This window comes from Colossoma macropomum, unplaced genomic scaffold (genome assembly GCF_904425465.1).
Source record: "Colossoma macropomum unplaced genomic scaffold, Colossoma_macropomum, whole genome shotgun sequence".
NCBI lineage: Eukaryota > Metazoa > Chordata > Actinopteri > Characiformes > Serrasalmidae > Colossoma > Colossoma macropomum.
The window spans coordinates 18,410,404-18,554,582 of NW_023494795.1; the positions used below are offsets into that span (position 1 = coordinate 18,410,404).

At 39.2% G+C, this 144,179-nt stretch overlaps 3 protein-coding genes across 6 annotated transcripts; 1 reads left to right on the forward strand and 2 right to left on the reverse strand.

The window, feature by feature from the left end:
- Positions 1 to 10,080: 10,080 nt before the first annotated feature.
- On the reverse strand, positions 10,081 to 17,791 carry xrcc3 (X-ray repair complementing defective repair in Chinese hamster cells 3). The gene is made up of 7 exons (XM_036581718.1): positions 17,578 to 17,791; positions 17,330 to 17,467; positions 15,822 to 16,034; positions 15,136 to 15,290; positions 14,034 to 14,246; positions 10,729 to 10,775; positions 10,081 to 10,587 (listed from the first exon to the last, which is right to left on the reverse strand). Exons 1-7 carry the CDS (start codon positions 17,630 to 17,632, stop codon positions 10,341 to 10,343), a joined length of 1,068 nt encoding a protein of 355 aa, XP_036437611.1. The 5' UTR covers positions 17,633 to 17,791; the 3' UTR covers positions 10,081 to 10,340.
- Positions 17,792 to 17,919: 128 nt separating this feature from the next.
- brf1b (BRF1 RNA polymerase III transcription initiation factor subunit b) lies at positions 17,920 to 96,714 on the forward strand. Its single transcript, XM_036581712.1, has 19 exons — positions 17,920 to 18,405; positions 19,779 to 19,990; positions 26,129 to 26,209; positions 32,031 to 32,204; positions 37,334 to 37,365; positions 39,664 to 39,736; positions 48,400 to 48,549; positions 50,274 to 50,367; positions 51,478 to 51,604; positions 51,807 to 51,846; positions 53,008 to 53,100; positions 53,886 to 54,179; positions 73,209 to 73,270; positions 73,486 to 73,567; positions 75,350 to 75,402; positions 77,044 to 77,309; positions 88,104 to 88,155; positions 92,663 to 92,837; positions 94,440 to 96,714. Exons 2-19 carry the CDS (start codon positions 19,807 to 19,809, stop codon positions 94,475 to 94,477), a joined length of 2,070 nt encoding a protein of 689 aa, XP_036437605.1. The 5' UTR covers positions 17,920 to 18,405; positions 19,779 to 19,806; the 3' UTR covers positions 94,478 to 96,714.
- btbd6b (BTB (POZ) domain containing 6b) lies at positions 41,543 to 45,374 on the reverse strand. 4 transcript variants are annotated; one of them, XM_036581715.1, is made up of 5 exons: positions 45,265 to 45,374; positions 43,582 to 43,876; positions 43,402 to 43,492; positions 43,192 to 43,310; positions 41,543 to 43,047 (listed from the first exon to the last, which is right to left on the reverse strand). In XM_036581715.1, exons 2-5 carry the CDS (start codon positions 43,785 to 43,787, stop codon positions 42,015 to 42,017), a joined length of 1,449 nt encoding a protein of 482 aa, XP_036437608.1. In that variant the 5' UTR covers positions 43,788 to 43,876; positions 45,265 to 45,374; the 3' UTR covers positions 41,543 to 42,014. The 4 variants fall into 4 exon arrangements, with proteins under 4 accessions (XP_036437608.1, XP_036437610.1, XP_036437609.1 ...); XM_036581717.1 differs by lacking the exon at positions 45,265 to 45,374 and adding an exon at positions 44,149 to 44,589; XM_036581716.1 differs by lacking the exon at positions 45,265 to 45,374 and adding an exon at positions 44,000 to 44,589.
- Positions 96,715 to 144,179: the final 47,465 nt, after the last annotated feature.

Here is a 144,179-nt window from a genome sequence, read left to right on the forward strand (position 1 = left end):
TGATGTCGTAGCTGCACTAATCCTGAGTTTGAAGTTTGAGTCTCATAAAAGTTCAGTCTGACTGTGCTTCAGGGGATTGTGTAGAATGGTAGCACACAGAAAGGCAAAGTAAGAATAGAACAGAAGTCCTTTGGAGTTCCTCAAATGAGAAGCTGTAAATAGGTTTTACGATAAAAGCTGCTTATTTTCCAAGTTGGTTCATTGTTATGTGTTGTTTGTTTTTAACAGTGGAGTGCTTGACAGCCTTTTTGGAGCTGTAGTAGTGTTGAATTGCCTTATGACTACATGAACTATATACATCTTGTGTGCAGTGCTTGGAGACAGAATCAATCTAAATAACATTCATCCATCAGTGGTGACCATCAGAACTACATGCATCAGATTTGTCATAGATGTTCAGGCAGTTTATCAAGATTGCATGGATGTTAACTTTTACCAGTAGCTACTGTGTTACTATATATTGACTTCAGAGATTCACTTATGGAAATCACGTTTTTCCCTGATCTTTCTGGCTGATTGATGGAAAGGTCAGAAATAGACAGTCCAGGGCTTGGCTGTTTATGATGTCCGCTACTGTCCAAAAGTCAGAGACTGTCCTTTGTTTATTTAATATCGAGTCAAAACAGATATTTAAGTTATTCACTTTTCAGGAAGAGGAAAAAAGCATTTATTTAACAGAAAAGCACATTAAGCCTCATTTTTCAGTATGTAGTGTGTCCAGCCTTTGCCATTAAGACAGCATTCATTCTTTTCATGAGACTAGCTTTCAGTTTTTCAAAAAATCTACAGGGATATTTTTCCACACCTCCAAAGTTCAGTCTTAGAAATTTGTCGAATTTTCTGCTCTTCACTATTAAAGTATTTGCAAACACATTCAGTAATGTTAACATCTGGACTCTGGGGTGGTCAGTCCATTGTTCAGAGAACACCAGCAGGTTCTCTGTCTATTTTCTTTTCTCAGTAACGACTTCTTGACAGCTACACATCCTTTCAGACTAATAGTGATGAGTTGTCTTCTCACAGTGGAAGGCTGGACAGAAACACCTGTGGATTTTTCAGATCTGAAGCAGGAGTGGAGCTTGATTTTCTCCTCTCTCTCAAAAATGAAAGCTTTAAGTGCTGTCTTTGTGATCATAACTGTTTCATTTTCTGTCTTTTAATATTTTTTAGCTCTAAACTTGTGTTTTAATTCATTTCATTCATTCATTCTGATTTCCCCCTACCAATGGAAGTGGATTATTTTATACCTCCTCAGAAATATCTCCTGAAAAATAAATATCTTCTACTTAATGGCTGTTTTGACTGATTCATCCCCCACTACATACCAGCATTCACACATACACACACTCATACTCTCCTCTACCCCCCAGTCTCGGCCCGACCATTGTGTTTTTGTCCAGCCTGGCTTCTTGTCGTCATGGAGACACCTCCTCACCCACAAAGCATCCAGCTCATTAAGAATTCTTCCCAAAACATTGGAAGCAGTGTCCCGACATGCCAGACAGCCCAAGTGTACACTGCAGACTGTGAACTTGAAAAATGCTTTGGCTCAGTACTAAATTAGAGAAAATTGATTCTGGTCCAGCCATGGAACTTTTTATGCATCACAGAGACAGTTATGCTTGCAATATTTATTTGTCAATCCCAATTGTAATATTATTAAATATCACATCCACTTGTTCTACCACCCCCCCTGAAAAAAAAACAAAACAAAACAAAACTGAGGGTAGATTTGCTGGTGTGCTGAGTGCAAAGCTTTGAACATTGTTAGAGCCTCAGCCCTTTTAGGAGAAGAAAGGAAACACAGAGGGTCTCTAAAGTAGCAAAAAGAGCCAATCCAGTGCTGAGAGTCAGACTGTTCTGCTGCAGAGTGCTCTACTTTTGTGCTGGAGCTGAATAAGACCTCTGTTTCTTTCAGACCATTTCATCCACCACTGTACTGCACAGTACTACAGCAGTTACAGTCAGAGCATTGAGGCTGGTCTAAGGTCAGCTTTGTGCTTTCTTTTCAAACACGTTCACATACTACTACTACCAGTAATAACAATAATAATAATAATAATAATAATAATGGTTATTATTATTATTATTATTAGTAGTAGTAGTAGTAGTAGTAGTAGTATTAGTATTAGTATTTCAGTGTCTGGTAAAAAAAAAGCAGAGAACATATTTAACAGACTCAACAACTAAATATAGTAGCCTGTAATGTTTTCAGTATTTAGTGTGTCCATTTTTTGCCTTTATTACAGCTTCCATTGTTTCTGGGAGACTTGCTTTTGGTTTTTTAAAGAAATCTGCATGGATATTTCCACACCTCAAAAGTTCAGTCTTAGAAGTTGGTTGCATGTTGGCCTGAGCATGGCCAGTATTATTCTGAGAACATTTTGTCTGTTTCTTTTTCTCAGTAACAGCTTCTTGGCAGCTACACATCCTTTCAGACTCATAATGTTGAGTTGTCTTCTCACAGTGGAAGGCTGGACAGAAACACCTATCGATTTTTACAGATCTGAAACAAGAGTGGAGCTTGATTTTCTCTTACAGATGAAAGTATTAAGTGCTGATGATGTCAGTTTTGGTGGTCTACCAGGTCTCGCATGGTTGTTATGAGTCCCATTTTCACTACATACTTTAAAACATGCAACTTTATGTTTTGGAGTTTTTGAAAATGTTTTTTTTTTTTTATTTATTTTCTTTTGGATTAAATTAATGAAATAAATGAAGGGTGGTCTTTGGCCTTTTGTGCAGTACTAAATGCAATCCATAAAAATAAAATTACAAATAATTAACATCTCTAAAATCCCATAGAGATTTGTACAGAGATAAGCAAAACATTATAAGGCTAAAATATTATTATCGATATGAAAAAGCAAAGTTAATGAAATAAAACTACAGTAACAATAAAACTAGGCATATTCTAGGGGCTCCCAAGTCTAGTGGTCTGGACGGGCCATAGTGCTTTATAAGCTTTAGTTTTGGTAGACGAATCCTAGATCGGTATAAATGGGGACGACCTGATCACACAGCCCTATCTCATTCACTCTTCTATGAGAGATTAGGAGAGCACAAGGAGGGGTGGGGGGTGTTTGAGGGCTGGGCATCAGACAGACAGGGCAGGCTGTTCATAACAGATGAGGCGTGTCAGTCTGGAGAGTCGTCTGGAGTGGAGGCGAGGAAGTAAACAATAACAAGATGCCGGACATTTTGCAATCTAGTTCACGCTTCTTGACAATTCATTCACATCTCATTAGCTTTTTTGACAAGGAGCTGTAGGAGTCACATGTACAGACAACAGCTCAGGGTTTATTTCTTATGCCTGTAGATCTTCAAATGTTTCCTTTCTCTCACAGGAGCTCTGGCTCTGTCACCCTATGCAAAGCTCTGATGACAAACAGTGAAAGACAGCCTGTGTTATAGAAGAAAGTCAGAAAGAGAAAATAGGCATGCATAGGAGGAAAATAGCCAGCAATCTCCTCAACCTCTCTGCTGTGTTCTTAGTGCTCCCCCTGTGGTGAAACTCTGCCACTGTATCCTCCAGCATCACCTCAGATGACGTCATTCACGCTGTCCTTCAGTCCCCCTGTTTGTTTACATTTTTAACCAGGCAGGCCTCCATATCCATTAGAAAAAAAGGATTTCAGAGGCTAATAGGTAAGTAGGACCCCTGTCTCCAGCTGCCATGTTTTCAGGGCCGCACATTTGCACCCGTTTTAGATGCTATTGATATTCAGATCTTGTTTCCATCTAAAAGAAGCACTTGAATGAGACATTATTTCAATTATTAATCAATAAAGGGTATACGTTTATAACATTAGAAAGGAGACAAAGCTAATTTAACTATGGAAAATTAAATAATATACAGTAATGTGTACAGCAGCTCAGGTTTTACGGAGGTAAACATGAAAAAGGTGAGCCACCAGTGAAGCTGAAGGCCAACTGGAGCAAAACTAATTCCCTTTGTCACAGTAAATAATTGCTGCTGTGAGTATCTTGCCTCCAAAGCCACAGTTCTTATCTCTTCTTGATTTCCGTATTTGTTTGATTGAGTTAGTCAGTGTTCACGACTTGACTTACACTATTAATAGCAGCTAGCAGTTAAGATACTGAAAATTTAGGTGGGATAGGACATAAAAAAGCAAAAAATAAATAGGATATTTAATTATTCTACATACATTATATGGCCAAAAGTATGTGGACACCCCTTGTAATTATCGAGTTCAGATGTTTCAGTTTCACTCATTGCTAACAGGTGTATAAAATCAAGCAAATGCCATGCAATCTTCATTAAACAAACAAAAGCAGTAGAATGGGCTGAAGAGCCAGAAGAGCTCAGTGGCAATGTCATATAAGCGTGACATCATTATAGCTTGCCACCTTTGCCACGTCCGTTTGTGAAACTTCTGCCCTGCTAGATTGTGAAATGGAAGCATCTAGGAGCAGCAACACAAAGAACTATGTGCTGGGTGCTTCATGGTATGGGTTTCCATGGCCAAGCAGCTGCACAAGATCACTATGCGCAGTGCCAAGTGTCAGCTGGAGTGGTGTAAAGCACATCACCACTGGACCCAGTGGAAACATGTTCTCTGGAGTGATGAACCATGCTTCACTCTCTGACAGTCTGGTGGATGCATCGGGGGTTTGGCAGGTGCCAGGAAAACACTACCTACTGACAAGTTTAGTGTTTGGTGTAGGAGGGATAAAGATCTAGGGCTGTTTTTCAGGGTTTCCTGTTTCAGTATGACTGTGCTTCTGTGCACAAAGCAAGGTCCATAAAGACATGGTTTATTGACTTTAGTGTGGAGGACCTCCAGTGACCCTCACAGAGCCCTGACCTCAACCTTATTGATCACTTTTGGGATAAATTGGAATGTCGATTGTGAGCCAGACCATCTCAACTACGCAGATGCTCTTTTGACAGAATCGGAACAAATTCTTACAGACACACTCCAAAATCTTGTGAAAAGCCTTCTCAGAACAGTTGTTATAGCCACAAAGGGTGACCAACTCTATATTAATGCCTATGTTTTTGGAATAGAATGTCCAACAAGCTCATATAGGTGTGATGGTCAGGTGTCCACATACTTCTGCATAAAATAAATAAAATAAAATGAAATAAAATACACCAGCACATTGTACTCGGTGGCTATTTATATACCAAACTATGGATCAAGATACAACATTAAATTAATATGCAAGCATACCAAACTATGGATCAAGATACAACATTAAATTAATATGCAAGCATATTAATTTAATGTTGTATCTTGATCCATAGTTTGGTATATAAATAGCCACCTCTTCTCCTCTTGATAACAGCTTAGGCCCCTGAATTGAGCCTGAAATTTGGCTAGACACTACAGCAGGAATCACTTTTGCCTTTGCCAAAGCCTTCATTGACCTACATGGCTATGCAGCAATGCATTTGAAAATGCACAGATGTAAATGAGTGCAAGAAGATCAGTAGATAAATGCAGTGCAGATGGTGCCAGGTCATCATTGGTAAGCAATGGATATGATCTCTCATCCATATGCATGTTTTTAAGTATAACATCAAAACGGAAGATAATCAAAGAGATGCTTTGATTATTTGCAAACAATCTGCCGTTTTAAAGGCTGTAAAAGTGCCAGCAACATCCTCATGCAAATGTGCTCTCAGCTATTCTGATTCATGGCTGTAGTTACGTAACGCAGTGTCTTCACATCTCCCAGAGTGTGCGTGCTTGTTTGTGTAATTGCCATTTGGATGTAATATATTCGAGTTTTTGACCTCTCTCTGTGTCTCTAAATATATCCTGGTGAGTAACATCTGCATGGATGTATGCTCAGCTGTGCACACATATATAATCCATTGTGTGTTCTACATACCCACATATTTAGATGTTTCAGAGTCTAGGATCTTGCCTTATGTTCCTTATTTTGTCCTCTCATCTCTCTTCCCTTCAGCACACCCAGTAAGGCTGAGTGAGGCTGAGACAAGAGGACGAGGGGTGCATACCAACACTCAGCCTACCACCTCCTCCTTGCCCCACTCAGAAAGGGTTAGCACTGCTATAAGAGTGGAGCTGCACAGGCTAATGTTCAAGCTTGCAAGACATTCTGAAGACAAGGCGAAGATAGAGATGTGGGTGGTGTTTATATTTGGCATACCTTACTGTGCACAGCCTGTAGACTGTGGGTATTACGTAATAAGCTTTTAAATGGCGCAGCAGTAAACAGCTGAGAGCAGTGTTCGTGTGTGTGTGTGTGTGTGTATCTGTGTGTGTGTATATGGGGGGCGAGTTAGGTTTGCAGTATGATGGAGATGAGTTGCGTCGCTTGGCAAGGGTGGGGGTGGGTCAAGTAATCTGGGACAGCGGACCCATGTGATTGTCGCCATGGTGATGGCAAGGGGCTAGAAGGAGAAAGAAGCAGCTTTGTGTGTGGTAATGTGTGTGTGTGTGTGTGTGTGTGTGTGTGTGTGTGTGTGTGTTTGTGCATCTGTTTAGCTTGCTCTGATAAGTGGACCCTCAGCAGCTCACTGAGTGAATGCATAGTTAAGTGGGTGTATTGATGCCAAATTGCATAGCTGCAGTATACACAGGCATTCAGAGCTAAATCTAATTATTTCATGGGATATATATATATATATATTTATATACACACTGATATATGCTGCTGGAGTTTTTAAACATTCACTGTCCACTCTATTAGACACTCCTACCTTTCAGTCCACCTTGTAGATGTAAAGTCAGAGACGACAGTTTGTGTTGGTCATCCTCTAGTCCTTCATCAGTGGTCACAGGACGTTGCCCACAGGACGCTGTTGGCCGGATATTTTTGGTTGTTAGACTATTCTCAGTCCAGCAGTGACACTGAGGTGTTTAAAAACTCCAGCAGCACTGCTGTGTCTGATCCACTCAGAACAGCACAACACACACTAACATACAACCACCACGTCAGTGTTACTGCAGTGCTGAGAATGATCCACCACCCAAATAGTACCAGCTCTGTGAGGGTCCATGGGGGGTCCTGACCACTGAAGAACAGGGTTTAAGGGGGCTAACAAAGTATGCAGAGAAACAGATGGACTACAGTCTGTAATTCTAGAACTAGAAAGTGCACCTATATAGTAAGTGGAACTGATAAAATGGACAATGAGTGTAGAAACAAAGAGGTGGTCATAATGTTATGCCTGATCAATGTATATATATATATATATATATATATATATATATATATATATATATATATATATATATATATAAAAAAAACTGTTACTACTGTTTGTCTTTAGACTATGTATCACTATTCATCACACATGACTAAATTTTGCCTTTATCACAACAGCTCTTATACCTCTCTTCCATAACAACAAACATACTCCCACACACACTCACGAACCAAAAACAAGTACCCATCTGATTCTGTTGATGACTCAGGGTTATTCCACATTGCTGTGACCTGTTCAGGATGCAAAGTCAAGCCAATATTCCCAAAAGCCCTTGTGTGCTTTAATAATCAATCACGCAGCTGCTGCCACCGCCTAACCTGCTGTACAGTCATGGCAACACATGACTGTGCTGCCCCCACCCCCGCACCCTCTGTAAGTCACAGAGCCAGAGGCCTAATTGGAACATTTGACTAAAGGCAACTAAAAAAATGTTTGCCCCATCATAAATATATGCTGCATATTCTTGTATACCTTGGTTGATATATGTGTTAATGAAACCTATTTATTTATTGTGAAAAAATACTATTTGTCTCTTGGTCACGTACCTAAAAATGAGTCTTGATACTTCCCTGTTGATGTGCTACTTTGTCTAGCAGCATAAACCGGTTTCAATAACCCAGCTGGGGCACATGATATAATATTAGCAGTAGAATTAGTTTTAGTATTAATATTATGTAAAAATATTAACGTGTTTTATGTAACTATTCTTTAAAACTACACAATGTGTCTAAATGTTTGTAGACATCTGCTCATCCAAATTAAGGGTATTAACAGCCACAGTAACAGCCTAGTCTAGTTTTCTGAGAAGGCTTTGCACTAGATGTTGAAACATTGCTGTGAAGATTTGATTGCATTTAGTGTCAAGAGCATTAGTGAGGTCAGGTACTGATGTTGGATGATCAGTTCTGGATTACAAACTCCACTCCGGCTCATTCTAAAGGGACTGGATGGAGCGCCATCACTCCAGAGAACAGTTCCATGGCTCTACAGCCCAATGCTCCTCTAGATGATGTTTGGCAATAGAGATGGTGAACTAAGGCTCATGTGTGGCTGCTCCAGAGCATCCCAGTCTAGTGGTCAATGTTTTTTTTATGGAAATTATGCAAACTGTATGGGAGCAACTGAATTGCTGTGCTAGCAATGGGAGCTGAATTCACTTGTTAGAAGGGCTGTCTGGATACTTTTGGAAATACAGTGTAATTTATAAATACAACATTAACATTTTCTGCATGTAATGTGTTCTTAGAAACTGAACAGTGGGACAAAAATGTAATCTACTGGCAGAAAGGCTCAGGTACCCAGGTCACACCACCCCAGTGCAAGACAAATTGTTAGATGATCAAAGTTACAGCCATGGCTTTTATTGTCACCTCCCTCCACGTAGACACACACAGACACCCATGACAGAATCCCTGCAGTGATATAAACTCATACAGAAACTGACAGTTTTTTCCCTTCCTCACACCCGCTCCAACACCTCTGATGTAGCACTTCTGGCTGATCTGTCTGCTGTGCGTGTCCCAGGGGCACACTGTCCCCAAAATCAGTGACAGCGGCTGGTGTGAAATGGATCAAACTGTGATATCGCTGCCGGAACTGTCCGTCCATTTTAGCAGTCCCCCAGAACAAGTCAATTAGAAATAAGCTGGTTAGGGAGCACCACAGATCGTCAATGACAGCGTGCTCTCCGTTGGACAGACACATAGAACTGAGTAAAAGACTTTCATTTACACTCAGTGCCCTCTGCTGGCCAGTATGGAAGCTTTAGACAGAATTTCCCATTAACCTGAAATGACATATTTTAGGTCACACTGCTGAACGCGCCACACCCACAGCCCTGGTGGATTAAGAAGACACCATTAACAAGTCTTTCAATCAGTGCAGCAGCATCCTCAGCCTATTTATCTCCTTATTTGATTTTTTAAATGCTCTTTACTCCAGCTGTTCTGTAAGCTTGTCTGAGCACAAATCCGTTCAAATTAATCATCAAAAGTAAGTTTTCTCACTTAATTTATCAAATTAAATCTAATCTTGGTCACATAGGGCTACCACAACTAACTACTTTAACAAAACAACCGAACATACAAATTTTACTGTGAATAAAGGTATAAGGACTACCTATAATAATAATAAAAATAAGAAGAAGAAGAAGAAGAAGAAGAAGAAGAATTGGAAGAAGAAGAACAGGTTTCGTTCATTGAAAGTATGCCTATAACTATTCTAAACAGTCATCACTTGACAACTTGACCAATCAGAACATGTTCTGTAACATTTTCCTTACTCTACTAAATGTAGCTAACGTAGCACATAAATCGCTTAATAAAGAAAAGGTTTGGAGGCTATTACACCATCTCAAATAGACTTGTTTATGTGTTAATATTATTATCTGGTATATTATTATCCAAAAAAAAATCAACAAAAAGTACATATTAAAACACTGTAGTAGCAGTCATCCATTGCATCAATATGATAGTTATTTCTAGTAGTTATGGTTTATTACACAGTATGTTTACATTGTCTAGGGTGCAATGTTGAGCTATAAGCACACTCTTGTCAGAAACCACAGCAGGTCCACTTGACATTACTGAACAACTTGATGTGCCTTGAGGTAACAGTGTGATGCTATAGGCATGCAGTTTTATACAGTGTTAACTGGTTCAATATAAGTTCCATTACTTCTTAGTTACATAAGCCTTGTAGCTTTGGTGCAAAACTACAGCAGCAGAATTTGGACCCCAAACATAATTTGCCCGATCAACTACATTAGGAGGTAAGTGGAAAACTGTATAAATTTGATTTTTCATCTATTACTTTAATCCTAGCATGGTTGAGAAAATTACATTTAGGACAAACCTTAAAAAAATTATTATACAATTATTATAAGATTATACTCCTGATGAGATAACATCACAAAGTTTGATAAAATTATCATTTATTCAATGTATCAAAGACAAACATTCATAAAGAACTAATATAGTCTTTTGTTTGTATAATGCTTGTAGCCAAGTGACCTTGCCAGAGGTCACTTCAACAAAAAAAGATTACTTTTATTTATACAGTGTATGGAGTTCTTTATCTCCAAAAATCTCTGGTGTGCTGTTCCTCTAGGACATTTCCCTCTGTAGAAGTATCATTATGAAGGGGTTTGAGGCTGTGCATTGATGTCTTCATGAGAAATCCCTCTAACCCCTTCTTCCCAAACTCCACACAGGCAGCTGGCTCGCGGAAGGTGGGGCGCAAATACCACCTCTAATTTGCGGGGAGCACAAGTCTGGCCCCCTGATCTTAAACAGCCCTCCTGTCTCCTCAGCATTAGACGCACCATCACCTGGTTGGCCCAAGCAATGCCGAGTGCAGGTAGCACCTTACTGTCTACGAGCCTGACAGGAAACAGACAAACAATCATCTATTACAACACGGTGAGAAATACAAGCTTTTAGCTTCTCTTTACCACTTATAATTAAGAGACGTGGAACAACATATTAGAGTCTATAGATACAACAAACACAAGAAATTCTCACCCATAATCACAGCGTCCTGGGTTCGGGCCATCCACAACATCTGACACCTAGTTAGTAAGGATAAAGATACTTTAATTACTTTAAGTCTGAGTACCTTGACATGCAGTCCTGTTGAATTATTTAATACTATGTGATATTCCTGGTAGTTTCAATCCCAGTAACTGTTTCCTAGAACAGGCAAAGTGATCTTTCACTAATATGACCATTCATGTGCAGTACAATTCTTCTACAGCACTCCTGGTTGTTTGCTTTGTTAGATGTATGGTTACTCTGATTGGTTTTAATATCAGTCAACAGTTGTTGCTGTACTGCAAAGGCAGCAGTATCCTATATACAGTGGTGTGAAAAAGTGTTTGCCCCTTCCTGATTTCTTATTCTTTTGCATGTTTGTCACACTTAAATGTTTCAGATCACCAAACAAATTTAAATATTAGACAAAGATGACTCAAGTAAAATGCAGTTTATAAATGAAGGTCTTTATTATTAAGGGAAAAAGAAATCCAAACCTACAGGGCCCTGTGTGAAAAAGTGATTGCCCCCCCCCCCGGTAAAACATACATTAACTGTAGTTTATCACATCTTTGAAAAGCTGAGTTCAATTTCCCTAACCACACCCAGGCCTGATCACTGCCACACCTCAATCAAGAAATCACTTAAATAGGACCTGCCTGACAAAGTGAAGCAGACCAAAAGATCCTCAAAAGCTAGACATCATGCAGCGATCCAAAGAAATTCAGGAACAAATGAGAAACAAAGTAATTGAGAACTATCAGTCTGGAAAAGGTTATAAAGCCATTTCTAAAGTTTTGGGACTCCAGTGAACCACAGTGAGAGCCATTATCCACAAATGGCGAAAACATGGAACAGTGGTGATCCTTCCCAGGAGTGGCCAGCCGACTAAAATTACCCCAAGAGCGCAGCGACGACTCAACCAAGAGGTCACAAAAGACCCCACAACAACATCCAAAGAACTGCAGGCCTCACTTGCCTCAGTTAAGGTCAGTGTTCATGATTCCACCATAAGAAAGAGACTGGGCAAAAATGGCCTGCATAGCAGAGTTCCAAGACGAAAACCACTGCTGAGCAAAAAGAACATAAAGGCTCGTCTCAGTTTTGCCAGAAAACATCTTGATGATCCCCAAGACTTTTGGGAGAATACTCTGGACTGACGAGACAAAAGTTGAACTTTTTGGAAGGTGTATGTCCCATTACATCTGGCGTAGAAGTAACACAGCACTTCAGAAAAGGAACATCATACCAAAAGTAAAATATGGTGGTGGTAGTGTGATGGTCTGGAGCTGTTTTGCTGCTTCAGGACCTGGAAGACTTGCTGTGGTAAATGGAACCATGAATTCTGATGTCTACCAAAAAATCCTGAAGGAGAATGTCCGACCATCTGTTCGTGACCTCAAGCTGAAGCGCACTTGGGTTCTGCAGCAGGACAATGATCCAAAACACATCAGCAAGACACCTCTGAATGGCTTAAGAAAAACAAAATTAAGACTTTGGAGTGGCCTAGTCAAAGTCCTGACCAGAATCCGATTGAGATGCTGTGGCATGACCTTAAAAAGGCGGTTCATGCTCAGAAACCCTCCAATGTGGCTGAATTACAATAATTCTGCAAAGATGAGAGGGCCTAAATTCCTCCACAGCGCTGTAAAAGACTCATCGCCAGTTATCGCAAACGCTTGATTGCTGCTAAGAGTGGCCCAATTAGTTATTAGGTTTAGGGGGCAATCACTTTTTCACACAGGGCCCTGTAGGTTTGGATTTCTTTATCCCTTAATAATAAAGATCTTCACTTATAAACTGCATTTTGTGTTTACTTGTATCTTTGTCTAATATTTAAATTTGTTTGGTGATCTGAAACATTTACGTGTGACAAACATGCAAAAAAATAAGAAATCAGGAAGGGGGCAACCACTTTTTCACACCACTGTATGTACTTACTTACATAGGGTATGTTTAGTATATTATATATTAGCATTTCAGATCTTTTACTTTATATGTACAAAATTTGTGACTACAAACATGTCCAATGGCGAGCTCTTGCTGGTGTGGATTCATGTCAGTTTTAAAGAGGGATTATGGCCAAAATGAAAAATGTAACCACTGCAACATATTTTGTAAACATACTTACTTGTATCTTACAGCAGTGCTGCAATAGTCTCATAAGCAGGGTGTCAAACATACAGCCAGAAGAATTTAGAATCCATGTTCTAAATTACAATCATCCAGTGGAATGTAATTTCATTTCGTAATTTTGTTTGCAAAATAAAGATCGAGACGACGTTCAACCAGTCATTACTTAGCCACCATCTTTAAGCTCTACTTCTTTCGACATGTGAATGAAAAACTCTGGCAAAACTTCTCAGATCAAACTTAGAAGATTGGTCATAATGGTAAGTTAGTCACAACTATTAGGCTGAGAGGCATGAAGTAGTGCTACTGAGGAATGTGTAGTTCAGACATGCATCACTATCCTGATCATCTGGATGGCGGTGCTGTTTCTATTTCATCACTGAAGCTGAAACAGTGTTGGATTTAACTATGTGGAAGAGCACACTCACAGCTCAATGTCAAAATTATTAACAAGCAGCTCTAAGGTATCTAGATTATGGTATTGGCTAACATCTATTTTAATATAACATAACTAACAATAAACACCCCCGCAGAAAAAATGTTAAGATCAATTAGCTAGCCAAGGTAACTTTTCTTAACTTCACTGCTGACATTGCTGACAGCTTACTGAATTAGTTGGACTGTTCAGTGCTCAAATTTGTGATTAAAACATTCTGTTTGAACATAAATATTACCGCACTTGTATGTCTACAATCCTTGGCACTCTTTGAACTTGAAAAAATGTGTAAAAGATGGTATAATGGTATAGAGAGCAACCTTAGTCTAAATAATCTGTTTTGTGGGTGATATTTGTTAAATCAGTTTGTTCATTCAGAATGTATCTTTCATTAAAATGACAGTAGAATAAATAATTGTTGATGTGTTCTTGGCCCACTAAAGTGTTTTATTTTGGTCCACCCTATGTGAATTCTGATAAACCGATGAGTCTGACTGATATAGTGCTGCGCTACAGAATACTACATAGCATAACAAATCACATATTTAACTCTAGTTTAAGGCTCTTTAAATGATGCACACAAAAAGTGTTAACAGCACCCCCTTGTGTCAAAGATTTAGCCTGCTGAGAGCGAGTATTTCAGTGAATGAGTGACTGACTGACTGAGCGAACAACTGTTTGAGGTGCTTCATGTCTAACAAAGGAAAACCAGAACAGTGTGAGGAACCTGGTTGATGCAGAACACAGGTGCACCGTGTGTATGACTGATACGATGCAGGGCGGCAGAGAAGGCAAGCAGGTGGCGGGCTCTCTCTATGGCTTCATCAGCTTGGAACTCAGTACGGAACAGAGCAGCCACAGAGTCCACCACAACCAGACGCGCCAAACCTCGCTCCAATAGCATGGGCACACGCTGCGATACACACGTCTGAAGAGCCTCCTGTGGAAACATATACAGCCTTGTGTTAAGAACGGGCAATGCTTTGTATTTTCTTTATCACAGAGCTGAGCTCTTCACTGTGTGGCACACAGGCCATTAGCGCCCCCCAGAGGGCAAGAAATATACACAAAGGTCTCTGATTGCAAAAAAGTAATAGTTATGGCACATTCTAATAATAAAAATGACATTATTCTGAAACAAGTCATAATACAACTTCACCAAAACGTGGAGCCATTTCAACTGTAGCCTAAAAATGAAGGAGTGTGTAGCAGTAATGCGTCAACTTTTCACAGTGACAGTGAAGAACAGAAAGCTCAGAAAATGGAGAGGGAGGAATGTTACGTTTTGTAGGCAGCAAAAATAATATGTAACAAGTTCAAACAAACAAATGGATCAGTTTCTTTTAATAATAAGTAAATGTGTCTGGAAGACTATATGTGCTATGCCCAACCAATCCTTGGTCTTAAATGCAAGCCCCTTACACCTGTTGGCCCTCAACCCAGAGCTCTTTTGGTCAGGATGGCTCTCTTCTGAAATGTATTGAAGGACACTGTCATAGATGGTTGCATTCTGGAGTATCAGGAAAATGCTTAACACACTAGACGTCCAAAAGGCATCTGTAGACATCTGCTCATCCAATATTTCTCCTGAAATCAAGAGTATTCATAGGGAGTTTTTCCTCCCTTTGCTACAGTAACAGCCTCTACTCTTTGGTGAAAGCTACAAGAGCATTAGCATTCCATTCTATTGGCAATGCCTTTCTATGGGGAATATGCAAACAGTGCAACTGAACACTTGTGCCAGCAATGGGTGCCCCTCGAAGGAGCTGAATTCACTCATTGGACGAGGTGTCTAGGTACTTTTGGACATGTAGTGCATCTCCTCTTACCAGGTCTGAAGTGTGCTCGATGTAGATGTTGTCACTGAAGCGGAGGCTGCGGATCAGAGCCTGTGGTAAATTAGGGCGGAGCCGGGACTGCTGAGTAATCAGCTGACGCAACCGTTTGATAGGAAAAGAATCTTCAGTGCAGATGTATACAGCTCCTGCATTTAAAAAAACATAATATTTGCCAAATTATCCATAGAAATTAGACTTACAGTATGATTTATAGACAGTATTTCTATCTATATATCCATCAATCAATCAATCAATCAATATAACTCTTTCTTCACAAACCTATTTGATCTGTACCTGCTTTACTTCATGCTGTACAGCGCTGTGCAAACCTTACCCTCATGAACTGACCCTCCCAATGATGCTGCTGCTACTGCTGCTGCTGCTGCTGCTGCATAAACTAAGACTAATCTAATTAACCATTGCTCCACCTGTTTTCCCCGTTTTGTACGATAATACTTTATACTAACACTGTTTGCTATCCGGTGTCGACCAGAGGAGGATGGGTTTCCGTTCTGAGTCTTGGTTCCTCTCAAACTTTCTTCCTCTCTTAGGGAGTTTTTCTTTGCCATTGTCGCCACTGGCTTGCTCATGGGGGCTTGGACCCGGATTTTTTGTGAAGCTGCTTTGTGACAACACCTGTTGTAAAAAGCGCTATATAAATAAACTTGCTTGCTTACCTGATCCGAGCCCCCCATGATCCTGCGGATACTGGACAGACAGGCAAAGCTGCAGCCCAAACTGAGTCTTTCCAGCAGCACTCTCGCCAGCCAACTCTGTGATTCCATGCAGTGGGAGGCCTCCCCGCAAAAGGTCATCCAAAACAGGGCAGGCCAATGAAAGTCTGTGTCCAGGCTCCAAGGAAGGACATTCTCCACGAGCCAACTGTAAAGCTGTAGCAGAACATTTCACAGGTGCCTGTCCAGTTTGTTACTAATGTAAATAACAGAAACCCTGCAAATCGTGCTGCATGTAACAGCCAGCCATAATGATCATTCATTTCAGTCATTTACGTTAAGTTCACCATTGTAAAACTTAACACTAGGACTGGGTTTACCAGGCATGGATTAACTGCAGTCTAGTCTAGGACTAATTCGCAGTGGTAATGGTAAATCACCATTAAAAAATACTAGGTATCAATACAGTGACCATATCGGCAAAAATGTAGACATCAATCAATGGGTAACTGGAGGACAAAACAGGAATGTATCTGATCCACTCCTGTGACAAATGCAAAAAGTGGTAGCATTCCACACCAGTGTAAATGGATTTCTCATACAGTGCCAAAAAGTAGTCTTGGGACCCTCTCTGAAAACAATTTATGTTTTGTTACTTTATTACAAGCTAAAGATATCATTTATTCATTTTTATCCATCAGAAAAGTTATGACAACCAGCAATAACAAGCAGGTTTACTAACAGAAACTCAAAATTATCCTGGTAGTGATTTCAAAAGTAAAAGTACTCAAACATTAGTGGGACAGAAATTATTATTATTATTATTATTATTATTATTAGGTGCTGTTAAGTCGAATCCAACTCCTGGTGACCATATGAATAGTGTTTCTCCAGAATATCTTGTCATCTGTTTGAGTCTTTAGGCTTCTGAATGGCTGGTTTGGGATTCAGATGTTAGTGATCTCTTTCCTTAGTATTTAGGAAGTCAGTATTTAGGATTTTATTTATTTCTTTTATTTTTGCTTTTGCATAGTCAGCATGTAGCAGATTTTGAACATTTCCAGTCTCTTTCCATGACTTCAGTATATTTTTTACAAAAAAAACTTTTTAAGTTTCTATTGTTCAGTTGGACCCAATGTATCAACCGATCAGTTATAAAATATCTGAAATTGCATAGCTTTAAATATGGCAAAATACAATAACCATAGTCCATTATCGAATTAAATCTTTCTAAAGCAAATTATGTGTGGTTTTGGGATGGGCAACAAAAAAATTGATGTATGGAAGGCAAGTAATGAGAGTTTTGTGCAGACTCTAAATCAGGGGTGCCCAATTCTGGCCCTGGAGATCTAGCTACCATCCTGGAAAGATCAGATATGATACACCTGGCTCTAATATTCACATGCTCCTGAAGGCCTTCATTATCTTGCTCAGGTGTGTTAGATTAAGGTCGGAGCTGTCCAGACCAGGACTAGGCACCCCTGCTCTCCATAGTGGCTATAGTGAATTACCTGTAACGGGAGGTGAACTGCGATATGCAGCAGCAACAGCAGCCTGCACACGCTTCACCTCACTCTGGGAAAGATGAGCGATTCTCTGCAGTTCAGGACCCGAAAGACTGAGAATCTCTTTCGCTGATTTCAAACAGGCTGAGAAAAGTGACAAAAAACGGCGAACAAAAATTACACGAATTCACAAATGAATAAAGCTAATGCATGTAGTTAGAGCTATGATGTAGCGGGACATTTGAATGTTTTACCCTTTTTCAGAGCATTAATAATCCTTGGATTCAGTTCAAGTTGTTCCCAGTCCATTGCATATCTTTCAGTCTATTTAAACCCTTCTGCTTTGTCGGTACAAAGCCATATGACCTGTAAAATTATATTTTTCATACATTTTAGCTCAAGAGGTTCCAGTGTAGTCTGTTTCCAGGTTATGGAAATATTTTCAACTCCCTGACACAATAAAAGTCCCAGTAACGACAGAGTTTATTCATGCATCCAGTTGAATAAAGTTCTTGGACTATTCAAACGAATATTACTGAGAGACACTGGGAAAAAAATAATCGTTTTATTTAAATTTATTATGCACGAGAAAAAGACCTAACCAAGAAACTTTTTTGGCAAGGGCGCGTTTTAAAACTGAGAGCAGCACTAGCAATGGTACGCGCCACTATAGGAGAATGTGACCGCGGTAATTCATTAAATCGACCACTTAAGGAAACAGATGTAGAAAATAAATAATAATGTAAAATTTATTGTGTTTTTTTAAGGAAGGAATACCGGCATATCATGGTAGGATACCGCAAAGTAATTGAAAAAAGCATTGTATTGTCACATACACCCCTCTCGGTGCAAATGTTTGGACCCATTTCGTCAACATTATCTTTGAAGCAGTTGAGCGTCACAGCACTGCCGACTGTCAGTGCTGAATGGAAATATCAGCGATACTGACTTATTTCAGTCATAATTTGCACAAGATGCAGTGAATTTTCGGTAGCATTGATATTGTGCTTTTGAATAAGAGTCTCTCGGAGACAGCTTTTGTAATTTGAACAGAACAGAGTCTTTGCTTACTTCCGTGGCCGGTGAGTGGCTAACTGGCTAGCAAAATATTGCACTGTTTTCCCGTTAAACATGTTAGTAGCTAGTAGCCCATGCTGTTGTAAACATGCTTGACTGAGGAACAACAAAATGTATACTGGTGCGGTAAAAGTGAATCATGAACAGGAGCTGGACAAAGATTCACAACCCCAGCTAGCTTCAACATAGCTAACGTTAACTTATACCACTAACACTAACGTAACTTATTTAACTGGGTGTTACTAAAGTAACGTTAAATGCAGCAACCATCACACATGAACCATACGTGAGACGCAATAGGCAAGAATAATTCGTAGTATACAAAGCCGATAGTAGGATGCAATTAGCAGTCTGCAGCTCTTGAGACTTTGCCGTAGGAGAGCGGTGTGTTTCCGACGTGAAGTGTGGTTGAGCGGGAGGGTGCAGTGTATGTTAAATGGATGTGGGCGACCGGGGTTCAAGGCTTGGTAGTGACAGTCGAAATAGTTGTGGCTGTGCTCGTGGTTATGGGAGACGAGTCAATTTGTTTTTCAGTTACAAAGCGTTGCAACTGTGTAGTAATGAATGAAATGTTGTGAATGTTTAATTATTAACACTATGGAGCATATTTTCCATATCACGGAAATCATCATTGTCCTTGCAAAAGTCAATGTAGTATTTTTCTAGCGCTAAAGGAAAATACTGCCATTTTTTTAGAAATGTTCTGCACAGTGAAACGTTTAAGATTTAAACGAAGTAATTCAGAGTGGTTTGGTGTGAAATGCTCCGTTCTGGAGTCAATCACAGTGGTGGTGATAGGAACCAGACGTAACCATAGTAACGTTACTGAGAATGACTATATTTGCACTCTAGAGATTTTGCGATTTTCACCAGTTTCAGAATGTATAGATACTGCCCGGTCCATGCATTAATATGTTACTGTCTTAAAGAGGAATTCCACCTATTTTTTTCAAATGTCTGTGTCATAAAATCGTTAAGATGTAAACAGTCATTTAGAGTGGTTTGATGTGAAATGCTCCTGTCTAGGGAAACTTACCAACATATTTTTTTCTCAACGTCTGGCCTCTGAAAGCTAACGTTACTTCACGTTCTTACTTTACTTTTCAAGCCTTTCCGCTATTTTACCGTTATCAACATTCAGTGTAAGAGCTTTTACACGTAATTTCAGAAACTTCGGTGGAACTCCCCTTTAAAGGAACCGTAGCAGAAACAGCCTGTTTGAGGATAAAGAGGGGTTCGAAAATGGTCTGAAAAAATTAGTTACCAGGGAAAAACAAAAAATGCAAAAAGTAGGATACGGGTCCTTTAAATCTTAGATAAAATGGTACATTTTAGGCGTGTTGACAAATATTAAACTGTAATTTGTGTTCATTCTCAGGTGTGCCTGCATCATCACTCCCGTCAGGATGAGTTCTCGGCAGTGTAAGAACTGTGGTGGAGCAGACATCGACACTGACCAGGCCAGAGGTAGCGCTGTATGTACGGCCTGTGGGTCTGTGTTGGAGGACAACATTATAGTGTCCGAGGTCCAGTTTGTGGAAAACAGCGGAGGAGGCGCCTCGGCCATCGGCCAGTTTGTTTCTGCAGATGGTAAGAAATGTTTAATAAAATTAATGCTACAGAAAAAAGCATAGCCTATCTAGGCCTTTTTTTTATTTACGTCAAGGTAGTGACTCAAAACAATATCTGTGTAAATGGCATGTCAGTACTGGTTTGCTAAATTGAAAATACAAATGATGTTATTGAATTATAAATGTTGATTTTGAGCAGTGTCTATTGCATTTACAGTACCATGCAAAAGTCTTGGTTTTGGCAACCAAGAAAATTGTTTAAAACTGTTTATCTCAGTCGTAGGTGTGTATTTTCGAGGAAAACACTATATAACATTATAATGAATACAAAAATACAGCAAGAAAGAAACAAGTTATTGATATCATAGTTAGAAGGATACAGTTAGAGGAACATACATTTGGTTCCTGACTTTTCTGTGTTCTAATATTAGTGTTTTTTTAACAAATAAATATGTACTGCTGAGATAAACAGCTTTATATATAATTTTTTCAGGTGCATTTTAGACAGTACTGTATGAGTGGTGATGTTAGATTTCCATTTGAACTTTGTGTTCTATATACATTCATAAAAGGTCACGTTGACCAGAGCTTCAAGTGAGCTTAAAGTCTGTATAGTAATACAAAACGGGCAACCAACAGGAGTTTAATATGCTTAAGCATTGTGTCTTTATAGAGGCTTTCAATCAATCAGGCAATCCAAATAAATGAAGAAACAAATGAGCTGCATGTAGAGTCTGCATTATTAAGCAAATCCTGCTGAAGTGATGAATTAAAATCTGTAGATTTTTTCACATTTCTTTTTGACTTTCAGAATTTGGAAATTGCAAAGCATAATTTCATATGGAAAGCATAATTGTAATCTGATTTACTTTATTCACTGTTGTTGTAAATCCTGGAGCCCCACCTTTCGTGGTTATGTGATCTCTGGATGTGGCTTTATGCCAAAAAGCTTGACATAAAACCACATTCAGAGATTTCAGAATCAAGAAAGGTGGAGCTCTACTCCTGAATTTACTGAAAAATATTACTTCCCAAAACTTAATGACATGCAAGAATGCATGAATGAAAGAACCACTAATAAATTTTGTTAAGAACCTGAGTTAAAACAATAATTGAATTAGTTCCACAAAGGAGAAGGTGCTTAATTATTTGGGACTGTTTCGGCTTCTATTTCTAAACCTAAACAACAAGTTATATCGTCACTTTGTATCACAAGGTAGAACATTAGCAGGCTTTTTCACCACCTAACAGCCCTATACTTTCATGAGTGTGAAGAAGCTACAAGAGTACATGTGATAGATAGAAAGGAAAGCTGTAGATATATATAAATGGAATAATAGTAATAACAGTAATAACATTTATTTTTATTATTATTATTATTATTATTATTACAAAGAACCTTTAGAATTTATTCGGAGACATGGTATCACAGACTCCAGCAGGACGGTGATCCAAAGCACACCACAAAATAGTTAACTGACCACAGAATTAAGGTTTTGCCATGGTCACCCCAGTCCCCTGACCTAAACCCCTTAGGACACCTGTGGGATGAGTTGAAGAGGAAAGTCCACAGTATAGACCTTGAAATCTGAAGGTTCTGGAGAGGTTCTGAATGGAGAAATGGTCTCAGATCCTTTGCCATTTGTTCTCCAGTCTCATTAAGTATTATAGGAGAAGACTTGCTGTTATCTTTGCAAAGGGAAGATGCACAAAGTATTAAATGAAGGGGTGCCAATAATTGTGAAACACACAGATGTAAGAAAAATGTTTATTTTCTGATAATATTTAGTTTTTTTTTCATTCATTATAACTCAAAAACAGTCAGATTTTTGTTAATATTTGATATGAGCTAAAGATCAAAAGCATAAGCAATAACGAATGTTTTTTACAGCATGTTTTGCTCTTGTTTACCGGGATGCCAATATATATAATGCATTAATTCTATTTCCTAATGTATTACTGTGAGCCATCATGCATCTCCTCCTCCACTATCGTCCTAAAAATGTTAACCCTAGCAATCGTCCTAATAGAACTGCAGACTTTAACATGACACTGTTAAACAGGTTTACTGGCAGTAGGAAGGAAAAAAGGGCTTTAGTTTTGTGCCATTGTTAGTTATTTACTGTATTATTATTTGTGTCAGCCATCATTAGTTCTACAATGACACCTGAATCTGATATAATTTCATTGTGCAACAGAGTGAAGCAAATTTGATTGGTTGCTTATACCATGTGTGTCTTGAATAATAAATCCTGTCTTGACGTTGATGTGTAATTATTGGATTTGCGGGGAGAATTGGAGCCGAGTGATTTCTCCAGAATAGTGGGACTGATTCCATTTCAGTGGTGCAACCACCTGCAAATCATTTCCTCCAATCAGGCAGTCACAGATCAGTGTACACCACATACAATTCAACCCACTTATTATGATCAGTATGTATTTTCCTCTGTCTTTCCTATTTTGAAAGAGACTGTTACAGTATCCTTCTCTGAGATGCAGCATCATTAAAACCTTTGAATTCCCTGTTTATTCTTGTTATGATGCTCCAGGTTTCCATTGTTAGCATTAATTGGGGTCTTGGCGCTGTTTCTTGGCTTGGTTTTCTTGTTGTACACTGTAATTGTTTATTGATCAGCTGCACAAGTATCCTCTAGACACACTCAGCTGTCTGTATACACATGTTCTCTCGTATAGGTCATTGGCTTTGAAAATGAAAAGCTAATGTACTGGATTACGGCTGATAGTAAACCATTAATAGGGTGAAGAAGATACAGAATATAACTCTTTATTGGTTTTGTTCTTGCTCATTGCCTCCTTTGCTCTCTACACTTGCACTTGAGGCCATTTACTTGATGCGTGACATAGTGAAGTGGAAAGCCATCACCCTCTGCAGAAATATAGCGGATTTGAAGTACTTTCTCGTAGAAATGCACAACACAGACAGAATACTGGTATGATAGGGTTTGCTATATTGAAAAAATTCACTATCATGATATTTTCCAAATATATCATGGGTATCAGATGATATTTAGGTTACTCATAATAAACAACAACAACAACAACATTTATTTGTATAGCGCTTTTTATAACTAGTGCTGTCTCAAAGCAGCTTTACAGAAAAGCAGTTTATGGAAGGATCAAAAGAACAAAAAAGAAAATAAAAGAAAATAAAAAAGGGGTGAACAGTTCTTTCTGAATACTGCTTTTCTTAAAATGATATCAGAGAAACCCTACACAGTACTGTGAACATTAACGAGGAAATCTATTTCCAACACAAACACATACTTTTTTATGGATTTCTTAAAACGGTTCTTTCGCAGCAGTCTAAAGCACCCACATAATGACATGCATCGGGGTCAAATGTCAAAGATCACTAGTGAAAGTGTCTCTATTTTGCTTTCTTTCTTAATGCAATACACAGTTTTTTTATTACAAATTATATTATCACATGATAAATTGAGTGAAAAGTAGAATCTTTTAAATATTTGAAATAATTATTAGGAAATTCTTAGTACTTATTATGTCTCCCTTTCACTTTAATGTCAGTTTGCTCTCGAGCCATGGGCTGCACAAGTTTGTGCAAAATGGTCAATTTCAAAATGTGATTAAATTTGAATGATGACTGAGAAATAGTGCAGAATCTTGACTTGGCCTGTCATGACTTTTAGTTATTTTACTTTTTTACTATTCTAAAACCTAAAAAATCCCAGAATTTTATTGTGGTCTCTTTAAAAACTAAAGCACTTAGCAGTAAGCACATTATCCAGCATCATGGATTTAATACTCATTATTTATCAAATATACTGCTAAAATATTTCTAAAATTCAAAAGCAAAGTCATGCTATATTATGGTGAATCAGTTATGTGGTTATAGATTGACCAGCATTGTTTTGACAAAAATTATTTACTTTTGTTGAATTACATTAATTCACTGATGTATCAAGATTCTCACTGCACACAATTAATAGTTAGAAGGCAAATTTGCATATCACCATTTTCTGTGAAATCACTGTTACTGGAAAGGCCAGTATCGTGATAATGATTAACATGAAGCATTGTGCTGCCCCACTTTCCAGTGTGTTTTATTGCTGTTGTTTAAATGAGATTTCTAGTAAGCAGATTATTAAGTAGAAAGGCAGTTTGTTTAGGCATTAGTAATCAGCCATGTGTTGCACTGACATTATTCCTATAGGTGGCTGGTTTTCTGGTGAGTAAAGCTCACTTCATGCTTTACTGATACGATCACCATGTGTGACTTCAGTGTGCAATTTTCACTTGAGAGATAATCACTTAAATTTCACAGAGTGAATTAGACTTAACATTTAAATGAATATCACATTTTCACAGCTGACACATTATATTGGAATAATGTTGCTCAGAAAGAGCAGTCAGTGTTGAAAATTTACACAAACTACTTTCCTCTAGCCAGGCTTTGGCACTGCAGCCCTAGAGCAAAATTGGTCTTATTGGCAAGAAGATCCACTTAAGCTAGAGGGAAGTGTTGTCTATTATATGAGGGTGCAAGGCATATCACAGCTCCACTTCATTGTAACCACATGTAATATCCAAAAATAGGAAAATATCTTTAGCCTGCCTAATAAGCTGTACTTTTGAGTAATGCAGCAAGATGTATTTCCTAAACAATCTGGGACACACTGTGGAATTATCAACACAAAACCCAGATACTGACATAGAAATACATCAGTTTTCAGTCTTGTACAACCGCAAGCATAAAAACAGTTCAACAGCAACATATCCTCGGGATATTGTGTGAATTATGAATGAGTATTTAAAAATATTTACCAAAACATTTTGGATCATCTTGTTGTTTGCCTGTTACCTTGACACCTTGACAGCTAGTTGAACTAGCTTCAGTTATCTATGTTCCTCTGCCTGAGAGAAAAAACTTCCCTGCTTGCAGCATTCAAACAAGTGCAAAGCAGTCAAATCTCAGTCCCGGGAGAGGTACAAAATGATACATGTTCTGTTCTTTAACACCTCTTACGATAAATCACAAAGATAATAGCACAGCTGTTGAAACCTGTGGGATGGACTTCATAAAAAAGGCCAAAATCATTTTTAAAAACTCTTGAAATAGAATCTATTGAACCTATTATATGGTTAATTCTCTCAGCATGTTAAATGTATTCAGAACAGATAGATCAAAGTCCTCCATACATACAATTAGATGGTTGAGGTGTCCCTAGACAAAATGTCTTATAAGGTGCAGCCTAGCATGGCTGGTTTAATCTGGTGTTGGATGTCATTGTATTTGAGGGTTGAGACTGAAATGCCTGCAGGTTTGCTCAGTATCCAAAAGGGGGCAGTGTTGTATTTTCTGATTAAATCCGCTCCTCGCACTGGAATCCACCAGATGGAGTGACAGTGTAAATGTACAATACCAGTCTGAAGTCTGAGCACATGACTGAATGTACTGTATGCTTTTTTCAAGCATTTTGACCTAGCGACATATGCTTAAATGCTTAAAATTTGAAGCTGATGCCTTTGTATACATTTATTTTAAAGGCAAGGATTTTTTGGATCTCCCACTGAATAAGTATTTCTTTGCATGCCAAGCATGTATTCTTTAGTCCATGTGGAAAAATCAACCCAGGTGGCTCCTTGGAAAGCTGCTTGAGAGAATGCCAAGAGGGTGTAAAGCAGCATCAAAGAAATGGGAGAGGGGGTGTTCTTAGAAGCCTGTAAAGCATAGAGACAATTTTGATTTGTTTACTTAGATTTTCTTTTTTGGTCACTCCACATGTTATTTCACACCTTTGATTATTCTTCATTCTTTTAGTTTCTTCATTGTTTTTAAAAATAAAGAAACCCCTGCTGTAGGTAGGTGTGTCCAGACATTTGACTGCTACCATATGTGTTTGGTCAATCTATACTTTTGTGTGGTTAAATATCTGGGTCAGGTCATAGCGAACTAAAATTGTATGTATAATCAAAAAAATTAAGTCTGAACAACTTCACCTTTTCCGTGGAATTACATGCTTTCAAATGTTTTTGGGGTTTTTTTGAGCCTACTACAACATGATGAACAGCACCTGTTCAAATAAGCTCCTACTGCAGGTGGGCCTAACTCTGCCTTGTGGTTTGGCATGTCTTTTATAAGCTAGTTGATGTGGTTTTGTGGAATATTTTTATACAGGTCCTGCAAAGGCCCCAGTCCTGGGCAGCGGCTTCCATACAAGCCTCGGAAAGGAGTCACGGGCTCAGACGCTTCAGAATGGTGAGTAATCAATCCCTTTCTTGCTCCCCTTCTGAGACAAAGAGGACTGAAGGTTATTAGTACCTCTGATGAGGTTTTAAAGGATGAAGGTCACATACATCACCTGACAGCTTGTAATTTAATTAGTTGTTTGCAGATGTTTGTATTCTGCACACACTAGTATTAAAAGGCCTGTCCTGGTGCAGTGATGAACGATGTCTAGCAAGCATTTGTGCCTGCCCTGTTACTGACAGCAGTTCAATGGTTCAGTTACTCAAGCTCATATGCCAACAGTGTCATGGTCATTATGCCATTATGTTTGACCTTTTTGTACTATGCAGAGTTTGAGATAAAATTGGCTGGGACTTTATGATGTTATATAAAAATTGTTATCATGATTGATATAACACATAATGGAGGTTAAAAACAAATCCTAGATAATGAATGATTAAGCATATATATTCGGAACGAACTAAGATAGTACTGTTTGTGCTGCATTGTTGCAGTGTACCACTTTACACAGAGCTCAGAGATATCACATGAAATTGTATAACATGACTCACTAACAGACACTTCACTTAACTTTTTAAAGCAGAACGTTTTGCAGAAAAGTGACCAACTTCACATAGTGAAAAATATATCAGATATGGGTATTATACCAACAGCCAATTTAAAATCAGTCAGTTTTCAGGAATTCTTTGCTATTTATTTACCCATAACTTTTGTTGTTTTTTTCCTTTCGTTTGTTCAATTCCCTCTATTTTTCCATACTGCTGTTGCAAACTGCTATTACTGTTCCATACACTGATTTAACTCCACTTATACTGCTTAACCCTTGTGTGGTGTTCATGTTTTTGTTATTCAGTGGTTTGGTGGACCCACCACATTATTGTTTTTTAAATCAATACAGTCATAACAATGTATGTAAAAATACTAGATGTTTAAAATATCACAAGTGGCCAGCGTAGGGGTCTCCTTTAGCAGCTGTAGCCAGTCAGCAGCCTGTCCATGTTGTCCACCCTCACACACAGACACACACACACTAACAGCAGGCCATGTAGGAGGAGAACAGAATGAAGGGACACAGCACCTCCACACTTTCATTCCCCGTGGGCACCCCTGCACACCACACGTGCAATATAAATGTGTAGGGGGTGAACAGTGTGAATCACTGAAAATGTGTTATTTTATATGTTCTTCACAGAAAATGAGCAAAGGCCAAGGAATCTGTGGTTGAAATAATAATAAATTGCATTTTTTCTTTTGAAAATGGGTCCCACAGACCTGAACACCACACAACAAGGGTTGATTGTATTTAGTTAGTTATTCAACTATATTTACACATTTATTTTCAGCTGAAAATATATGTATACTAGGGGTTTCAAGATACATATGTTAATGTTAATATTCTTTATACAGGGGTTGTGAGATGATACGCTCTGTGTACTGAAAACGGTTAGAATTCATGCTATAAAATGCATGATACCAGGAATGGTTTATGTAGTTCTATTTATTGTTCTAAAATTTTTAACCATAAACATAAAAATACTGCTGCACAGAACTGGAAAAAAACGTTTTGCTTAGGCTACCTTGCACAAAGCTGAAGCGCCTTATTTACCAGCTTTTTACCCAAATTTTCTATTCCACCTTAAAAGGTGCAGCAGTAACACTCTGGAGCCTGAGGAGGATTCACTTTAGAAGCTAACTTAAGCATTATCCCTTCAACAAGCACTGTTGTTTTTTTTGGGACCAAAAAGTTCAGAATTAACCAAAAAATAGATAAATAGATAAATAAATGTTATGTTAGCGTTCTTTTCTAAATCTGTATAGAAAATGTATCATATTGTAAAGCTAAAAAAGCAATATGTACCTCTAATGTATACATGTATGAAACTTGTATAAAAAAAAACAAGGTCTCACATTGTTTTTTATGTTAATGACCTTAGTTATTATATGCTTACTAATGTGGTTTACATTAACTCTCTCATTCTTTTGCACCTCAGTGTTTAGCGCACACATGAAAATTATGCCAAAAAGGCCTCTACCAAACTCTAGTTAACAGAAGGGATAATAGGCAACTCATACATCTAAACCACATGCTATTCCACAGTTTTTGAGAGTTGTTGAGTTTCTTTCAGAATACTGAAATACAATACGATACTATGCCATCAATATGCTAGTTAACAGTGAACTTTTGCATGGTTGTGGTAGTATGTTATGAGCATGTAACACAATACAGTGACTTCAGACTTTTCATTTGATCGCTAACATAGCCAACTACGGAGCATGCTGCTAAAAACATGGTCTGATTAGGTCTCCACAAACCAGCACACGGAAAAAATGTTAACCATTAAAATCTCTAACTCTCACCTATCATATATTGAGCAAAATATTCAGCTAGCTCAGAAACTCTCCCTAATACTGTGTTTCACTCAAAAATATCAGACGTGTCACAATACGGAGGGAAATGTGTAATGATATCCTATTCACTTTAAATTTAACAATATAATTTAGCATAGTCTGTGTAAAGCTTAGCACTGATTTATTATTCTAATAGTCTTTTTTTCTGCGATTACAAGAAAAGGTAATATGTTTTACAGTTGCCAAAGAGCTTCTATTTTAAATTGCCACATTTATATAAACTATAGTGTTTTCTGAAAAGTATTTAAATGCAGTATTAGGACCATTTGAATTTAAATGAAAGTTGGTGGGATTGGACCACATGTTTGAGCTTTTTTAAATAAATGTCCTTTCATTCCATTCTGTGAAATTACAGAACTGCACAAACTTATGAGCTGCAGTTTATAATGACATTTATTGTGATAGTGGTCCAAATAAGAACCTGACAAATGAGTGTACTTAAAGGGCACAGACAAAGTTTATACCTGACTTTAGAGTTTTAAGTTGCAAAAGTGTGGGGGGCTAATATATGGGCCTAATCTTAGCCCGGTAGACTATACTTCCATTATTTCTTGAACATATAAATAATCTTTTAATAATCACACATAGAACTTTCTTAAGTTTTAGAAGTTGAAATGTTACCGTATGTATCTAATTAATTGTAAGGATAAGGGAAACTTTTCAGAAGTTTTTTCAAAGGTCCATTTCTCTGAGAGGCTTAGTCCATTATGAAAGAGTAGAGATGCTTGTCGCCCAGTGTGCTAGCTGCTCCCAGGGCTCAGTCAGAAAGCCAGTGTTCCTTTGCTGCAGTTACGTAATCCTGCCGCCACGCAGACGCACGTGCCCAGGTTGCGGCGGAGCTGCCCGCTAATCCTGGCAGCGCGTGCAGTATGAAAACCATGCAGAGCTCCGGCAGGCCGGAGGAGTGCAAAAGAGAGCGCAAGAGGGCAGGGCCGGCACACACTGGCTCCAGAATAGAGGGATTACACTCTTAAAAGCTTTCAGAGTTATTTTTGGCGTCTGGCATGCTGACGCGCTGCTCTGCTCTGCAGCCCTTCAACACCAAGCCGGGGGAGCTGAGAGATGGACTCCACCTTTTCATTTGTTTCTGTCTCTTCCGCACATCTGCTTTAATGTTCGTGTCTGATAACGGACTCCTTCCACCAAGGCTAGATGGTTTAATGCACGTCCATGCCTGTGCCCTGCAGTGTTGACACCGGTTTTATTTAAAGTTGAAGGTTCTTGAGATAAAAACATGCAAAATGGTGCTGCTCAATATTATCATGATAGTGCATTGCAGTGTTCATATTGCAGACGGTTGCCATATGCAAATGAGCTCTGTAGGGTATTATTTTTTTATTTTGTGCTATGACCATTCTGACCTTCAGATATTCTGTTGAATTTCTGTTGGTGTTTAGATAAATAGGCATTCATGTGATTCACCAAAAGTACATAATTTTGGTACAGATAATCCAGATAGCACAAAAACTAATTTCATATTGTAACTGTAATGTTAATGTTACCACAGCAATAGCTAATATGACTGCAAGTGGCAACGTCGTTCTAGAATTAGCATTTCTCTGTGGCCTGTTGAGATTGCTGGGTTGCTAAAATATGGCTTTAATAATTTTAAAAAAAGAATTGGATAACGATGGTTACTATGAAAAAAAGAATTAGAAAGTTCATTCTTTACCAGGAGTAACTTGTTTAGAAAACACAGTATGCAGGGCTGACTGATCAAAACAAGAGGAAGATGCAGGTGGGTCAGCGGGATCTAATGCTAAAACTCTTCAGATTGGCTGTCTATATTGTGAACAACAAGGACTCCCTACACATCATCCTCTGGTTCGTGGACATGGGGGAATCATAGCAAAAAGCAACACCTGATGGGTTTTTGATAATGAAGCATGCTTGTTTATTGTAAATACATTGTATGAAATAAGCAATTTTTTTTATAATTGTGGCCACAAGATTCATTGGCTTGGTGGCCTGAGTGTCTACCATTGTATCTGTCTACTATCGCCTGTGTGTTTTAATATACAGCTGCAGGCAAATGTTTGAATTTCTTCAGTTAGAGATGGGCAATATGGCGGAAATATTATATCATGACACTTTAAGATATGTTTATGATATGATGAGTTTATGAATAAAATGCATCACAATGTTGTTTTTTAAAAAATTGGTAAGTTGAAACAGACAGAAGAGAACTTGTGGTGCCACGTATAAAAAATACTAAAATAATAATAAGTCTACAACTGCAATGAATATTTTTCAGTGTTTCACAAACTGCACTAAATCACATGCAGTGAGCCAGTGTTCTTTAAGTACTGACAATATTCATGATATGCTCAGAAAAACTTGTGACATAATTTATTACAAAAGTGACAAAATATTGTCATATTAACCACCCCTACCTCCAGTCAAATTTATATTTTGTTGATTTTCTAAGTGAAATTAATACATCCTTTACAGAGAGCACACTTCAATATGGTATTCATCTGCTAACTTTAGTGCACAAGCTCTATTTATTTGCTGAGTTTAACATATTAGTATCAAATAAAAATGTACTATAACATTTGCACAGACCACTTTATATATTTTATTTTGTCCACGGTATGTTCAATTCAGCAAATAAACAGCAATTTTGCATTAAAATGTGCAGAATCGTTCTTTGTGGAGGATATATTAACTTATTTTCACTTAAAAAATCAACAAAATATGTACATTTGACACCTAAATTGCAATATATAGCACTACAGTACAATCTCATTATTTTGTATGAATTGTGCAGCACTGTTAAGTATTAAAGGAATACAGTTGTAGTTTGACAGAACATTGATCTACTTTGATTCTTACTAGTGTTAGAGTGATCATTAGCTCCACTTAGGAATAGTTAATCTGGGTAAATTCTGACTCTTTTATTCTTTTACAAATTTACACTACTTACACAGTATTTATCACAAAAACCTAAAATTGCAATGTGGTTTTTTCCCAATATCATTCAGCCCTAGTGCTAAGTAATACAGTACAGTCGCAAGATAACGCACCATAGTTTTAAGTCCTAATTTCAATAAGCTAAACACATGCAGACATACTGTGGGATTTGGCCTAGACTGATTTATTCAATGTGTCAAATGAATTACGACTTGGCCTACATCACCAGTGTGTGATTGAGGAAACACACTCTCAGACTGTGTGTGTGAGCGTGAAAGAATGAGACAAGGTTGCAGATGGTCTCACTCTGGGGAGTAAAACAGCTGTCTCTCTGCCCAGGGAAGCTCCTCCAAGTCCCATTAAAAAAGCCTGTCTAGTTGTGCATCGTTCTCATGACATCACTGCTACTGGAAAACCAAACACCTGCATGTGAAGTCATGCTTCGGTGTGTATGTGTGTGCGCACATGTTTGCCTACGCTCAAGTACGTGCGTGTGTCCTGTCTCTAGGGAAACGGCAAATACACAGTCTGGGGAGCCAGCTGCAACTAAACCAGCACTGCCTGGACACGGCCTTCAACTTCTTCAAGATGGTGGTGAGCAAGCACCTGACAAGAGGACGCAAGATGACCCATGTCATAGCCGCTTGCCTCTATCTGGTCTGCCGGACGGAAGGCACACCCCGTATCCTTCCTCAAATCATCCTCACACAGTTCAGGTGTGGAACTCAAAGCAGTCTACATACGCTCTTTGGTGTGGTGCCATAAAAGAACCAAAAGTAGAACCTTTCAGTGGGTGGTTCTTTAAAAGAATAGTCCAGCATTTTTCAACCTGCAATAATTCAGATGTGTTTTCCTGTACTTAGTAAAAGAAGGGAAAACTCAAACTCAAGTGTAATAGAAGTGAATAGGCTATATTTGCCGTCAACATGTTTTATACTCTTTAAAGGGCTCATCTAACGGAAAACTGAATTTTCCTCACTTTTCCAAAATAGAAGAGTTTTACATAGTGTATAAACAATGTTAAAATTTCAAACTTACTGTACTGTTCACTCTCTGGTCCATACAGCCCATATGCAGAAACTTAGCTGACCATTTTTAATTTTTTTGTGATGTCACAAAAAACAACACATTTACATAAATCCACCTATTCAGCCTACAGCAATTTAGCTCCACCCATTCATGCTGAAGCTATAAGATATGTTTCAGCCCAGACTGCTTTTTGAATGTGGCACAATACAGTGCAAAACAGAGTTCATTTAGATATATCAGTCTTAAAGGCTCAGTAACAAAACAGCCTGTTCAATAGTAAGGGATAAAGAGAGGTGGAAATGGTCATAAAAAATAGAATTTTTACTGTTTTTGGTACATAAACCCACTCAAACTTTATAAGTGGACATGAGCCCTTTAACTAAGTACATCACACACATCACACATAACATCACAATAATGAAAAGCGCAGTTTAGTTTACATATATAAGCTATATGGACTGGAGAGTGAACTGTAAGTTTTTCAATTTTAAGATTGTTTATATACTTTATGAAAATCTTTCATTTAAAAAATCCTGTTTTCCATGATATGCCCTGCTAAAAGCAGAAAACCTGTTAACTCTGCCTGTTAGTGTGTTTTGAGTTTATTAGTTTCGTGTTCTTATGCTTAGCACAGGCAGAAGCATCTAAATTATTGTACATGATAAGTGATTGTACAGTATATAAGCAACAGATAGAGATTACATTACAAAACAATGCGGCATACATTTAAAGAACCAAACACTGAAAAGTTCTTTGGGAACCAAAGGTGGTTCTCCTATAGCATAGCTCCAAAGAACTCCAAAGAACTAAACCTCTGCCCTCACAACAATTAGTTTTTAACACAGTTCTTTAGGAAACAATTCAATTGCATCATGAACTGTTAAATTTGACTATGATTTGATTCACTTTGTGTAGAATTGATTATAATTGATTCTGATATTCTAAAATCAAATGACAGCCTTCAGACTGATACATTGCTGTGCATCGATACTTTTTTCACCCCTGCTGAAGTGGCATTTTTCATAAGCATGAATGTATTTACAGTTACCATGTTTTAAGCAAGTCCTTTATTTGCAGCACTTTGCTCCTAATGCTTCATTATCACTAACAGCATCAGGAAACGGATATGTCGCACGTTTACAGGATCATCTTTAATGAGCTGAGAAGCTGTTCTGTCAGCAGTGTGTCCCGTGGTGAGGCAGGCAGAAAGCAGCCGTGCTGGGAGATGCCGTGAGAGCTGGGGGGTGTTTACTACACCTCCAGGATTATGATCGTTCTGTGTTCCTCTACTGAGTAAACCATGGAATAAAGCCCATCTGCTCACTTTTAGAGTCACACCTCTCTTTCCCCTCAGAAACTATCACAATTATGTTAGTCCTTCCTGTCATACACAGCAGGGATGTTGAAAGTAGCAAGAATTTGTGAATGGCGAAACCATAAACAGTTATTGCATATAAGCAATTACGAATTTAATAGCTTTCCAAAAAGTGTATGCTAATAACAGTCTGCTATGAACAGTCTAAAAACATTGTGGTCTTGCTTATTTCATTGCTAAACAAAATGTCAAGATGAGCTCTTTCTAATGGTTTGCTGTCACACTGAGTTGTAAGATTACCAAAACGTACCTCTTGCACTTTGATGGCATTTGCACTGCAAAAAAATTACATGTCGACAAGTAAAACATCTTAAATAAATCTTAAACATCTTAAATATTTTTTTTTTTCTGAGATTGTTGTTAGAATATGATTATTCAACTTGTTTGTAGATGTTTTATTTGGTTTAAAGTCCTTTTATCTAATGAAATTGTCTTGCCAGAAACAAGCAAAAAGATCTTGCAAAATAATAAAACAATGTCACTAGAAAAAATAGCTTAAAATGTCTAGAAATCGAGAATTTGAACAACCTTATAATATTATTACAACAATCAAAATGAAAAATATTAGATATATTTTGACTAGATTTGAGACAATTGCACTTGCCAAGATATCATGTTTCCAGTGCGGGGCCTCCATCAGTACTGATTGTACACCAATGAGCCAAAACATTATGGCCACTGGCCTATTATGCTGTTGGTCCTCCACATGCTGCCAACACAGCTTCAACCTGCTAAGACATGGACTCTACAAGACCTCTGTGTCCCGTGGTATCTGGCACCAAGACATTAGCAGCAAATCCTTTAATTTGCAAGACGGAGCTACCCCAGGTCTCACTTGTTGTTGTTCCAGCACATCCCACAGCTACTCGATCGGATTGAGATCTGAAAAATTTCAGTCCAGGACAACGCCATGAACTCTTTGAAATGTTCCTCAAACCATTCCTGAACAAAGTGTGCAGTGTGATAGGGTACATTATCCTATTGAAAGAGGCCACTGCCATCAAGGAGTATTGTTGTCATGAAGGGGTGTACCTGGTATACGATGATGTTTAGGTTGTTGACACATGTCAAATTGATGTCCACATGAATGCCCAGGGTTTCACAGAAGAACATTGCCCAGAGCGTCACACTCCCTCCACCGGCTTGTCTTCTGGCCGCAGTGCATTGTAGTGCCATCACGTCCCCAGGTAAACAGCGGCCATGTACCTGGATATCTATGTGATGTAAAAGAAAACATGGGCACTCTGACCTGCAGATACGCAGCCCCTTACGCAGCAGGGTGCAATGCACTGTGTTGTCACACCCAGTCCCTGACATGCGCCATTGTTACGAAATAAATAACGTTATTCGCTACATCTGTCATAATGTTTTGGCTCATCAATGTTTTTGAAAATATATGATTTCTAAATTTCCTTTTAGCTTTTGTGTGTGTAATCAAAACTAAAGCATTAGCATTCTTTATACCAGTCATGGAAGGCTACAGTGCTGCACAATGTTTTGTTGTTCATGCTGATCTTTACTTCACTGGTTTGCTATTAAACCCTTCAGGAGTAGATGTTATGGTATGGAGAAAACACTCAACCCATGCAATGATGTGGCCCACCATGCGTGTAATTGAAGAAAGCTTCACATACTAACTTTACTCTTAAACTTGTGCTTGCTATGCTGAATGATCTAAAATAGAATCTTTGATGGGCATTTCCAAGTGTGAACAAATAGGTTCTGTGTTAAAGCATTCATTAGCCTTTATGATCTGCAGTATGAAGTAGAGAGTCAGGTCTAACTGACGGCAGCTTGTCAGGGAGAAATTCATTTGTTTCCATGTTTACCATGTTTCATTGTTCGTTGCATATCTGTATTTCATGTTCTTTTGTGAAAAACCTCTCACTGCTCTGTGCTCAAGCCTTTCTGTCCTACTAGAGCACAATGTTACATCACACAGCATAAACATGCACCTAATACCCTCTATCCCTGTCCCGCCCTGTTCCTAAGACTGTTCTTGTGCGGAAGCAGTGAGCGTTCTGTGCTTGATTTGCTTCCACCGGGGTGTGGTAGTCCGTCCCGGAGGAGTGGGAACGGCTCATTTGGTAGTCAGGGTAAACTCCAGCTAAGCCTTACAGCACAATCAATAATAATAACAACAATAATAATAATAATACTGGTGATGTTGTTTAATTAATACTAAATAAGATGCAAACAAAATCATTCAGAATGGTTTGACGTGAAAGGTTACATTACAGAGAAACTTGCTGACTCTGATTTCTTTATACTGGTCACAATAGGAAGGGATAGGATAGGGGTTTTGATTTTATTGACTATACAAAATATATACAAATATGTGTAATCTGAACTTTTATCTATGATGTTAATTATGGTAAAATAATGGTATAATCCAAACTATTTAGTTTTACTTGTGTACAGTTTTTGCTTTTTCCTTGCAAAACCTTATCTTTATTGTAGAGATAACTATTGTATAACTGTTGTAAAACAATGTCTTGGGCATCAGGCAGTGTGTTCAAAACCATTTTGTGTAATAACTTTGTGTGAGGTGCATTCTGTGCTATCAGAGGCATTAAACACTTCAAACATTTGGTTCCTTTCACCACCAGTGTCAACAATTCTGACTGTGTTTCTTTGGAATTAATTGTTTCAAATCATTCTGCTCTGAATTTCTTTGTTTACGTCTTAGCCTGTTAACTATGCAGAAATTTTGATAAAAAATGATGGAATTTCCATTTAAATAATAAAAAATAAAATCAAATTCTACTGTGCATAGTTAGATCAACCAAATTTAAAATGCACTATGCTAGATTGTCAGCAATAGCATTCCAGATCTACCTCTCTGCATTTGCCTAGTTTGTATGCAGATTTTCCCTACATGGCTGTGAGCGACACTTACCCAAAACTGATGTGTTATCCTTATCGAGATCGGTGCCGTAATTAAGGCCCTTAGACTGATCGCCTTCACTATCTCTTGATAAGACAGGATTAGCCTTTCCCTTTCAGTGGTACTAATCTCTCACTACTGTACTTAAAAGGAATTAGTCACCATGGAGACACTCCATGCCACAGGTGTGAGTGAGCCTGTGCTTGTCAGGTGAGTAGTGGTGGCAGACGGACAGGGTGAATCCCTTCCTCGTTGGAAGGCTCAGACATCGCCTCGGGCCTGCGGGCGCGCAAAGGTGGTTTGAAAAGATTAATCTGAATTCCTGACTAATCCAAAGTGACAATTACTGCATCAGAGATATTGGATTTGCATTAATGACATTAATGGGTGCAGATATTCACTGAATATATAATGTTTCTGAAGCAGTGACATTCTTTCATCTCTTTTGTTTGTTGATTATTAGCATTGCATGTCTTCTCTTGGTTGGAATAGCTGTCATTCTTCCTTAATTCACCTGCAGACATGCTCCTGGACCTGAGTGATCTCTTACAGGTTGGCTTTCAGATGTTTTATTAGGTCTTAAATGGGCCATAACCTACATTTTTCTTGTGTTTTATTTATTTCCCCGAGGGCTACGTAAGACATTTATATGATTTTATGTGCCAAAAACAGTCGCAATTCATTTTTACTTGATTTTTTTTTAATCTTGTAGAATTAATGAAATGGTCTAGGTGTATAATTCTTGTTTAACAACTTGGATAGTGCAGTGGGTAATAGGACAGTCCTCCACATGCTAGAGTGGGCTTTGATTCCCTGCATGGGCAAGTGTACCATGTTATACCTTATAGAGCCCTTTGCAAAGGCTCATAATGCTATGTTTATCCACCTCTTAACATGGTTACATTGTAGATTGCTCTAGGTAAGAGTGTCTGCCAGATGTAAAATAAATTAAAAAATAAATGTACTGATGTTCATTGATTAGTTCTGGATCATAAATGCCACTCCGACTCATCGCAGGGGTATTGGAAGGAGTGCCGTCGTTCCAGCAAGCACAGTTTAAATGCCTGGGGGCTTTATACCCTTATAGCTGACGCTAGAAGTGTGATTGAACACCAGTGTCAGCGATGAGTGAAGCTTAAATTAGCAGAATTCACTAATTACAACTGTTGTCTGGATACTTTTAGACATACAGTGTGTATAACCTATCTGTAATGGCACAAAAATATCTTGTAGCAGGCCTAAAATTAGTTTGTTGCATTTGCTCCACTAATTATGTCCTTTATTGTCTAGTTTTGATAAAATATGGCATATCATTGCTAGTTATATAGTATGTAAACAATCATTGTTGGTTTCAAAACTTACCATTCGCTTCCTAGACCACAGTCCATATATGGAAAAGAAGTTTGCAAAAACAGCCTGTATTCAATTAATTGCTTTTGTAATGTCACAATGCATTTACATACATCTGCCTCTTCATTCTACAGCATTCAAGCTCCATCAATTCATGTTAAAGTTATAAGGAGTGTTTCAGCCTAGACTGCTTTTTGAATGAGCTACAATACAGGGAAACCATTCTGAACAGAGGTCATTTACTTATTGCAGTCTTAAAGGCACAGTAACTAAAAAAGAATAAATGAACAAGCCAAGTTACATCAGTACCTGACCTCATCAGTGCTTTTGAGGCAGAATGCAATCAAATCCTCACAGCAATGTTTCAACATCTAGAAGCCTTCCCAGATGAGTAGAGGCTGTTATTGCAGCAAAGGGGGACAAACTCCCTATTAATACCCTTGATTTCAGAAGAAATGATGAGTTGGATGAGCAAGTGTCTACAAACATTTGGACATTTAACAAAGTCAAAAATAATCATATCCTCAAAACAGGATGTATGATGTAAAGTGATTTCTTGTATGAAAATGAGTAATACTAAAATGTAGCCCCCTGAAAAGTTGCATGTTTTATTTAGTTGCATGTCTGTCTCATATTTTCAGATTTTATCATTTTCAGATGTTTGCATTTCTTATGAGACGGGGCCCTGCTGAGCATTAGGCTTTGGTCTCAGCTGGACCTCGCTATGTAAATGAAAGCTTTCAACTCTACAGAAACAGAAATACAAGACTACACACAGCGCTAGACATTCTGTACATGTGGTTTGAGGAAGTGAATGATACATGTTGACATTGCCTGGGAACATACTGCTATTGTTGTACCAAATGGTTGTTTGCCAGATCAGCTCTGTACACACCATACACCGCATAGCCCTTAATGCTAGTGGTTCCAGGGGGAGGCATTTCAGGACTACACAGCTGGCGTTACACTTATTTTTACTCTTTCAGCTGTCCTGAGAGCATAGACCCTTGAACCCTTTCTGGTGTTGAAGGGAAGTTAAGAGGGTGGGTTTGAGCCAGGGTAAAATATGCTATGAATCCTAAGCAAGTGCAGCCACACCCAGCTCTGACAGCACCCCACCCTGTTGGGCATGCCAGGCTAACTAGAGACCTGCTGCTGAGGTTGTGACCTCTGTACATTACTGGGTTGCCCAAAGTGCCCTGCACATACTGTACACTTCTTTCTTAACTGGAGAAAAAGTGTAAAAATTAGACTGCAAGTTTTGATTTTAGACTGGCCTTACTGTGCCATAAGCAGTAAACAATGCAATTTGAATTAGTGTTATACTTAAAGTAAAGTGAAATGTATTATAGATCTTAAGAAAGTGAGCTTCTATGTAAAGTCAGTCTCATATACTTAGATGGTGAATCAAAGATGGTAAAGAAATACTTATAGATTCTCTTGAACAGATATTGAAGGCAGCAGTGAAGTTCAGTCTCACGTTTTCTGGCTGTTTTTCAGGTGAATGTTTATATCCTGGGCAAAACTTTCCTGCTGTTGGCCAGAGAGCTCTGCATCAACGCTCCTGCTGTTGGTAAAGTTACATTTTACTCGTTCACATGTATACAGCATTCCCGATGGATGATTTTGTTTAATCACACAGAGGCCAGTTTCTTTGTTGTACTATAAATTCCATACTATGCTAAGGTTAGTTAAAGGGCCCATATCCATTTTTTTTCCTTTGTTTCCTGAGGTGCATATGTGTAGCTTTATGTACCAAAAACAATCATGATTCATTTTTACTTGGCCATTTTCCTACCTCTCTTTACTTCATAGGATTAAAAAGGCTGTTACTGAGCCTTTAAGGCTGATATATGTAAATTATGTCTGTTCTGATTGGCTGCCCTGTATTTTGCATCATCCAAAAAGCAGTCTGAAACACTCCTTATTTTCAGCATAAATGAGTGGAGCCACACTGCTTTAGGCTGAATAGGCAGATGTATGTAAATATGTTTTCATGACATCACAAAAACAGTTCATTCATAATGGTCTGTATTTATCATCACTGTCCAAAGTAGTAACATTACAAAAGAAGGCAAAAACATAATGCACATCAATTAGTGTAATAAAGTCTATATATCTATACAGTTCTTTTGAAACATTTTTTATTTTGGTCCATTCATCATGAAATGTTTACACAGTATAAAGGAGAGTTGCTGTGTTCTGTATTTGTGATGTAGAAAAAAAAAGCAGACTTTTTTGGACACAACGATACATGGACTGCAACGAGTGGAGTGTCAACTGTATATTTTGAAACTTTAGCAGTGGTTCATCCTACATTGAACTTTCCAAAATGTAAGATTTTCCATGATATGAGCCCTTTAAATAACATCGTATGTAGGTCAGCTGATAAAAGTCTTGACTCACTATGGAAAATGTACCACCATACAGTATACTGACAGTGTGTTGTCTGGAATACATTTTCTCCATTCAAACTACTTTTACGTTCTATACCTCTTGGAGTATTCACATTCTCAGTCCACATCATCTGTATAATTCCTATAACTCACCACATTTTAGGTAATGGCTGAAAATGAACTGTCCATCTGTTTCAAAGAAATTACACAAATGAGTTGCAGTCTGGTTTCAAGTACATAGGGGGCACTGCACCATATCTAAAATCCATTCAACTCCATCACCCGGTCTTTCTGAGCCAGCCTCTCTTGTTTGTCTTTGCCACAATGGAGATAATTCATGTCTTTTGTTCCATAGATGCACTATGTTAAAGTAGGGAGAGCTAAATTTTATCCAAGTATGCATCTGGGAGGATCTCAATATTAATGCACTTATTGTAATCCCACCAAACAGACTGATTAGCAGCTTTCCATGTGTTCTAATTTCATATTCAGCTCCTTGTCTGCTGAAAATCTGCCATTTTACCAACTTGCATCTGCTCTGCGTTTACTAAACCCTCAATTAGAATGCAAACAGCATTGCAGCAGATTCTTTGGGCTGAATTCAAACAATCTCCCTATTCAGTTTCCCCCGCAGCCTGGCAGGGAAAGTGGTTACTTTATGTGGGCTATGAAGATATTTCACCCATACATGACAGTCATTGTCTCATTAATACAGATCATGTTTGCTGTGGCTGATGCAGTAGTTTTTTTTTTTTTTTGGTATTCATCTCACATATTTCATGCACAATAGAGTCAGAGACCAGATGTTTGTCTTAACCCTAACAAGACAGCTAAGGTCATTTTTTGTACAACTGTGCTAATGTGTGTCTGAACACTTTCGGTTAGGATGGTTTTTAGTACTGGAGAGACTAGTGTTTTAACATTCCAGTTATTAGGCTAGTGAACCAGATAATCACTTTTGAAGCAAAACAGAGGGCGACAACTTTGCAGTTTGAGTCACAAAAACTTTTATGATCTGCAGTTTAGTAAGCTGCACACTAATACAAGACATTTCATTTGTCAGTCAGCATCAAGCTGTAAACAAATTAGCCTCAGGTTATGTACAAAACACAACACGCTAGTGGTGAGCCACCAGGAGTGCAATACATCTATATCTTTGTTTATATATATATATATATATATATATATATTTATATAGATCTGCATGCCGCAGCATCAATAATTAAATCAAATATACTTCTTTTTTTAATAAATAAAGCAGAGGAGCATTCCTTCACTCATACTTTGTCTGAGAAGAGTCTGTTTTAGCAAGAACAGGCTTTGCCATTCAATTGTCCTCCACTGCTACATTGAAAACAAGGCAAGAGCCTCTTAGGACCCTGTACTTTCCATGTGTTCATTGCATCCAAATTCAGTTGGGCGGAATGCACTTCAGTAAGGCCATCCTCACACCTTTCATGCATAGAAGACCAGCTCTGGGATCTGACCTCCCTGCACACCAGTGCCATTTGTACTGTCTGAAGAGCACTGGAACTGAAAGGTCACCTTCCCACACTGCACTTCTGTCATTCCCTCTTGCCCAAAGTAGCTGAGCTCATTCCCATCCAACACAGCACTGACTGTGTAGAAGGCGTCCTGCTCCACCTGAACCGGGTGCTCGAACCACACAGAGAAGGTGCTGCTCGAACCATCCGAAATGAATTTAGTCAGGTTCTGGGCCAGGATCACTCCTTGGCGCTTCAGTTCGATCTTGACGCTGTACTCTGCCTTTCCACCACTGGAGCCATACAGGCCCAGTCCCGCGATGAAGATCCGCTTGTCCACAGCAAACTGGATGCTGTCGCAGCGTCCGCGGTAGCGCCACTGGTTGCTGCGGTAAGCAGAGGACTGGAAGCGGTGGCAGCGTTGTGGCGTCAGCCCCTTCCTCTTTGTCAATGGGAAGTCCAGTTTGGGCTTGTTGGCTGCTGTGTACCAGAGAAAAATGTCATGAGTCTCTTCCAGTGTCAGCACATCCGACTGCGCTGCTCCATCTGCAAACTCCTGCAGCGTCATGGTCGGGATACGCACGAGGTAGAGGGCCTTGCCCAGCACTGCCCTCTTGTTGCGAGCCGTTGGTCCCAGTCCTTGCCTTTTGCATTCGGCCACGGCCCAGTCCAGGACAGCCTGAAAAACTATGGCCTCCCGAGTGTTTAGAGTCTCTCGCTTCAGGATGATCTCCAAGGTCTGCAGGTCAATTTCACAGAAGCCTTCAGAGCGGAGAGCCAGCTCAGCCTGAGCATCAATAACCTCCCAGCAGCGCTGGGTGAGCTCAGGCTCTTCAAACAGCCGGCTCTGGGACAGCAGCACACAGGCGTTCTTGGCCTCCAGACTGGTCTCCAAGAAGGTGACGCAAGCCTTGGCCAGGGCAGGCACTATATATTTCTTGGCGGCGTACAGAGTGGCCAGCACTGTGTCCGCCTCCAGTTCAATCTCATCACTGTACAGGTATCTGGAGGGAGAATGTGAGATGAGCTCATGAGAAAATCACATTGCCTTTTCTTGAATAGATGTGATCACAACCACAAAAAAAAATTTAATTCATCATGTGAATAAAACAGCAAATTGTATAGAAGAATATAATAGGAGAGCTTACTTCAATAGGATTAAAAAAGCAGCAGGCTCCACGTCAGGAATATGAATCTCCGATTCGCCTTCAGCTAGATCCCCATAAAACATGGCACCGAACACCGAACTCCCCACTGCCAATACATACTGAAAGAACCAATGGAAAACACATTGGATGAAACAACTTCGACAGTAACTAACCTCAGGTCACACAAACCGTATACCACACTGCGTTTACCTTATGTGCTGGAACTTTCTGTGACTCGCCAGGGGGACCCACAATGAAATGAACGTCAGCCATGAGTTCGTTATTGAACATCAAAGCATTCCTGGAAAAGAGATAACAGCATTAAAGTATGTCCATAATTACAGTCTAGACTCTGACACTTGAAAGGAAAACCGTTAAATGTGCCTTTACCTTTCTCGCAGCGTTGGATGAGTAGCCTGCCAGGTGGCAGTCTCGACGTTGTTATTGTTGATATTCTGCTGAGTGGTGTTGGATGTTGGGGTGGTCACTGTTTGGGTCACCTGAACGATGCTCTTTTTGCTGGCAGCAGTTACTGCTGGTCCGTTGCTGTTTGGCAGATTGGTGTTTATGCTTGCAGGATACAGTTCTGCAGCCATCTTCTTCTTCAAGGACAAAGTCACGATCTCATAGCATGCTGGCAGCTTGCCGGGCTCTTTCCCACTCTTTCTAGTCCTCTTTAGGGTCTCTGGAAGCAGAAGGAAAAACGTCAGAAACTTCATGATCCGGCCATACAGGCAATCTGGAGATGTTGGCATCAGCAAATAAATCCTCCAGTCTGTTAGTCTGATTGAAAGACAGGTGTACTGACTGGCGCCCTGCGGTTTAATTCTAAACGACACGTCCCGTGTTTCACATGGGCTGCAGTCTACGCGCTCCCATAACGCTGCTCTCTATAGATGCAACAAAACGGGGCAACACACACGCATCCGTCCAGCAGAATTATTCCAAAGCCAATACTTTTTCCTCTTTCTCATCGCATCCTCGATCGCGGAGAAAACACCTCCTGTCGAGCTCCAGATCAACAGCAAACGCAACGCTGCAGCCTCTCTAGGCGTCTTTCATACGACCAGAAGAAAAACAACTAAAAGTCAACAGGGAGCATCTGCTGATACTGCTGATTAAAAACGTTACACTGTGGTTGCCATCATGAACGAGCTCCGCTCATCGCTTCTGAACGGCTCCTCTCTATCACTCCTTCTGTATTGTAAAGGCTCGTTTTGTGTGGCCAAAGCAAACGCCCAAGCCCTGCGCCGGCCAATCAGATTTACGGACGCGCTTACGTTATACGACGCGGGGCTCCTCCCACGACCCGAGTGCCCCGCCCACTCTCGCCATAATATTCCCGTACAGCTAAAGCAGCAGATTTAACCCTTGCGGCGGTGTTGACAATATACGTTCACGTCAGCATTTACACCGACATGATCGTGAAAAAAGAAACCAGAAAGACTACACTATGTTCATTACAGCAGGAAAGACGCATAAACAGATACAAAAAAATCGCGAAACAGCTCAATTCTGTTCAGAAACAGTAGTGTTTGTGTGTGGTGGTAGTTTTTGTGCAAGGCTACCAGGACCATTTTGCGAAGTTACTTTCAAACTGACTGGCCGTTGGCAGAGCTCGATCACAAATACAAGGCAGTAACAATATGTGCGGAACCGGACACTTTACATACAGATCAAGAAGCAGTTTAACAACGTGTATGATCGTTTAGTTTGCCAACGTTGCCAGTGATATCTCCACATTTATAAACTGGTTTACCGGGATAAACATCTGAAACGAAGTGCACTAGCGACTGTTCCGCACCAAAACAGCTCAAGATCTGGTGTGCTGGCATACATGGTGAATTTCAATCGTTAAAATGCCCACCAACACAGAGAAGGTCTTTTTTAGAGGCAGACCGGCGCGGTGTAAAAAGAGATAAAGTAGCAACAGTACGGATGAGCCGTCTACACAGAGGAGTTCTCCTCCAAACGGACGGTGGTCGAGCTTTTAGCTGCCGAGGTTCGCGCGAGATTCAGCACAAAAACGGTCGGAGTGAAAGTAACGGCTATATGCAGTTGGGATTTCATTACCTTATTGAAGAGAGGGAGGCCCAGGTGGCAGAGAAATACATTCAGGTTTGGTCTGTGGACGCTCGGTCGCAGCCAGGAGCCATGTTAAATCCGGAGCCTGCTCTGGGAGAGGGGGGTTGGGCTTACGTCCTGCTTCTAGTTAGCTTTCCCGGCTTTCCAACAGAGGGCCCCGGCGTTACAAAATGGATCATTTGGAGGGGTTTATCAGCGGATGGCCTGGGTTAAGAGGCTTAAACAACATACAAACCTAGACAACAGTTATTTTGCCAGCCAAAAGTCTCATCAAGTGCAGCATTCTCAGGAAATACTTCACTGGTCCAGTTATAAGCATTTCCTCCGAAAACCCTATACCAAAGTATAGTAGAACAGTAATTTAATGTTTATGTAATTATATCAGAAGACACTTATTTCTGAACGCAGCTCGGTCACTGTTTCGTCTGAATACTGGATTAACATATGAAAGTAAATCAGATTTATCAAGACATATGTGCTTCCAATCAGTGTTTGAGCTAAAAGCACATCATAAAAACATTTCAGCATAATTTTATTCCATCACAGGGTCACATGGGCTCAGAAGACTCCTAGCATAATGTTCACGTTCTCTCACACTCTAGCTTTAAAGAACTAAATAGCTTATTCACAGTGATTGTGCAGTTACATGTATGCAAGGTTGGCAAACAAGAAATTATAGAACAGAATACTACTTTGTTGTCCACTGTGGACATTTGCCTTTGACCTATATGATAGCTGTAAAAAAAATAAGACTGGGGGAGTAAAAAGAAAAAAATCTTCCTCAGCTAGGAATGAGTGGATAAATGGGATGGAAATGTTGGGAACCCCTGATCTAAGAGGTTTCTTATGTATATTCCATCTATACACAGTGGGAGAGTTCCAGTGTTATAATATCAGTCTTGCTAATGTTGTTTCAGATCAGTTATGCTCTTGCTGGAGGAGATACACTACCATTAGAATGTTTATAATCATTTTAATAGTTTTGTTTTCCTGTATATAAGAATAACTTGTGCATTAATGAACCCTTTAAGGCTGACACAAAATGGATGTTTTCTGAAATTTTATCTATTCTTCTCTGTTAATAACACAATTTCCTCATGGTGTTGTTGATATGTATGTAATACATAACAAAGCTGAAAATTCATAGATTTTTATTCAATTTATGTCATGAATGTAGTTATGTTATAACTGAAGTTTGGCGGAGGAACATGCCTGAAACCCCTCCTTCTTCCAATCTAACGGCCTATAAAATTCCATCCTCATCTTCCATTCCCGTGACGAAGCGTTCGCAATCCCCACCGCAACCCCATCTCCTCCCTGTTCCTCAGTCCTACATCAGTCCTACTAGAGCTATGAGGGGGGGTCTGGCCTTCTAGCTACAGACAGAAGCCCCCTAGAACTCCAGAACCAAGTTCTCAGCGTTCTCCCCCTCCTTCAATCAGTCTTTCATTATATTACCAACATGTTGAAGGCATGGTCTGAACTCAAACTACCATTTTGAACATGTAATTACATTCATCAGAATATAAGTCACACATCAGGTATATTTTGTCAGTACTCAGATTAAACAAAGTCAGGATTAAGTGATAATCCAAACTGTGCTGTGAATGAGTTCATATGCTTGCTCTGAGAAAAATGCGGTGCAACCAACAAAAAAAAGCCACATGCATCTTTTGTATAGTGATAGAAAACAAGGTAGCACACAGAAAGCAATGATTCTATGTGCATGTGTGATATTCTCTGTGGTGTAACTCCTCTGTTGGCAAATTTAAATGAGCTGCTATCTTTTTTGGATTCAGTACTGGGCTTGTCAGTTTGGTTGATTATAAACTCCACAACAAGAGGTATTTTTAGGTGTGCTATTCCGTCTTTGAAGTATTCGGGAACAAATAGAATAAATATTATTAAATGGGAAATACTGTAATTAGACTGAAATTATATTTTTTGTCAACTCATCTGCCTCAAGATCATTTCTGAAATACATGGCATTCTGGGTATTAAATTTATTATAACTTTACTCACGATGCTATACAAATTTCTATTCTTCATTTGAAATCTGAGAAGTTGTAGAATATAACGTAGCATAATATTAGGAACTTTTTGTTCAGCGAAAATTGAAGGGCAGGCTTTTTGAACATATATACTAAGCTTATGTAGAAGCTCAGTAATGTGTAGCATAATGCATCAGGGATTCCTTTTCAATTTTTGTTAACACTAAATCCCCACCACGACTCATGTTTTTTTCTTTCTGTGGTAGTGTTGTGGCTTTCTGATCGGCTGAAACTTCCCATGGCTCTGATTGTTAGAGACCCTCCTGCCTCCCGTGTTCATTCATCACCTTTTTTTAATCAGCCTTCGACAGCTGCATACTCCCGCAAATCACACAAACCCAATAGCCTGGGTGAAATAGAGGCTTCCAGATCAATTTCTATTTTAGTGTAGTACAGAACGTCTCAGAGAGTTGTCACATGTAGAAATTTAATTTTCCTGGAATTGCTGCTTCCTGTTTCCCAGATGACACAGAAAGATCAGCTTCTTCACTGTTGCTTCGGTGTATTAATATTATAATTTAGTATAAAATTGCCTATAAGTGAGCAACAGAAGAGGTCTTGGGGGATTTTACTGTCCCTCAAGCACAGGTGGAGTCCATACAGCATTGCCTCAGATAGGATTGTGGCAGACTGGTTCTGTGAGCTGAACTCATTTCCCTGTTATTAGGACATCCGTGATGTGTACTTTAGTGGGGCAGCAGAATGAGTTTACCCAAGGACTTTGAAGTAGGTGGAAGTGAGGGATTTTTGCTCCCTCTGAGTGACTGTAAGCCAAGCCACTTTGAGAGCTCCCTATAGAAAAGCAATGGTCCAGATTCACCCTAATGTCAAGGAGAGCGTTGAAGAAGTTGTATGTATTCAAACTCTGCAATGGGATGCAAATGAAGTGGCCCTTCTTTGGTTAGCATGGTTATTCAGCACACCAGCTTTAGAATATACTCTGGCTGACTGAAGTTATTTGTCCATTTACTTTGCACCCTCTTGCTACAGGCCAGCAAGATTGGATGGAAAGACACTTTTTGGGAGACTAAATCTGGAACGTCTATTCTGATGATGTGTTCCTTGTCCATAGATCCATGTCTGTATATTCCACGCTTTGCCCACATGTTGGAGTTTGGAGAAAAGACCCATGAGGTGTCCATGACTGCTCTAAGGCTGCTGCAGAGGATGAAGAGGGATTGGATGCACACAGGACGCCGGCCGTCCGGACTGTGTGGTGCAGGTACCCAAATTTACTAATAGGCCAATGTGAAATAATATGTCACCAATGCATAATTGTAATAACTACAAAAAAAAAAGAAAAAATGTATTTTCCCTGTCAAAGTATTGTACAATTTAGTGGTTAGTACCTGTTTTTGGAAAAAAAGGTTAAATGCATGTTTCTAACCAATTGCCTATTGTGCCCTCATGTATACAGTCCAAAAATGTTCTTCAAGTTTGATGATAAACCTGTCCAAATAGGAAATGTTGTTCATTTGGAATGAAATAAAATTAAACAAGAGTATTGGTTGAACACTTACTTAACAGTTAACACTTAACAGTTAATCATTTACATCCCTACTAATAACTGATAATATCTGAGCAATGAATGCTATGAATACCTGGACTGTTACTTACTTTGAGAAATGGTGTCCAAAATGCCTCATATAAATTAAATTTTGCAATAACTGACTTGTTTTAGCTAGTTATTAGCCCTCTTTAGCATCATAGTCCTCCATTTTGGGTTCTTAAATAGCCTAACATTTAAAGAGACATTATTGGTACTTTACCAGTGGGATATCTGCTGATGCCGTTTTCTGGGAAATCCTAAAATCAACCACATTTATCAGCTAAATGATGTGCTGGACAGCCTTGCTTTTCAGCTCTGATCACAACCTTTACCATTTTCACTCTCAGTCACTCGGAAGTTCAGCATTTCATTATATTGTTTTGAATGTATGATCATTGCACTGAGCGTACCAGAGGAAAGACTGGCTGAATGTTCCTTTGTGTGCCTGAGAGATGGTACAGTATGTCATGACGTGTTATTGAAGTTCACTGCTGAGTGCTTTTACCAAACTGTGAACGAACCCTTACCAGGCTGAAAGTTTGATATGGGAACTGGAACAGAGTTGCAGCATTACATAACAAGCCTGAACTTGGAGCGCTGCACATTCAGTTCTGCTGCTTAGACCTCTTCGCCTTTCGCCTGAAACCCAGCGTTTAAGCCCCCGTACTCTGCCGTCAGCAAGATGCCCTCGCTTCAGAATAGCATGCAAAGTTCCTGCAGCTCTGCTTTCTCTCTCTCTCTCTCTCTCACAATGTCTCACGTTCCCTCCTACATCCGCTACTGCAATATCTGAATAATTAATAATTAATCATTAATCATTCACAGTATTCAGGAGAAGGCGGTAAGTTTAGATGGGGCTTCTGAGCATTGACGTTTATCATCCTGAGAGAAAGTTTAGAGTAAACGCAGAAATGAAAGCACTTTTCCATCCTCAAAAAGTGATAAAGTTTCCATTGTAATAGCACAGAAGGTAGTTGTTGAACTTCACAAAAAAACCTGGCCTAGTTCCATAATGTGGGCAACGTGTATCTAAGCCTTTATTGATTCAGCTCCGGTTTGTGAGTTGTTGTAGTGCTGCATAAATATAGTGGAGGCCGTTGTGTGGACTGAGCTGTAACACTGGCAGTGGAATTGAGAAAGCATGTGGAGGCTTGTCTTTGTGTCATGTACTGTAGAACTGTACAGCACTTGGTAAACAGTATTACAGCCCAACTGTATGTGCTATGTTTACCAATCCTGTATGCTGTGCTCCAGAAGCTTTATTGAGATGCCGTGTAAAGGTGCAGCAGCACTCAGAAAATGTTTTCTCATTACCATTAGTAAATAGAAAACCTATTGAGGTTGTGCCTGAGTGTATTTATAAAACGTAGCAAATGGATCACATCTCAATCTTGCAGCTCTGTTGGTGGCGGCCCGCATGCATGAGTTCCGCCGCACGGTGAAGGAAGTAATACGTGTGGTGAAGGTGTGTGAGGCCACTCTGAGGAAAAGGTAAGTGACTGTACATTTTGGGTGAGTGTATAGTTTGACTTCTCTTATATTGCCTATTATGTATAAGACTAGCTGAAATCAGATTTGGATCTGAGGAGTGCTGGTGTTTGTACTTGCTGCACTTTTCTTTTTTAGATAGTTTTCAAGATTCACTAATGTGTTTACCTTTCTTATCGCTTTGAGGTTTTCTCCAGCCTTGCTAGGATTGTATGAATGATGAAGAATCATGAATCATATTATACACCAAGTATACTGACATACAGTGCTATGCAATAAAATGGCCAAGTACAAGTTTCATTTTTCAAGAGATATAAAGAAGTATAAAGTATAAAGAAAGGGAAAGTCAAAGGAAAATTTATAAAACAGGAAAAAATGATTCAAAGATATAGAGGAAATGGGGCTCATAACCACCATGTAAGACCTGGTAGATCACAAAAAAACAGTTACCATCAGATAAACAGCATTTAAAGCTTTTATCTTTGAGATAAAAAACAAGCTCTACTCGTTCTTTAGGTCATAGGTTTTTCTGTCCATCCTTCCACTGTGAGAACTGTGTTACTGAGAAAAGGAACAGGAGACTTCTGCAAATAAAGAATAAATAAAGAAGTTGCTCAGAACCCAGAATCCAGACATCACTGAATGTGTTTGGGATTACTTGGATTGTGAGAAGCAGAAAATGCAATACATTTCTAAGACTGAACTTGAGGTATGAAATAATAGTGGACCCACAAAATACTGACTATAAATAATGAATAATATTGACTAAATGCAAAAATTATATTTAGTCTATGAGGCATCTGTGTAATTGTATGTTAAATATATGTTTTCTACGTTTGCCTGCACTGGAAAATGAATACTATGAAAATGAAAAAATAGTGAATTAGTTTGAAAAAAGTTTGAAATTAAGTACTTAATAGTTGTTTTAACTGGACATTAAAGGGTGGTTTCTGGCACAGTCTTGAGCACAATACAATTGTGGCTCTTGAATTATCTGTTGGGTGAGAAAGGAATGATGGAACAAGATTAATTAAACATACCTATACAAAGATACAATAATAACTAAAGACAGTCAGATTGGTCATCGTACATATCTACATGATTTCTCCTTAGGCTGACAGAATTTGAGGACACACCCACCAGTCATCTCACTATTGATGAGTTCATGCGAGTGGACCTGGAGGCAGAGTGTGATCCCCCTTCTTTTGTTGCTGGTCAGAAGAAGTTAAAGATGCAGCAGGTTGGTGCACTAACAGAATCATAACATGACCCACAAAGGTAAAGGTGCATACAGCATCATTCCCTTGTCAAGTTTAATGTTAGAAAGACAACTGGCTGTCTTTACATTGTCATGTTACATTGTCTCTTGTATGTTTGTAGGTTTTTGTCTTATTCAGTTCTTCAGCTGTCCTTTTAATATAAAATTCTCTCATTCATTTCAGCTGGAAAAAGAGCTGACCAAGAAGCTTGATGAATATCAAGGTTAGTTTGCCCGACTGAAATAAGATATTGATTTACGTCTTGATGTTTGAGTGCCCACTGAAGTTTTACTTTTTCTGTTAGGCCTGTAAAGGCTTTCATCAGTGTCTGTCACTTGAATTTTTGTGGTCGAACAAGCATATTGGTAATTGAATCAATTTTTGTTTGATCACACTGCGTTCATATGATGAAATTGCGTGGCATCAGTTAGATGTGTCACTTTTGAAATCTCCATGGATGAATCACAGTATGACATGCCACATGCATGCAGAACAGTGCCTTAAGGGGGGAGTTCCACTGAAAAAGAACATAACACATTTCATACAAAATGTTCCTGACATCAGTGCTATCAGTGAAGCTTTTGTCACATTTACTGCTGAACCTTAGTTCTCTTGCATTGTGTGGAGACATTGGTTGGTTGTGAAAAAAACTAAAAGATTGATTTACTACCTTCCCTAAAGGTGTTTTTCTATCGACTGCAGTTACTGCCCAATATCTGATATGATTGTGTTATGAAACCTGATCCTCTAGCCAAACATAGCAAGTACGAACACAGATGTTTTTGAGTTTATTTACCAGTGTTATAGAGATTTTTGATATGAGTAAGTCACTGATAGCTTCCATATCGTTTTAATAACCAGGAACTAAACAACACACCATTACACAGTACTGTGCCAAAGTCAGAGACCACTCGTCGTTCATTTTTCAGTGTCAAGAAAAAGCAGAATTATTAAATTACTATAGCTTGCATGTTTTTCAGGAGACTAACTTTCAGTTTTTCAAAGTAATCTGCAAGGATATTTTTCCACATCTCCAAGGTTCAGTCTTAGATGTTGGTTGCATTTGCCGTACAATGGCATGAATTCACTATGAGTGAGTTTTGCATACTTATGTTTTTTTTTTTAATCAAGGCATTTCAGAGAGTGAATTTTGCCAAGAAAATACCAGAATGCTTGTACTATCTTATTGGTTCATTAAATGCTTTTTAATGTTCAGGATACACATTTATTTGCCTTATGTTGCTGATGAACATTTAAAACTATAGATAATGTAAAATGAGAGCTTTGTTGGCATCATGATGTCCATTCTGTGATGGAGAAAAGGTGCAGACTGTTAGAGGCAGTGCCCTGAGTGAGTAGCAATGTGTTGTTTGCGTCTTCGTAGGCGAGATCAGCTCATATCGGGATGAGATCGAGACAGAGCTGGAGAACAGCAGGCCCAAACTGAAAGGGATTTACGCTGCCTACACTAGAGAAGGTACTGTACACTACATGAAAGCCTGTGTGCGGGTGTGTTTGTTCGATCTCTGTGTGTGTCTTTGTTTTTTTCTGTATGACAGAAAAAACATTATTTTATTGTGTGGGAATGTACAAGGTACAGTCTGTTTTTAGTGTATTTCATACTGTGTAGTTTGATGATTTTGGTACAGTTAGACAGCCATATTAGAAGAAACTTTGAGTACACTTAAAGAAATGTATTCGCACTGGCCACTTAATAAGACACACATACTGTACCTTGTTTGTTTATCTTGCAGGTATATTGTTAGAGATTATAGCTATTTTTTCCATGAATATATGGTGTTCCTCTTGCCCTTCATCAGTGGTAAGTGTCTGACCACAGGACCACTGTTGGCTGGATATTTGTTGGATGGCTGACTGTTCTCAACTTTAATAACTCCAACAACACCTCATAAACTGGTACCTGTCCCATGTCAGTGTCACTGCTATGCTGAGAATAGTCCATCACCCAAACTAATATCTGGTCACTGTTGGTCCAACTGTGGTCCCTTTCTATTGATAAATGGGGTAAAGAGGGGCTGATACAGTGTGCAACAACAGATTAGCTACAGTCAGTAATTGGAATCTATCCACATGATAGGTGCACCTAATTGTTAAAAGGCAGGCACAACATCATTAGGTACAACTCCAGTAGGTGCAACTGTATAGGCACAACAATATATAATTGTATTACTAAATAATCAGCCCTTTCAATGAACCACTTGTTTAAAGACCACTTTTAACAGGCTTCTCTGTTCCTGCTAGACACACATGATGACAGCCTGTCTTTGGCCTCGGAGTTTGCTGGAGATGAAGATCTGGAGGATGAGGACATGGAGGCTGCAGCCCAGCACCTCAACCAGGACTTCATCCAGCAGATGCTTCCCGAGCTGGAGCAGGGGCCTCACAGTGGGACAGAGGCACAAGAGCAGGGTAAAGAACCAGCCGAGCCCTCAACACACGTGCCCCTTACTGTCCTACTGGGACCCCTGCCCAGTGCTGCCAGCCTAGGCCTCACAGATTCCATCCGCCATTGCATAACAGAGGACAGAGAAGGAGGTAAGTGGAAGTGGACTACAGCTGGTCAAGACATGCCTTACCTTAGCAGTAACTATGCCAACAGTGAAACTGAGAAAAACGTCTTAAAGTTCTGTTTTTCCAGCCAAAATGAGTTGTAGCTAAATGAATAACTGATATTGACTGATATCTGTGCACCGTTTCACTTACATGTTAACATTTGGCTATGCAACAGTAGAACTTTGAAAAATATTTTTCTCGGTTTCATTGACATACAGCTCTTTGGAAGTTTATTGGTATGTTTTGATATCATCTGGCTGTTCTAATGGCACTGATTTGATTACAAAAAAAAAACAGAGAAACTACAGCTCCACCAGCTGTCAGGAAATAGTCTGTTATTTTGCTACAGTTGTGTGAGCTGTACACAAAACAGAAAGCCCTGGAACCATCACAGATCCTATGCTTGAATTAATTCATTGGAAAAAAGTGTCTCCATTTAGTATTATAAACTGTAGCCTGCATATTGTACTTTCCTGAAATAGAAATAGTAATCCATGGTTTTACACATATTGTCGCTGTCAGGACAAAACCACATATCTCAGTTTTTGTCGTTTTTCATTTAGCTGCCTTTTACATTGTGTCAAATTTTATGATGTATGGACCAACAGAAACAATCCAAAATTACTTAAAAATTCCTTTAACTTCCATGAAAATTAAGAATTTTTTCCATCTCTTGAAAAGATTACCTTTTAGGAGATACGGCCGCATATTAATTGCAGCATTAGATTTAAAACATTTTTTTATCTGAATCTGTTGTTTGCACAATGTCATTTAATCAAATCTGTGCACATGCTTTCATAGCTACAGGAAACGAGCCATGGCTGTAATACCTCATTCTTCTTTCTATTTTGTGTCCTGTGTGTGCTTAACCATCAAACTGTAGTACTCTCAAGAGACCTGCTCCATGTTATGTGATGCTTTAACTTTCATTAATTTTGGCCATAATTTCAGACAATTTAAGTGGTCTATGTTTTATTAAACAAACTGTATTCATTTTACAGCCCCTCACAGTGTGGGAAAGTCAAAACCAAAGGGGGGAAGGAATTAGCTGAATTAGCCTAATCAATAACTCCTCTCCTGGGCTGAGTGCTGCAGACTTATAGCCAATATTGTCCAGACTTCTGGAGAAAGATGAAGAAATATATTGTTTTGTCTGCAGCATACACTAGTTCTGTATTACAGGAGTATGTTTCAGTAATATGACCAGTTATAATCAACAGTATAAGAGTCTGTGTTGTTGTGGAAAGTGTGCCATCCAGCCTATGGACAAAACAATTAAAAGAGAGTTAAATTAGCAAATTTGAGCTAATTGAGTCCATAGCCCATAAACCTTCATAACAGCCACAAAAACACTCTGGTATACAGTACTGTAAAAAAGTTTTTATTTATTTAATTTCCAGTCACAATGGCTATTGTGCACTAGCTATAGATATAAGGTAATCTATTTGTAATCTATTTAAGGAAGGGGAAAGTCAAAGGAAAATAAATAAAAAAAGAAGAGTTTCCTAAACTGGAGGTAAAAATGGTTAAAAGATGTAGAGAAAATAGGACTGTCAGCATTGGATAAACAGTACATGGAATTACTTAGATTGTGAGAAGCGTAAAATCCAACCAAATTTTCAGACTGATTTTTGGAGGTGGAAAAAATATCCCTGCAGATTTCTTTGAAAAACTGAAAGCCAGTCTCCCAAAAAGAATGTAAGCTGTAATGAAAGCAAAGGGTAAACTGTAGAAAATGTTGATAGTGTATTGGTAGTTATTGAGTCTTCTGTGTAATTGTCTGTTTTATATGTTTCCTGCTTTTTTCCTGATACTGAAAAATGAGTAACCTTTTGAGCTGGACATTTAGACTGAAAATAAAATAAATGAATGTTGATCTCTGACTTTTGTACAGTATTGTACATCAAACATTATGATTAAGTTTCAGTATCATTGACGGGATGCTTTAATCTGGTTAATTTCAGTAAATGCTGTAGTGTTGTCTGAAAAACACAATCACTCCAAGCCTTGCTTGATCCCTGTTTGATAATGCTCAGCTTTGACTTGTATTTTATCATGGTCTAAGCAGAGGCAATATTTATTAGAATATTGCATGTCTTTCCTGCAAGTATTGCCTTCACACATTTTGTCTTATGAAACTTCTTTAAATCACAATGATTTTTGGAGTGATTTTACAGAGAAATCAGGGGAGTGAGTGAATTCATGGTGCTAGAAGTTTAAGGTTTATCTCACCATATTGGTCGTACATTTTGCAGCCGGTGTTGTCAAGTCGAGTCAAGTCAGCTTTTTTGTCAGTACTACAATATGTACAGGACATACAGAGTATTGAAATTGCGTTACTCTCAGACACTGATCATAAACAAAATAAACACTAATTGTAGAAAAATAGAGCAATAAAAAGAAAAAAAATAATATAAAAAATATAAACATTGTAGCTGGCTTGTGGATAACCCGGGTGATCAGATGAGGAAGTCAATAAATAAACAAGTAGTATTTCATTATTATCATATGTGTTGACAGTACACTAATAGCCACAACACATTAGCTTGTATTGACAAGCAAAACATCAATGGCATTGATCAAGGCTTAGTTAGGACTGTAATTAAAGGCATGATCCCTTCACAGAACATTCAGCTTGAGTTAATGTGCCTTTGAGAGATAACAGAGCCCAGCCAAAGGGTTTGAAGCCTTGATATATTCAGCATGCACTAATGCTATCTTTACTAACACCAAAAAAACCTGCCTTCAGTCTGAGTGTCCGGTGCCAGTCCACTTAAGCTAGCAGCACTGTTCTGGTCTCAGCACCTGTTGGCTGGCTGAACTCAGACTATTACCTTTTGCACTTTGACCCTGGCCTCTGCCCTGCCATTGGCCTGGGTTTGGTTAGTGACTCTTTGGTCCCTGTGGCTGCCTGTAGCGACTTATCAGAATACCACATACTCTGCTTTTCAAAAGTTTGGGTACATCTGGCTTTTCAAATGTTTTTAATTTTGAGAAAAATGCCACATGTAGATATTTGTGACAGCATTTATGAGATTGCTAGCTTGGGAATTATAACAAAACCCACACACTTTATTCCCTTGTGATGTAAGTGCTCGTTATTGTTTAAACCACCTTTGGGACAAAAACACTTTCAGTATGTGCTTTAAAGAATATTTTGGAGACGAAAGCTGTCAACTATGATAAATTAAGTGTTGCAAAATATAACAGAAATATGAAGGAAAAATGTAGCTCAATGTAGCTTTGTTTTTTCCCCGAGGTCCACTTTTGTGTGTGTTTGTGTACCAAAAATCAGTTAATAATAATAATCAATTTCAACGTATCAGCTTTCTGTTTTCAGTTGCATTTAAATCTCATTATCCATTAGAATAAAACAGTGCTTTTGTGACTGTGCCTGTAATGGTGTGTGTCTGCTACAAGCACCGAGATTATCTCCCTCTGGTTTCTATACCAGTGCTTCAGCACTAGAGGTGTGAATGAACCTGTCAGTCATGAAATTGATTCCAAATAAATTCTCTTCTTATTAAAGCAGGCTGCTGTCGTAAACTTGGTTCTATAAACAGGCCTCTTGAATGGAATATTTCAGTGAAGTTTTATTTTTGTTAATGGCATGCTTTCCTGCTCAAATAGGCCTGCACTCAGCTATCAATATGAAGCTTAAACACTCTTAATAATCTACACCACTCATCTGAAAAAGAAGAGTCTTGTGGCAGCTGCAAGAAGCATGAGGAGCTCCATAGTTTTTAGCTTTCATCCGGATGGAATTAATTAGACACACCTAGGGTTAGCTTACTGGCAGTGGAAGGTTGCTTTTGCCCGATTGGTCAACGCTACACAGCTGATGCCAGTAATTTATAAAGTTGAAACCAGCTCAACTCTTTTCACCATGACATTAGTCCAGTTCTTGCTGCTTGATGGTCCGCATGTTTTTTGCTTCTCCCTGACGAAAAAAAATAGAGTGAAATTTCAGATTACAAACTGGCATGCGGTGGACACTAAGATACTTACAAGAAGACAGATCTATGTCAGTTATCCCTGTTCTGATTGACTGTCTTGTTTTCAAAAAAGCTTTCCAGTCTGAAACACTCCTTATAACTTCACCATGAATGGTCAAGACAAAATAGTAGTTGGTTGATTGGGTGGCTATATGTAAGTGTGCTAGTTTTTGTGACATCACAAAAACAGTTAATTAAAAACGGGCAGTTTTTCCAGCTTAATTTCTATATATGGAACATATAGACCGGGGTCGGCAACCTGAATGTTCAGAAGAGCCATTTTGTCCTTTCAACAAAAATCAATCCCCCTTGGGAGCCACAACATTTTATGTCCATTTGTTTAAGTAATGTTTTACCATCTTGGCTGTAAATATGTCTCAGTATGTGCTAATGTCCTAGTGTCGGCTAAAAATATAAATGAAAACACAGACTAACTTTGCTCTGCTTTAAGCTTTAGCTCATCTATAGCTGCTTTTCTCACACCTCTGGCATGAAACTTTTTCTCAGAAGTAGAATGGTTTCTTGTAAAATGTATCTCAATGATCGACTTTTTACAAGGCTGAAGTCAGCTTCTCATTCGCCAGTTTCTTGTTTGAATTTTCCTGTTCCACCTTAAATGTAACTGTTGCGCCATTTAAAGTGGAACAAGAGAATTCAAATGAAAAGCTGTCTTCAGCTTCACGACTTTTTAGTGTTTGAGTGTTTCTTGATGCAGACAAAACGTATCAGGAAACCAGCTGGAGTGCTTATAAATGCGAATAATGCAAAAAAATCCATTCGTCTCAAATCTTTCTCTTTGCCTTTTTGTTAGCTACTAGCTAGGCAAGACTGTTTTCTGCGTTGCTATGGTGACCAGCAGTCTGCATACCAGTCTTCAGGGTTAAAGGGTAAATTAGCAGAAATATATTTTTTCTCCAGCATTTAAGACAATTTATGGTTAAAGCTGTGTTAAAGCCACCAGCATAGCTGTATTTTACTGCAAAGGATGATTATTTTATTTTTACCTGAAAATCTAATTCTGCTATGTTGCCGACCCCGATATAGACCAAGCATCAGTAGTCTTATCCACTAAGGGCTGGTGTGGCTGGAGGTTTTCAGTCCAATCAATCCTCTTCTTTAATCAGTTGCTCCCAGTCTTTTAATGATTGATTGATTAGTTATAGGTGGTCTGCTCCTGCTGGGTTGGAATGGAAACCTGCAGCCCCACCAGCCCTTTGCGGATAAGATTGGTGGCCGATCATATAGACTGTTGAGTGAATGTTGTGTTTTTAAACACTAACAGTGTTGACATCTTACATCCAGCTCTTTTATTTTAAAAAGTGAGAAATTTCATTTTTCCATGACAACAAAATTTATTTCAGTTGAGAATGAACAGTGAAAATCAGACATTACTGGGAATATTTCAGAGGAAGGGAACTTGTTTCTAAACTTTTGACAGGCAGTGTATTTCCCCCAGGGCAGGCAGGAGAGCTGTGGGCCGTGAGCTGCCGTGCACCAGAGATTTTATTGCACTCTTTGCGGGAAGGCCGTGGGCCGATATAATTCCCCGTCATCGGTGTCCTTTGTGCGGGGCTGATGACTCTGCAGTAGCGAAAGCCTCTTAGAGTCTTCAGTAAACATGGCTTTATTGCTCTCTCCTCCACAGGAATAAATCCACCTCCTCGCAACAATAACAACAAAATGCGCAGCAGACTGCAAAATCTCAGCCCTTGTGAACAGCTATAAAATGCGTGGTATTGAGGAGGTGCGTTTACCTGCGGTGCATGTGAATGAGAATTGTAAAAGGGAGAACGAGAGACTGTCGCATTGTTGTGGTAAAGGGGAGCGAGTGAAAGTGTTAGACAGACAGAAAGTGGAGAATGTGAGCTGGGGAGTGAGAAAGGGAGTGCCTGAGAATGCGCTGGTGTGGGTTTGTGAAAAGAGGAGGGGAGGAAGAGTGATAGAGCAAGCAGCAGTGTGTATGTGTGAGGTCTGGCAGATGCATCTCTCACTCTGACAGGCTGTCAGTACTGAGGAGTCTCTCTCCAGGCTGTCTCTGTCTGACTCCTCCGGGGCTATTTCAGTCTCTGTAGCCCTCAGTACCTTGGAACCCCACTCTATTCCTCTCTTTTCTCCCTCTCGTTCACACTCTGCCACAGCCGCAGTGAGGAACAAGTGTGTCTTGATTCCACGACCTCCTTCTTCTCGCCAGCATCTATTTAAAGCAGCCCCATTTCTGACTGGCAGGCCACTTTTAGCCCAGAAAAGGGTTGTAAGTAGTTCACGCTTATGTAATCAAAATATTTTTTCGAGCACAGCACTTGAATGCTTTGAAATATGAATGCTATCTGATGGGGGATAAAAAGGGCATTGGGTCCATTATCACATATGTTGGGAACCGAATGCGCCCCAAACCCTCAAGAGAGGTGGCTAGCGGGTCTGCTGTATGGTGACGTGAACAGATAAAGTGAAAGTAAGAGATGAGAAAAGGAAGCTTTTCTGTAGATCTTTTTCAGTATGTTGTTTGGCTGTGGTTCCTTGAACCTTGTGTGAACCCTGCCATTTGGGTGGCAGCAGTGGCTGATACAGAGAGAGGGATCTTTCTTGAAGGCAGAAGCTTTCTTACACACTCTCTCATGTCTGTCAGACTCCTGACAAATAAGAGATTTTGATACTGTTGAAACTCATGAAATTGGATGGGATTTGGACATTAAGCATGTGTAAAATGGAAGATCCCAAAAATCCTAAAAAATTCATGATCCGTTTATCAGTTTGTCCATTATAGAGATCATTCATCAACAGAGCTTGTTACTATAAAGATTTAGAAATCAATTTTGATTGTTTAATGAAAATCTATTTTTTCACCATTTTAAGAATATTTAAGGGACAAAACGTAAGGGTGGTGTGTCCTTAACTTGGAGAGATTTTGATTTTTAAGGCAGTGTTGACAGATAGTCTGCAAGCGGTGCCACCAAAAGAAGTTTATTTTCTCATTTACGAAGCATGAGTATGAGAGAAGTATGAAGTGCTATGGGCAGGGAAGCCTAGAAACCAGCAGACACATTCAAGCCAAAGCACTGGCAGTTCTATGAGAAGGAAGTTCATTACTGAGTCATTTATTTATGTATTTATTTAAATCATTAGCTAGCAATTGCAGTCAACAGAGCAAATAAAACATTAATGACAAACTGAGTGACTGTAATCAAGCATAAGTGACAAAATGCAATAACAGAAATAACAGGTCAGTGGTTCTCAATCCTGATACTGGAGTACCATTGCCATGCTCGTTTTAGAGTTTCCCCATTTCCCAACACACCTGATGCAATTAATAAAGTAATTAACAAGCTGTTCCTGAGGTGAACTGAGTGTGTTAGAGCAGGGAGAACACAACAACGTGCAGGGCAGTGGTACTCCAGGACCAGGATTGGGAACCAGTGCCTTATACCAGGTCCACACTACAGGATTTAGAAAATCCTAATAACTGCTGTTAGAAGCACATGAGAGACCCCACACATAATGACACATTTCACCAATATGTTGTCCTTAGTCATCCTTCAGTCATCACAGCCCCACATGTCACGATTTGCCAAGAATACAACACCACACACTTTTAGATTATGCTTGTAGACCAGACCAAACTGGGATTTTCTAAATTTCTTATGGAAAAACTTGACTTTAGATTAAAAAACAACATTAAGGCAAAGAACGCTAAAGTAGGTCTGTGTGCATTTTGTGAAAAAGAAAAATGTTTTTTTACAATGTTGATCAGAGAAATTTTATCCTAATTTTTGTAAGAACTGTGGAAAAGTGAATGTTAACTTGTCTCTAACAGAACATACCAATTCCCATATGGGAAACGCTAATGGAAATCAACATTGTCGTAGCCATCGCATATGAATAAATCAAATTTTATCCTTCTCTTTACCTCGACTATCCATTCAGTTTAGCTTTCCATTCAGCTCAGCTCTCTATTCAGCTCAGCATTCATTGGTTATCAGTCTTCCTTGCATAACATCAACACTGCATTTCATATGAAACACTTTGCATTCCCTCCTACATCATAGGATGCTGAATCATAAATATTTAATATGTTTAAGGTTCAAAATCAGGACAGCCATGACTGTACTGGAGTAGATCGGAAGGTTTAAGATTGGATTATACAAAACCCACACAGCAGGTTAATCTGGGAAGACAATCATTCATGGCTCAACACTGGATAGTCGAGGTAAAGAGAAGGATAAAATTTGATTTATTCATATGCGATGGCTACGACAATGTTGATTTCCATTAGTGTTTTCCATATGGGAATTGGTATGTTCTCTTAGAGACAAGTTAACATTCACTTTTCCACAGTTTCTTACAAAAATTAGGATAAAATTTCTCTGATCAACATTGTAAAAAAAACATTTTTCTTTTCACAAAATGCACACAGACCTACTTTAGCGTTCTTTTGCCTTAATGTTGTTTTTTAATCTAAAGTCAAGTTTTTCCATAAGAAATTTAGAAAATCCCAGTTTGGTCTGACTGAAAACCTGAAAACTGAACAAATTTTGTGATGGCTGGAAGGGTTGATTTAGCCTCAAAATTAGCCTGATTGTCTTTGGTGTGGGCCCAGGCATAAGGTGTCAGATGTTAGGCTAGGTGAGGCAAGAAAAGGAAGAGAGGATAACATGCAAATATGACGAAATATCATGAAACAAATCAGAGCAAACACTTAAAAAGAAAATTAACAAAGAACATCTTATTGTTTAACAGAACACTGACTATTTATTTGATTATAGAAGGTTTAGAAGACCACAGCTGAAAGAACTACACAGGCTGCCTGTATCTTGTAGGATAGATTTTAAAGTTCTGCTATGTTTTTAAGCTCTAAATGACCTTAACGCACCTTCCTACATCACAGAATGTCTGTCAGTGTTCCAATATGAGATCCTAGATCTGCAGATACTGGCCTTCTGCAAACACCTTCCGTAAAATACAGAAAACATAGAGAGGCATCCTTCAGTTATTATGCTTCTAACCTGTGGAAATCAATTCCACCTATTAGACAGTCAAGTTCAGTGCTCACTTCTAAGAAACATTTGAAAACGTATCTCTTCAACTTAGCATTTAATTAAAATTCTGCGTCTCTTTGGTATTTATGTAAAGCACTTTGTGCTGCCAACTATATAAAAGTGCCCCATAAATAATGATATTATTATAATGATTCCAGAGGTTTTCTTGAATTTCCAGTTTCTGATTTATTTGAGAAGCTGAAGTTTGTTCTGAGGCATTTACAAATGCAAAGTCTTATGTAGCCAGCTTATTTACTTCTTCACTTATTCAAAGCTTCTTTAGTGCATTATGATTATTTAGCTATATACATTAGTATGCCAGAGTTCATCTGTTCTGATTGCTGATGTTCTGTGTGTGAAGCGTAGCCGCAGTGCTCTGAAGCTCTTGTGTCTGACAGGCCTCAGAAAACAGCAACGTTGCGCAGCTTCCTCCTCCCAGTGCTGCTTCTGCTGAGTGAGCCTGGCTCTGTGCTTCCTCCCTCGCTCCCTCTCTCCCGCACCGGGGCGGATGCTATCCCCTGCCAAAAGGCTGTGCTACTGCTGCTCATGCCTGTGTGGGTAAAATATTGATCTAATGGCTGCTGTGAGCTCAGGCAGCTGTGTGTGATTCAGAGTGATAGGCCTATGGCCTGAGGTAAGGGAAGAGAGAGAGAGAGAGAGAGAGAGAGAGACAGAGAGAAAGACAGAGAGGAATGGAGAATATGCGTCGCTGCAGATGACAGCTAAGCTCAGTGGACCTTCCGTGGATGACGCTTAGCATGAGAAAAAAAAAAAACACCAAAACCTCCACCGGCAAATGCAGCGCTTAACCTTTCAGGCGAAAGTTGATGGAAATGTTTGAGAGATCAAAAGATGGTAAGGGATTGCAGGAATCGTAGGCTCTGAAGATTTATCCTCCTCCGGGCTTCATATTGAATTCTAATGTCAGAAAGACGCTGCTCAGTTTAAAAAACCATTCCACATATGGTTGGATGAGAAGTGCTGCACATGTGGAATACAAACAGGCCATAAAACTTTTAACTTCTGTGAAACATGCAATAGAATGCTTGTAAGACACATTTGATACATCTGTGATAGGATGGGTATTAAAGTCTTGCCAGTATACAGTCATCATTAATTTTTAACACTGCTGAGTTTGTGTAGCACTGAGTACAAGATGTGCCCACTAAGCCTTTTTCTCCTCAACCAATTCAAGCTTGTTAGTTTTTAGCAGCAAAGGGTGACAGACGTGCGCTAGAGTAGGCCTAATTGACAGATATGAGGATGTGCTCACCACCAGTTTCTGCCACAGTACGTGCTATGCTGTGAAAATGCAGTGGGTATGTAAATAGATCTCAGGTTTAGCTTGAACCTCTGTATGGAGGCCTGTCTCGGTTGCGCTTAACTGAGTTACTGCAGTAACAGCCCCCAGTGATGGTTAAAACTCATTTACCGCTGGATTAAAACACATTTTCCTTTCATTTACGTTGTTCAAACATTTTTTTTATTTTATGCAAGACACTAGAATTGCAACTAAAAAGCATTACTGAACTTTTTAACATGTTGGACGATATATGAGATTAATTAGAAATGCGTCTGTTGAGCTGTGCAGGTCAAACACGGTTGGTGTGGCAAGCAGATGTCAAAGTCACATATAGTATGGTGTACATTTTAAGACATCCTCAGACCAGACTGCCAGGTTTCAGACATCAGACAAAACAGCCTTGGGTCTCGAGTGAAAGACTGTCTGAGTTACTGTTATTATGTTATTTTGTTTGACAAAGATTAAGCTTTAACATGCTATCACTGTGTTTGCTTCCGCATCAAATGCAGTGCAAAAGTCAGAGACAACCCTCCATTTATTTAATTTCCAGTCCAAAATGTTTTTATTCATTTTTCAGCATCAAGGAAAAAAGCAGTAAACATATTAGAAGCCTCAAAAGCTAAATACAACTTTTTTGACATTGTGCATTCTTAAATTCCACAGTTTCCATTCTTTTTAGGAGACTTGCTTTTATTTTTCCAAAGAGATTTTTGCATTTTCAATGTTTGAAAATGTATTTTTCCACACCTCCAAAGTTCAGTGTTAGAAACTGGTTGCATTTTCTGCTTCTCACGATCTAAGCAATCCCAAACACATTCATTGCCTTCTACATTCTGCTGATGAATGGAGTACCTGCCCTCTATAGTATTTATACACATACACATTTTTAGGGCTGCAACTAACAAGATTTCCATAATTGATTCCTTGGTTCATTGTAGCTTTGATTAATTAATAGAAAATAATTGGGAAAAGAAAAAGTGTGGCTAATAGTCTGTGAATAATTGAGTATTTTCCTTGAAATATTTTACTTACATAACGTTGTTTTAAACAAATTAGTATTGAAGGGTTGTTCCTTATTTTGCACGATGCTCATTCAAACATAAAGCACCTACCCTAAAAACAGAAATGGAGCATTAAAAATCTCCACCCTGAAAAGCAAAAAGCTTCATTTCCAAAAGCTTCATTTCCAGTGAACTAAAACATTGTGTTCGTGTGGGCGGGAGGCCAAAGCGCAGAGAAAGTAAGTACACTTTCAAAAAAATCCATGAGAATTAGCAGGTTTGTTTGCATTAGCACACAAAATCACAGTTAACAAATAAGTATAATTCATTTGTGCATTATAGACAACAACACAGCTCATCCCTTCGTTCAATGGTGTTTAAGTTAAATTAAAACAGAGCTCTCTGAAAAGCAGATATAAATGGAGTGCACAAACATCATCATGACAGCTTATCAATAACGAGATTCATTACCAATAGTTTTTTATTATCAACAGTATGGATATCGTTGATTAGTTGTTGTAGTTCTGCACACTTGCGTTCTCTCATGTACCTCTATGGCCCGACAGCACAAACAGTGGGAGCAGGTGGTGAGGTTGGAAAGTGTTTGGGGAGGTTATGGTGCCATATTGCACTCATTTTCTCCTTGGCCTCCACTGTGTGAATGAACACAGCACTCTCTAAATTCTAAAACCTCCTGATTCTTACCTGCTGGAATTAAACACAAACAGTATGATCCACCTCCCTCTATAATAGGTTAAACATACTTATCAAGTTTACCCATATTTTTGTCCTTTGGAGTATTTATGTCTTTACTACTCTTTCTGTTGATATATATACTGTTTTGTGAGCGGCGTAATTTGTATTTTTCATCAGCGGTGATTACCCTAAATGAATTGAGCATGTTTTCAGCATTCGTTCATCTCTGTGGCTTTTCACTGTGCTGCATCAAGCTGATCTATTTATTTGCATAATGATTCACATGACTCATTATGTAATTTGGATTATGCTCACTCAAGTGCACAGTCATATTAAAGGCTTGTTTCTCCTTAAAACATGCTGACTGCTCAGCATTCACATTTCAGCTCCGGGTTTGTTCTCTGTCTTGTCATGCACTCGTGTTTCTGCTGTTGTTTTGAGATATCTTCCAGCTACAAGTAGCAGTTTACTGGCTCTTCTTGTGTTCGCGTGCCTCTCAGCATTACATGAGAGCCAAACATCTCAAACGAAATTACACGGCTGTGAGCCTAACTCAGTCTCTTCTAATGCATGCTTTGGTGGTGGCGGCCTTTGCCACACCCGCCCCCAATTCCATTTCTTTTTCTGGCTGGTTTCCTCTCCACTCTTTCAAACTGCCTCATGGTATCTTGTGTCTCTCATATCTGCTTAATGCATAAGGAACATTAGTGCTGCACTGCAAATGCAAATTTCACTTGCAGAGATATAACATTTTAGCTTGACAAGTGAAATCATCTTAAATCTAGCCTAAATATCTAAAATCTTTCATTTTGGGATTGCTGTAAGAATATAGTAAAATTATTTAACCAATTCCTGTATGGTTTTTACTTTTTTTAAAGTATTTTTTGTGAAATTGTCTTATTCCACTGACAAGTAATTTTGCTTATTCTATGAAAAAAATGCAGTTACAGTTGTGTGCAAAAGTTTGGGTGCTCCATTCAAACAACACGTGTTGTTGATTTTCTGAGTGGGAATAAGTTCATCCTCTACAGAGAACACACTTCTGCAAATGGTAATGCACAGTTACTGTTTATTTGCTGACTTTAACATATTGGAAAAAAGTAAAACATAAATGTGGCCTGTGCAAAGATTTGGCACATTTTATATTTTATGTTGTATTTTTCCAATATGTTAAACTCAGCAAATAAACACAAATTGTGCTCTAAAAATTGCAAAAAAAATGCCATATTTTAGTTTTTTCTCTGTCTAGAATGTTAACTGTTTTTTACTCAGAAAATCAACATTTCAGTTTAGAAATTATTTAATCACATAAGACTCTTACAACAATCTGAAAATGATAAATATTTGTTATTTTGTTAAGATTTAGGATGGTTTGACTTGCCAACATATCATTTTTGTAGTGTGAAGGACATTTGGACTGTGATAAAAATAAACTACTGAATGCATTGTAAGTTGGGACTGACTATTACCTGAGTAGGTTGCTCTACGTTTAGGCTCTCCTAGGGTAAGGTAAGCTAAGAATTAATGTTAGGTAGCATTTACTTTGGTTTCAAGAAATATGTGAAATAATTTGCAATCAGGATGCACAAACAGTTGCCACACATCTGTTTCTAATGTTAGCTAAAAGTATATGTCTTGTGTGACTGATGGGGTAGCTCTTGGCTACAGAGTTTAGACAAAGTTGAAATGCGTTATGGGATATGACGCTACCTGAAGTCTACAGTTTTGTAGACTCCCTCTATTGAGTCAGATTGAGAGTTTAAAGTGATGGTAGATGCTTCTCTCAAAGCCTTTTAAGTTTTGTAATGCTCTTCAAGATGGTGTCAGGGATTCCCATGAGGCAAAGTGTGCAGGAGAAACCTGAAAGTACATTTCTCCTCTGAAGTTGTAACACAGTGTCAGGAACGAATGGAATGTTTTGTATCTGAGGCTTGTAAGCTACATTGCTCCAGTGACACAGCCTGTGAATAACCTTTTGGTGACCCTCTCTGCATGTCAGCGGAAAGCTGGCGGTCGAGGTGGGTGATGCAGTCGCGGTGACCCAGGTCTGCTCCTCCGCTAGAGAACTCTGCCAATATGCTGCAGAGCAGAAACCTAATCATGCATTGATGTAGGCTGCCCTTCCCCCGCTCCCAGCCCCCTTTAGTTGGCTGTGTTATTGCTCTGAGGAGCAGCAGTGATTTGCTCCACTGGGTTTGATATGTGACAGCCACTGCAGGCTGCCCGCGAACAAGCCCCATCACATACACCCCTGTGCCCACGTCAGGCCATGCCTGCCTGGACGAGCACGCTATCTCTGCCTTGCGGAGGAGAGACCCGGGGAAGGATTTCTTCCCAGCATTCGCCCCCCCCCAAGAAAATCCTAAGGTGTTGCTAGGGATTGTGAGCGAACACAACAGAGACTGTAATGGATAATTGGCTTGGTAGGAATCTGCAGTCGAAATGATTGACGGCATCGACTTGTGTGATGATTTGTGAGTGGACAGTGTCTGTCATAAGCATCTTGTGCATTTGAGCATGATTGCTATAATCTTTCTGGCCTTTTAACCTTTACAGAAATGTTGTTCTAGTGTGTCAGGGAAGTATAGGGTACCGCTTTGTAGTGCTTATAATGTTGCATAATGGCAAAAGTATGAAGTCAGATTAGTGTCAAATGAATCTGTATTGAATGACAGCTTCAGCTGTACCGCACAGGAGCTTGAGCATCAGATGGCGGAATGCATTTCAAGTTCATTTTTGTCAGTAACAGGGTAGCGGCCTCTCTAGGGCTCCAACAAGCAAAGGGCCAAAGAAAATACACTGTACGTGTTGATGTTAAATGATCAGCTGAAATATATACACATTGTGAAACAGCTGTTACTTGTGATTGGTTGTTGTTATTATTCTTATTATTATTAACATTTTTTATTTAGTCATTTTATTAAGTGAAATTATCTCACTATTTTGGCAGATAATTTCACTTAATCAAATAATGAAAAAATAAATAGAATTGTCTACGAACGTTATGGGGAGATATAATAGAAAAACAAGTTATCCTTGCTTTTTTAAATAAAACTTTGCTCTAGTATGGTAACATAATTAGAAGTTTAAAATGTACCATTTACTCCTCAGTCCATACAGTCCATATTTGGAAACTAAGCTGTAAAAACAGAGAAACAAAATGCAGTAAAAATAGAATATAGGCATAACGGGAGCCCAGAGCCTAAACTAATTTAAAAATGTTAATCCAGGGGGCCCTATTTCTGTCTTTTGCCTGAGACCCATCATAACTAAACCTACCCCGGTCCCTGATACCATTTTTAAGGAGCTGATATTTCCAGATGATGTAATTTTATATGTTTAAAAAAGAAACAACCTTCAATAATTTTAAAGACGTCAGTAACTTTATGTGCTTTACTGACTGATATGATGATATTATATATATATATATATGATGCCAAACAATATATCGATCAGGCCTTACTTTCTGGTGTCTGAGATAGATTCCAATGAGCTGTTGCTATGTAACTGTGGACTGTGACAGTTAAATTGCTGGGAAAGTAGGTTTGCCATTATAGAACAGTGTCTGTCTTTTTTCAGCCTTTATTTTTTTGTAATGGTGTTCTCTCTCTTAATGCAGCCAGAATTTGAAGTGCCTCAGACCCCATAGGAGCAAGAAGGGGAAATCTAAGATGGCTGGCAGATTGTGACCCAATTTCTCTTCTTATCTCGCATGTAAAATCTGCTCTTCTCCTGATCCGCTTGTTTCTTCTGGTCGCCCCCCGTTCTTGTTTATGAGCTCTGCCTCCTTCCCCTTGTTTCTGAGAGCTAGTGTGTCAGAAAACGTGCTCGTGTTGGGGTGTATGTGTGCCTGTGTGTGTGTGTGTGTGTGTGTGTGTGTGTGTGTGCAGACATGCATGTGACGTTGGTCACGGTGAAGGCACAGCTCAGTTTGGCTAATGAACATCTGCGGAGGTCCTGATCTGCGGAGGCTCGTCTAATTCACAGCAATATCTCAGGCCGGCCCCCTCAGTGCTCTTCTCAGAGCTCTTAATTATCAGGGAAGAAGGCTTTTATGTCACAAAAGACTCTCCTTTTGAAGTCTTAGGAATCAGGCTCCGATACTCACGGAGGCATCGCAGCAATTTTAGAAAGCTGAATACATTCAGCCTGAATATGCCATCCTGTGCTGCACTGCAGCTTTGGTGATGGATTTGAATCCATAATTTAATCACTGTGAAGTGTTAGTCGTGCACCATTCAGCATGCTATTGTGGGCTATATTGTTAACCCATTACAATTAGAGGTAATTTATAGCAGTTAATAAAGGCTGAAAATGCAAACCTCAAACGCCAATAAAAACAGAAAGCAGTGATTAGTAAATTCTGTTTGAACTGTATTAAATTGAAAAACACAATATTTGATATTTTACTTTCTGAGCTTGTTCCAAATTCGATGCGTTGAGCCCATTCCAAAAAAGTTGACGCAAAGGACAGGCGCACGTTTACCACAACATCCCATTTCATTTCAGTCCATTTCAGATGAATCCGTGGCATTTCTGCTGTGCAAAGTACTTGTGGATTTGTGGATGCAACGAGAAACTGTTTTTTGTGAATGGTTTGTCAGAGTCCTTGCTACTACATGTAAAGGTTGACTGATTTCAATCACAGAAGAATGCCGTTTTTTTTTATTTATTTATTTATTTTAATTTTTACCCGATTTTTACTCCAATTCCACCCGCTAGTTAGGACTCCCCCAATCACACGATGCTATCAACGCTAGGAGGGTGAAGGCTTCCTCCGAGATGTGAAGCCAACCACCGCTTCTTTTCGAGCTGCCGCTCACGCAACGTCATTGGACAGCCGAACGCGCTCGGAGGAAAGCGCCAACCGCCAGATCTGTTACGTCAGCTAACAGACGCCTGCGCTGACTAGCATCGCGCTGAGTGATGGGGGGAGAAGGAGGGGCCATCCTACCCACCCAGAGAGAGCGAGGCCAATTGTGCTCTCTCGGACTCCCGGCTACGGGTGGCTGTAGCATCACCAGGGATCGAACTCGCGATCTCCTGATGATAGGGCCAACGCTTAGACGGTTGCGCAGAATGCCGTTTTTAATGTAGTGCCGTCTAAGGGATCAAAGGTCACGGATATTCGGTTGTGATTTTTGTCCTTGCCCTTTAAGCGCAGAGATTTCTCTGGGTGCTCCGAATCTTTTGATGATATTATGCAATGTAGAGGTTAAAATGCCTAAAATCCTTGCAGTCACTCGTTGTTTTATACTGTTAGATTATTCACTGACAGATTTTTGGCAAAGTGGCAAACCTTGACCCATCCTTGCTCATAAAGGACTAGGCCTTTCCTGGATTATCCTTTTATACTGTATGTGTGTTTAAGGTGTTTATAAAACTTGCCCTTACCCACTTTGACTCATCACTCGGATCTATGTTACACAAGTGGCCGCTCGCGGCAGGAGGCGTGGAGGCAAGTGAAGAGCGGATTATACCAACAGAATGCGCTCACCCTCGGCAGGTTAACCTCAGTGAGCTAATCGACTACCCATACAAACTTTGCAATGCAGAATGTTTTTATGAAAGTGTGAGCATAATGTACGTAACGTGTTTTGTCTGGCTATAAACGTGGAGTAGAGCCTTTTATTTATTATTTATTACTATAGCTTATGAACAGCTTTGTCCGCCATTATTTTCAGGTTTGAAAAGGGAAATGCGTCAGGTCACATTTCTGGGTAAGTTCTGCTGCTGAATCAACGCTGGTGTTCACTCGATTTATCGTCCCTCCAAGGGCTCATTTAACACCCTTCACTTGAGCTGATAAATTAATGGGACAGCCCTTAAGATGGCACTGAGGATGCCCTCAAGGGAAATGATGAGTCCAACTGGACGAGGCCTTGTTAAAATTGGTACTGAAATGGGGGAATAGTATTAAATTGCCCCATCCAGTTTTTTTTTGGAATGTGCTGCAGGTATGAATTTTGGAAAAGGCATATATTTATAAAAAAACAAAGACGTTGATGAGGTAAAACATTAAATATCTCCATTTTGGTTTAAGTACAGGTTAAATGTGGATTTACAGGTTTGTATGTTTAGTCTGATTTTTTCATCATTCAACATGAAATACTACCTAGAAATTAGTGATTTTTTGTGACATTCACAATGTTTGAATTCAGTGGTTTCCATATTTTCTGTTTTATTGTCATATTCTGAACGAATTATATACCCAGGCCAATTATTATATGTATACTTTGCATTTTTGTGCAATGTGTTTTTCATTTATGGTTCTCTTTTCACCTTGGTCTCATTGAAATTAATATATTCCTTCCTTATGTGATACACATCAGACATATTCATATGGGTCTGCAGTGCAGCAGGTCACACTATTAACACAATACAAAATATCTTTTGCAATTTGCTTAAATATATGATTTTAACATATGTATTAATGTAGCTCACTGGTGGGATTTAAGGACAATTTGAAAAAAAAAAATTTGAGCAATATGCAAAATCCTTTCGCATCGCCACTAAGCCTATTACTGGCAATTAAACAACAAAAAGATTGCAGGGGCGTGCGTTATTGACAGAAATCCACTCAAATGGTGTTGCTCCTCACTGAAATGGAATTCCAATTAGGACTGGAATTCTGTGGCTTTGTTCAGGTGCTCTCCGGTCTCCAGTCAGACGGGGGATAATCTTCTGTTTCATTTAGAAATGAGGTGCTGGGCTGCATTACCTGCCCGCTGGTGTGGCAGGGCGATAATAGTTGAATCACGCCCCAGGGCGTTCTCTGGCTGGCTGGGAAAGCTCACTCAGAAAACCAGATAATCAACTTTTCCCTGCTTCCTATAAATGTCATCTGTCATCTGCCCACTGACACCTTTTGCTAAGGCTTATCGAAAGGGTGAAGTCTGAGCCTGCTTCAAAGGAGGAGAGCTAATCTTGATGTTTCTTCAGTGTTTTAATTTGTATGTGCCATTCTCTTTCCCTGTCTGCAGACGAGAAGTCTGATAGCGGCGAGCTTGATCTGGAAGGCATTGATGAGGACGAGATCGAAAAGGTCTGCCGTTCATGTTCTTAATGTGCGATTTCATATTTTCTCTTGCCACTTGTATCTGTAAGCTCTTACAGCTCGTTAGGCAGTAATGTGAAGTTCAAAAAAGCCATGGCCTGAATCTTCCATCCCTTATTAGCTCACATTAGAATACAATTTGAGATATTACATTCTAGCTGTGTAGCATTAGCCCCTTATCAACACTGCTCTCCTCTCTGCAGTACATTCTAAATGAGAAGGAGGTGCAAGCTAAGACAGAGCTGTGGATGAAGCAGAATGAGGAGTATCTGAGGGAGCAGAAAGGTAAGAGAACAGACAGAGCAGCTTAACATATTCATTAACTCACGGCTTCGCTCTCGCAGCACTGATGGCTCTCGTTCCAGCTGGTGAGCGGCCCAGGAGGAAAAAGGCTCAAATTAAAAAAGGCTAAGAAGAAAGGTTTTGTTGTTTTTAAAAACTCATTTGATAAGGTGGGCTGCTTCCTGAGCTTCCATCTTTAGATCTGATGGCAAATGTCAAGATGTTTAGCTTTTTTAATTATTGTAATGTGAAAGAATTTATGACAAAGTTCATATATGTTCAATATCTGACTAACCAATGGAAATGCTGCAGGAAGCTATTTATGCCTTTGTCCTTTGTCTGGTTGTAATCTGATATCTGATGTGCAGTCATAAAAAATAAAGTAACCAGAGACAGTACCTTTTAAGGAGGTTAAATGTTTTTAATGTTAGGAAGGAAGATTTAGCTAATAATCGTATGCAGCAGGATTATTACTGAGTAGCAGTCCATGGAGTCTATAAGAAGGTAAAAAAATGGTGATTCCTGTCACCTAGTGGCATAACAAATCTGTTCTCTCGAGGCCACTCCATCCACTACCATGTAACGTAAACTAAATGTTTGTTAGACTACTAATTTAAGATTTAAAAATGATAAATAATGAACATATCATGTTGTAGATGGTGAATGGCTACCATGAATGAACAAATAAGAGGGAGATAAACAGGCATCGGGGCTATCTGTTGGTGGATGTTGGTGGAAGCTTGTTGGAGGAGGAATGTTGCTAAGCAGATGGATCTTTCTATGAGTCATGGGTGTACAGTTGCATCAGTGTCTATATGTAGGGCCCAATAAAGATTTTAGGGGCCTGGTCGCCGTAGCATTTTGCAGACACTCTTATCCAGAGTGACTTACAGTTTAATCAAGCAAACATAGAGGTCCGAGTCTTGCAAAAGGAGTGAGGTGATATAGTGAGGTGTTCTTTCCCAGGCAGGGAATCATACAGAGGACAGAGTTACCCACTATGCTATACTGACCACAGTGAACACTTGGTAATCTTGCGCCATATCTTTTATACTGTCTATTTCATTGTTTTACGATTGAGTTGATGGGGTTGTTCCTGTATTGAATGTTTGATGTGTCATTGTTGTTGAGCCAAGCTAACAACCAAATTGGCTGCGTGGACAGTAAAAAAAAACTGAAATGAACTGAAGTTGTTTGCTTAAGATAAACTAGCAGGCTACTTAAATGGGAATTTCATTGATTTTTCAAAACTGAACAAAATCATTCAGTGGTTTGATGTGAAATGCTCCATTTCAGAGAAACTTGCTGAGTCAGAGTTGTTCACAGTGGTAGTGATAGGAACCAGATGTCTGATCAGTTTAATGCCTTTTAATGCCTCTTAAAACTTCACAGAACTTTACATGAAATACATGAATGCGATGCCTGAGACATTGTTGTATAATAAATTTGCGGTTATGTTTTTATTTAAAATGTACTTTTTAAAATCCATTTATGGTGGGGAGGCACATGCAGAGTGCTGTAAGGCAAAGTAGTACCAAGAGTGAATAAAGTGGTTGTTAGCATTGTTGACATTGTGAAATCTGAGTTGGTATGTTTCTGTACAATGAACTGTTTCACTTCAAACCACTCTAAATGACTTTGTTTGAACACAGATTTTGTTTTTTAATTGTTGTAAGTCCCCTTTAAATTCTGGAAAAAGGTTTATTTTCTTGCTTTATTAATTTTGTCCTGGCTACATCTTTAACTTGAAATTCCTCTAAACTTTATTTCTTCCTGTCTTTCCAGAAAAAGAGGAGAGAATAGCTAAAGAGAAGGAGCAAGGAATTTATAAAGAGAAAGTAAGTGTGGGTGTATGTATCTGTGACACCGGTGAGCAGAGGTGGTGGCCTTTGCTCCTCTCTTACACTGGGTTCCTCAGACACACAGCAGCTGCTGGTCAGAGGGGGCTGAATACTTTCCATTTTAACCAGACCACTCCTCTGGTTTCACCCCAGACTCACAGTGTTGCCTGTGTTTAACCTGTCTGCTCTGACATCTGCACCGCTACTCTCAGCCAGGTCGGATTAGCCAGACCCGCCGCCAGACCTCTAATGAGGTGCAGAGAACCTGATCCTGATAGCAGATACAGTAGCCTATGTGGAGAGCAGTGCTGCTGTGCAGGGATTTGTTCCACTCTGGCACATAACAAACATGGCCTTTAAAGATCACTCATGATCATATGGGCTGAATCGCTTTTACAGGCTACTAATGGGATTCTGTCATCTTACCGATGACAGCTGTTAGACTTACATAATTTTGTGGAAGCCCAGAAGGGAAAATGTACACGCTTTACAGTATACATAAAAGAATCAGTGTAATCAAAGTATTAAACAATGCCCTGATGATGTCATGAAACACAAAAGGTTAAAGGGCTCATATCACATTTATGAAGTTGTTTTTTTTTTTAATGAAAGAGTTTGATGTGGTATGTAAAAATTATGAACAATTCCCAGTCCCTACAGTCCCAATATAGAAACTAAACTGCCAAAAACAGACCATTTTGAATTCGGTGTCTTTGCAGTGTCACAATAACCGAAGCGTTTATCTCCACCTGTTTGGCCTACAGCAATTTAGCCCCACCCATTCACACTGATGTTGTAAAGAGTGTTTCAGCATAGACTGCTTAATAGAAATAAAGGGCAGCCAATCAGAACAGAGGTCATTTACATGTTTCAGTGTTAAAGAAACAGTAACAGGAACATCCTGTTATTTCTCTGGAATGACAGAAGGTTAGAAAATGATCATGAAGAAACTAATTATAGCTTTTTTTGGTACATAAACCCACTCAGATATCCCAAAGTGAACATGTGGGAAGTTATGTTTAGTCTGAGGTGAGATAAATGAAACATATATACACCAGCATTCAAAAGTTTGGAATCAATTTTTTAATAATATAAAATCAGTATTGTGGCAGGTAAATGTATAATACACTAGTCCTGTGCAATTTTACAAGTTTATGTAATCACAAATCATTAATATAATGCTGTAAAATACATAATTAATTAATAAATTTAACAAGTGATTCTAAAATGACTGTGGGTTTAAAAAAAATGAACAATACTGTACACAATAGGTTATATTTCAAAAGTGACGGTCACATCTCATGACTCCTATAAATAGATTACTGTAAATTATTTATTCATAAATATTGTCTTGTTCATGCCAAAATATTGACTGAAACTATCTTGTGTTGTCCACCTTATAGTATTTAAATTTGCATTGTTTAAGTTGGTGTTGCATATAAATAATAACAAAATTGATTAAAAAATTTTAAAGTAATTCCAGATGTTTTAACACTTTTTTATAACCTAAGTGATATGACAGTTTCAGTATTGTCTGCAGTGTAGAGACACTACCCAAGTGCTGGCTCTGTAGGCCTTTGCCAGTACAGATTCTTATCCCCTCAGCTTGTCTAATCCTTTATCTTTATGGCTCTACAGCCCAAGAAGCCGTCCAAGAGGCGAGAGCCCATTCGAGCCAGCACTGCTGGAGAGGCTATAGAAAAGATGCTGGAGCAGAAGAAGATTTCAAGTAAAATCAATTATGATGTGCTGCGAGATCTCAACAGCAAAGGCAGCAGCCCGGCTCATCAAGCGGAGGATGTTCCCTGTAGCGGCACCGGGCGAAAGAAGCTCACCCGTCGCAAGAAGCAACCCAACAAAAGCAATCTCGGCCTGGCCAAGCCTGCTAGTCTCATGGGGAAAAGGTGAGAATTAACAAAGAGTGTTTCTTTTCAATAAGGTGAACCGCTTAGTCGCTGCTGTTTTACAGAACAAGGGGTTCATTTCTACTAAAGGCTCTTGTGAGCACTGGAGGTTTTCCCCCCTTTTATACACTTGTGCTCAAAATCTACAGAAACAGCCTTTCTATAGTAGCAGGGCTTTGTCCCAAGTGGTATAATACTTCTTTTGTGCCTACTGACAAAAGACAAGATCAAAAGGTTGTCCACTGCCCTCGAAGGACTTCTTTTTCCTTGTCCAGCTATAAGATTTTGTCTTTCCTCTGTTTCTTTGGCTGACCTTCAAAGTCATTTCCACCAGGAAAAAGCTTGTCATCAATTCTGTGCCAGGATTTTCTGTTCCCTGTCACCTGGCACCCTGCGGTCCTTTCTCAGAGCATACCCCTTCTTCAATTAATAGTCCTACAGGACTCAAAATGCCCCTGTGAGGGAAGTAATGAATCGGCACCAGACGGAGCGTAAGATCATGACTTCTTCACTGGCTCAATGAGAGATGGCTTCTCATTGTGTGATTTCTTCTGTTCCGTTCCTTTCGTTAATAATAATTACTAATTTCATATTGCATGTCAAAATGATTATGAATCAGGCATGTGAGCTCCAGTGGAGGCACCATGTTCTGAAGCTTAGGCAATTAACCATTCCTTTTTTTCTCTACGTTCTCATACTCACACAGAGGGATGGGCATCAAAATGCAATACTTTTGTGCTACCGACCGAATTACTTAAACCAAATATAGAAAAATTTCACATCATTCAGTACAATTTTTAAAACCTAAGTAGTCAATCTTAGCGTCCATGAGCCAATAACAATGATTGTTCCAAAATCTAGACTGCTGATTGACTATCCTAATTACATTCCACATGCATGTTATCAGCATTCCACATGTATGTTATCAGCATTTCTTGATCAATCTGCAGTCTGTTGCGGTCAGTAAATATAACCAATTCCTACAACATCAGGGTCATTTCTGATTTAAGAACCACTCACTATCTGTTTATAATTTGGAAGAAGAGGTTAAAAAAAGAATGGTTCAGGAATTGATGTTGAATTTAATTTAATTTAATAATTTCAACAATACTCAGTAGGGATGCACAATAATATCAGTATCATATCAATATCAGCAAATAACTGCTTAACAGCATTTTAGCGGCATCAGGCAGATGACTAGATTTGACCAATTCTTCACATCGATATTTGGTGCTTTATTGTATATTTTGGTATTTATTGTGCTCTAGAACAGCAGAGCAGCATTTGGGCAGCGCTGAACTGTAACCTATAGTGATATGACAGTTTCAGTACTGCTGTGCCAGTTTTATTAATTTTACTGCATCTGTAACACTCTACAAATAAATGTTTTATTTTTGTGTGATGCAAATCCAGATTAAATTAATTTTCATTTCTACAATTTATAAATATTTATGTCTCACCATTACCAGATGTATACATAAAATCGGCATCAGACCACAATTTTTATACGGGTGCAACCTTAATACCAAGTTTATTTATTTGTGTTTGCTTTTTATCTCTGACTATTGCAAGGTTTTAGCTCTCTAGCACTGAAGGATATTAAATCATCATGGTGGGTGGCACTCTGGAACAAATTTGACAATAAAGTCAAGCTTAGTTACGGCTCAGATTGAGCGAAAACGTTTCCTCTGCTTCCTGCTGGACCATGGCAAAACTTCTGGTGAGCTGTCATGGGAAGGAAGGTTGGCCTTGGCGCCTTAGTTTCTATTGCTGATCAGACTTTTGGAAGCTTTTTGAATTCTGTATGTGTCTCTTTTTGTGAGGAACCGTTTGTTCTTTTGCAGAAATGAAGTGACCTGTATTATGAAAGCATTCAAAAGCTTTTAATGCTTTTATCATCTCACCCTCACTTTGAAATGCTTGAAGTAGCACATCTTTCTTCACGTGCACGTTAACTCTCCATTAGCTTCTGTGCTAACGCTCTGCAGGTGTATTCATCTACCTGCTGTAAAGACCCAAGTGTTTTTTTCTGTGTATCTCCCTTCTACAGAGTTTTTCATACTGACCTAAGACATTAGTAACACGGTGACCCCAAAGCCCCTCTGGTAGTGTTTCCAGGCAAGCAGACACAGTGCCTCAACTCCTCCACCCTTCACCCACACACAAAAAACACTGCCAGCCTCCTACTCCAGCTGCCAAACCAAGCCCCCTGCATGACCTCCATACTAACAGAGAAGGAAAAGCATTCTTCCAGAAAGAGTAGGGGATAATTACCGTGCAGTTTCTTTTACTTTGCTCTCTTTTTCCTGTCTTCCTCCCCCTCCTTATCTGTACTTCCTCACTTATGTTCCTAAAGGTTTGCAGTCTTTAGTACTCACAGAGTTTGGCTTTTGAAGTGCAAATCTGAACTTGGTGCGGCAGGACGGCCTGTCTGTGGATCTCTTACCGCATACCTCAGAGAGTGACAGCCCTGCCAGACGCGTCTCCTCCTGGCATGCTACGTGATTTTGTCTGATCCTCATTTTACATTGCCTCCACATACTTGGAAATCACAGCAATAATTTGGGGTTGTAACGTTCAGGACAGAACTGAGGAGTTCATGAGTACGTAACACTTATCGTGACCAGTGACAACATGGCCTGAGAGTGATTTGTAAATATTAGCTCTAGGTTGACGACCAAAGGTGAGCGTTAATGTGTGTGCTTGCTGCGCGCAAGAATGGAAGCCCATCACATTCATTTTACCAGACATAGCCACAAATAACCTATGTGGAGAGTGATGTGTTTCACAGAATGCTGCTGAGGGTTCCTGCTCCCAGTGGAAATGCTCAGTTTCCCACAGTTAATGTCATTGTTTCCACCTACCATTCCACTATGGTAGTCCACTCGGCTATAGCTGCTCATCCAATATAGCTCATCTAGCTTTATGGGTTTGGCTAGTCGTCCATCATAATGGCAGAGCTTTCAGAGAATGAGGGCCCAGCCCTAGCAACTGGTTTTCTAGTTTGAAGGAAACCAAAGCAACCAGTAGTTAAGCATGCCACATGGTTTATGTCAATTGAGTTCCATGTCCCAGCAGCGCCTCCCGTAGTAACCAGACCAGTATGTGATGGTTGGTTTCACCACAGCCTGGTCATGTTGAGAGACAGTCCCTAATGAACAGTATGACAGTTTACGTCTCCAAAAGTTTGGACTTCCTTTAAAAAAGCATTACCATGCTTGCAGGCATGAAAGGGATGATATTCAGAAAAGACCTCTTAGAATTGGCTGGTAAAAGTCCAGATTTGCATGAACTACCAAGAAGAAAAAAGACACACAGACCACTAAGGGTTTATTGGAATTTTACCATGCATAGTTCATCCCACAGTTTAACTATCTAAACTGGTTCTTTTAACCATTAAGCTCATAATGCTAACATGTCATAACCATTAGCTAGGGCTTATTCCTAGGGTCATCTTCTGCCTAACCTCTGGCCCAAGCTCAGCTGAAGGGCTTTAGATCAGGTTTCACAACATGGAGGTTTCCATTGTTTAAGGATGTGATTTATCAGTGGGCTGTGGTCTGCTAGTCTGGAGGATGCATTTTGGTAGGAGCCACTTCCTGCTGATGAGAACCACATCCTTTGAAGAAGCATAACAGCTGGATGCTGCTGTTAGCCAGTAGATCTCTCAGGGGAACCTAAGACTGAATTGTAGAGTAAGTGTTGTGTTTCCTAGGGTTACCAGTGACCTCCTTGCTGGCAGGTTCATCAAATAACAACTACTAGTGGAATGTGAGGTCCTTCACCACCTGCTACATTACTATTCTTATATAAATAAAGCCAGTGGCTTGAAAACGTAATTGTTACTTAATAACAACATATTGTCATTGCAAGAATTTTGTATTTAGTACAATGAATGGTGTGAAAGACATGCACTCAAAAAAGATGACATTGAAAATTATGCATGCTGGCATGTTGGGACCAGTTAACACGATTTATCTGTACAGTGCAAACCAATATTCACAAACTTTAGTATTTTTCAGTGAATTACTCCTGTAACATGTACTAAACTGAAAATACAACCTCTGATGGAATGTGATGAAAAGGCTTGGTTCAAAGGTAAGGCCTGTTCTGTACAATTACCACCAGGGCCTTGTTGAAAACCTTGTGCACTTTCTCACCTTCCTTTTCCATCTGCTGTTTAGATGCTAAGGCTAGTTGACTCACATTGCACATCTCAAGCTGTCTCAGTAGGAGCCCTCTCCCACACTCTTGTTCACTAAGCCGGACTAGGCCTGCTTTGTTAATAGAGGCTTATGTCTCCTGGTGATGTTGATCAGGTGTAGACACGCTGACGTGAGCGTGAGCGGAGGTGGCAAGTACGATCCTATCTGCTTTCCTACTTTTTGGCTTGCAAACCCACAGTTGTTCTGACCAGATGCGACAAAGGGCATCACAGTGACATTTGGAGCTGTTACCAAGCTGTGCCAGTCATGAGGAGAAAATTGGTACTTCCTTTTGCAGCCGCCCTGCAGCATGTCAGATTCGTGGTGCGCGATCAGTTCAGGGCGTTCTCACTCCCACACACTGTTTTGTTCACTCAGAGGCAGGATGTTTTTTAGCAGCCTCCACAGTAAATGCTTATGAATATGTGAGTGATTGAGTTCTTTTAAGAGTATAATGTGAGGTTTGTGTGTATATTTGTGTCTTGCTCTAAGCCATTGTTGCACCATTGTTCCATGCAAGGGCCACTCGTCTTTCTTTGTGTCTGTGTCAGTGTAACAAGGCTGGCATCGTAGGCCTGCAGGCTAGCCCATTTCAAGCAGAAGGAATTCTGGGATGAAATCGAGTGTGCAGAGCTATGAGGCCAGCGCAGTCACAACAGTGGAGGGCAAGCCCCCTCCTTCCTCCCTGCTCAACTGCTAGAGGGGACGATAGCAAGAGGATAATCACTTCTTTCTTCTCTGCCCTGGATCCCTCCTGCTAAGCGTTCTCCTCAAGCCCACACCCTGGGGGGCTTCCTCAGTGGTCTGCAGGAAGCGTGATAAGATGTCTTGTCACCGGGAGGTGTGGAAACCACCAGGCCCTTAATGCATGCCTGCTCTGGGGTCAGATTGCATGCCTCCTCTCAGTATCTTCCTTCCATCGTGCCGGAGCTGAGGGTGCAAGCTGAATGCGTAATGGATTTGTCCTCCAGGAAGAGGATGCTGTGTAAGCGAGCCTCCTCTGGTCCGCGTTAGCGGGGTTAGCTGCCGCTTTAACCTCTCTTCTCCTTCGCTGTGTATGTGTGCAGTGTGCCTCAGATCAGTGATCTGTGTCAGAAGAGTGTCTGTTTCTAAGGTTGAGATAATCTTGCTTTACAATGCAAAGCAGGGTACAGTATGGTCTTGACTCTTTTTTTTCTTTTTTTCTTTGGATAGCTGACCATGGTTATGGAAAAGTAGTATAATATTTTCACACAATGGTTGGATTGGCTTGCTCTCTCTTGCATGTCCCAAGTCGGTGTGTCCTGAGCAGAGCTGGAGATCCCGTTGTATTCTGCTTCTCAGATTATCTGCAAGAGCCTTCCCGCAGCGTGCTACGGATCTCAATACTGTTTTTCTTCTCCCAGCTGTCTGGACACCAGCTAAGGTCCCTCAGAAACGCTTGGTCAGATGTGGCTGACGTCTTGTTACTTGGTACTAAGTATCACTTGATGTAGCCTAAATAGATTTGACTTCCAGGACATCACAGTGGTGTTCCCAAACAGTTGGAGTAGTCTATTATTTGGGAGAAGCATCTGTTATATGGCTTTCCCCCCCCTCAGAATGGTCCCCTACCTTCACCTAAATGCTTTCCTTGTTGGTGAGTGGGGGACCACAGCTGTGCAGTGTCACCGTTAGCTATTTTAATTCCTCTCCTCCACTCAGCACTCCGCAACGCCCCTTATGTATTTACACAAACCCAGCTGCCATGTGATATTGGCTCAAAAGAAATATTACTTCTCCCTGTCAGATTTCATTGATGCTCATTATTGACTGGTGAACGGGCCTGGCTAGGGTACTGCGCCCCCCCTCAAACCACTGTGGCTGGGCTAGTCTTTATGAGATCATGCCGAGAGCCATTTAAAAACGTTGCCTAGCTACAAAACCCACAAGAACATGACGGTATTACAGGAAGTGTATGATTTCCCTTCTTAAATCTTCTCCATGATAACTGTGATATAGCTCCCATGTTACCAGAGTGTTGGCTGGGTGAATTTATGCTAATGTCTACTTTGTGTTTGATGTGACACATTCGAGACAGACATAGTAGGAGGAGAAGAAAGCTATTGTTTAATTTACAATGAACACCAGGCTTTCTGTGTTCTGTGTTCTGCTGTGAGTGCATGATGCAAATAATAGCCTAATAAGTTCTCTGTGCAGTTCAAGTCTGTAAATTGTAACACTGTTAGCATGTGTATGTATATACAAACATAAGTACATAGTATGTGATGATGTTTATTTCTTTGTTATTTTGCTTTTTCTCTGCTTGTCTCTGTGGAAAGCTAATGTGAGCGTTTACATTAATAATGGACATTGCCTGTTAAAGAGTCCTGGGAGATTCCAGGAAATTATTGATGACAGTGCGGCGTGGGGATTGATTGTTAAGTGGGCAAATTTGTCTTGCGTGAATTCGCTCCATTAGCCAGCTCATCCACCATCTGTCCTGGGGCGGGAGCAAGCAGCCGGGGGGCGTGGAGCCTGGCATCAGGATGACGCCCCCTCACCAGCCTGTCCCAGCGAGCCCTGGGGGCATGCTGCACTCTCTGCGGATGCCCCATTGCTACCCCCACTGAGAGGTCATGGACTGGACACCCAAAATGGACTACTTGCCTCACTGAATAATACAAGCTCTCCATCTGGTTGCTGTAATTTTCCATTAGTGAAGACATTGCTGTTGCATGTCTTGTATTCTCAGATCTAACAGTTGTATTTTTTTTTACGTTTCTCATATTTGCTTGGCACTCTCCTCCCAGCTTGAGCTGCTGTGAAAATTGCTTAAGCAGTTATCATAATGTGTATAAAATCGTTTAATATGGTAAGCTTCTTTTTATTGCCCACTAGTAAGCTCCCAAGGCTTGTATAGTAAGGGGGCAGCAGTGGCCAGATGCTGCATGATGTTTTAGTATGTACGTAGTATGTAGTAGTACTAAGGCCAGGGCCCCCAAGCATTACATGGGATAAACATGGAGGGTTTAGCTGATCCATATAGACCTCCTGCTGGACTTCCTGGTTTTGATGAGCAAAGTTAAGCCATTGGACCTTTATGGTCTTTTATGTGTAAAATTGATTTAACCCCGTCTTTTCCGTAGAGACTTACTTTGAACTGAACTGAGTATTGACCTGCAAATTAACTGATGAATGCAATACAGCATGCAAGCACAGCATGCAGTTTTGTGTCCATTGTTTGCATTAGTTAATTGTGTTCAGCTGAAGAAGTTTTCGTTGTAATATGAGCCTTGTGTGCTTCACAGCACCACTTTTACCAACTCTGCGGGTTGCCAAGGTGTCCTTCACACTCCTCTGTCATTCACACCTAACTTAAATGCTGTTACTGCATCAGCAAAGCCAGAAAAATACCCAAACCCTCCCTATTAGAGACTCCTTATGATGCCACAGTCACAAATGCCCACACATAATCCAACTACAAGTGCCAGCACCCTTCCAGACTAGGGTGGCAGACGGGATTTCACTGTTGGTTGTCTCTGTGATGTGTAAGTGGCCTAGCCAAAGGGAAGGGGCTTTTGGAAACCCACATGGGGATGCAGTCTTGGTCAGCTCCAGCCTAGCCCTGTCTGCAACAACAAAAAAAAAAAAACAGTGGAAACGGGCAGTGGAGGTCAAAGTTCAGCAGCCACTTTTAGGACCTCACCCTAAGGTGCCACACAACTGACCCATTCTCGCCTTACCCATTCTCTGTTGTAAAGGCTTGATGCTCCCAGACCAAACGTCTCTTCGCAGTAGACTTCCCCCTATTAAGCGCATAGAGGAAGACTTGCAGTATAATGGGTTGTTTTTACCGAGCTGCCCACACATGGCCATATCTCAGTGCAGCTCTGCTCTTAATTCAGCCCATCTAAACTGCTTCAGGGATACCAGCGCTCAGAGCTATCTGACCATGATCTGTTTCACAGTGTGTTATCATAGACGTTCTGTCATACATAGTGCATTAGATTGACTGACATCGAGACAAAGTGTGGGAGTTGTGACAAGCAGAGTAATTGTGTTTGTATTATCTGACTTGGCAAAGGTATAAATCCTTTTTTGAAAGTGATCTCAGTACAGGTTCTGGTAAAATGAAAGATTAACAAACGAGATTGTGCCAGACGTCTGTTTGACCGCATCTGAGGTTATTCTGAGAAGCTGCAGATGCATTTGGAGAATTGAATTTGAAAACTAGATAAATTACAGTAATCAGTGTTTGATTGCATTGGCAGATGCTCTCACTGTATCTCAGGCTTTTTCAGGTCCCATTATGACTCAGTGAGCTCCGACGGATTGTTATCGATTCCCCGTTACTGCCCTGTGCTATGGAATGGAAGGTCACAAGGAAAAATAATTGAAAGCAATCGCTTAGCCTTTCAGCCCCAGTATTATGCCCAGTGCATTTTGTGTGGCCCTCCCATTTACTTGCTCATGGGCTATCTCCTGAGCCCAATACTAGAAGATTATATACATTTCTCACTCCCACTGAGCAGAGCCGGTCAATATATATTCTCCACATTCTGCCCAGAGGCCATTTGCCCAGTGTAGCTCACACACGCTTGTAAGTGTATTAGTTGCAGCCGGCTGAAGGTCCTGAGACTGTCTGAAACGTCTCTCACTCCACGAAGGAGCTTGAGGGTGATCGTGTTTTGCAGTAATGTGTTGGGTAATCCTAATGCCAGTGTTACAGTGGGGATCAGTGCCAGAGCTCAGCACACCAGTAGCTGCAGTGCACATGGTGGCCCAGGCCAAGGCAGACAAGGCTTAGCTCACCTTGCACCCAGCAGATGGCTGGTGCTAGCTGCCATTCCTAATGAGGCACGTCGAAGCAGAGTGGCGAGCACTGTCTCTCTGCTCCTCACCATCCTCCTCCTCTTTTTCTTAAGCTGATTAATTAGCACCACTTTCGCTTACGGGCCAGGAAAGCACTCCTGCCGATTCCTCAGGGAGGGCTCACCAGGGAGGCCCACTCGCTGCCCAGCTTCTAGTTCTCACACTGGGATGGTTCGGTATGTGAGTGTATTAAGGAAAGAGAGATATTATGTGTGACTGTGTGTGGGCTAGAATGCGTTGGTGTGTATTTCTTGCTTGTGAAGATTCATGCATGACATTTAGAGATTATAAGAAATTTGTCCAGGTACCCTCTTCCTTAATCCTCTACCTCATTTCCTCTCTGTTTTTCAAGTCATGGCCACACTTGTCTAAAAACATATATAACACAGAAAATTATTGATAAAACATTGGTGGTCTACCAGATCTCACACAGTTGTTTGGAGTCCCATTTTCTGGGTAACCTTTAATAATTTGATAACTCTGATTTTGAAAAAGGAAAAAAAAGTTTTTTTCACTTGTTTTCCTTTGACATTCCCCTTCGTTGTGCAAGAGGATTCTCTTATATCTAACTTGAACATGCCTGTTTTGAAAGGAACTTAAATGAAGGATGTTCTCTGATTTAAGAAGTATTTTTTAAGCATTACTTTCCCTCTGTTCCTTTAATTATTATTAATTATTATTATAAATGATATAAAATTATTAGTCCTGTATTTGAATTTCAGTAATGACAGTTAAAAAAATCACTGCAGTTTTCTGTGCAACAAATGAATGTCCATGTTAATGTTTGGTAGCACAGTTTGTGATATGTACACACAGTTGGAAAAACACCCATGCATTTAATGATTTTACTGTATTATAGTTTTTTGTCTGAATGTTTATGTCTTTAAAGTTTATGATAATGGATGATTGATGGATGATTCATCCCATTGTTAATGTCCACAGCTTCAGAGCACTCAACGCTGAAGTGAAGACTACTTCTTTAGAACTAGCATCTACATTTCTATACTAGTGCTAAGGTCACCCTGAACATTTAGGCAGCCTCTTCAGTTCTTCTCTCAGTCACTCGTCTCTACTCACACAGGACCAGCACGGACACGCATCAAGGTCATTTTTTTCCAGAACGTTCTGTCGTTTCTTCCGTTCCTTTCCCTTCCCCCTCAAGACTAATTAACTTTTCAAACGAGTCTCTTTAATATTAGCCTTAAATAGTGTGGGGCGTTTGATGTTCAAATCCGATTGCTGGCAGATGTAAGCTAAGCATTTCATCAGTGCCACAGGGCGTCTTTTCACCCAGTGGTGCGGCTCTCGGGCTGAACAAAGTGCTTTAGCTATGCTTAAATAATCTGCAGTGCGGGAGGAGCCCAGGGATGAGACAGGATGCTTGGCGCAGTTTTTTAAGAGGACTATGAGGCCGGTCATGGGAAACCGAATCCACTGCGGCTCTGCTTATTTTATGCATTCACTCTGGAAGTGGGATGGAATTTGGAAATTTCTGCCTGCATTATTCGTTTCTGTGGGATGTTTCAGAGCCACAGTGGTAGCATTATCTCTCTGCGAGGGTGTGTGCATCTGCAAGCTATGTGACTGAAAAAGGTTCTAGCATTATCTGTGACGCAGAATGTAACAAAAACATTGGTGTGGATTTAAGCTGAATCAAATGTAACCTGCAGATGGAAGTTTCCCTGTACAGTACAATAGCTTATTGTAGTGTGAGAAAACTAATGATTAATAACACTCTCTCTCTGCACTTTCCTAGGCTCCGCCCACTAATATCATCCAGTCCCAAGAAGAAGAGAGCAGCGGTCCAGGTGAGGAAAGAAATGCCTCTGAGAGATGAATAATAAGGCTCCATACTGATAGCATGGACGTAGGGCTAGCCTCTGTATTTTACAGGCTTTGAAAACTTGTTGGTGTTTCCGAGTGAGTACTCTCAATACTACCCTTGAAAACAATAATATTTACACTTCATAATTAGCTATAATTTTAAGTTTGTTCATTCATGTCAGCTGTTTTTTTAATTAAAAATACTCTTTTTTTGTAACAAATGGTTATACTTTTATATATCCCTATTTTATGTTGCAAAGATGCTGTGAGAAGAGAGGAGAGAGATAAGTCTGACTGTATTTTTGCGTACCTACATAGCAGCAATGACACATTTCAAGATATAAATATTTGAAAGTCTTTGTTTAGTAATTTATTATCATTGTCTGTTTCGCTTATTTACTGAATAAATAACGTTAGCTAAATTCATATTCCATTGCAGCGGTCCAAGTTCAGTTCTATTACGAGTAAAAAAAAATCTTTGATAGACAAACACAAATCTCACTCAGAATGACAAATCAGGAAGTTATTTTAAAGTTGTAAACTAAATTTTTGTATATTAAAGGCTGTTATCTTTGTCCCTCAGCTCCACCGTGGGTAAACATGCGAGCGAGGATGCAGTCAGCTTCTTCAATTCAATGTCAAAACTATAGACAAATAAATTAGTGTGTTTTTGGTAATTTCTCTTTGTTTAAACAGTGTTTGCCATTTTAATGTCTTTCAGTAACTTTCCTTTCTCCCATCCTTTAAAGAAAAAAGTGACTTGAAAGGTGGAATTGAAGGGCGTTCAGCCTTTAGCTGAGATTATCTAGAGATTGGATGATTTTTTATAGCCTAAAATTATGTCCCTCATTATTGTCTCCCTCATTTTTCTGGTTTTATGATAAAATGTTTTGTTTCGAACAGTGATAAATAAGCCTTTAAACCTTAGCTGGGATGATAAAATGCATCATTATTTTATTCACCTTCTGTTCGACTTTTGAAAACTTTAGCAGGCAACATGAACTCACTGACCAATCACGATCGTCTCTGTGGTTGGCAACAGTCACACAAGTGGATTGGCTGTGTCCCAGCAACTAGAACCTTTTGACAAACATTAAAAAGAATTAGTTTGACTTCTGCTTTGTCATGGTTGGTGTTAGCATCTCCAAAATCAGCTCAAACTATAATATGGACATCCGAGTTGAATGTGGAAGCTCATAAAATTTCAGCTCCTGAATAAGGTGATGAAGCTCTCCGTGCTATTTTTGCTATATGGAAACTAGCCTGCCCAATGGGACTGTTTGTCCATTTTGTGAGGAGAAAAGGCCTTTTTTGTGTTTTTGTCATGGAACGAACAACACAGCAAAATTTCAAAAGATTCACATCCGGTGGGTATAAGTTTGATGCCAAAATTGTATCTGAATATTTCACATTTAATGTCATTTATTCACACCATGTTTGGTGTGTAACAGCCTTAACTATGAAGATGGTCAGGAATCTACTATTCTAAAGTGTTAACAAGAAATGAAGCTTCCGAATACTCAAAAAGAATATCAGTGTAATGAACAAACACAACCCTGCATAGACAGAAGGGTTAAATCAACAATATTCCTGTGAACAAATTGCTTCATAAGCCGGGGTTTAATGGGATTAAACAAATGGCATCAGTTTAGAATGGTGTGTGCTCTGTTTTATTACAGAGTCAGTACATTCTATGCTATCAGCTTGTCTGTGGTTGGAGGGCTTTGACCTGACGTAACCTACAGCCCCAGTTGAGCTCCGTGCTATGTCTTTCTCATGAATCAGATGATTCATCATAAAAGGCTGTAGCAGTGACCCTGCAAATGGCACATTATTCATGTTTATGTTTATTTGATCTGAAGTCAGTATCTGCAGTCATGGTTAGATGGTTTGATGGATTAGCATTTGAGCTCTGTGGCTTTTAGTGCCCTGCGTGTATGCCAAGGCTGTGATTAGGAGCCCCTCAGCCTGTGTTTAAAACTGATGCTGCGCTGAGAGAGAGAGAGAGAAAGAGAGAGAGAGAGAGAGAGAGAGAGAGAGAGAGGAAAGGGAGACGGAGGGGGGAGGGGTCTGTGCAGGCAGAGAGAGATAGAAAGAGCACACACAGAATGCTGGCGGGGGTCAACTGGGCCGTCGCTAGGCAACCTCCTGGTCCCGTCCTGGTTGCTGCAGAGCGGCTGCTCTGATTGGCTGAAGGGAGCCGGTGAAATGAATTGGGGTTACATAACCGTGTGTGTTCCTGCGAGGGAATCGGAGAGAAGTCACCCTCAACAAAGAATCAACAGCAACTGTCTGAATACCCTCTCCATCCCTAGGAAAGAAACATGAGATGAAAAATTAGCACCACTAACAGTCACTAGTATAACAATAGTGATAATAATAACAATAAATGTACAGAGCATACTTTTATACAAGTAGCAACTCAAAGTGCTTTACAATTAAGTGATAAAACTAAAATTTTAGAAGAAAATAACACAGATAAATAAGGTAAAGGTAAATAAAAGGAAACATTAAATATGTAATCCGCAGTAGCTCAATATAATAATCTTAAAATCTGCCGTAACTTTGACAGGATATCATACTATGATATTCAGTTCCAAAATGCTGTATATCCATATGTATATTTGTAGTCATTTTGAATACAAAGAGGTTTGAAAAGAATAGCAACTGATGTATAACACACTTCAGTGTTTCCCATGGGTATGAAATAAGCCTGGAGGGGGGCAATAAGTTGTGTATATTTTGCAGTTTCATAATATAAGTAATAAGAGTAAGATAAGAGCATTGAACCAAATTTTGAAACACCAGCAGCTGATCAGCTGGTGCTGTGTATAAAATGTTTTGGAAATTGTTAAAATAGGACAAAGTATACTTGGAGAAGCCCAAATATAGACTATGTGTGGGAAACATTGCAGTTTTATTTCTGTAAGGTGGTATTAATCATAATTCAGCGTCGTTCTTGTAAATGTCAAGCCCACTCCTAAGATTGTGTGTATCACATAAAATGTATATGTTTTCGGAGGAGGGACAACATTTGTGAAAGAGTTGTTTAACTTGTTTTGAATATAATTTATTTATCATATAAACGTAATTGTTTTGATGATTAATGTAATATTTTTAAAATGTTGTATAAAACAGAAAAGACATATATGCGTCTGTTTAATAGGGGTGCACCGATAATTTTTTGGCCACTTCTGATTCTGATTTCTTCGCAGCCATATTGGCTGATGGACAAATTTTTTAACAAATTTTTATTAGTTTTTTTTTTTTTAACCCAAGCTCACACTTTATGGGGTAAGTGAACACACTAGCACTTTTCTAGTACTTTCTGTTAGCCAAAGCACTACATAAAAAAACATCTGCATTTGCTGTTTAATGGGCCAAACTGGTATTTTAGATTTGTAAATGAAAAATTAGTTGTCTACTTAGAAAATATGAAAACAAGTAAATTGCTACATGCATCAACATTTTGATATACATTGCAGCCGCATTCAAATACAGCAAGTGCACCAACCTGCCTCACATTATTTATGTCATAAACTGGTAACACATATTGGTCAAAATTAAAGTAATAAATCGATCAATTGCCAATTTGGGTTTTGGAGCAAAAATCTCTTACTGCATCTCTTACTGTTGCTTGCGCTTGTTTATTTCACTTTCCCAAAAAAAAAGACCAATCAAAAAAATTAAGGCAGTTTAATTTCAGTTTACTTATCCTGAATTATTCACCTAGTCTAATGCATCAGACCTGTCTTTTCACATGAAACTTGAAGTCTCATGGCCTTCTGTCCCAGATCTTCTAGCCACCAAGCCTTTGTGTCTGATTGATCCCAGTTAGGATTGACCCAATCAGGGACTGACCCACAGGCAAGCTGCAGGCTGCCTTTGAGGCCAGCAGACGGGGTTGGTTCTGAAGTGGTGCATGCTTGGCAGAACCACTATCAGCAGAACCCTGCTGCTGCCTGTCCCACGGCAAGAGACCGCCTAGAGAGGACCCTCGTGCCATCTGAGCCAGCCTGAGCTATAATTAGCATGAAGACTTACATACACATATTCACTTTTCCACAACATGATAATTAATTAGGACTCTCTCTTCCTCGGGCACTGCTTCCTCTCTCTGATGCCTGATGGGAAGTGAGGCCTTGCTTCTGTCTTTTGTCTTTTTTCCATTTTTTTCTCTCGCTTTCTCTGTTTCAGTCTTTTCTTTTTTTACCGGTAGGAAAGTAGTCAGTACTGAACAGATAGCATATTTTATAATTGGCAGAGATCCCATGTTCCCACTTGTTTCTTTTATGTATTAAATCACCACTTTATGCCCCATCATTGATTTTATTGGATGTCTCCTCAGGGCACTGAATAATGGTAGTTTCAGCATATTGTTAGTTAAAGTAAGGCTTTATGAATAGAGGTCCTAGGCCAACACATAGGATACTGCAAGTCAACATAAATCTTACAGATGGAGCCAATGTTTCTGCCCTTTGTGATTTTCAGGTTATGCCTAACCCAGTGATGCTGCCTTTAGCAACCCCTGAGCCCCCTCCTGCACCTACCCCTCCTCCAGTGGTGGAAAGCGGCCCTGTTACATATGAGGAGCCCACTGAGGAAGAGGAGGAGGAAGAGGCAGAGGAGCCCTGTGTCAGCGCCATGGAGCTTATGGGAGGCAGCGGTCAGTATGGACACTACAGTGGGTGATAAATTCAAGTTAATGACTGAAGTCAAATTGAATATTTTGGCATTAAATTAGATTTACACAATCTTCTCTCACCCCAAATACAGTTTATCAGCCAGGTTTGGCATCTGAAGTTTGCTTCTTTAGTTTTGCACTGGAGCTACAAGGCTAATGTAGCTAAAAAGTGATGAATTCATATGTAGTAGTGGGCGATATACCAGTTCATCTTCTTCGTCATAAACTTTATACTGGTATGCCAAAAATAAGCATGGATATTGCAACATACAGATTAGCTCGTTTAGTTGAGTGGGTCAGTCAAGGATGTTTTAGTCACGTTTCAATGAAAATGAAAGCGCAGCAGTCCCTCAGATCCCACTGTGTTACAGACACTGAGATCCAGTTTGTTGTTGAGGGAGCAGACAAAATATGGAAGGAACAGCAGGTTTCTTAGGGTTAGCCTTTACTCTAACATGGACACCAGCCCACTTTCCGCACTTCAGTTTCCTTTCACACCTGCGTGTGGCACCACCTCCTTCGGTCAGCTGTATCAGATGATGCCAGAGTCTTGAGTCTGTTTCTTGAAACAAAGTGCCTCTCAGCAGCTACTGACAATGTGAATGACTTACAATAATTACAACATTCCAGCAGTCTAATGGTCATAGATGTAAGCACAAGTGTATTGGGCATGTATGAGATGAATGAATGAGAAATTTGAATGTGAAACAACATTTAGCACATTTCTTGCTGAGTCCAGAGAAGCTGCTGCATGCTTGCATGTACATACCTTTTATCTTGTCAGGGTTGGAACACAATATTGATGTCTTTGTTATTGTTCAGTTGTTTTTACTATTTTACATTTGCTTTGGTTCTAAAATATGATTCCTATTAAAAGTGAAGGGACATACACAGTACTGTGTAAATGTTTTAGGAATCTGAGAAAATTTGATATAAGAAAAAAAACAATTAATTGGGCAGCAAGCATTTATTGGCTCAGAAAAAAAATAATATTAAAATAAAAATTAATTATATAAATAGATTAGTGATTTAATGTATGTTTCCAAACCTCTGCTCCTGGCAGTCCAGAAGTTTTTGTAGCCATCATCCAACACCTGGTTTGACCCAGCAATACTTTATTTTGTTAAATCATGTGTGCTGAGGATGGAATTAAATAAAACTTTGTTTTTTTTAAGCTAGCTAACAAGATGTCTGCTACCTTTTTGAAAATTACTGTATTTGTATATGTTTATTTGCATCAATTCTAATGAAATATATTGTTTTTACAAACAAACCGTCAGGTGCCTGAAATTTTATATATATAATCCTGGGCAAAAAAATTGCCTGAATAGATTAAATCAATCTAAATAAAACAAGTTTATTAACATTGTCATGTTACTTTTCATCATTTCCGTTAGCAGTCTGTGTCAACTTGTGATAAATTACCTCATCCTTCTTCTTCTCTCTTAGATCTATAGATCACTTATCAGAAATCAGCCGTATTACCCAGCGGCAGTTTGCCAGCTAGTCTAAAACTCACACTTCTTTTTATTCAGATATCCCCAAATCCCAGCCCTATCATTAATCTTTCCTTCCCTTTCCCAGAATATGGCTGTGAGGCTGAAGAGGAAGAAGTTTTCTAGTCTGCACTATTTTTCCCCTTCTTCAGCGAGCGATGCTTTTCATCAGCCCCAGAACCCTTCCTTCCTCCCCATGGAGACAGGAGAACAAGGTTTAGACATGTGTGCTATTGTTGTTACCATGGAATATTCCTGTATCCCTACTTCTTATGCACCGGAGGACTTGTTCAGCTTCTGCAGCATCTGGCAGAGTGGAGGGACATTTTGGGGTTGAACGCAACACTTGAGCAAGACATGACTTTAAACTGTGTTTTGGACCATTAGCCTCACGTTAATCCAGCAGCTGCGCATTGCTGTAGTCACTTTCGGAAGGGATGTTTATCAGACCATGCCCATGCCTAAGAGGAAACCTAATAAGCCGTTAAGCATCCTGTTATGTCAGTGATATAGCTGGAGACTAAGCTAAAGCAGACACGCATTCATTAATGAAGTATACACCTCTGTCTCTCTCAGGGGGGATGGGGATTGTTCTCTCTCTGGATGATTTGTACTGCATCCACATTTGGTTTTAAGGTCATTCACTTTCTATTTATCAGTCGACAATACAGAAGTTTTGATGCTCTCTTTTACAGACCAGCAGTTGTGATGTGGAAAGGTGTTGGCATGTTGAGGTAAAATTGAGAACAGAGAAATATCTTTTTCTCCCTTTAGTTAATTACAGTTAGCCTAGCTGCACTACTGCAGAAGTCTCAGTCACGTCTGTGGCACATAAAGATATTCATGTTTCATAGTAGCAAAGATAAATTACAGTAGTAAGAACTATACTAAGTGAGAAGTTTGTTAGGTACACCTACCTTGTACCTACCCTCATTGACCATTTTATCTGGTACATCTTCTAATTGCTGACTAAAATACCCAGTAGGTTGTTAGGCTGAACACTGAGATGTAACTTTAGTAACTTTTGTACGGCATTAAATCTTTTCAGTGTCAGCTTTTAACATTCACAGTTCTATGTGTGAGACGTTGACCATGTGACAATCTACTGTCAACTATTTTCATCACACCAGGCCCAGAGGAGCTGCTATGTGCTTACACATACACATCTATCTATGTACAGTGCAGCTATGTTTTTACTATTTTGCACAATACAAATACTTCAGATTTTACCATACAGTAGTTCTGGTGTTCTCTGTTTCAGAACCCAGCAGTTGTTCCAGAAGCACTGGAGGGTTTGCTAATAGGTGACAAATATTTTGACCAAAAATGTGAATAGTTGTATTTTTTTGGTGCTGTTTTTGTGTGGTATCTTTTTAAATGTTATTTTAGGTTTTTAAACTGTAGAATATTCTCACATAACATAATCATATGCATATGCGTATAAATGTAAATATGTGTTGTTACATAGCCTTTTCATATTTCACTTGCTTCATTTTGTTGAAGGTATACTATTTTTACTGATATACACTGATACAGTGTAAGATGCCATTCTGATTGTGTTTTATATGTTTGTTCATTATGTTTAAACATTTTCTCCAGATCAATGTTAAATTTCAGTGAAATTTAACAGACTCTTTAATGAACAGCTGGTAACCTGAGTACATTCCTGTGTAATTAAAATGACTGAAGAAAAAAAACTAATTGGTAAATATTCACCCACCTGTCAGTTTTTAATGGTGTATAGATATGTAGATCGCCTGTAGCTCATTATTATTTTCTATTTGTTAAAATATTCATTATGTTCAATACAGTGCTGGATGATATTGTCTTCATTTTCCCTCTAGAAATCATTCTATCATCCAAGCATGTCAGTGTTCAAGTGAACTGTTGTAACATGTACAGATTCTTTGTTATACATGAGCTGTGGCCCGTATTATGACCGTTGCCTGTGCTCGTCTCTCATTTCTTCATCAGAAAGACGCACAACCACCGAAAAATCTCTTGGCGAGTAACACGAGATGAGCCACAGACCCTCAGGTGTGTGTATATGTATGCGTGTTTGTGTGTGAGAGAGCAGCAGATGGCCAGCCCTCTGTTCTCCACATGCCTCACACGTCTCCTTGCCATATCACCATCAGCTCTCGTCACCAGATTGCTTCATCAGTCACATGAACACATTGAGCCTTAGACCTCCATTCAGTAATGCAGCATTTCCATTCCATTATCAGGATGGAGGTTCATCCTGTGAATCAGTTTGTGCACCTGAGACCCGAGGAACAAAGACCGAACATCTTGAAGATGAACTCGATGAGTAATGAAGTAGCAAATCTGTTATTTCCTCTCTTATAATTGAGTTCAAATGCAGTTCAGATACAGTGCAGTACATTTAATTTCCAGTCAAAACAGCCATTAAGTATAAGTTATTCATTTTTCATCCTTAAGAAAAAGCAGAAAACATATTTAGCAGAAAATTACACAGAAGCCTCAACAACTAAATATAATGGCTATTTTTCAGTACTTAATGTCTCCACTCTTTGCCTTTCTTGCTTTTGGTTTGTCAAAGAAATAGTCAGGGATATTTTCCACATCCACAAATGCACAATCCCTGTACACTGGTCTGGGCTCTGGGGTGGTTAGTCCATTGTTCTGAGAACACCAGCAGCTTCTTTGTCTGATTTGCAAATGTTTTTCTTGTCTGTCAATTTTCTTTTCTCAGTAATGGCTTCTTGATAACTACACATCCTTTCAGACCCATTGCACTGAGATGTCCTTTCACAGTGGAGGGATGGACAGAAAACACTTGTGGACACTTGTGGATTTTTTCAGATCTGAATCAAACGTGGAGCTTGATTTTTCTCTTCTCCTTTAAAGAGGGAAGCTATAAATACTGTTTATCTAATGGTGACAGTTTTGGTGGTCTACCAGGTCATCCATGGTTGTTAGGAGCCTCATTTCTCCTAAATCTGTTTAAAAATTCCAGTTTTGGAAACTGCTGTTTTTTTCACTTTTCCTTTGACTTTCCACTTCCTTATACAAGTGGAAGATCTTATAACTATTCTGTTTAGAAATATGTCACAAAATGAATAATTTGTACTTAATTGCCATTTTGACTAGAAATGATATAAAAGAAGGATGGTAGTTTTGCACAGCAAATAGACAGGTGGTAGCTAGAGAACATTCCTATGTGTAATTAAAATTGCTGTTTCTTTGAGAAAAAAATCAGTATGCATTCACCCACCTGTCATTTTTTAATTATCTATGTAGAACCTGCAGCTACCTTGTTAAAATTACCCAGTTCCTCATCATTATGTTTGAGATTTGATGTTTCAGGCTTTCTGGCTTTGAGCATGAACTGCTCTGCACCTCGTGGAGCCACTCAGCCCTCTTTGTGTTTTGGATAAAGTATCATCTTTCTCCTAGGTGTTGGAATATGAGGGTTCAAACCCTCTTATGTGGGAGATTCCCTCCGTCCTGCAGGTGCTTATGTAGTGGATGCAGTTGATTTGCCTGCCTCCAGTGATCAGACCGCTGAGTAATATGACACTATAATGGTCTGGCGCTGCAGCACTGCTTGCCTGCCACTCACGTTTGATTTGATTTGTTGCTAGATACAGACTCAGAGAGCCCTTCCACACTTCAACTATATCAGGTTCACCTCTTCAAAGACCGTATTAAACAACTTGGCGCTCTCTACACCCTCCTTTCGCTCCGTCTGGCTAAAGCCTAGTCTCTGGTTTCCAGCCTCAAACTCCCACGCAGCACTCTAAGCAAGGTCATATCAGTCGTTTTACCATCTATAAGTGAACTGCTTTGGATCATGGGACTCCTTTTTCCTAATTAGCGGCCCTAATTGATTTAGGTTGTTGCAGCATTTCAGTATCGGGATGTACTTGGTGAGTATATGACCTAGTTTGATCTCTAGATATAGAGAATGTATGTTGTTCTTGACAATTCTTGCAGGTTTTGTGGAGTTGGTTTCCTAGTAAAGATTAAGCCTATTCCTGGACTACACAGCATTCAGAATGGAGATTCTCCATTGAAAGCAAAATGTAGTCCAGGACTAGGCTTTATCCGTGTCTGAAAGGCTGATTTAAGATGTCTTTCTTTGCGAATTGTCGCTGACGTAGGAAAACCTTTTATCTTGCTTTGTTCAGTTTTAAACCATCTCAAAAAAAACATTAGCTGCTCTTAACATTAGGTGAATCTCCATTCACCTAATGTTAAGAGCCGCTAATGTTTTTTTTAAGACGGTTTGATTTGATTGACCAATTGATTTTCTGAGAAAAAACAAGCCTTTTTTACATTACATTAGCAGATATGAACCTTAAAATGTTCTTTCTTATTCCTAGAAAGTTACAATTTTAGTGACACAAGGTTTTCTTAACGACAACAACTAAAGATTCATCATAATGAATGTTGATCTTGATTGTAGTGACAGCAGTGACTATGATGTTAATCATGATGATGAAGCAAATCTGATAATCCATCTTTTCTTATGCTACACAGTGATCTCCGCATATCTCACTGATCCCATGGCAGTAGCATTAGCCATACCCTCTGGATCAGCAGCGCTGTGAGGCCTGCAGGGCAAGAAAGAGAGATAGTGGGGCTTGTGATTTATGCAGTGTGACTGGCTTGTTCGTGCTTAGATCAGCCAAGCTTCCGGAGCTGTCCCCCTAAATCCGGGATCACTCGGCTGGGCTCAGGTGAGCGCATGCGTTCCACAGCCAAAACCGCCCTGACCTCTGCAGCCTATGGTCCAGTCAGTGATGAGGTAATATAGGGTCATGTTAGTGTGTGTATACGAAGAGGAGTCGCTGTCCACTCATATTGCTATCATGGCATGGAGCTGAACCAGAACAGGCTCAGGTCAGGAACAGGCTAGGGACGGGCCGAGGAGGCAGCCTTCATTTCTTCAGGATATCAGTATGTTCTGTTCATTTCTTTAGGATATCAGATATGTTCATTTTTCATGTTTGCTCTCTTTTCTTGCTGTCACTCTCAATTCAATACAATCAAGTTTTATTAAGTAGTTCTTGGTTTGGATGTACAGTGCAAGGACTTTTTTAATTGGTACTATTACATTATGTGGAGGTATTTTAAACTTTAAAAATGTTCTTTACACTTCAACATCTCATTGAAAGGTTCTCTAATGCACCGAAAGTGGTTCTTCTGTGAAATTGCTTCAAAGAGCTCTTTTTGGCACCTTTATTTTTAAGAGTGCAACTATTCAGAACTCTATTTAACAAGCCAAGAGAAAACTCCTAGCCTCACGGGGCCAGACATAATCCCGCAACAAGAACGTCTTGGGACAACTATGAAAAATTTTAGGCTAAATGTGGGTTAGAATGTAGACTTATTAGGGTGGGAACAAACTGAGTGTGACACAACAAGCCTGTTAGCCCAGAAATGTAACATATCTTAGCATGGCTAAAAAAAAAAAAGTTTCACCCTCCAAAAAAACTCCCAATTAAACGTAGATGTGAGCTGGGTTAACGGTGGCTGTATGTGGCCTCTGCTGTTCACATATGACAAAACTAAATCAAGCAGTGTTCCTGAAACATCCATTTTTAAGACTGAACTAAAGCTAATGATAGCGTTGCGCTACCTAGCTTCTTTTGCGTGTGTTATTGATTACTTAGGGTGTTAAAAGAGCATGGAATGAAGGAATTCGGGGCAGGTTTTAGAGGGGACATACTCTTGTTTGCAGTGGATTTCACCTCAACCCAGCACCAAAAGTTTAGCAAGTTGTCCCCAGATGAGTATTCACACATCTTTATCTGCAAAATTAAGAGGAACCAAGACTCTGGTTGTGCATAATTATAATGAAAGTAGTGCAAGTGTACATGTGAGACTGACTTATGTTTCCTCAGTGGATCTGCTGTCTAGCCCTGCATTCTGATTCGGCAAAAGAAAGGCACTCCAGACTTCCATTCGGCACTCTCCCTCATGGGAATCCCTGCCATCTTAAAGGGCATTCTCATTCTTAAGGGTCAAGGGAAATTTCTACTGGCAGCCCCTCAAAGCCTCGACTTGACTCAAGGGAGAGAGTCTACAAAACTGTAGACATCAGGCAGTGCCATATCCCAGTATGCATTTCACTTTTTCATCACATCTCTTTGGTGGAGCACCTCCCCCCTCAACTACTCCAGATACTTTCAGCTAATGTTATAAATGCATGTGGGATCATTTGAATGTTGTCTGTGCATGTGGAATGCTAACGATACACATTAGCATCTTATTATTAACAGCTTATTTTAAATTTTAAACATATTTGTTTAGTCAGAGTAGCAATAAGGGGAGACTGAAGACTGTGAGACTGGAGACTGTGGTTGGTATAGTGTAGTGGGTAACATCTCTGCCTGCTATGCTGTAGACTGGGGTTCAAATCCCACCTGGGCAAGAACTATACCAATAAAGAGTCCTTGGGCAAGACTCCTAACACTACCGTTGCCTACCTGTGTAAAATGATCAAACTGTAAGTTGCTCTGGATAAAAGTATCTGCCAAAGGCCTGAAATGTAAATGACATGAATACCCAAGTATATTTTTATGCATTCATTTACTTGCTCAAAATGGTAGATTATTACAAAAATCCATTAATTTTCCCCTTTGGTAGAACATTTTCTTTTCATTTCGAAAAGTGACAGCATTTAGAGATCACATTACTTAATTGGAAGAGTAAAGGCAGAATTAAAAAATGTGAGATACACCACGTCTTGTGCTTAGAAAAGAAAGCACAAGACACCATCACACTATGTCTTGAGGGGAAAAGTTAACTTTTTTAAACTTGCAGTTAAATATGCAGTTAAAAAACACTGCAGACTAGAGAAGCACTTTTCAGTCGTGAGGCATGTTGCTTCATAGACAACAGTGAAAAGAAGCACACTTGAGCGAGTTTGAAAAGGTGTCTGAACACCCCCCAAGATATTTTTCCCTCTGAATAAAGAGGTTACCTAACATTACCTTACCTTACTCTGACAGCACAGGGCTCTGCTAGTTATCTAAGCATAGCTTGGCTATTATCAAATTAACACAAATTGCTTGTAGGGTGAAAGTCGGTCATAATTCCATGTTGGCAAGTGTTCCAGAATATAAATTTTGAAGTGAGCACACTCCACTTCCCTCAGCAAGTCAAAACTCAAGTTACATGTGTATGACGCAGAGAGAGAGTTGGAAGAGTGGAGGGTAAGTCGACGAGAAAAAGACATGAAATTGGGGGCTAGGCTGTTATTGTGTCTGCTCACTGAAACAGCAGTAGATGCCCCCCACCATGTACTCCTGTAGTGCAATTATGTAATGCACTAAACCTCTCAGTGGCCATTCAGTGCACACAGAGCTTGTCAGGCTCTTTTCTGTCTGTGCAGTGTGCACTAAAAATATTTCCCTTTCCGCAGCTCCCTAGCGATTGGGCCCTTGTGTTGCTGTACATTCAATCTATTTTGCCTGCTCTGGTGAGTACATTTACCAAACCTCAACAGCCAAATCTGTTTATTGCTCAGCCACACTGGGAAAGTTTCATTTACAACAGAAATCCCCCGTGAGCCACATGTCAAGATTCCAAGCCTAAGTGCAAATATCCCACATGCCACTTCTTGCACACACATGGCCAAATTGTGGCAGATCGACAAGAAGCAGCAACATGCATAATGAAAGGCCCAGCTCGCTGGAGCTATTACGAGATGAGTTTTGAGAAGGTTGCAAACCAGCTCACTAGGGCACCATTCAAGTGATCTATTGGAACGCAGGCAGCAGCTACAGGGCCTCAGAGCAGTGGTAGAGCCTCATTTCCCCAGCCCCCTCCTTCTCTGAGCCATCTGCTGCAGCACCGCCGCTGCTGCCTCCTTTTCTCACCTCTCTGACGCGAGCCTGGAGTGACAGGCAGTGCTCACATTCTGTGGGGAGCTGCCATGGCCTGCATGCTGATTCACCAAAGGTTCAATGCAGGATGTCTGAAGGGACAAATCCACTGACCGTCAAAAGACTGGGGACACATAGCCATGCAAAAGGTTTAAAAGGGCTCATATCATAGAACCAGCTTGTCCTCCCTTTTGAAAATGGTATGATGTATGCAAACATTGTTAATGGTTTGAAATGTATGTTCACTCTCCATTCCATACAGCCCATATATGGAGCTAAGCTGTAAATACAGCTTGTTTTGAATTCATTGATTTTGTCAAGTCCCAAAAATCACAGCATTTGTCATATCTATTCAGACTACAACAGTTTAGCTCTGCCCATTTACACTTTGAATGAAGCACAATACAGGGAGAGCTTAAAATGGGCTGCCTATGGTGGGGCCCCAGTCTGTTGGGAAACCAGGGGCATGTGCAATGCTGGCTACCCACCCTAAGACCTCATATGCGGGTTTATTGTGGGCTGCCACCATAGGGGCCCATTTTCACTATTGACTGGGGCTCCACTATGGACAGCACATGATGGGCCCAATTTTTAGACCACAGTGGCCCCACAGTGCACCCACATGGGCATGTTTGCAGGTTAATGGTCCCCTTTTAGATTTTTGGGTTGCTGCTTCTGGCAAGCTGCACTATGTAAGATTTGGGGATTTGGTGACCTCTCTGGTGGAAATGTGTAATTGCATACAATGTGTGGATGAAGATTTTATGTCAATTGTCCTTCCACAGACATCTTGTTTTTTCATTATGACACAGTAATGCTACTTCTTTCAGTCAACATTAGAGGCATTTTGTTGTCTCAGTGCCACAAAGAAAAAAAAAACACTATACATGGGTCTTCATCAATTATCAGTCAGCACACATTACATTCAACGTGAATTAAGGCTTTAAGTAATGCTATACTTTTGGAAAGTATAGCATTACTTAAAGTGAATTTGGTGCAGAAAGCATTGGAGTATATAAATTAAAATATTATAGGAATATAAATATTAGGTCTTATATGGTCATATCAATAAACGTACTGGACTCATTTACGGGTTGAGCCCCATTGTCATAGTCAAATGTGAGGAAGGTTACATTAGCCTAAACAAGTGACAGCTAAGATCCTCTACTCTCTAAATAGCCTGGATTTATTTTGATGTGTGCCTGGTTGTGCTGGATCATGATTAATGTGTGCTTGGTTGGGAACTGATGTCAGGTATGGTTGATTTAGTTTGGAGGGCAGTAGTAACAAAGCTCCATGCCTAGTAAAGGCGTATGCTTGTTTTATCATTCAAAATATTTTGTCTTTGTGATAAAAAAATCAAAGAAGTTTTTATATCTGATAAGAAAGAGGTATGATCGATGGAGGTAGGCTGCTTTTTCACATGAGCTAACAGTTCTAACATTACAGGGTAAGGGGTCCGCATGGTCTTCTACACAGGATCTTTTCTCCTCAGTTAATTATATGTGAGCATGTTGTCTTGTTATGTATCACTGAATACACTAAGAGCCACTAATATTTATTTTACAAATGATACGTTTAATCACAAATGCAAGCAAGCTGCAGCCCTGTTAACTGTGGTGTTATGCTTAGACTGGAAATGTAATGACCTGCTTTAGAAACCAACAGAAGTAGCAAACTGGAAATGTGAAAAGGGGCCCATTAGAATTGAGAATAGTAACATATATCAGTCGTAACAGCACAGTGAAGAAATGGCAGTTTATTCTAAGGGATAAAGTCAGGTTGGTAAATGATCATTTACAAATGAACTACAACTTTTTTTGGTAAATAAATCCACACAAACATCCTTTAAAAATAAAATATGAGTAGGATATGGCACTTTTAATGCAAACATACATGTTTTTTTTTGTTTTTGCAATAAAACCAGAATAATGACAGTATTTGTGTTGGTGCTGCCTTAGGAATAACACCAAACCCCACACATTTTACATTTTGTGATGTAACTGTTTTGCATAACCCTTGCTATTTTTAAAAATAATTTAAAATCACTGCAAGTAAATTCAAATTTCAAAAGAAGGCAATGTGTCCCCAGACTTTGGCATACATTGTATGCAAGTGGAACATTTATAGATATCATAAATTCAGCTACTCGTTTTCCCCTCATCTGTATAGCCTGCAGTTAGACACGCTTTACCAATCTGTAAATTAAAATTCCTGCCAATGGGGCATGGCCTGACAATTTTCTGTTCTTTTTTCCCCCCAGTATCCTCTACTGCCAAGTGTTAATGAAATGGTGATTATGGTGAACTCATTGATGCTGTCTATAATGTCTTTTTTTGGTCCTAACTCCTGATGTTCTGTTCATGGCTGTTAAAAGCTCTGTGGTTCTCGCTCTCTGATGCAGTCACGCTTTATTAGGCTCTTCTGAACTACAGTTAACCTCCAGCCACTGCGCCTCGAGCAACGTCCTGCTTTCTTTCCTCACTGTGGCTACAGCCCGTGTCATCACATCCATCAGCAGCTTGTCATACACACTCACTGTTCATCAAGAATTTACCTTCTTTTGATCATTTTTACATTTTCTCATTTTTTTAAATTAGGTGTTCAAAAATCATTGACAGGCTATATATGCAGAGAGTGTGGAGGATGTACCAGACATGATAGATCAAAAATAACGTTATAATCCCAATCATGTATGAGTGTACAATGGGATGAAACCATGTTCCTCCAGGGCCACACATGGTCTGTGTTTACAGGACACAGTACAAGTCAGAAAGACATAGACAACATAAACTCCAAATAGACAAAACAGTGTGGTACAGTAACTACAACAGTCTTACAGAACAGTGAAGAACTTGCCTCAAGGCCCAATAACTAGAACACAATACAATAACAGAGATGGGGGAACAAACTATCTCAGGGTAAAATGTAACGTGGATATTACATGTAGCTAAACAGGTTCAAGCACAGTGGGCTTTCAGTTATGTTCTTGTATTTTTAGATATTTCTCAAAAATTTACTCTTTTTTTGTACCTAAGAAGTAACTTTTATCACTGTGTTTTTTTTATTACTGTGTATAATCTGTGTGTGTAAGTCACAGAATTCACATGTATTTTATCACCCTCTTGGTGGCTGGAATATCGCCAATTTTGAAGCATGTAGATGACTCACAGTGAGAGCTAGCCAGGCTAAAGTACAGCCTCCACACAACAAAGTTAGTTTTATACAGTGTCACAACTAAGCTGGCAAAAGTTCTCAGTCAGAGAAATGTATGTCTTTGCACAGGAATTCAACACAGTGAAAATTTTATGCACAAATTCATCAAAAATGTTCTACAGATGTCAAGTAAATAAAGTATTCTAGCATGTTCAAGGAATGTATTCATGGGGTAATTCAGTAAAGGACTCTTATTGTGAAGTAGTGTGTAAGTAGAAAAAGAGCAGAGAAAGTCAGACGTGAGCTGAGTAGCGAACGAGCTGTTAGTAAAAAGAAAACTCTTGTTTATGTAGCCTAAAGCAGAGCTGTGGCCAACAGCCGGTTAATAAAGCACTTTGACTAGAGTGAGAGCTGTTACTTTTGAGTAGCGCTACAATATATTTAAATTATATTGTGCTGATTCAATACAGCCTTTTTTCATATTTATTTTTATGCATCTATATTTTGTACGTATTCAAGTTATAGACAGAGGCAATTTGATTGGGCGCTTCAGTGGCCACCCCAGATCTGAGAGGTCGTTTTCCAATTTGAGTTTGCCGTCAAACGCAGCTGACGCTCTGCTCAAATGCACAGTGTTTGACTTGAAAGACTAAACGCATCTCAATATCAGATTGACTGGACATGAAAACTGTGGAGAAAACATAACGAGGTATGATCAGTTTAATGAAGGGGCGTCCAATCTTATCCTCAAAGGGGTGGAATGACTGAGACCAACTGATTAAAGCAGTGGAGTCAGGTGTGCTCCAGCGTGTGTGGAATGAAAACAAACCAGCCGCCACACCGGGCCTTTGAGGATTTGAGGATAATGTTGGACACCCCTGGTTTAATATGGAGAACCTTTGTTTTTCAGGTTGTCCATATGAATATATGTTATCTAGCACTTAGCCAGCTAAATATCAGTAAGAAGCCTGGTAAAATTAGACAGCGAGCTTCATAGCAGGTAGCAGTAGTAGCTAGGCTAGTAGCTGTTTTGCTAACATTAGCCTGACTCCAAGTAAAACAACGAACAGATGCTTTTTTCATTTTGTTGCTGATGGTAAGCAGACATTGCCATGAGGTTTAAGGGTATATTTATATCTATGTTTTCGTAGACCTAGTTAGTTAAATGTAAGGCAAAAGGTTTAAAAGCCTTTTTGCTGATATGTCTGTTCAGTAGGGAAAACCAAAGCAGTTAACTGTAGCTACAACGCACTATGATGATCCTGCTGTAGTTACACTCAAGGATTTACTAGTTTGCTAGTGTGATATATTTGCAGTTATCTTAAATTATCATCTCTAACAAAAGGTATATTTAGATATACCAAAGGATATATTGTGGCCTCTAGTGATTAGTTAAACAAACATTCAGTTTAACCATTGGTATACATTTTCCAACTGTGTTCCCCATGTTAAAAACAGATTAATGTTGTGCTATTATATTTCTAAAGAATCTTTTCCAGGTAAGCTGTGGTGAAGTGGATCGTGCCCCCTAAGGATAACTGAGAAGTAGTGATTTGTGCAGTGGGAGACTGGTTTAGGGCTGACAGTATCTGTTGTGTATGTCATTTATGTATTCTTTAATAATGGAACATACTTTTCTTGGGATGGAAATGAATTTTTACATACTTTTCCCGACCCAGGCATGATCCCTGTTCTTTTACTTGCATGTTAACTTGAGGAATATGTTTAGAATTAGAAGAATTTAAGAAATGTTTATGATTAAACTGACTATTTATTAACTGATCACCAGAGGACATGTATGTTCAATAAAATGCACTTTGGTTAGAGATAATGATTTTAAGACAGATATTTACAACATATAAAAAAAAAGGGTCAATTTGCATCAATGTACCAGTCTTTTAGTATATGTTACATCTGTCCCCTCTGTCTGTTTAAAAAAAATCTGCAAGTTGGGGTAACATTTGCGCTCACTGTACTTTTATCTGAATTGTTTGTAAACTGTAGGTGCCAGAAACAAAGTTTATGCTTTCATTTGTAGCAGAGATGTGCAGGATGCTTGTATAGAAAAAATATTCCCAAATCTTTCTCAAATAGCCTGTTCCCCACAGTCCCCTAAATATGCAGAACAAGACTGTAGGAGGCAGGCAGTAAATTGTGTGTGTGTGTGTGTGTGTGTGTGTGTGTGTGTGTGTGTGTGTGTGAGTGTGAGAATTGTGCAAAGACTGCAGTAGTAAGTAGAGTAAGTGTGTGAATAGGACTCTATTGAAAAAGATTGAGACAGAGCTTTTACCTTCAGGCCTTTTTAACATCAGACACACCCAGTTTGCTGTTTGTTTTTGTAGGTGTGTCGATTGTGTTTTGTTCCGTTGGGGCCCAGATTGAGTCTGATGGTAGTGTTTTGGAAAATCGCACTGTTTTTCACGCTAGAGTGACATTGACAGTGTGCTTTGATATGTGCTGGCTTAGGGAGCAGTCTCAGCATGCTCAATACTGCGCCAACTGTATTCATTCATCAGATTGTTTAAAAAAAATAAATAAAAAATCAAGGGGGGGTGGCTGGGTAGGAGGATTGGGACGGTAGGTTGGTTATGAACATTTAATGCAGAAAAAGGTCTTTTCACATCTGTAATCTGCTTGCTTGTGTATTTATTCATTTATTTGTTTTCTTTTACAGAACAAATTTAAGATCTTTGTAATCCTGCATCCATTTCAGTGGGGTGTGGGGGCTAATGGTCTTTTTGTGAAAAATACATGTCTAATTTTTCATTTTTGTTCATTCTTAATTAATAAAACTATCATGCGTGTTGTTAAACTGTATTGTAGTAATACTTTTATTTCATTGTTACTTTTTGGTTGGAAGCAAAAGGGTTAAATTCTTGAAATGGCCAGTGGAAAATTATGTCAGCACTTTTCCCCCTTTTCTTTGTTGTTTTTAGGTGTAGCTATAGCCAAGCTAGCTCTTGGTTAGGGCTTCTGGGAATGATTGAACCAACAGGTCTTAGCTAAGATGATCTTGACTGCTAAGTTGCTTGTAGCTAAGGCCAGTTTTCAGAGAGGATTTTGCAACTGCTGTACCAAGCAAAGTTATGCTTCAGCGCAACTAAGGCCAGACTTAGCAATGTGTAAAAAAACAAATGTATCAATCAAGGACAGTTGCTAAGCAGCCTGGTTTACTTAGCATAATTGCTGTGCATGTACCTACTGATGACAACTTACCATTTGAAAAAAGTTAGTAATTTCACAAACAGTGAAATTAATTAATACTATTAATCAAATCAAAGTCTGCTTAAATTGACAGTGATTGGATGAACATCTTAACAGCTTAAGTAAAAAAAAAAAAACCAGCGATCTATAGAACTGGGCTGGTTCATGAGGACAACGCACAGTAGAATAGCATTTCTCAACTGTTTTGCGTCGACTCGCCCTGAAATACACCAGAGTAGAGCATCACAAAACTCATGTTTTGTTTTTTTGTTTTTTTCCTTCACTTTTTTCCCCGATACGGGCTCACGTGGCGATACACACTGTGCATCGAGTAAAGTTTTGATGCTATAAATTGCGTGCTAACACGAATGGTTCCTATAGTTATAATTAACACAGTCTATTATATTTCAAAACATGATGGCCACGAGCATGAAACACCCTCTCGGAACTGGAACGAATGGTTTGGTTGGCCTACCTTGGATGGTTGATTAAGCTCTTTTGAAATGGTGCGGTTTCTCAGTTGAGTACAAAAATGATAGACGATATATGAAATGGTGACAATGTGCTGACATTGCGTAAGGTGAGGATCAGATACCCATGCTAGTACCTCAAATATGTTGTCTTTAGTGAAGACGTTATGCAAATGTGTTGTACTGAAGCAAGGGGAAAACACAAAGCTGAAGTTAACCAGCTTGTTATTTGAATTTTCCGTTCCACCTTACGTGAAGCAGCAGTTACATTTTACAGAACATTTTAATAAGAAGCTGACAAATAGGAAGCCAACTTAAGCCTCCTGGAGAAACACAAGTCTCAGCAGCTACTTCTCCTGATTCTGAATAGGTGAAATACCTCGCTTTGTAGGAATTTCAATAGCTACTTGTTTGCACCTCTGTTCAATTGTGGATTCTGCAGTTTGCTGGGATTGATCGAGCTCTGATCAGAAATACCTTCATCTAGAAGGCAAGAGATACATTTTTATATAGAAACATAAAATGACTTGTTCCAGGTATTCTGTCAACAAGCTCTGTTGTCTTCAAGATACCACAGTGGAAAATAAACCTTTGGGAATTAAAAAAAAAACGTGTGTGTGTATATATATATATATATATATATATATATATATATATATATATATAAAAAATATATATAATGATATTTATGGCCCAAACTGAAGGCCTAGCTCTTATGGTTTGTCAATGAGGCATTTAACCTTTTTTCTCCTCAATGAAAATTTCACATCTCTTCATCATGCACATTTGTCCCTGTAAGTTGATGGTTTGATTAGGACAACTGGTATAAAGGAGGAGATTGTTGGTTGAAAAATGAATGGGAAAGCTTTTAGCGCTTTGCATGGTGTCTGTTCATGGGGAAAGACCTGTCCCAAAAAGTGCCAATGGCTTGTTAGTAAAGTTGCATGTGGGAGAAGCCCTCCCTCGTTGTGGATGTGCTTGCGCAGTAGCCAGAACAAGAGGAAAAACATGTTTTTGTGCATTATTTGAGCTAAAAACTACAAACTGTTTATACTGTTTTTTTGGTCAGATTTTAACAATGATTTCAAATATGTTTATGTGGCATTTAGTTTCAGGTTGCATGCTGTCCCTCAAGTCCAGGCCTGCTTGTATTCCTAGACACGTTGGTCTGGGAATAATAGGCCTCCAGTGAGGAAAAGAGAATAACGTAAAAGGGAGGGCAGTGTGCTGCTGCGTTTCACACTCAGACAGCAGTGCGAACTGCGTCCAGCCGTGTGATAGATGGCCACCTAAACCCCCTCCTGCATATCAGCTCTGCCTCTGTCACATATGAGCAGCCACGGGCTCCAGACCATTCTTCAGCAGCACAGCAGGTCACTGCAGAAACGCTTTCTGACTGCAGCTTGCTGCACAAACAAGGACGTATTTCTTCAGACAGGACAGAAAAGGAAGAGCGTGCTCTGGCAATAATCACCTGCGTCTGAACTGTCTGCCCTTGCTGTTTGTGCTGTCTGTTTCTCTGTGCGTTCTTTGGTGCTGTTAGAATCGCAATCAGAAGCAGATTTATTTTGCTATTTATACAAACGATGAACACTCACATTATGACCTACTGACAGACCAAACAAAACTAATAATAATGGGTTCTTTGGAGTGATGCCATAGAAGAACCACTTTTGGTTTCCTATAGAATCTTCCAGTGGAAGGTTCTCTGAAGAACCATTTTTTTTTTTAAATGAGTAGTTTTAAAGAAAGTTTAAAGAACCTCCACATAATGTTCTGCACTCTTAAAAATAAAGGTTCCAGAAAGGGTTCTTTGTGCAGTACCATAGAACAACCACTTTTGGTTCCCTAAACAGCCTTTCAGTCAAAGGTTCTTTTGAGAACTATTTTGGTAAACTTGATGTGTGCATGTAAGCAACCGTTTTAAAGAATCCTTAAATTGTTAAAGAACATTTTATGTTGTATGGATCTCTTTTTCACTTGCATAGCATGTCCTCCCCCTAGAAATGTATGTTCAAGCAAAGAACCATGTTGGAACCTTTATTTTTAAAGCCCCTGTCTTCTCATTTTCATGATTTTCATCTAATTATTATCTGTTGTTTGTCATATTTTTACTATGGACTGGCAGAGAAAAGAGATTTTTCAAATTACTTTTTCTGCTGCTTTCGTCTGTTTGATTTGAGCTGGGGGACAGAATTTGGCACAAGTCACGTCAGATCTGCCAAAGTACCAGTCAGCCACCGGCCCTCCTCTCCCTCACATAAAGTGACTCTCCCACTGCTAGTCCCAGACAAAACTCCCTGTAAGCGAGGTATTTAAGCTTTTCAAAATTTGTTAACAATGCTTGTTACAAAGATTTTATCACATTGTTGTTTGTAGCGTAGCAAAACAATGCGTCCTACTTGTGGTAGCCATCTGTCACAGAATCCTGCCCTAAGCGATTAACTTTGTTTATGAGAGCATGAAAGCTAGCGTTCCACCTTAACTGTAGGATTGAAATGATACGTTAGTTGCCTCTAATGTCAAGGCTCACAGTGTTTCCCCGTGATTGTACTTTACAGATGTTGCACGCAATAAGAGAAATTTCTCCACCATGTCCTCATATATGACCGTGCCTCATGACTTGCGTGACCTCAGTTTCAGGAGCATGCCCAAGCAGTTGGCTAGTTAGCTAGCTATAGGTTATGGATACAATAATGCTGAGTGTTTGAATATTGGATATGATATGTCCATGATTTCTAAAATAAGGCTTAATCATTTAGGGCTGAACCATCCTGATTGGCATTGTCTGATATGCCTGCACAGTTCTGAGCAGGCAGCAGCTCAAAATGTTTAGAGCATTTATCTACTATTAAATTGTACTAAGTTTTATATTTATTGAATATAACACCGCTGAACACATTTTCTGCAGCACATATTTTCTATTAAAACAAAAAAGTAAACATTTCAAAACGTTGACAGGCTTTGCAGAGAGCATATCCAAGAGCACATTTAACAAATAAAGGAAAAAATAAGTTACCTTTAGCCCATAGTTGATCAGCTAATGAAAAGTAATTTGAAAACTACCATATCATAAAATACCATACCTACCATAAAGTGTAAGAAAGGAAATATGTATGCTTAGAGCAAAAAAAGAGGTCCCCTATTATAAAATGTACACAATTTCATTCTTACCACAAAAGCAGGAATTAATAGAGATTGAAAGACAAACTGAACAAGCAAAGCAACATCAGTTCCTGTAGTCTGGCTGCATTTTCATACTTATTTCTTTTTATGGAAATTTAGACGCATGCTTGACATGCGTGCACCTCAATTGCCATTTTTCCTTCAACAAACATTCAATCAGGCACGATTGTGTTTGGCCCATTCATGTGTGCAGTATAGTTGACCTTGTCAGTGTACTGGATTGAAGAACAGACACTTTCCGAAGTCCAGAGAGTAAAAACAAATTAAACAGTGTGAAAACATCTCAGGTTCCAGATGGGCTGCTGTATGGCCGACAGATTACCAATAGACAGGTGGTATTGAAGCTCATTTTAGTGTTGACTGAACACTTGTAGGCTCTTCAATGGGTAGACCAAACACGTGTCCTGCTCAGTTTAAGGCATGCCGATAAATCAATGCTTAGGATCGCTAAGCATTCTGCTGCTGTCTGAGGAGACCTGTCTGAGGCTGTATGTGTGTGCACTGGAGGTTTGTACCATTCTCCAGTCTGTCCGAGCTCCACAGTCACACTCCTCATTTGTTACCTCTTCTCAGACAACTAAACATGGCCATTAGACATGCTGGCGCACGCCGCCAATTCATCAGCTGAATGAATGGATGCTCAGCTGTGATAATCAGGATTAGGCTTGATTTTGGCCTGATCTGTCACTGAGGTGGCGATACGTCACCCTGCAGGCACAAAGGTCCATCCACATGTCCTCACAAGCACATGCAGATGCATGCGGATTGTAGAGTGCTTACGTTGTGAATAGAAAGTAAAACAGGCAAACCCTGCTTAAAATATTTTAAAGACTTTTAAAGCTACACTGTGTGAGATTTTGGAATTTGGAGACCTTTGTGGGAATGGAAATGTTTAATTACTTGCAACATGTGGAAGAACAGTTTATAACGTCGGTTGTACTTCGAGTCACTTTTCTGAGTGGATGAACCTGATGATTGGTAGTGTATTGAAAAACTGTTCAAAGAGAACTTGGTCAAAACTTGGTGAAGGTCTTGTCTTCTGAGAATGTAAGTGAATGACCTACTTTTGTCGCCATATCTTCGTCAGCATGTTGACATGTTGCATTTGAAACCTAAACATTGAACCGCACATTCTTTTTGAGCGTGCATGTGTGTCAGTAATAAGTAAGACATATGATGTCTGGAAAAACTCCCACAAAGTAATGTAAGCATATAAGTAATGTAAGCATATAACACCATAAGCATCATACAAACCATATACCTAAGTAAAAATTATATATACAAATCAATTAAATAAACATTCTTACAATGTTTGCATGATGCGAAATTTCACATATATTGACGATATTGAAGAAGATTTGCCAGAACAAATTTTTTTGCAGTGCTCCAGCTAGCCACTGACTGTGACCCCTTGAAAAGCTATTGGTAAGTCCAAACCATGTATGTATGCTATGGACAGTTCCCTTATGTATTTTCACAGGATGTGGCCATGATAAGCAAAGACTAAAGAATTTGCTGCAGTGGTGTACAAAAGGACTAAAATGAGCTTAATAAGCGTCCAGTGAGTTTAATGCACCCGAGTGCGATGACAGTTGAACGCAATCAAACTGGGAACGGCTTCTGAAACACAGTCTTTTTCACACACAAACGCGCAGGCACACACACGCCCTCGTAAACACAAAAGGGGCTCTGATGCTGATAGATGGTTGTAAGTGTGAGCCATAAGAGTGCCATTTTTACCTGTCAGGGGACCTTTTAGACGTGATTACACATGATTAATACCTTTCTCCATCATAGCTATTCATTACCATCCCTCTGTGTCCCTGAGGAGCCTGATCACGCAGGAGCAAATCACTCATGGGATTTTTCAATTTAGGCTTCAGGAGGAAAAAAAAGGCCTACACAACAACAGCCCCCGCACTGCGATGTTTTTTATTTATTTATATGACTTTCATGTCGCTATGCTGCCTGTTGTTCCAAATATGTTGTGATGAGCACAAATAGCCCTTTTGTGATGCTTCATTCTTGTGCATTTTGTCCCAGATCACAGTTTTCACGCTCAGCTGAAGGAGCCCTGCTGTCCAGTGCCGTGGCAGCTGCTCAAAGATTGTGCATTTTCTGTTAGAGCAGAGCAATTTAAAGCTTGCACCCAAACACTTACGGAGCACGCGAAGCATGATGATTGTCCACCCGGGTTTGTCATCCTGCTATATGCACGCAGCACTAAGAAAGAGACTAAACCACGCTTTTTTAAAAAAAAATTGACTATAAAGTTATACAATACATAAATATATATAATGTATATGATGTATATTTATATATAAATACATTTTTATGAATTGAAATTTATTATTGATAAACTTCCTGACTTTAATTTACAGTAGTGGTAATTGAACCCAGGGATTTATTATCCAAGACAATCAGTTTTCATATTTAGTGTTGATGATGCTAAAATAGTTGTAAATGGATCATTGATATGTGCATTTTCAGCTTCCCTAATTTATTTTATGGGTTGGGTGCATCGCCCAACCATATATGTTAAGTTGACAACAAAGATAATATAGTTATATAAAATTTAAAAAAAAACAAACATTTGGCATGATTTTATGTTTGAAAACTTAAAAATAAAAACCAGATTGCAAAATAAGGCAACTTTAAAAGTACTTAACTTACTGAAAAACTTGGCCGCAAGTTCTTATTTCTTTGAATGTCAGATGGAACAACCAGAAATTAAGGACTTCTATTTTGATATGTTTTTACAAAAGAGGGGCATTGCATTATATAGAAGACTGTGAGTGACCTTCTTGGTGCAATGCTAAGGTCAGCAGCCCTTTCACAAATGTCATTTTTGAGTCATGGTTAGAATGGTTTAGGTTACCATGTCTGGTGGTACAACCTCATGGAAACCATGGAAATGTGTAATTATTATAATATTGTTTATTTATTTGAAAAAAGTATAAACTCAAGTTCAAGAAAAAGTTTCCTATGGGTGTCTGTGGTTGTTCAATTTGAAATTAGTCTGAAAAGTCAGGTGGCACAACCAGTTTAAATTAAATGCTGCACCCAGAACAGCACAGTTTTAATAACTGAAGTAGGCAATTAAAAGCTTTGATAACACATTATAATATTTAAAATGCACACAGATATAAATGCAAATATATATGCAGTTTTAAAATGCACACATCTTTTTTTAATAAGATTTTTAAAAATTGTAATTTTGAAAACCTTATTTCTCACTGAAACATCATTGAAATCTGAAAAAAAGTCCTACTTTGAGCTATTTTGCTTTTTTAACATTCATGTCGGAGAGGCACATGCAACATATTTTAAACATACATTTTAGGCCAAACCATTATTTCAAAACTGTCGTACACCACCTCTGTGAAGAATCCTAACTTAGGTAAGCTTATAGAACAGGGCAGTTCACATTAAACCACTCTGAATGACTTTGTTTATTTCTTAGCGATTTAATTATGTAGCAGTTTTGAAATAAATCCCTTTTAAGGTGTACCCTCTGCTGACACGGGTATTCAGTCGCACAGCTTGAATAATTTCAATAGAAAAGCATTGGCAATAGAATGAGACGCTCTGGATCAGCCTCACATGAGCCTAAGGTCACCATGCACAATGCCAAGCGTTGGCTAGAGGAGTATAAACCTCCCAGCTTTGGGCTGTGCAGCTCTGTCCAAGAACTTGGGATGAATAGGAGTGTTGTTTGTGATACAGAGCTTATCATCTAAACAACTAATAAAGCCTTCCAAGCAGAGGAGAGGCTGTTACTGCAGCAAAGGGACTCCCTATTAAATACCCTGGGTCTCAGAAAAAGCATTGGATGAGCAGCTGTCTACAGACCTTTGGACACACAGTGCAAATATAAGCTTGGGAAAGATGAGTAAAGACCAGTGCTGTTATCCTGGCGAAGGGAAGGTACACTATGTACTGATTGTAGGGGTGCCAATAATTGTAGCATGTTTTTAAGATAAACTGACCTAAAGGTTTGATTTGTAAATGCATCTTAAATGTTTTTTGACTGGTGCTAGGACTGATATCTGATTAGCATGTTGGTAAACATGAGCAAAAGAAGACTGGCCTAATGCTTTACTTAACATTAAGTAATTCTAAAAGAATATTTGTTCTCTTATTAAAGGGAGGGTGCACAAAGTAGCCTATTAAATGCAGAATTTAATTTTGCCACACTAGGCTTGGTTTCTCTCCTATCTTCAATGGCAGGTCAATCTGATAAACAAGGATCAGCTTTTCATAGACATTTGCTTTTCTTTACCAAGGGTGTCAGTAATTCTTTGTATAAGTGAACTGGATGATTTTAAAGAATTCTAATGGACAAGCAGCAAAAAAAAATGTCAGAATTGAATGGTTGGCCAAAGCGGTCATGTGACTGCATGTGAGCTGATGGGGAAAAGATGTTTAAGATCATTGCTTTGGAGAATTTCTGTGATTTCCAGCATCCATTTGTTTTAAATTAAACCTTTCGTCTCTCTTTTCTGCCTTACTTCAGGACGACTAAGCAGTGAATGGGAGAGATTGCTTGTATATGTATCACTGCGTGGTTATTGCTAGTGAATTAAGTACTAAATGCATATGTGCCAATATGTTTATGAGAAAAAAAGGTCTGTTGGCTTGTTTTCAAAGCAAAATTAACCTGATAACCAAAAACAGACACAACTTCTCTTGATCACATTTGTTAAGGATGCCAATAATTTCTTTCATAAGTGAACTGGATGGTTTTGAAAGTTTCTCATGGGCAAACAGCAAAAGAACCAGTTAGAACGTGATGGTTAACCATAAATGGGAGCTGATGGGGAAGGAGATTAGATCGTATTTGAAATGCCTTAGTGAGTTTATCTCATTCCCAGCATCCATCCATGTGATTTAGATCAAACTTTTGGCTCTCTCTTCTGCATTACTTCAGGAGGACTGCGCTGGGAATAAGAGAGATTACATGTTAAGGCAACATAAATGGTTATTGCTAGTGAATGCAGGCCGGTGTAAAATCTTTTTGAGGAATGAGGACTTTTTCTTTTAAGAATTTTACTTTACTGGATGGTTCGATTTCATTCATACACTACAGTTTAAATGTTTACAGTATTAATATTATTATGAATAGGAATGTTAATATCAATGTCACATTAATGATTTTTATTCAGTAACAACTCTCACAATGTAGATTGAAATGTTACTTAAACCAATGCTTCATTCACAGTTTACAGTATTTTAGAAACATGAAATTAGAACATGATTAAAAAAATAAGGAAGTGTCGTAATCATCTATTTGTTGCAATTTCTTGTCACAAAATTACTATGAATAGCTGTTAAATTAGCAAGGTTTGGTTATTGCTTTTCAAATATGAGGCATTCTGGTTGTCAGTTTCTGTTAATTAAGTTAATTCTCAGTGCTATACAGATTTTACACTTGAAGTCTCTTGCACGTTTATCATCAAAAATGTCTTTATATTTGTAGGTTCCTACAAACTGTTTGGAACTTGTAAGAAATTAGTTTAATTGCAAAATCATTTTATGTACATGTAAACTTCCGAAAAATGGTTTTATATGAATGAAATTGATGACATTCCAAACTTTTGAATGGTAGTGTATTTCCAAAGTGAGATCAAGCAGATGAGAATGCCAGCTTTTTAAATGGTCATTTTTACTCATCTACTCATGTTTTTCATTTGTTTGAATAATTTTGCCTCACCGGAAGGTTTGATTTGTCTCACTTTGTCATATTTTCAAAGCGAAATCAATCTTATAATCAAGAAAGACATGGCTTCTTTGCATGCTAATAACCCCCCAGGTTAACAAAAGTGATAACAGTAAACGTGAGTGAATTGGATGTCTTTGAAGAGTTTTTCAAGTGGATGGTCAGCCATAGAGGCAAGAAGGTGCGATGGGAATGAGATGACACTGCATTTTTATTGTAAGGTTTGAAATGAAGGGACTACAGCTAAGATAACAGCAAGCTGTACCATAGACTTGTCTTACATAATGTTCTGCTAACAGACTGTGTGTCTGCAGAGGAAACAACAGAACCTCATTACTGCCATTATCCATTTAAATAATGAACCACTGCAGTCTGCAGTGCTGCCAGCGTCCTCCAATGTTATGCAGCTGTTAGAAAACTGCCTTCTGAGGCCATTTAATAGTGTACGTACAAACAGAAGACATGCCATTACACCACTGTGTATGTGTATGCATGAGCACAAGCTGTGTGCTGATATGTTTGCAGTAGCATCGCTAACAGAACTGTGGTAGCACACTACATCACTAAACAATGAAGCATTATTTTGGGGGCCTAGTTTGTAGATTCTTTTGCAGAATGCAGTACATTACACTGCAGTTCAGTTTAAAAATAATAGTGTGTATGAATTATTGATGAATCTTTTCTCTGTAGCAAGGTATACTTTCATGTGCCACTCTGACCTTTTAGTTTTAATAGCAAGTATGAGCAAATACACACATGCGTGCAGTTGTAAGCTCACAGGTTTTCATCTGTGTGCATGAGCTTGTTGTGTAGGAGCAGGAAAAGTGATGTAATGAGTGTGGGAGGAGAAGCAGGTGGAGAAGCAAAGCCAGCACCATCAGAGGTGGGTACGGTTTAAAAAAAAACTTTGCACTAAGTAACTTCTAGAACTGGCTAAGGCAAAACTTGAAAATAGTCAGAAAATACAAATCCATCAGAATTTTACCGCGTGTATGTACATCTAACTGAGTAAATATAACTAGTTCCTGTCCACTGCTATTTGTCCCCAGCCAAACCCTCTCTTTTCTTCTTGGGCTCAGTGAAGGAGGTCCCCACCTGCAGGCCCACAGCCCGAGGCTAGTTTTGCAGTCTGGAGGGGAGTTTAAGTTCTTGCCAGGGGGCAGAAGTTAGAGGCAACCCCCCTCCCTCCCCCCCTGAGCATTGTGAAGGGCCATAAATCAGCTTTCTCCTGAGTCATAAGGGAGCCTGCATTTCCACAGGTATCAGCACTCATCCATCTACTTTCACTATTCACCATTCTAAAACTTGGGAGAGAGGCCTAGCCGAACTGGAGTGCATTTCTGCAGGTCTTGTAATGCTTTTAGTGGGTTTAGAGGAAAGCCTCAGCAATTTTTTAATCTCCTTGAACCGTATTCAGTTATTAATCTTAAGACTGTAGTGTTCAGTAGGCCTAACTACTATGCATTATTCAGTAACCACTTTGAAACTAATATGCAAGTCATGTAGTGATTAGAGTGAATAATTAAAGTGTGGGTCCACATGCAGGCCTTTAAGGGTTAACGGGTAAATTATCATTATCATATTGTACAATGAGTGTACAGCATAAAGAAACAAGTTTATTATTATTATTATTATTATTATTATTATTATTATTATTATTATTAGTAGTAGTAGTAGTAGTAGTAGTAGTAGTAGTAGTAGTAGTAGTAGTAGTAGTAAGGCGGCACGGTGGCGCAGTGGGTAGCGCCGTCGCCTCACAGCAAGAATGGCCTGGGTTCGATTCCCGGCCGGGCGACCAGGGTCTGTGTGGAGTTTGCCTGTTCTCCCCGTGTCTGCATGGGTTTCCTCCCACAGTCCAAAAACATGCAGTCAGGCCAACTGGACATGCTGAATTGCCCCTAGGTGTGAGTGTGTGTGTGAATGTGTATTGTCTGCCCTGCGATGGACTGGCGACCTGTCCAGGGTGTATCCTGCCTTCCGCCCAATGACAGCTGGGATAGGCTCCAGCACCCCACCCGTGACCCAGAAGGATAAGCGGTTTAGATGATGTATGTATGTAGTATTAGTCATTTAATAGGAGTGCTCCGGATTATGCAGTAGACTAGTACACTACCATTTTCCTAATTATCTAGGGTCAGAAATATCTCAGCCCCATCTGTTTACTAGAAAATTGTAACTCAATGCACAATATGATGCAAAAGGGAGAAAGATATTTGTTTGAGTGTCTGTTTCCACAGGCTGTAAATAACCGCGCTGGGTGGCTGAAGCTATTTACCATCAACACTACCTGTCAAACGTTTGGAGACACCAAAGTTTTTTTGTCAGTTTGCAATAACTTAACATATCAAATAGAAAGCTGTTTGGATCTTGCTGTTTTTCTTTGAAAAAACTGAAGGAACAACTCACAAAAATCCTACCTTGAAAAGCGTAACAAAGCCCACTCTTTGTATCCTCTTGTTGTGATATCAGCACTCCTCAGCATTTAAACCTCTCAGGGCCAAAAGATTTTCAATTTGTGCTTTTAACAATAGTTTAGAAAATGTAACTGTCAAATCAGTATCTAGGCAAGACCTGCTCTTCATACTAAGGAAGATGCTTTGATGAACATGAAGCTGAAGTGTTGCAGAGTACATCCTAAATAAAAGTACACATCTGTTCTATGGTAACAGTCTTGGCAGGTATTGTTTGTTGCTTAGTTGAAAAGTAACTGTGAAAATCAAACGTTACTTGGAACATTTCAAAATAAAGGTTTGTTCAAATTGATCATGGGCAGTGTATGTCCTATATTAAAAGATAGAATTGGTCATTTCCAGAGTAAAAGTTTGTCTCAGAGTCACCCCAATGCTCTCTGCCTTGGCACTGCTCCTCTATTTACATGGTCTCACAAACTTTCGCCAAGCTGAAATGTCTGAGAGCCTTTAGCAGCAAAGGGCAAGCATTTTACAAAGCCCTGCTGAATTGAGTCAGGCTTGGTGCTGGCCCACAAGACTCTGCTTCACTTTCCTATCTCTCAGTTCTTTGCTACAGGGAATTTGGCAGAACAGCTGGAGGAATAAATTACTATTCAGATAGGGTTAGTTTTACGGGTGCTAGGGTAATTTTAGGGACAATATTACATATGTCCTTTTATCATAGGACATATGTAATATTTATGACCGATTCACTTAAGATAAAACATCTTGGTATAAAGGTATAAATTATATGGAAGTGGCTAGTCCATTTACACACTGATTTCACTCTAGAAATAATTTGTTATAATCATAATTATCTTTACTGTCTACCTAGCTGACTTAAGGGAATGCAGAGTCATTGTCATTGGCTTGTAAATTCACAGTCAACATTGCAGCATAAAATCAAAAATTTTTCTGTTTTGATGTCTTAATGTTGAGTTCAGAGTTAGTACACTTGAGGTAGGACAATACATAGTGGCTAATTTTAAGCCGCAGAGGGTGTAAAAATGAGTGCGTTCATAATAAAACGTAACAACTCATTTTCCACGGGACATAATGGAATATTTACTGACATGGCATTTGGCATGGGATCTGGGGTTTGTAGCTACAGCTTGTTTTATAGTATGTAAAAGCTAACAGACTCTTTACTGATACAGGAAAGCACAGTCTGTAGACATAACTGACATTCAATTTAATTCAATTCAACTTTATAGACATTATACATATATGGGGGGTACAGTATAACAAAACACGTTTGGATTGTTTCTCTATTTCATGAACATTGAGACAAGGACATGAGAGCACGTGTACTGTTAGGAAGACGGTATATATATCACAAAAAATACATTTCCAAACACTAACAATATGTAGACAATACAATAAATAGACAGTAGACATTAAATATAGAATAAATGCGAGACACGGAAGTGTACTGGTGCATAGAAGTATGTATAAATATGTGCATTGTGCAAAATATGTGTGACAATTTGGAGGTTATGTTTAAAGCAGTTCACTCTTTCCGCCATGGTCCCCCGATGCTCAGAGTATGCATCTGCTTCCTTTGGTGGATTCAGACAGGACAAAAATCACTGAGATGTTATTTATTATTGTTAATGTAATCATTTTCCTACCCCACCATCCCCCAGTAAACTTGCTCTTGTCTGAATAGTCTTAAATTTACCTTGACATTACCCCATCTTCGTCCCTTAAACAATTTGCAATCCATTGGAGTAGCTTTTTATGCATATGTACATGACATTTTATGCTAGATCAGTACAATACAGTGTATCATTTTACATTAGATTGAGATTTACATTCTGTTTACTTTTACACCAGCTCATTAAGAGGGAATTAAACGTTGAGGCAATTGTTGCACACTAGAATTTCTCCAAGAAGAAATTTTGGCATAGATAACACTGGCAGTTTGGGACACAATAGTGATGTCAGCCAGAACTTTGCAGTAGCTGAGCGTCATAGTTATAGCACTAGTTATAGCATTGCCCAACAGATTCCTTGGCTGGCAGCCGTCTAATTTAGCAAGTGACAGACCATGTTTCACAGTAACTGTCTAATCTAACAAAGCAATGCGTAGGCCCATCTTTGAGCCAGCTGCCTTCTTGAAGTTACGCTATCTACAGTCAGTTTTTGCCAACCCATTAGATTGTGGATATGCTGGATATGTTAACTTGATGTGCCTGAACTCATACAGAAAAGTCTACTGTTTAAAATGGAATGTGCCAAATTCTGTACTGAACGAACATGGATTTTCCATCTCAGGATAATGTGAGTAGTAGCCTACCGGAATACCAGGTAGTTTCTCAGGAGTCTCAGGTCTACCTGAAAGAGTGATTATGTCTGCTGCCTACTGTACCCCATGGTCTTTCTACTTTTCAGTTAATCATGTTTGCTTGCTTTGATTTTGTTCAATATTTGTGGCTTTTTTTACAAGCTGGAATAAAGACAGAATTCAAATCAGGCCAAAATAATGCAGCCTTTGCTCTCTGACTATTCCATATCTAAAGAACCATTTGTTCTGAATAGAATGCTTTCTTGTAGCATCCTTGGTACCACTATTCGTGAACGCTTGAACAGAATTCCATCTAGGATTGGCTTTCACGATTTGAAATGGCTTCTGCTGTCAATCTTGCAATCATCTGTCACATTTTGTTTGAAGTTGGGCCATTTTTCCCTGATAGTTTACATGTAATGCATCCTTTTGTTCATAGTGTTCTGATTTTGTCAGATCTGAATGCCTGGAACTTTTTCTCCCAAAAATGTTTTTTTTTTCTTTTGAATTCATATTACATACTTCATATTGCATTTAATTAGAGCCTGTTAGCAATGGTGATATTAAGAGTCCATTTTTTAGCCAAGTATTGTTCTCCTCCAGGGTCTGACCTGAAATCAGGATATCATCTAACTTGCAATGCTTAGGAATAGAGTGAAAATGTGGACCGTTTAGGGGTCCCTGAGGATCTGCTGATCTACTGCATGGTTCTCAGAAAAAACTTCAGGTGCTGAGGAGTACCTTCCGCTTGTCTTGCACTTTCTTTGTCTAGAACTATTTGCCAGAAACTTGCTGATGCACCTAGTTTGAAGAAGTACGTAGCTCTTGCTATATCTCCAAAAATTCCTCCTCAAGCAGGTGGAAATGTTAAACACATGTGAAGAAAGAACATTTTTGGATCTGTGCATAAGCTGAGAGACTCCTTTCGCTCAGTGACCAGTGAATGAACCCACCTGGCAGGTTATTTAATAATATCCTGAACCTCTAGTCTCAGTAGTTCTGCTTTTAAGTTATTCCTGAGTCTATAATAAATTCTTCCACTGATTCTGGGATCTGGTGTACAAAAGATGCACTTTTTAAAGATTTTTTTTTGTTTGTTTTAGAGGAAGGTCTGGAGTTCCTCAGTCACTAATTTAGTAATCGTTTGTATGTTTGTCTTGTAGGCTGAATTCTGATATCTACGGCATCAGTCCAGGCCTGCACTGTAGAAAGATTGCAACTTTCTGTTCATCTTCATTATTGGCGTTTTTATCACTGTGAGGTGGACGATGAATCATTGATTGAGCTGCTTTTGCTGCTCTTCCACATTGCCAGTTAATTTAAACTCTAGCAGGGGCTTTACTTGCTTCATTTTGTTGGCTAGCAACAGTGCCACAGTGCCATATGCTATGTCCTCACCACACTTGCCTACCTGCTTCACAAACAAGTGCACTTGTTTAAACTGACAAAACATTAACGTTACATTTTCCGTCAAATTAACACAGTTAAATTACAATACATATTCTGAGTATACACTGGACAATTGTTTCACTACATATATGGAATATTTTATAATTTTACTGGTTTATCTGTAAAATGAATAGAGATGAATTTTCTGTATCCTCAACTAGACCCCAACCAATATGCCAGTTGGCTAATATCAGCCATTATTAACAGCCTGCAGATTTAGTGGTATCATTGAAAACATTGTAGATAATGTACCAATAATCAGTGACTTTTTTGGGTTGTAGGATCACCAGAATTCAAACGTGATATTCTGACAACAGAGCAAAACCTTGCAAAACCTTACAAAACTCTGGTTAACCCCACCCTCAGTGGTCCAATAAAAACAGATTACATGAGGTAAAATCTCATCATTACAAATAAAAGATAAACATTACAATTAAATATTTCTTTATTTTCTCATTTCGGGATCTGCTCCTATGTATCTGCTGTTTTATAAAGCAATCTACACCTTAGCATGCTGGCTTTCGTACACTTGAACTGCTTTCATGTCATATTGTCTGCTTGTTTGTTTTTAGACATAATTGGCAGTTTTCATCTATAGTTTTATCTATAGATTTTTTTTTAAAGACTAGCAGTGCTTTCAGTTTTTGTGCAGTCTCTGGCATTGTCATCTTCTGCAGGCTGGTTGCGGTCACTGTGAAGGGGAAAAGGGAATGCTGCTGATTGTTCTCTTGTCTTTCTGGAAGAGTCCAGTCACTGCAGGACATCTTGCAGCCGTCTGTGCCACAGGCCAGAGCGACTGTAATTGAATTCATTAATGGATTAAAGGGCCTGGGCCAGGAACGCCCCCTGAGGCGCCGGACGGCACACCACTCTTCATTGTCGCCAGATCCTGTGGAGAAGGGCCAGACGAAACGAAACCCCCTTCCACCCCGCACCACAGCACGGCACCCTCCTCAGAAGTTTGGGCCTTCTGCAGCCTGGATCAGTCCCTTGCTCTTCTAATCTGCTGGGCCGAGTGCCATGGCAACATCATGTGGGGCCGATCAGATTTTTGTCCAAGCAGCTCATCCAACAAGGGGGTGGTGACCTTGAGTGACCTTTGACTCTGGGCCCTGTATTGACATGGAGCTGGGTAATCAAAATCAGCTCTCTTGCCTTTATGAAGTGCAGGAGGAGAGGCATGCTGCGTAATGAAAGGCGTACACTGCAGGGAGTAGGGAGGTTACAGAGGGCTGGACAAGACAGATGGACACACTCAGAGTGACCAGTGGACCAGGACCTGGAACACAACCCTGCACTTAGGTGGTCCTCTGGAAACATGCAAAGACCAATGAGGGGAAGATGAAGAATACTGTGCATTTCAAGTGAATTTAAATGCTAATCTACCCTCTAGAAAAAGAGTACCAAAAGAGTCTTTTGGAGTTACGTCTAGAAGAGTGTCTCAGAACACACTGCCCATTGCTTCTATTGTAAGCGTGTTTTGAGTCGAGGTTTTCTGTTGTTTTAACAGTGATGTAGCCAAAATTCAATTTCAGTAGGCCTAGATACAGATTGGGGGTCAGCAAGGAAGCATAATGTCCCAGAGGCATTGTTATGGTGAGGTTGATAACTTCCAACTAGCGTACATCACTGTAACTTCTATAACCAGAGAGAACAAAATGAAATTTAAACACAATACATGTTTGCGACCTTGTCTTTAACTGTCTACTTAACAGCTGACTGAACATCTTTGCTGGTATAGACTAATTACCCACAGGCCTACCTTTTACAGCACTAGGTTTAGATGTCTGGGACAAACACTTGTGGAAACACAGTCAACTGTACTACTTATAGAAAAAAGTTTGATTATTAGCTATTTAAGTAGGGAGCGTTTACATGTTTCTCATAGACAGAAAGTGTCATTCCATGTCTCATTTCAGAATTGGTGTAAAACAGTGAACGTACGTGGCCAGTGGTGGCATGGTGATGGTGGTCGCCAAAAATGGGAAAAGACGATTGGTGGTAATTTTTATTTTTTTTAAGGTGGAAAAAAGACATGGAGATGCAAGAACTCTGCACCTTTTGGTTTGGCTTCAGTAAGAGAGGCCTAGGCCTTCCTAGGCAACCGGTAGCTATGCCTTTGTCTTTTACTAAGTACAAGAAAAAGTGTCTAAATCATTGTCTGTGGCAAGTACGTTACCTTAAGCTTCAGATGCAGCCGATGGAGAATAGGTTGAAAAATACCTTTTTATGAATAGCACTCATCTTTAGCCATGTGCTGAACATCTGACTATGGCATCCTTTTCTTCTCAAGACAAAAGAAATGCAAAAAAAAAAAAAGTAATCGTGGAGGCTAAGAGGTTTTGCCATGGCATGGCTATTGCATGAGGAACATCATCCATCATGGTCATTTTATCCCATGTAACCATCTGGCTTATGCATATTTCCTATTAATGTGCTTATCAATATTCATCAGCTCTACTATATTATTCATAATAAGATCACTTCATATAGATGCCTACATGAAAATATGGATGGTGTGGAAAAAGCATGCTATGATCGTAGCTTGGGAAATGACTTATTAAAAGACATAAGAAATTCCAGTTTTTCATTACTAATTAATGGTATGCTAACGATGAAATGCACATCATAGCTTAGCATTCTAAAGATACATCATTGCTCTGAGGCGCAGGTTTTAGGTGAGAAAAATCTTTTCCTGTAATCCTAATGGCTGGTTAATTATAGAGATAGCTAACAGAGCACCAGCTAATTATCTGAAAGGATGAACTACATAGATTACTGTAATGAACATTCATTACAGTGATTGAGTAGATTTGTAGTGATGGACAGATAATGAATGTTGCGAGTGACTTTTGGGTTTGTTTAGCTAATGTGAAGTCCTCGAACAACTCAAACAATTGTTGGCCTTCCAGTCCTTCATTTCTGCTCAGTGTTGGCATGCAATTTATGAGATTGAGTTAAGTAGGCCAGAATCACTTACTAGATAATTGACAAAAGCCAGTGATGTAGGCAGTGTACATACACAAACTCAGCTGTGTAAATGCAAGCCGACTGGTATGTGTTTGGAGAGATCAAACTGCCAAGACCCAAAGGAGACACTCGTGTTGAAGTTGAGGTTCAGCTCACTTGGTCTCATTTCAAAACACTACAGTCAGCGTAAACATTTGAAGCCCTTTTCCCTTTTTCAGCTACAAACTTCAACATACTGCGAGATATTACTTTCATAAAGCATATGCAGGTAGCATGCAGGGTGGTTTTGCTCTCCAGCTGCTGAGTGGGTGTTTGATTGCTGATCTCTGGTCAAGTCTGCATGCCTCCAGGTAATTAGGTACAGTGAAAGCTAGCATTTAAGTATTATGATTGCAGAGGGGGGACTTTCCAGGTGTGCTGGCAGATCCAGGCTGAGGTGCGGACAGATCGTGCATGCTGTGGTTTGTTCGCAGGCGATGCAGCGTTTCTCTGCACCTGCGTGAGGATCCACATGAGCACATCTTGGCTGTAAATGTGTGTTGTTGCTTCTCACCAGTGACATTTATTGAAGGATTTTATTTGTGTGGAAGTGAAGCAGGGTGATTTTAGCAGAAACGGTTCGCTCTTCTGACACACATTGATGTGAGGAAGTGTCTACAGTGTTGACTTTGTTTGCTGAACATTGAGGTCCTGTGTTAGTATTCTTCCATATCCCCTGCTGTATGTGTGCCTTTGAAAAACTATAGTTTATTTGCCTTCGGGAACGAATGAGCCATACTTCATGTTTAAGTTTAACTTTTTCCTGTGACATATCTCTATTTTTCTGCTTCTTTCTAAGAAACACTGGCTTCTGCAGTAGGCCTTGTACTATGTCTTACTGACTTTACTTCTGAATTCTTAGAAAAACAATGTTGCAAACATTTTGTCATGCAAGCTGATGTGTCTGCTCTCTGACCTCATAAATCTGTGTATTTATTTGCTTTTACATTCCAATTGGCTTACTGGCTTGCATCCACTTTGGCGAAAGGCTCAATGCTGAAATCTCCTAACAGAGGGACGAAGAAGCGAGTGTGTTTTTGTTTTCACAGGAACTCGTGGAACTGCCCATGTTGGAGACGGACTCCCTTGTGCCTCCAGCACTTCAGCACACAATCTTCAGCCACCATCTGGCTTACCAGCATTGTGCAGCACAAGCAGAGAATGAGACAGAGAATATGAAAGCACTTTCTCTCACTAGAAGATGAGTGAATTGCCCAAGATGGTCTGAATGAGTGAGTGCTCATGCATACGGCAGCAAAAGGCACACCTAACACAGGGTAGGGATGAGCCTTCTGACTATTTTTGAGTTTCCAGCATCCAGAAGAGTTCATGAACAGATTTTTGGTTAACCGCATGGGAGGAAAAAAACAAACAAACAAAAAAAAACAGAAATAAAATGTTGCCTGCAAGTAATGCTGTGCTGTAGGCTTGCGTTTTTTTAGATGACAGCACAGATATTGCATGAAAATATAGTATAGTAGCACACAGAGTAACATGTTCTATTATTCAAAAACAGCTGAGATACCTCGGCAGGTTTTCGTCTTGGATGAGTAACGGAGGCTGCCTCTTCAGATAAGCTAATGAGCTAACGCAGGTAACGAGAGTCACATTAGATGCTGATGAGGACGCATCTTCTGCATAAGGCCTTCTCTTCAGTGCACGATGTGCCAACATGTTATTTGTCAGAGAAGTATATTTTCACTGTTTCTGGACCTGGCTAACATCAGCTAGAGTAGCTGAACTGCTCTGCCTCTGCCTTCTCAGTCACGTCATTGGCTACATGCACACATTAAAGCACTCATGTTTCAGAGAATAAAGTACAACATACTTAATAGCAAATAATAGCAAAACGTTTCATCTCACTGATTTGTTAGTGTGTATATTTTCTCTGTCTTCCCATGGTGAAATGAAACGAATACCCAAATAGTAATTTTCAGTATTTGAATACTGGTACCTTGAATGATTAACCGAATACTTGAGTAGCAGCGCACATCCCAAGCGCAGGGTAAAATGTAACAGGGATTTTTTTTATGCTGTTAAACAAGTTTGAATAGAACACAATTTGAGTCATCTTGTATTGCCAATCTCATATGCAAATTTGACCATTATCTAACAGACATTTCTTGAGATTCACCCTGCAGACTTTTTGTACCATAAAAGATTTTGCTGTTATTTTTTTAATTATCTGTATTTCAGGAATTTACACCTATGTTATTTTAATCATTATCTTGGTAGCTGTAAATAGTGCTGTGATCCTTAAGTACTCCAGACGTTTTTGCCTCAGTCTTGTCTTGGACATCACTCTCATTAAATTTAGTCTCTTGTCTCAACCAAGAGCAGCTAGCTTTTTAAAAAAAACTATCAATTAATTTGTGATTAATTGCAAAACTAGGTAATTAATTATGTAATTATATCATTTCTTTCATCAACAGTGCAGCAAAATGAAAGTATATCAGCCATCAGCAAACAGTGAGAGTCCATATATATGTAAAAAATTTCCTACCAGTTCATTTTTTGAATGTTTTATTCACAAATTAATCAAAAATCTACAGTAGAGGTCATGTAAACAAAGTATCAAGTTTTGTCTAATGCTGAAATTTGATCTATTTTGTGATCAAAAGTAAATTTGCTGAATTTGACTACTCTATTTTTAAGGACAGTGCTCTGTATTCAACCCCCTTAAAAGTAATCAGATCAAAGTACATTCCAAAGCACATTAGCAAAAAAGGAAAAGGCTACAAAATAAAATCCAAGTATTTGGATATCCCAGTGAGTGATGTTGGATCAATTGTGATGAAATGAAAGCTGCATTATACCAGCCAGGCACTGCCTAGACAAATCTCAGTGTCAGAGCAAGAGAGGGGTCTTGTAAGGGAAGCATAAGGGAGGCCACACTGAAGGAGCTACAGAGTTTAGTGGCTGAGACTGGAGCACTAGAAACTAGCTGGGATAAACTTCACCTTTCAGTAAAAGCAGCACAGGTGTGGTTGAACAACAAAGAGATGTTTTACAGTGGCCAAGTGCAGATGACAAATGTCATCCAGCCAACCTGAATAACGTGGTGCAAGTCTTCCAGAAAGGCTGGGTGGAAATCACTCCTAAACAGTGTGCACAACTGGTAAAAATGCCCCCCAACAGACGTAAAGCTGTTATTGCAGCAGAAGGTGGTTCTAACAAGTACTAGTTTGAAGGGGTTGAATACTTACACTAGCAGCATTTTTTAGTTATTTCTTAAAGATCTGCTGACAGATAATGTGTTTTGACTTTGACCATTTACTTTAAGAGCTTGGTTTGCAATAAAAATACTTGCTATGTAAGCGTCATTTGTTATCCAGATGAATCAGATCACTTTTAAGGGGGTTGAATGCTTTTGCAAGGCACCGTACTTAGGATGGAAAGCTTATTTGGTTCAAACAACATAGATCTGTATTAAATGAATTGTGTTTGCATCGCTTTACCAGACTTTTCTAGCAAATGTTACGTTACAACTAGCCCCTCAGTCAGTTACAGCTGACCCACATTGTGGGTAAGTTGTAGCATTTCTGGTCATGCCCATATTTTTCTATATTGTTCACGAACGGTAGGTTCTTTTACAGTTTTCAGTTTAATTTGTAGTAGAAATGTGCTTGAATAATATAATTTATCTTGTTATTTAGCACAAACCAAAATGTGTTAGGTTGCTCTCACCTAATGACCATGAAATAAGTGTGTGAAATCAGACAGGCCCCTTCAGTATTCAGCAAAACTGACTCATTACTGCCTAGACTGGCTCACTGGGAGCGCATAGAGCCTGGTTAATTGACATCACTAATTGCACTGAATTGCGTCACTGCTAAGGTCAGTGGTTTTTGAAATTTCATCAGCTGTCTGTAAAGGTGTGCACATTAGTGGTGAGCATTTAATTAGGTCTGCTGAGGAGAACAGGAGCAGCAGATGGCTTCTCTCTTGCACTGGAGTCATGGAGTCATGTCTCCCAACACATTGTAGGCCTACAGTGCACAGTGGAGACTAGGAATCCAGCAGCAAAGAAAAGCAAAGACATGTAGAGGTGGGCTTTGAGAGCAGAATAGAAAGCCATTTTCGTGGCAGGAGAAAAGCTGCCAGGTGGCAGTTTGATTTGTTTTGTGCTGCTCTCTGCAATGTCCTATTGCTCTGTCACCAGGGAGACGGTGACCCAGGTGTGGAGGTAATGATATCAGAAAGAATCAAAGAATAGCAGGGGAGCGCACTTATTACATCAACACAATCAATGAGCCAGCACAGGTAGTGGATCTCGCCCTTAGACGCGTTCTCTATAAATTGTAGCCTGCGTTTGTGTGCTTATCCGGTAATCTGCCATGACACGTTTTCTTTTCTGAGATATCTAATTTTCTTTGAAAGATAAAGGACTTCAAAGTTGCCATTTCTCTTTTTTGTAGCGTAGGCATAATGAAGTAAACAACATTTGAGGAATTGCTGGGGGTGGTTTTATGAGTCATATTAAAGCAGATAAACAGGTTATGATTTTTTTTCTTTTATCATTTATTATATTCTGTAAGATGTCTTACTTTGCATAGATGTGTGGTTTTCATAAACAGAATTTGGGTACTGGATGTACTGTGAATGTTTTCCCCACACTCTGTAGGTGAAAAGTAAGCATTAACGCCTTTATGCAGAAGACGAAAATTGCCTCTTCCACGTTTTAGACTAATCTTACCCATTCCAATCATTCCAGCTATTATAACACAAAGTGTCTGTGTACACTGTGTGACAAAGGCTGGATTCAGTAGATTTTGCTCATAAACTGCCACTGAGAGAGGAGAAACTAACAGAGACATAAACTTAATGTTTCAGTTGCACTTTCTTACTCGAATAGACTGCAAATCTAGTTCCAACATCAAAAAGATGCAATTTGTGATCTGAATGTGGTTTTGAATGTCTGAGCTTGTTCTGTTACTGACACAGACTGCGTTCAGTAGCTACAACAGCAGCATTCGACCCCCTTTTGAATTACAGCAGAAAACATTGCAACGTAATAGTTCATATTTTGCATAAGTAATAATGTGCCAAAGTCCACACCTTCATTTATTTAATTTCCAGTCAAAGTCTAGTTCAGTATTTAAAGGTTAGCAAATTTGTGACATTGGCCATGTGGAGGCTTTTATGCAAAAAAGTCTTTTTTTTTCTGTTTGAGTCTTATCCCTTTCATTGAAGCTTGTGTCCAGACCACTCTGTCTGATCTACTCATCAGAAGCTTATGCACAAACTTGTGGAGTCCATTGCCAGCTGGAGTGCACACTGTCATTAAAGCAAAAGGGGGACTCACTAAATACTTAAAAATCTGAGATTCAAATTTAAAAGACTCCTTTTGTGTGAATTGTTATGCTGACAATATAGTTTGTGATGAAAAACCTTGTATTGAATTAGAAAGTAAGCAAATAGATTCATTTTCGCTAGCGGTCTCTGACTTTTGGACTCCAATGTAGATTTATCAGAAGATTATGCAGAAACCTCAACAGCTAAATATGATGTCAGTATTTTCAGTATTTAGTGAAAAATTAAAAATTTTGCCCAATACGTTTTGACTGGAAATTAAATAAATAAAGGGTGATCTCTGACTTTTGCACAGTCCTGTATGTATTTTATTACATACATTGTAGATGGTGGTGTCATTTTTTTTCTTTTTTTTTATGTTAAGCACTTCAAATATAATAGACGCTGGCTTCTCTGATGCTTGGGGGTCTAAAGGGGCTATAACTGAACGTTTCAAATCCGTTTCATCTCTGTGAAGTCTTGCATGAGTGGAGCTTTTGCCACACAAGGGGCCTCAGGTGGTCAGCGGTGGAGCAGAAAATGGCTTAGAGGTGCTGAATGGGACTGTATGTTTCCGATAGTTTCCCCTCCTAATATCCTTCTGTATTTTCCCCAAGTATTTGCCAGATCATAATCCATATCCTTCATTATTATTCCTCACGATAATGAAGACATCTGTCTGCTTTGAGCGGAGCAGTGAGTGTGTTTGCATGCTGCCGTCTGCTGTGGAGCGTCTGCCAGGCAGCAATATGGGGCTGCTTTTGGGCGCTGGGCCTGTGGAGGCTGATGCCAGCAGCGCCCCCAAGCCCCACCCACTGCTTACAGTGCCTACTGGAAGCTCCTCTCAGTTTAAACCCCTTCACACAAGCAGGAAAGTGAGGAACTGAGGGCTCGCACTGAAGCCCATGTCCTGCAAGGTGCTGACTGCTGGCTTCCTTTGTGCTGACATGGCGATGCTTATTCAGCCTGGAGGCTCTACATTTGTTTGTTTGTTTGCTCTGCTGGTGGGAGGTTCATGGTGAACTTCGGTTGCATTATTCAGATAACTCTGCGTTTACTGTTTTTCAGGTATATTTTTAGTGCAGGAAGGCCATTAAAATGTGCTCCCCTAAAATAGAAATCTTTGTAGATTTGTTTGTTCTGCTTCTGCTTATGCATATTTCATCAGTTTATATTGTATGAAAATGTTTTTTATTCTGTACATTGGTCCAGTATTTCATGCCTACTACAAGTATGGGTCCTGACCTTGCTTTAGAGAATTGCTAGTTTATACGTTTTTTTAAATAAAGTTCTTTGAAGCCATGGCATAGAAAACTACTTTGGATTTCATGAAAAATATTTTATTGAATGCTACTGTAAATACCCATTTTTATAAATGAGATGTGTAACTTTGAAAAAACATGTTTAACCCTTTAAAGTCCCAGACATATTACATCTTAAAGCACATTGTTCAGGAACTGTTAATCAGCCTTTATTTAAACTCCAGGAACATTGAGGGTGACCTGTATTTGCAATTTAGCCAAGCATTATACAAAAACAAGGGACTGAACAGAATAAAAATACATTTATGATTGTAAAAGTATAGCAAAGCAGAAATATGACCAACAGGTATTATTAAAACAGGTACATAAGACAAAAATAAAAATGAGGAGACTAAGACAGTTAAGATTGCCAAATCAAAGCAATCAATTAAAACTATTAAACAGATTAATGATTAAAGTAAATGAATACAACTGAGCAGAGTATGAACAAAGGTAAAATACAAAACAATACTAAAACAATAATAAAAATGATAAAATAGTCAGATGTTAAAATATAAGTAAAATAGTCCAACCATACAAGAAAACAACTGTAAATAAGTAAATAATGTAAAATAAACCAAAATATAAAAAACCTAAATGAAATAAAACAGTTGCAGCCTGAGTGGAGGTGGTTAGAGATTAAAAGTTTAGTTGAATATGGTGACACTAGCAAGTGGAGTTACAGAGATTCATGTAGCAAATTCAGGCTACATGGAAAACAGTGCACACAGGCAGGTTCTGGCCTTTCAAGTTTAAAGAACCTCCACATCATATAAAGATTTTTCTTAGAACAATATACTCTTATGCCAGATGTAATGGGAAACATGTCTCCCGAAAAGATTCACTTTTGATGCATCGGTCCACAGAACATTATTCCAAAAGCAGTGTCGTTATGGTGTTTTAATAGAAAAAGAGCAATGAGCCATTATGTTCCTCATGGTTAGCAGTGTTTTTTGCCTTGGAACTCTCCCATGGATCCATTTTTGTCTTGTCTCTTTTAATGGTGCAGTCATAAATGCTGTGACCTTGTTTGAGGCGCACAAGGTCTGCGGTTTTTGGTCTGATGTTTGTCTGGGTTCTTTTGTGACTTCTTGGATGAGTTCTGGGTTCTTTTGTGACTTCTTGGATGAGTGCTTGCTGTGCTTTTGGAAGAATTTGGATAGTCTGGCCACTTTTGGGTAGATTCACGACTGTTCCAGATTTCTGCTTTTGGAAAAAAAATGACTCTCACTGATGCGCTGGAGTCCCAGAGCCTTAGAAATGGCTTTGTAACCCTTTCTGAAACATTTCAATAGCTTTCTTTCTCATTCTTTCCGGAATTTCTTTCAATCGCGACATAGCGTGCTGCTTGTTAGGACCTTTGAGCCTTCTTCACAATGCAGAAAAGGTTCTATTTGACCCTTCTGTGGTGTTGATGTTTTTGTTACTCAGTGGTCTGGTGTTTTTTTTAAATCAATACAGCCATAACAATTTAAAATTATTTAAAATATCACACGTGGCCAGTGTAGCGTTCTCCTTTAGCAGCTGTAGCCAGTCAGCAGCCTGTCCATGTTGTTCACCCGCGCACACACACACACACACACACACACACACACAAATATATGTACAAACATATACACACACACACACACATATATGTACAAACATATACACACACAGACACACACACACTAACAGCAGGCCATGTAGGAGTGTAGGAACACAGTGAAGGGACAAAGCACCTCCACACTTTTATTCCCTGCGGGTTCACTCCAACACCACGTGTAATGTAAATGTGTAGGGGGTTTACAGTGTGAAGGCACTGAAAATGTGTTATTTTATATGTTCTTCACAGAAAATGAGCAAAGGCCAAGGAATCTGAGGTTGAAATAATAATAAATCACATTTTTTCTTTTGGTAAACATTGAAAACGGGTCCCAAAGACCCAAACACCACACAAGGGTTAAAGTGGTGTCTACATTCAACATGGACTGGCAGTAATCAAGTGTGTGTGTATCTAGTTTCATTGATCCTGAAGGAAATGGGTTGTTTGGTTGATTGAGTGAGTAAGGGGCCAGTTGGTGATGGAGAATTTTTTTCACACAATTAATGAAATGATAATCTAAAAACTGTATGTTTGTTCAGATTGTTTTTCTCTTATATTAAATTTAGTTTGAAGCAAAGCTTAAGCAATTGTGACAAATGTGTCAAAAAAGAAGAAATCAGGACAAAGAGGGGGCAAATACTTTTTTTACAGCACTGTACAGACAGACACACACAGGCATACATTTGCACAGACCAAAGCTTAAAAAACATTATTGTTGTCCTGGACTGTTAAAAGCAGCAGAGATAGCCTTCCATCCACTAGTATAATAATGAAGTGGTCTAATCCAGTCATCTCCCTTTTTTATTTTTCTTCAAATAAATGAACAAACCATCCTGGGTAACATGATGAGCTGGATCATCTTGCCAGAGCATCAGACCCCATAAGAGTGCAGTAGCACTCTGCCTCTTAACCAGAATAGTGGAAATGAGCAGCTCAGGAAGACGTGGATGTTATTTCAGATAAGGCTCCATTGAAATGAACTATCACTGTAAGGTTTGAAACCACTTCCACTGGCTATTATAGCTTCAGCCACACAGCTATGTAATCTAATAATGTACAGTAAATCTGAAACAGATTCCAGCTATTTCAAATGCCCAACACTGAGACTGGGTGTGTGGTATATGAGATTTTGTCCATGTTCCAGTTGTTGGCTCTGTGACTCCTGTGGAGGATATCCTGTATGCAGTGTGTAGGGAGTAGTCTTATATGCTGCTCTACAGGAAAAGACCCAGATGTGGGATAAAGTGTGGTCAGTTCCCTCTTCCTTCCTGTCCCTTCCCCAGTGCTTTCAGCACTTCCACTCCCTGAGGAAAACAGCCCAGCCCAGACTAGTCCAGCCCAGCACTGATGTATCTGCTGATCCATCTGTCCTGCAGGAGGGGACAGCACGTCTTCCAGGTGTGCCGGCCATCAAGCAACTGGCTCCTCTGGGACTGGCTGTCATTTCGATCAGATCAGCCCTTACAATGACAAGAGCATTCACATACCCACTGTCTGTCTGCTTTTGTTCATCTCTGCGCGCACACACACACACACACACACTCTCACACACCCTTGGCAGGTCACTGGAAACTTTCCGGCAAAATCTCCCAGAGACTGCAGTGTGTGTGTGTGTGTGTGTGTGTGTGTATATATATATATATATATATATATATATATAATCGATAAGAAATGTGTAAGTCTTTTATTAGGGTGCGATTTTGAATGAGTGTATAGTAATTTTTGCCATGTTTTTGTCTTCTTTGTTGACATCATAACAAACACAAGTACAAATGTGCTCCATAATGGAACTGTAGTTAATTATGTAGTTGTAAAAACACATAAATAATAGGAGACTAAATTCCAATAGTGTTGGAAAAAATGAACATTTGGAAATGGTGTATTGAAAATATTTTGCCTTGCATGTTACAGTTTACAGTGACAGCTTCATTACAATATTTGAACTTCAAGCTTGTCTCTGAATTTTACTGCTACAGCCTGCAGCTTGTTAGCAGTCTGTTGACCAGATCTTACACTAGGACAGAGCCTACATTAATGTAATGTTCTATTCATGCTGTACGGAAGTGTGGGGAACAACCTAAGGCCGGGCAGAAATTAACACATTTAACAAATTACATTGACTTTTTATGTTGTTATAAAGGGTCAAGCAGTGTGCGCTTTTGGCCACATTACCACATTTCTTAGCCATGGTCTCCAACAAAAATTCAGAGTAATTCGTCAGTGTTTTAAAGAAATCTACGCCAAAGACTGTTTACAGGGCATGTAAGTAATTATTTTCAACATAGGTTTTTTGGTTACTGACCTTTTTGTGTAAATCACAGAATCCAACCTTATATTACTGTAATCACCATCTTGTTTCCTACAACAACGCACCATTTTGAAGCATTTGACAAACTCACAGCAAGCACCAGTTTGGCTTAAGTACAGCCTCCGTACTGCGGGGTTAGTTGTTACAGTGTTACAACTAAGCCACCTTTAGTAAACAAAGTAAATATTGTCTTTTGTTGTTCCATATGTTCACACAGATTTTAAAATGAAAAAGAGAAAACATCTGAAAACAGGGATTTTCTTCTGTTTTATTAGGATCATTCAGATGTTAGTGTTTTGGTTTTAAAGAAGTATTAATGAAATTGATAACAGTTGGTAAAGCTATAGTTATTCAGAAATAATGTTCCATATTTTACTGATGTGTGGTTTTTTATTTACTGTCCTTCACTGAACAAAAAAATGTCATTGTTTGAAACACAGTCTCTTGTCAATTTCATATATAATTTGATGTGTGTGTCTTTTGAGCTGTCTGTCTAATAGCTAATATATAACACAGTATGGTTGGAAAATATATTTGTTTCTTACTGCATAGTATTATTTTAAATAAATTTTGTTTGCACTAATTCAAAAGACTTTTATAGCCAGTGTTAAAACTACCCCTCTGTCTGTTACAACTAACTCCACCCATGGGATAAACTGTAGCATTGCACTGCATCAATTTTGGTGGTGTTTTACCTGAAGAGTAGGTGCTAGAAACAAAGCTGAAGTGTTTGATTGTAGCAGTGATGTATGTGTTGTATTCCACCTTAAATATTTTTAAATTATTTTGCAAACAACAAAATGTGTTAGGTTGTGCTCCGCCCTCTCCTAGTTAATAAAAAGTGAAACACTGTTGTGAATGTAGCGTGATCATTCTAGTAGCATGCGTTGTTACTATGGCGATCAATGTGGATATGGGACTACGGTCTGACCATTAAAAACCAGACTTGGTTAACGGTTCAAACAAAGCATAAAAAATTTTCAGTGATGGACAAACTGAAAGAGAAACATAAATTGTACACTAAATTTGCAGTTTGTTTAAGTTTGTTCCCTGTAGATTTTAACTTCCTTTCACTTAGGAAATCAACAGAGTACAGTTTTATCAGGGGTGTTAAAACTTTTACATATGACAGTGTATAAATGCATATATAACTGGTTTTCTCCCACCACACCAAAAGTAAATCTAATGTATAACAAAACGACAGTAACAATCATAGACGTGTGAAACTGAAAGATTTTATCATATGATTTTGATCTATGTTTAGTTGTAAATCATCAGTATCTCTTTGTGACAGCTTGAACCTAAAAAGAAGTCACTATCAGTAGCAGTGTAGGCTTGTGTATCGGCAGGTGTATGTCAGTGTGTGTATGTGCTTGTGTGGTGATCTTATATGTGAGGTGGTGCTGGGCGGATAGCTGGGCTATGGCGTAGGCTGAGTGGGTTCAGGTGGTCCGAAGGAGACTGACTGATGGCTGGGCTAATCAAGTGGCCAGGAGGCCTTGGGGTAAGAGGGGCTGGAGTGGGCCAAACGCAGCAGAGCTGAAAAATCGAGCTGCTGCAGGCTGGGCTGCTGGACTCTGAGGACTGGCAGGTGTCATTAGATGACACGGTGCCCAGAGAGACACATTGAAGAAGTATGACAGTGGAACACACACACACTTTTCCAGCAGGACAGACAGAATGCTTACACACACAGTCCTCCGTTCAGTGCACACGCACGCCCAGTCTGCAGGATTCAGACGCTCAGTCGTAAATAACAATTTAGGTGCGCTGATCCAGACTACTTAGGGTCAACTCCGCATGTTAAGGTGTCAAACTTAATGTGTTTGTCAGACAATGATGTGTTGCATTTTGAGTTTTCAGGTGTTTGTCATTTATATATTAATTTTATTTCTAGCAGGTTCTAAATAATTCTTAGTACTTATTGAATAACTCATAGTTGATACTAAATCATTTATAGTAGTGAATAACTTATAGTATTAACTGAATAATTTCTTGTAGTTTATTTTTTGTAGTAGTTATTGAATAAATTGTTGTGATTAGTGTAATTAATAGGAATTGCTGAATAAAATATCGTAGTTACTAAATGTCTTCTATTAGTTATTGAATTTATAGTAGTTACTAAATAATTTGGAGTAGTTACTGCATAATTCATAGTAGAACCTAAATAACTGTTTACTGAATTATTTATAATAATTACTGAATCATTTCTAGTAGTTAGTGAATAATATCTAATAGTTACTGAATAATTCATGAGTTACTGAATAAGTCACAGTAGTTACTGAATAATTCATAGTATTTACTAAATAATTTATAGTATGTATAGTATTATATTAGAATAATTATAGTAGTTACTGAATAATTTATAGTACTTAAAAATAATCCATAGCAGTTATTGAATCGTGTAGTGAGTAATAAATAATAACTACTAAGTAGCCATGCAATAGTTTATAGTGTTAACTAAATAATTTATAGAAGTGAATAATGCATAATAGTTATTGAACTATTCAGTACAGAAAAAATTATAGCATTGAATAATTTACAGTAATTACTAAGACTATAAGAATTTCAATACAATATGAAAAGTTCGAGTCAATGAATGATTAAACAATGTATCAGTTTTAAATTGTGCTGCTGATATGTCCCTCTGTCTGTTCTTAGGGGCTCCTTTTTGAAACGGAATTCAACTTGAATTGAAAATTCACTGCTTTTTGGTGACTGTTCAGCCACAACCCTGCATTCAGTATCTGTGTGTGTACAGTTAAATGCTGGCAACCTATAACCTGTTTTCTCTTAATCAGGATATGATTGTCAGTCACACTGTGGCTTTCTGCTGAAAATGCGCTGCTTCCAAACAAGTAATTTATCTAAAAACAGTTGAGTGAAGAGTAGGGTTTGTAGTGGCTGTCCCTTGGAAAATGGCCAGAACATCTTCAGAATAAATGTATGCAATGTAAAAAGATATACAGTCTTATGTAAAGGTTTGAACAAGAACATGTTTTGTTGCTTTTTAGGTGAAAATAAGTGCACATTCTTTACGAAATTATTTCTTTTTTGAAATTATAACTTTGACTTAAATTTGGAGAGTGTTCAAGATGTGTTTGTGTGTCCCACAATAAATATATAATGTCAGCTACAACCTATAAATAGTAAATGAGTAAGGCGGCAAATGAGAGGAATGATTTTGATGAATTATTATTTATAGGTTTGGAAGCCAAATGCATCTTCTGGAAGGGCTGTGGTGTGACACGGCACTCTTAAGATGTCTCAGAGAGTGCATTTTCAATAATGTTGCTGATTTAGCGCTATAGCTTAAGCCAAGACTGACTCTCCTCCATGGGGGTTGGAACGATTTATTCACCCTTTAATATCCTCCCTGTTATATGCAGTGTTTGCTCTTCATCCAGTCTAGGAAGTATTCTGGCACAAATAATTTATCTCAGTCTAAAAGCAAGTTATTTGAAGTTCATCTCCCATTAAAGGGGAATTCCACCAATTTTTCAAAATGTCTGAATAATTAAATGGTTAAAATATAAACAAATTCAGAGTGGTTTGATGTCCAGTGGTGCACTGTAGAGTGGTGGTGATAGGAACCAAGGGTTAAGTTTACTACTGTGATGCCTACAGTGCAAATATAGTTATTATATTTACTATCCATAATAAGCAGTGAACCTATATGTGTCTTCTGAGCTTTTACAAATCAAATCTGAAAAAAAACTATTTTGCCTTACAACACACTGTACATACCTCTCCCAAATGAATAAATTTAAAAAATATGCTTTAGGCCAAAACCTGATCTTAAAACCAGTCTAAATTATTTTCTTTACATTTTAACAATTTGATTAAGCAGATTTTGTTTTCTTTGTGATTCCCTTGTTAGTCAAGTTCAGTGGTCACTTGATTATTATAGCATTGAGCATATGGGTAGTTTGGTTCAAACCATGTTTGGTAGAGCATAAACCAGTTGACACATACAGTAGTATCTGCCCTGGTCTAGACAGAAACATCTGATGTCTTCACCATGAGCATTCATGCTTTTAGCATTTTGTGCGGATACATTTGATGCATGACAGAAATCACACCCATTATTTCTTTGGGGAAGATAAGAAGCTGTCATATTATGGATGAAATACTCACTCAAGTCAATATGAAACTCAATTGTTCTCATGAAGAAACTCATTTATAATGCAGTCAGGAGAGTGACTGACTGACTGTGTAATTGCTTTATTGTGCATGTTTGGATTCAGCTGAATGACCCCAGCCACTAAATATAGCATGGTTTGGCAGCCTTGCGATCGGATATTGTCAGTCTTTACAGTATAAAATAAAAAAACAGGCCAATATTGACATTTTCAGAGAATGACTTGAGACCTGCAGTGGAAAACAAAATCCAAAATCCTATTCGAAGTTGCAGAGTTTTTACCGAGAGTTTGCGCGAAAGGAAGGCCTGTTAATAATTAATGGCTGTTACTTCACTGGGCAAATAAAATATTCATGTATTGATCGGGTGTGTGTGTGTGTGTGTGTGGTTGTGACAAAGCAATCACGCAGGAAGTACACAGCTCACTCGCAGAGGGAGGGGGATGAAGTGCAATCACAAACCAGAGCCAAGTGCACTCCACTAATAACACTGCCCCCATCAGTGAGTGCACTTCGGATGATGGTGTTCATTAGCTCCTCGGTGGTCTGTATACAAATTCATTTAGGTCTGCGCAGAATTGACTTACACTTCAGCATATCAACATCTGGTATAGACCATGAAACATGGTTCAGCAGCAGAGCTCTTCTTGCTTCATCTAGTTTCTGATATTAGCGTAGCAGCTACTCAATTTCTAATTTATTAATCCGGGGTCCTGGAAGGCCGTAGGCTTTGTTGATATCGTTAGCTGATGTAATTATTTGAACACTTGGCCGGTGAGCGTTTTCTCTTGCCGGGCTACTATATTGGATTGCTTTGGTAATGAAATGAGTGCACCAGAGGAAGTGAGTCATTTCCCAGAAAAATGCAGCAATTTAAAGCGTGCTCTCTTGATTTTATTCAAGATTAAAAAAACAAAAACAATCATTGGCTAAATTTCTGGCCACGACTGAAATGAATACCTGAGTTATACATGCAGTTGACCTAGTCAAGTACCTATTTTATACTAAAGCTCTTACACAATTCTAATATCTGAAATAAACCTCACGAAAGGATCCGTGCAGCTCTGGAAGAGGGTGATGACAGGCTGTTGTCTCATGGAATACTGTAGGTAGACGTGGGGGCGTCAGTGCGTCAGAGCTAAATAATCATATGTCCACAGTGCTAACATACTGTGATTAGGGGAGCAGCTGTTTGGATGTGTCATGCTTAGATAATAAAGATGGATGATGTAACCTAGCTGCTGTGATGAGGTCACTGCATGAGGATGCCTATTAATCTGAGAGATGAGGCAGTGTTTTGCCTAATCATTAGATGCAGCTGTAAATCTTCACTATTGTCTCAAACAGGATGCTAAATGGACATGTGTTACCATGCAGCTACACACATCATTAGATTAGCATTTAATGCAGGTTAATGTTAGCTATAACGCAACAAGCTATTTTACAAAAAATACATTTTCTACAATTGTTAATGCACAGTTACTTTAATTAACTTAAAGTATAGAGAAAATAAAGGTATTTGTGGCATAGGCACAAATTTGGACACCCTACCATATCAGTACTTAATAATACACCCTTTGACAGATTTCGCAAAAGCATTTTGTAGCCAGCTAGGAGTCTTTCGGCCAATTTGCATGTTAAAGATCTACCCACAGACTTTCAGTGATGTCCAAGTCAAGGGACTCTGAGGTCCATTGTAAAAGCTTTAGTTTGTGTTTCCTAAAGTAGTTTGTGGTGGATTTTAATGTTTGTTTTTGGATCATTGTCCTGTTGTAGAAGCAAGACTTTTTTCAGCTTTAGTTTCTTTACTGCATGATTGCTTCCAGAATTTGTTAATATTTAGTGGAATTCATTCTTTCTTCTACTCATGCCACGCAAAACCAAAGCATAATAAATCTATCCCCATGTTTAACAGCCGACAAGGTGTTCTGTTCATCAAATATTGTTCCATGTTTCCAAGTTGCCAATCATCTTTGTGGAACCAATGATACACAGTAGAACAGTGCACCACAACTCCTGTGTCAGCGAAACCTTCCTGCAAGTCCTTTGCTGTCGTATGGGGGTTTTGCTTTGCCTTTCAGGCCAGCATATGAACTTATGAATTTTTTAACTTTTCCAGATCTTGCCTTGACTTCCACAGTTCTCCTTAACTGGCGTTTCTGAGTGGCATTTTGCACAGTGGAAATTGTGACCTGGAAGCATTTTCATATCTTTTTTTGGTAGTCTTCTTATGCTTTGTAGGCAACAATAAGCTTAATTTCCAGATCTTAGAGGAGGCCATGGTTGTTGAGTGTTAGCACAAAGAGTCTTGACCTTTCTAATCAGTCCAGACAAATCAGTTAAGGTCGAACAAGGTAATTAATTTCTCAGAATTGTCCAAAACTTTTGCACATGCCACAATTACCATTTTATT

What these genes read in the sequence shown, in the direction of transcription:
- btbd6b (XM_036581714.1), bottom strand. Translation starts at nt 43,946, where the DNA reads ATGCCAACATCTCCAGATTGCCTGTATGGCCGGATCATGAAGTTTCTG. An exon ending in CATCCAACGCTGCGAGAAAG is followed by an intron (nt 43,493 to 43,581) that starts GTAAAGGCACAT and finishes TCTCTTTTCCAG; the next exon opens with GAATGCTTTGATGTTCAATA. An exon ending in AGAAAGTTCCAGCACATAAG is followed by an intron (nt 43,311 to 43,401) that starts GTAAACGCAGTG and finishes TGGTTCTTTCAG; the next exon opens with TATGTATTGGCAGTGGGGAG.
- brf1b (XM_036581712.1), top strand. Translation starts at nt 19,807, where the DNA reads ATGAGTTCTCGGCAGTGTAAGAACTGTGGTGGAGCAGACATCGACACT. An exon ending in CCAGTTTGTTTCTGCAGATG is followed by an intron (nt 19,991 to 26,128) that starts GTAAGAAATGTT and finishes ATTTTTATACAG; the next exon opens with GTCCTGCAAAGGCCCCAGTC. An exon ending in AGAAGTTAAAGATGCAGCAG is followed by an intron (nt 51,605 to 51,806) that starts GTTGGTGCACTA and finishes CATTCATTTCAG; the next exon opens with CTGGAAAAAGAGCTGACCAA.
- xrcc3 (XM_036581718.1), bottom strand. Translation starts at nt 17,632, where the DNA reads ATGGACTGGGAACAACTTGAACTGAATCCAAGGATTATTAATGCTCTG. An exon ending in CAGTTCACCTCCCGTTACAG is followed by an intron (nt 16,035 to 17,329) that starts GTAATTCACTAT and finishes GTTCTGCTACAG; the next exon opens with CTTTACAGTTGGCTCGTGGA. An exon ending in CCAGGACGCTGTGATTATGG is followed by an intron (nt 10,588 to 10,728) that starts GTGAGAATTTCT and finishes GTTTCCTGTCAG; the next exon opens with GCTCGTAGACAGTAAGGTGC.